General features: G+C 41.3%; 1 protein-coding gene across 2 annotated transcripts; it reads left to right on the top strand.

Annotated features, from left to right (window-relative positions):
- Nucleotides 1-1,200: 1,200 nt before the first annotated feature.
- Nucleotides 1,201-79,320, top strand: LOC310988739 (vitamin D3 receptor A). Of its 2 annotated transcripts, XM_083975437.1 has the most exons (10): nucleotides 1,201-1,304; nucleotides 2,445-2,614; nucleotides 50,033-50,180; nucleotides 51,523-51,653; nucleotides 62,944-63,128; nucleotides 65,481-65,580; nucleotides 66,087-66,264; nucleotides 68,867-69,018; nucleotides 70,162-70,278; nucleotides 71,247-79,319. In XM_083975437.1, exons 3-10 carry the CDS (start codon nucleotides 50,035-50,037, stop codon nucleotides 71,498-71,500), a joined length of 1,263 nt encoding a protein of 420 aa, XP_083831563.1. In that variant the 5' UTR covers nucleotides 1,201-1,304; nucleotides 2,445-2,614; nucleotides 50,033-50,034; the 3' UTR covers nucleotides 71,501-79,319. The 2 variants fall into 2 exon arrangements, with proteins under 2 accessions (XP_083831563.1, XP_083831562.1); XM_083975436.1 differs by lacking the exons at nucleotides 1,201-1,304; nucleotides 2,445-2,614 and adding an exon at nucleotides 37,398-37,519 and having other exon boundaries at nucleotides 71,247-79,320.
- Nucleotides 79,321-111,310: the final 31,990 nt, after the last annotated feature.

The following is a 111,310-nucleotide window of genomic DNA, read 5'->3' as shown; positions in this document are numbered from 1 at the left end:
CAATAAGCAGGTTTCATGTTGCCCTTTTTCCATCTGTCAAAAAGGGGCTAATGTTGTCTCATTTGTGTCGTTGCTTGAAATGTGCAGCAAGTTATGGATACTCACAGGCATGTTGCCAGCGTGGGCCTCCTTGTACTGTGAAAAGCTGAATCCTTTAACAGGCAAATAGTCAAAAGTCCAGTTGATGTGCCCTTGGTAAAAGAAAGACACTCATATACTGTATGTAGCTCATCCAGGGTTGCTCTGCACTGACCCATCAGTGGAAATGACAAGAGATGTTTTTAGGAAGATAATCATGACAAATTAAAGACTGAGTATGTGGTGATTGAGGTGCAATAATAAAACCTCCCAGGGGTGACACAGTATAGCACCGTGGGGCCCTATCACTCCCTCTAAATTCTTCCTCTAAGTAGACAAATTATCCTGTGTGTCAATTATCCTGTGTGTCATATATATATATATATATATATATATATATATATATATATATATATATATATATATATATATATATATATATATATATATATATATATATATATATATACGCTCTCTCACACACAGACCAACAGAGGAGTTGTTGAGTTATTTGGGTGTCTCAATGAAAATGTTTTTGACCAACCTCTTATGCTCTTGGTATGTGTATGCTATATCAGTTACCATCAGTTTCCAGGACAGAGAGACCAGAGGGAGTGAAGAGGATGCTGGAACTTTCATATATTATGTATAGGTAAACCATTAATAATTCATAATTAGATATAACTGTAGAATTCAAAATACAGCATTGCTTAAACACTTATTTTTCTTTTTTTATATAAATATAGCACCAACAACAACAACAAAAAAGGCCCAATAAAAATAGTGACATTTTTTGACCCTGTCTCCATTCTCTATAAATGCAGGTAAACAAATTCGCCAGAACACTACCAGTTTCTGTATATAGGTCTTATCGCTTTTACGTTTAATTATGTAATTACATTTTTATTATGAACTGTTATTTTTGGACAAATTGTTTACTACCTTTCAGGCTGCGTGCTACGTCACGACACACCCCTATATGGTAGGGAGACAGCTGGAGACTCAGTCGGAGACTGATAGGCCTCTCGACCAATGGGCGCAGACTGTGTCCCGGGAGTGGAGAGCTGTGATTGGACGGCGGAGGCAATATATATATGTATAGATATGCCTGACTGCTAAACCGTGGGGGCGGGATCATGGAGAAGTGCGGTCCATCTATATTGATACAGATCTAAAAAAACTGGACTAACACAGAGTCGCTTACGTTGCGCTTCGCATGGATTAATGTAAGTTTTCCCACCACTTTTCCTCTACCTTTGCGACTGTCGCCTGCAAGGAAAGGTGTAATGCCGCCCGTAGCACACTGTAGTTTTTTGTTGTTGCTCTTTCTCGTGTCGTTCTTGCTGAGAGAAGTGCTTTCAGGCCGAGAGGCACACACGCTTTTTAGGCCAGTAAAGTGGGCTGCTGCCTGCCGCCGCTGCTGGTAACGTAGCGTTAGCCGCTGTTAATGCTCTCTAGCGGGCTGCAGTATTTTTGACATACCACTGACTCAAACAATGTACCCAGTCAGCCTAGGCGTAATGTCATTGTAGAGAGGCCATTTCACAGCAGCCCCCGCTACTGTAAGACAATAATACCTACGGTGTAGTGTCGGGAAAGAGGGGGGGCAAGATAAACGTTTTAGTTTTTTGTAACTGCTGGCGGGTTTTTTTCTTCTTCTTCTTTTTCTGCTAGCTAGTGTCCGAGCCCCGTTAACGTCTGACCGCTCGTGCGTGGTGGGGAGAGAGGGAGAAGAGGAGGAGAAGGGGGGGCACGGCGAAACTCCTTTTAAAAATGTGGCAATTGAATATGGCCGTGTGTGCTGCTGGCAATATGAAACAAACCCAGTGACATGACTTGAGGCGAATAAGAAATGGTTAGGATCCATTATTCAAGTCGTCGGAGATCACACATTCAAACACGTGAACTTTCACGTTACGTTTCTTGCTTTTTTCTCTTTCTCTTCTCCCCCTTCAACCTCGCACGTTTTTTCCTCCCCTCCAACAATGCTACGGAGCGGGGGGGAGTGAGTTGAGTGAGGGAGAAACATTAAACTTGAAACTTGTTTGGGTGCAGTGCTGCTGTGTGCCGTGTAACTTTGTGAGCCGAACCTCGCAGAAGATGTTAAATGGCCTCTTTAAATGTCTGAAGTGTTATTATCTGCGGTGTTTACCTTCGGCCGAGCACCGCAGCGACTGAATTGCCAGATTTAATGAATGACGTTTGGTGTGACAGTGTTGTCCGTGGAAGAAATAACGGGACGTAGGGGCTCCAGCGTTACTCAATTCCCAGCCAACTACCCCCCCTCCCCAGCCCCCTCCCCGGACTGACCGTTACATAGCCCTGCCTAATTCACTCCTCCTTTCTTTCCTTTCTTCTGTTGACAGTTTTGTTTTATACCCGAGGAGAAAAGTTTTTTTCAGCGTGGTGGAGAAATTGTTAAAAACCCGCCTTCAACTCCACTGGCTCGGAAAATTTTTGGGCGACCTGGCTCCAACATTTTGGGCCCCCTCCCCTCTGCTTACTGCACAAAGTGAAGGTTGATATGCCACAGCAGGTAAGAGAGGAATCACCAGTTTTGTTGTTTTTGTGTGTGTGTGCATGCATGTGTGTGTGACAGAAACGCACCATGGGCTCTGGTGTTAGCATGCAAGTTGTGAGCTAGTAGCTTGCACATTAGCAAAACAAAATCTTGCAGCTTTACCCCCCCATTTTTTTATTGTGTTTACGTGCGCTGAGGCCTCATGCCTTTTTTTTTTTTACGTTGCAGATTCATTCCGCATTTCAGCAAACTTCCATAACCAGCCTTGTCCCGGTTGTGTTTTGTGTGTGTGGTGTTATTGTTATAGGCGGGTGCTTCCCTCCACATTCCACATGTGTATGTCTGCCTTGCCTGCCTGCCTGCCTGCATGCAGCAGGGCCAGTGCGCAAATCCCTTGCAAATCCAAAAACACCGATAGGGAAACAACCCGAAATGTATGGCATTAACTCCGGTTTACGGTAACGTGTATTTAAAAACTGGCAGGCAGATGTTGCACATCGGTGATGTCTGTCATCCGTTCCTGGAGGTTGTCAGTGGCTGATGTGGAGGAGAGGCTGCTCCTCTCAGGCGGCGAGGACAAAGGGACAGATTAGCATGGAGCTGAGTGGAGCAGAATGGACATGGGTAGTAGACTTCAGCCAGTTTGATATAAATGTTTTTGTTATTGTGTGACTCGTGGGAAGCACACACACCTACACAGAAGTGCACAGCCTGTTGTAAAGTTAACTTGGTTTGTGATATTGTATTCTACATGTTTTATCTATGGCCATCAGAGAGCAGCATCCGTTATAATGGGCATTATTTTTTGTTTTATTTGGAGGCTGAAGTTTAGAGAGAAACTTTGGTCCTGCTTTTTTTTTTTACAGAGGAATAAAACTGATACTATACATTGAGAGATTGATTTTAGCTTTAGTTGGACAACAATCTTTCTCTTGCACTGTCTGATTTACTAATCGGCCTTTTCTCTTTTTTTTTTGCACTGTTGTATGTCAAAACACCATAGCTGTGCTGCTCTGTTTGTAGTGCTGCACTGGAATTACAGGGACTGTTCCAGCCTCTTTTTTGTGGTGTTGACTCGGCTAAACATGATGAAAGACAATGTGTGAGTTTAGAAAGTTGTTTTGTTGCAGTATTTGTATGTTTGCTTGTTTAAGCGGATTGTAATTTTTCCTGGGTTGCTGCTCCCCTACGTTGTGAGTAAACACACATGCTGCAACCTGCAATGACATGATTCACTGACCACTTACCTCCCACTGCTGGTGGGCCATAACCTTGTGCATGCTTTCATATTGGCAGCTCAGAGGGATACAGTACGTAAGGCGGTCGATGTACAGTTCATCGCGGTTCCACGAGTCTGGAAATAGCTGGAAATGGAGAGGTTTTGTAATGAAAGGGACAATTGCTGTGTCACTTTGCTGTGTTGATTCCTTCATCTAAAGGTACCCTCCACCCACCTATTACCTCAGTGGGATACAAAGGGCCTTTTTCTGTAATGAGGTGCTTAGTGGAGCACATTGTGCTCAGGAGGTTTGTATTCTGCTGAGTTACAGGCAGGTTGTAAAATGATAACAGATGCATGGGGGCCTCAAGGTGCAGCACTATTTTGAAACATAAGCGAATTCCCAGCAATATGGATTTCTTGTATGAATTTGTGCATTCGTGCGCACACACATTCACATATTTGGGCCAACAAGTCTGCACACTCACACACTTGTTGCTATGAGTTAAAATTTTCCAGTGTCTTTGTTGAGTTCACAAGACATTTCTGCTTTTTATTTGCTTTTGCAAAAAGTGATGTTTGCAGTTACGGCTCATTACAATGCACATCCAACAATTGTTAGACTGTTTTTAAAGTGTTTCCTTCATCCTACAGTACTGGAAGCAAATATTTAAAATGAGAATTGTTGTCATTCTATTACTACTACTAGTACTTACTTACTAAACCTAAAGTGTCCATCATGTCAGGGTAAAGTGTGGTTGGTGTCAAAACCTGATGCAGGAACAGAAATAGGATGTTTGTGTTTATGATATTACATCTTATGATGTTTGATTTCTATTTCAGTTAACGACCTACAGGGCAGTCACTAACAATCATTTTCACTATGGAATAACCTGATGAGTTTTGAATCCATTAGTTGATCATTTGTATGAAACTAATTGAATATGAATCAAACGAACTCTCTGATTTTTCTTGTCCAACCAGCTGTCTAACAACCTGTCCAAGATAAAAAATTAAGCATAGCAGCAATACCATTAATTAAAACTACTAAATTAAATTGACTGAAAAATTGTTTTGGGGTTTTTGGTTTTTTCCCTCTATGAATGGATACCACATTGCTATAACAATTTGATATCACCATAAACCCTTTTCAGTAATTTACACTGACATTAACCACAATAGCCTAATATACAGTATAGATTTCACAAGGATGATATACATTTTTTGGAGGGGTTATAACTAAATTTGGATTATTTTATATTTCATCCTGAGCACCTAATACAGTACAAGCTGTTTTTTTGTCGGTCATTGCTGCTGTTCAGTCTCCCCATTAAGCATCAGATGAGGGATTTTGCCGTGCAGTGTTTTGACAAGTGTAGTGATGAGAATATGCCAGATTTTGGTAGATAAATAATAGTTTTGTTTTGGTATATTGCTGTCAAGGCACTGGTTTGTTTATATTTGACAAACTGTGATGCTGGCATGGCTACCTCTTGTCCTGAGTCAACACTGCAATTGGATGTTTTCAAAGTTCAGATAATATTTGACTACTGATTCCAGTTTAGTCTGTGCTGATCACTTCAGATCTAGATGATCCCTTGTAACAATGTTGTTACAGATAGAGGCTCAGGCTTAGCTGAAAGATGTTTTTAAAACAAGTGTTAATATGTAAGATCAGGGAACTGATGGTTGCATTCACTCAAATGTTGGTTAATTTGTATCTTACAGCTACTAAATCTGACAGACAAGCATCTTTCCACTGTCTTTAAACTACATAACTCCTCTTAACAGAGAGCAGTATTTTTCTTTACCTTGTACTTCATACCATTTTAACAAAGAGGATGCAGATATTAATAATTAATTTTATGTCATATTTATCGATCTTGCTTAAATTGTTACAGTCAGGCATCATTCAACAATCAATCAACATTGAATAATGCATTCATTAATTCAAACTTAATTCATAAATCTTACATAGATTGAAAAGGTGTAGGCTGAAGCTATGTTTATATACCCTTTAATTCTTCATTTCAGTTAAACCTTTTGGAGCTCTTTATGGTTTCAGTGTTACAGAAAGTAGCAGAAATCTTATAATCAACGAATGAAGCCAAATAAATAAATGGCATTAAAGTTGCAGTCAAATCCCAAATGATCAATCCTGTTTGCTTTCTATCATACTGTTTTAATTCAATCCAAACATCTTAACACTCTGTCATAAGTTTTGTTGTTTTTGTCTGTTAAACTGATCTTCATTCAAACTGGTTTCTGTTCTGCTTATGTCAAACAAAACCCCCGTGTGGTGTAGTAGAAGGTTGTCCCCAAGGGAAGATCTACCAAACCCCAGGTGCCAGAGATGGCAAAGTGTCAAGAAACATCCAGAGGTGGCATCACTGTTGTGTGATATGTTTCAGCAATAGAGCGGAGGGGGAAAAAAAGACATTTGTGTGCTTTGTGACATTCACATGTGAGGGAATACTCCTCTTTTGTTATTCCTTTATTCCTACGGCCAGTCTCCCTCTACCCTCCTCCCTCCTTTTAATGTGAACGTGCTAAACAGGGGCTAATGGATTCCTTATGAGAGGTAGTTGTGTTGCTACAATGTAAATGTAGTGGAGGCTCTGGTGTTGTGGCTGGTGTGATTAGGCCTTGTTTGAAGCCCCTAAGGGGCTTGGCGAGATAAACGTCAATAGCGGCTCGGCTAGCAGTTTAAGGTCACAGGATACAATACAAGCAGCGCTTTCAGAATCGCAAGTTCTCAGGGTTTAACAGAATGACTTGGTGGAGGTATACTGGAGGTATACTAGGCATATAGAGCCTAGAGATCACAGGGTTCGTGTAACGTGTTGTGGTGCGAGTACTTATGGGGTGAGAAGTTCAATTTCCCACAGTACGAATAATATATTAATTGCCATTTGGATAATGGTGTCACCATCAAGATGCAGTGCTCTGCACCTGTATTGTAGTGTGCGCAGGGGTATGTTTAGGGAGTTAATTTCTTATTGAACTATATTTCTTCAACAAGTTTTCTTATTTCATGCAGTTTTCTTGAATGGGCCATGAGTTGGGTCGAACTTGGGAAAACCCTGTGAACAGTATTTTTGCAGTTTTGCTTTGAGCAACGCACATGGTATTGCTAGGATTTCATTAATCCATGCAATGCGCCTGAGGATAGTGAAACTTTAAGTACACTGGCTGCTCATTTCCTTACACTCTCCTATAATCAATTCAACCAAATCTATACAAATTTAATTGGTTGTCAGTACGCTGAATATTTGCCACGGTGATGAAGCCATCCCCTCAGGCACGCATCTAAAACCAGTTACCAGTCATTTGCAGTGTTCATCAGCATCCATTTGACCTGTCAGACTGACTTAAGATAAAGTGTAGGCCCACTTTTCTTTCAGCAGGGCCACGCGGGGCTTAACGTGGTCCAAGAACAGCTTAAATGCTTAACAAGAGACTAAAATCACCATCAGTCTGACTTCTGCAGAGGTAACTCAAGACAGCGAATCTGATGCGGTGTTCAAGTGACGGCAGCATAGCATAATGTTTTTAGGATAAAAGCAGCACGACACATCTACAGGTAAGATGCCTTCAGAGAACCAAACCTCGCAACCCTGCCAGACTCCAGTTCCCTGATTCTAGCCAAATAACACTTTTCAAAGGTTATTATTTGCATGACATTTTACGCGTGAATAGTTATGATGCTAGTATATAAAGACTTTAAAGTCCTTTTAAATTGATTGGAAAAAAGTCCACCAGCCATGGATTCAGCCTGTTGCTGATGTTTTCTTCCTGTCACCCCTTCAGTGCTCCAGCAGAAGTTGGACAAAACTATTAAAGATCTTGGAAAAATCAGGAATGCGTCTCTCCCAGTGAAAGAAATCCAATTATAATTTTGGCCACAGGTTGGGTAATAACAACAACACCACCAACAACAAGCACCTGCTCAGATTTTATTCATGCAGTTTGTTCTGTGTGACATGATGAAATGTCCATGGCCGTAAATTTTACTGTAACAAAAAACCAACAGAAAGCCTCGCCTTTTTCTCATGTCACACAAACACAGGCTTTTTAACAAGAAGCAATCAAAGTCTGCCTGTGTTTCCTAAAACGCTCTGCTCATTCATTGACTTTGATTTGGCTTAATTGGAATCAGACTACCAAACTCCAGGCTAAAGATATTTCCTGAAGCAGCCAAAAGTCTATTATAACCATCGCTGCCTTCTGTGTGGGTAAATGGACTCAGTTTCCATTGATTTAAACTGGGGCTTTTTAATTAGACTGATGTGAGACTTAAGTTGAATGTGTTTTACTGCCACACTAAAAGCACGGCTTGCTCATTAGTGCAGCCACTCATTAAACCTGGGAGTGTGTGCGTGTGTGTGCGCGCTGGTACTTCAATCTTTATGAGGACCAGTTTGAGTTATAGACCCGAAGGAGTGGGGACATTTTGGCCGCTCGTCACAACTTCAAGTTGCTGTTTGAGAGTTAAGACTTAGTTTTAGAGATTGTTTAAGTTGGGGTTAGGCATCAAGTTGTGATGGGTAGAGTTTCTAAATCCCTTTTCATGTAGAGATCTGTCTACCTTTTTTGCTTGTTTACATAGAACCAATCTGGGAGGGGAAAAAAAAACAAAAAACGCCCCCCTGTGTGTGGCTATAGATGTCATGGTGGCGTTCTGGAATCAGAAGCGTGAAGTAATGCAACAACGTCAGCACCGGTCCTGCCATGTCAGCTCTCCCTTTTACACAGATGTGGGAGGGGCTCTGTGACGAAGGTTGGTTTAAAAATGAAAGAGCTAGGACCTATGTGTTTCATACCATCTTTTCAGCTCAGGGGGTGGGGGGAGTGAAGGCGCCCTGAAGAGTGACACAGTAGAGAGTGACACACTGCTCTTGGCTCCAACCCTTAAGGTGGTAGTTTGTGTTTTTTGACGTGGGGCTGTCTGAGGTACTAACTGACGTACTGTATATTGCTGCCGTGCACGGGGCCATCTGCAAAAACGTTTTCATCCACCTACAGAAAACAATCAGTTGAAGTGTTCCCTTTATTTTGAGCATTATCCTTTGTAAGAGTAACACAGCAGCGTGTAGTGTCGCTGCGTCCAGAAAGAGAGGCGTGGCCTTTGTGATTCAGTGACCTCAAGTAGTGATATATTTGTAAGCAGCTGTAACATTTTGACAGCAACTAAATCCACAATTGTTTGTTTGTTTTATGTTTATGCTTATTTGACAAATAAAAAACATATTGTTAACACTTTGGAGAGAGACGGGTGAGTGGTTTTCCCTCTTGCACACGCTTAAATAACTAGGAAAATAGCATCATGTTGTGACATCATGAGTCATCCTTTAACATTATCCTCCATCGTTTGAGTGTTTCTGAATATTTCAGGGACTTTGCCACAGAGCGAGGAGGAAACATTTGCAAATGAGATTCAGCTTCTGTCTCCTTCTTGCTCACTCTTTCTGTGTCTGTCTGTTGAGGCCCAGTATAAGGGGCTTTCACTGAGCTGCTAACCCTCCTTCCCAACCTTATTTTTTCTTCCCCTCCATTCCTCATTTTCTCTTTCCTGATGCTACTGTAGCACAGAGAGGGAGAGACAAGCCCACGGAGGGGGATTGGTTGTAACTCAACAGGCCCCCCACAGCAGGCTCCACCCCTCTCATCCTGTTTGTGGGACAATTAGTCATCCAAAAGTGTTGCAGATGACCAGGCAACTGGCTGTACATGCACACACAATCACACACACACACACACACACACACACACACACAAAATATGGTTTACGTCAATTGTTTTTTATTGCTATAGGTGTAAATATTTCATGCCTCTGTTTCATGTCTTCTCCCTTCCTGCGTCCGTACACACACACACACACACACACCATAGATCCAGTGTAAATGCAGAACAGCAGGCCAAAGCCGACAGGACAGGACAAAGCATGTTTTTGGCTCTGAGCTACAAAACTCTCGCTCTCGCTCTCTCCCTCACACACTCTCCCTTTCTCATGTATATTGTTAACATGTGATATTAAGCTCTATAGGCTTTTGGAGTTGGATTCAGCAGCTTTAATGAAATAACATGGGTATTATTGTATTGCATATTATGTGCCCATATATCACAGAAGTCCAGAAAAAAGTTACTTTTACAGACTGTTTCCAGAGGGTTTTTACAGCCCAGTTCCTTTTTAATATTAAATAAAAATATAACATGAAATCAGTCATTTTGCAACCTTCTTGGCACTTTTAAACACTCAGAACCATCTGTAACTGAAGGATGGCAGATCTGTTAACACCCTCTCATCTTTTTTTTTTTCTTGTACCGTTCATTTACAGTTTCATCATGTACTGAAGACTAGCTGGAGTTGACAGCTTTATGTCCGGTTTTTGGATTTATATTTGGTCTTAAAGCCAGCCCTCGGTAGATTTACAAATTGGCTTCCTGAAACCTGGTTTGGTATCCTCTCTGTAAATCTATTAAATAGAAACTGAGACAGAGAGACTAAGTCGAGCTTTATTTTAGTTCGTATTTTTATCTCCTTTATTCTCATGTCTATCATCACAAATCACAAAAGAAAAACAACTCTTAAATCAAACTGATTGTCAGAGTCTGGTACTGAACTTTGAACCCACCTCTGGGGAAATTCGATGAAAATGTAGTGTTCAAGAAATCTAATATAGATTAATGTAATATTTTAGTTTAATTTTATACAATTTATTTGCCTACTATATTTTCTTTGCTTTATAATAATTATTGATTTGTACCTCAGCTGTTTCTCTTTCCTTCCATTTTATCGTCTCTGTAGTTTCCTTCACCCTGTGCTCATCTTGCACTTGACCGTCTTGCCAGGCCTTAGACCTAAGCAGCGTGCATGTGTGTGGGCTGTGTAATTATTAAAACGGAGTCCAAACTCCTGCTCCACCTTTTTGGTTAATGTGTCATCGTGTCCTCCACACTGATGCATCATGAGGGAAAATAAAGTATTCTCATATACTCCTGCCCGAATTCTCTCTCTGCTGAGTCAGATTTCGGTGTTTGGATGCAGGATTAACTTGTTTCTGTGCAGAATAGTACAGCCAATATACAGTATTTGTTTAATATAATCATTATAAAATATAATTTGCCTCATGAAATTTCCCAAATTTATTTAAATCTACAATTAAATGTACTGTAAATCAATAATCTTTATTCTGCTCTGTCACATCAAACAACAATTATCTAACACTAGATTTTACAAATATATTAATGCATTCTGTCAGATGCTCACATTTATTTCCAAATTCTTTTTAGTAGAAATATACAATATAAAAAATTTGCAATTAAAAGCAAATGAAAAGAGAGTGAATTATCTCAACAGATGAGTAATGGACAAGCACAGATCTTTATTCTGTCTTTATTGCTTCACCTCAGGTGGTCAGACTAAGTTTTATTTGCATACTTGTCCACTGTTAAATGAGTACAGGATGGGTTTAATGCAACACAGCTTTGTCTGTCTTTTTTGTTTTTTTGTTTTGGTTACAGAAATTGGTCTTAAATCAAATTCCTGGTAGCAGTAAAATCTTAATTTGCCTTTAAACGTGCTCTGTCTCGTCTTTCTTCCAGTCCGTCTCTGCCTCATTTCCCTCTGATGTCGTTTGCGCCTCTTCCTCTCTTCCACCACCGCCAGCATTTTTACGCTCTCTGTTCCAGCCTCTCCTTCTTGTCTGTCCTTACTTTTGCATACAGCATGTTTTTTTTTTTCTTGTTATGGTTTTTCTGTGTTGCGCCGTCCTGCTCCCCCCCCCCCCCCCTTTTTTTTCTCCCTCCCGCTGTGTGCTGTATTATGTAGCATTTAAGACTCTATTTGCTTTTGGCAGGAGCTGGAGTCTGCTTGGGTCAGATTTGTTTTAGTACTACGCTGATCGCGGCTTGTAGTGTATGCCCCAGAGTTTGCAGCAGAAGAGGAAAACACGGCTACACACTCACATGTAGTCCCTCTTTCCCTAACACATGCATACACACTTACGTCCCCTTCAGACTGAATTTTGGGAATTTGGAAAAATTATGCATAGTGAAGATATATGATATGATTGTTTGTGTGCCATGCCATCTTTAACACACCACAGTTTGAAACCATGCGGAAGCCTTTTGATAATGTATATAAAATTTCAGGTCCGTCAGAGTCCGATTTTTGATGTTGGTGACTTCTTTTGTTGTGAACTGCTTTGAGATCAGAACTTGCTTTGCGATTGGATGGCAAGATTGGCTGTTTGGTCTGCTGTGTGTTGCCAGTGGAGGGTGGGACTAGTTTCTAATTGAATGAAATGACATCATGAGAGCAACAATATAATGGATTTTATTTTGATGAATACCTCAGTGAGCCAAAAAAAGGACGTACATTACTTTAACTCCTGCTGGGAATGTAGTTTGAAAACACATTTTGTTTCCCCCTATCTTTGAGATGTTAAATGCTGAAATTAAAGTAATGAAAAAATATGAGTAAGTAATGAAGAGTTTACACTATTATTTTGGTTTTCTAATTGGATATTTTCTTGTTCTTGAATAAATCTTCTCTGCCCATTTGTTTTTGTTCATTTCTCTATGAAATCAAATATCAGATATTTCACAGGGTGGAGGGGAAATGATTAGTCCTATAATTGATTCTTTTACAGACATGAAGCAATTGCTGTAGTAATTGGCTGCTTCAGTGTTGGGATTTGCTGCTTTTCTTTGTCTTGTGTGATAGCAAGAACTTAAAGGTTATAGCTACAACCTTTTCATCAAAATTATAAATTTTTCAAAAACAATACATCCAAAGTAAGGGGTGCAGAATAAAAGTATTAATTTTACTGAACAGAAAAATAAAAAAGTGTAGAAATAATTGTTTTATTAATTTTGACAGGTCCAAAATATATAAATATTTACATCTGGTTACGTTGGCAACATCGGCATGAAATGATCCCTGCGCCAACAGCATTAGTACGTTGATCTCATGTGAGGCGGCGCTCAGGGGCTGCCAGATCGTGATAGCTCTGTGGAGAAATGGCATTGTGCTAATGCTAATGCTAACTAATGGTCAGCTGGTAGGCTGTATCGTTTCCGGTGCAGGCGTGATGCTGTGGGTTTGTCGGGTTTGTCTGCAGGTGAGTTAGTGTGAAATGATTCAGATGTGTTTTCAGTCCGCTGTCAACACCGGAGCTGCTGCTCGTTTAATACAGTTAGCATTAGCTTAGCCTTAGCTACTAGCCGCTCCCTATAGGTGTACCTGGCAACCAGTACAATTGAAGGATGGAGCGACACCGGTAGGAATTAAACTTGTACCTAACCCCTTTAAAATATTGGGGATTTGGATTTGTAGAATTAAACTTCATTGCAAAGTTGGGCGATAATTTTGAGAATTGACAGACATGTGACGATCAATATAAAAAAACAGGTTGATAAAAACTTTGATAGAAAAAGACCTGTGAACAAGCATTTCCATTCCTGTTTCCGAAGCCTATCATGTCGCTTGATCCTACAGTTGTTACTTCCTTACAGCCACAAACGCTGACCTAGGCATGCTACATCATGAGCCCCGCTAGCTTGACATAACACAGCACAGCGCCATTGCGACCCCGAAGCCTGCACTGCACTCACTCACTCAGTCAATATTATGAACTGGTGTGTGGTGACCGGTAGTATTTAAAAATCAGCGCAAGTGAGATGGCAGTGGGAGAGCACCGCTATTTGGTCGACAAGAAAGGTAGAACAAGTTCTCTTGAGTGGGAACATGACGAGTAAAAACATTTACCTTAACTTATTTTTGCGCACTGCTGAACTGATTCTGCCCACCGCACAAGCAGAATGAACGAAAAAAAAGAAGCTTGTATCCTTTAAGCGGCAGCTCTATCGCGTAAAACAACATCCTTCTACAAGTCAACGATCGTTCTTTGTTCTACCAACACGTGTCAGTTAATTCACAAAAGCCAATGAGTCATTCTTGGCAGGTGAATTAGTTAGTTAGCTCCTCTGACCTGTTGTTGCTGGTTCATAAAGAACCAAAGGAAATATTTATTTATCAGACCTTACTGATGTCAGGTCACTTTAGTTGATTTCCCTTTGCTTATAATAATTTAAACAGTTAAAGCTATGAAAGGTGGTTGAATAAAGAGTTGAAGTTGAATTCAATGTTTTTTTTCTTGTGGTCCTTATTAAAAGAACGTCAAAAATGCCCCACAAATATTTAAAAGAAAATGATCGATAATTATAGATATCGATAATCAATATGATTTTTTTTTATTGATATCGCCCAGCCATACTTCACTACATGATAAATTACATTAATTAATCTTTTTGACACAGTGAAAATGAATGATTGCAGGCTGCGGCCCTCACCCTGAGCATCAACGATCAAAACCGAATTGGCACATGTGATCAGCACATCTGAAACGAGTGGACCGCAGATTTATTTATTAAGCTGTCTGGGCTCTGTAACAAGGTTGGACAAGCCACAGCCTCAGAAGCGTGCGTGCGCACACACACACACAGGGTTGGCATGGAGCGATACACACCAGTGTTATTAACATCAAGAGACAGAAAAGAAGGCTCAGGCCACATGGCTGATCTCATAAACTAAAATCGACTGACCACCGTCCTCAAATCGAGCTATTACTGTCAGTCCTCCGATTCCAGCCACATCAAAAGGAAAGATACTATCTTCACCTATTCATTTCACCACCCATGCATGAAGAAGATCACAGCGTACTAATGCCTATACCTGTCGGGTCCAAAAAGTAAAATCAACCCGCACACCTCGACTGTATTTGGCAGAAACAGTGGTATTACAGGTTTACCTTTGAAGCCGCAAGGCAGTGAAATGTTGGAAATTTGAGGAGCTATGTAAACCATTGTTGTTGATACTTGCACTGTATTAACACTAGTGTTTTGGTCTGCTATTGTTATCTAAAGGAACAAAAGTATTGGTTTCTGCCATTTGTATCATGCAAATTATTGTAACATAATGCTGGTGTCAGGTCAGATCTCCAGTGTATACTCACTCTTACCAGTTGTTTCAGTGTGACAACATCCATCCTTTTGTTTGCACGACAATTCTATTGTCAGGTCAAGGTCAGATTTTGTGCAGTCGGTCCATGCGTTGGTATGATGTTACTCGTGTGTGTGATCTACTTTTGGGGCCGTCAAAACAAAGTGGAAGCGTATGTTGACGTGGTGTTGGTGACTGTGGGCATGTGCAAATTGTTACATGCTCACATCTGGCACACTGGTCATGTTACGGTGTGCCAGTCTGTCTTGTGGCCATAATAACGTGTTGTAGGGAAAACATTAATTTATACATGTATGTATTTTGATATTTGTCCATGTTGTTTGTGTGTGTGTGAGGGCTCCAGTGTGTTTGTGTGTATGTGTGCGCGCTGAAAGCTGACACAGCTGTTTGACAGTAACAGCACTGTTTCTCAACACTATCTACAGTTTCACTCTTTGGCTCTCCTCCAATCAACTCCTGCCTCTTCACTCTGTCACCATTTCTCCCCATCTCAGATTTTCTCTTTCTGTCTGTCCTCCCGTTTCACTCTGGGCATGTGTTTGTGGTTTGTTTTCGTGTGTGTGTGTGTGTGTGCGCACACGGCTGTTATTGTGTCCTAGCCTGTAGTGTGTAACGCATTTAAAGCCCTGGAAGGTTCATTTTTGTTTTGAGCTCTTGTAAGTGCAAACTTCCACTTCAGATGGTCACCTAGCTTTTCACGGTATTTCCACAAAGTTGCTTAAAGTTGTTTTTCCTGCTGTTTGTTTACACATCCACACAAATTAGTTGTGTGTTAAAGTCTGAGGATTAAATATCACCTACGTCAGGCAGGCCTCTTACAGTCAGTAGGATCACTGGAATGGGTAAGCTAAGCTCTAAAAAAACAACACATGAGACCTGGAGAGACCCCAGTTACTGTTAGGTGTAGCTGCACAGTTTGTTTCAGGCCTTTTTTATGAGTTAGTTTGGTTTTGATAGAGCTGAAAAAAATTTGGACAGAAGACTGCGGAGCATGTTCTCAGTATTTCACTGGACAGCAGCCATTTCAAACCAAACTTGACATTTTCAATCCGTCTAATCTTCAGAACTGAAAACAGTACACTGCCGCAGTGCAAACAACAACAGCAAAAAAGTGTCATATTTCTACTGTCCCTGTTCCTCAACCATTTAGAATATGAAGCTGCAATGGAACAAGTGGGCTGAGGTGGCAAGTGTGACAATGACTGGACATTGTGAAGAGCCTGTGGGTGTGTCAGTGATATGAAGGGGTGAAAAGTTGACAGTTCACATCCAGGAGATGCTGCTTTTTGCCCTGTTCAACACACTGTAACCTGAATTACTGTCATTTATTTTGTTTTTGTCAGCTGCAAATAATGAGTGACTAATTGTTTTTTGTTCAGTACATACAGTGCAAATTAAGCTATAGCACATTTGCATTAAAATGGTGCAGTGACACTCAGGTTTTAGTTTGTTTACAGTTGTATTGGACGAAGAGTGCAGGCTCTTTAATTGTGCATATTTCTGAGTTTTACGACAGTGCAGCAGGACAATAATATTCACAAAACAACCACCGAGCGCTTTTTCTAATGTGGCTAAACTGGAATGTTTTTGACTGGTCAATTTGGGTTGCCTGACCTCAGTCCAACTTTTACACTCACAAGAAAGAGACTGAAGACAAAATCCCAAAGCAAGCAGGGAGTACAGACGCCTGGCATTGCATCACCTGGAAGAATGAAAGGATGCATTATACAGAGTATTTTACATACACATTTACAAATCATCATTTTCTCCATTGTTTTTCCAAATGCAAAAAAATTGCACAAAGATCGTCTGAAGGAATCCTACTGACATGGTTTAAGATGCAGGCTTTCAGCCCCATCACCCAGGCTAAGAGGCCCCTCTGCTGGCTTGGTGCCAGGGCAAGCAGGGAGGTTAGGTATTTTAATTCACCTTACCTAGGAAAGGAAATTGTTTGCACCAGAGTGAAACAAACAATGGAACCAATTTTTTTGTGACAGTGCAGATGCCATCAGACAGAGCTAATCCTGCAAGAGGGAAACTAAATCATTCTGGATTCTCTCATAAACCCTGTGTGCCCTGAGAACGCATGCAAATAGGGTGAGTGATCAAATTATAGGAGGTATGTCAATATGAACTCTTAAATATTAGTTTACTCTTGTTGATTTCATGTCCCGCTCACCTATGAAGTGACATTAACTGAGTGTACTGTGTGGAATGTGCTGCAGGGGATGCCATGAATCACATGTGCATAATCGTAATATTCTTTTTAACATAGTGTCCCATCCCCTCTAAACTTTTCTGCTGACAGAGTTGCATAACTTTAGAAATTCAGATACACACTAAATCAACCTCTCAATTTTTCCCTACTATGAAATTCCCACTGTCACAACTTCCTCCCCTGGTGATGCCAGAATCCGACTGGACACCTGTCATAGAGTTGAGTGTATTTTGGGCAGAAAGTCCTGATGGAAAAAATCAGTTCAGGACTCACCGCTTTTGCTCACATTGCTGATGGGGAGAGTGCAGACGTTATCGCTTTTGGCAATAATTGTCTTGGCAACAATGCAAATCAAGAAGTGGTTCCAGTTGAGCAGGGGTTACAAATTGTCCGAACTATCAAGATTGATTTGCCTCTGAGCTTAGATCAATTGCAAAATAGTAATGACGTGAAACTCGTGCAAGTTTATCGTGTTTACTGCTGCATTTAGTCCTAAAAAAGAGTCAAAATGAACAGCACTTTCTCCTCAAGTGCTGCCAGTGTCTTTTCCAAGATGTTGAAATGAAATGAATCATAATGGACGGTTGAGAGCACGGCATCAATTATAAACCACTTTGACTGTGATAACTGCAAATAATTTCTTTCAGTACAAAGTTCTACCATTTTCACTTGCTTTAAAATGATGAAAAGTCTTCAATTGCTCATGTCTGTGATGTGGTTAGGCAAGTTTGACATTTAACTGCTCAGATGAGAAGCAGGCAGATAATTTTCAATTCAAAATCACATATATAGTCAGTACCACGCACTTATAACAACAAAACGATTAGGATTCAGATGATTCTGTGCTACATACATGGTAAAATCATATCAGTGGATTAGGTCATGGCTTAAAACACATTGATTATATTCTATTGTTTTGATTGTTTTAACCAAGTGGATTAATTCATCAAAAACAAAACAAAACTGAGGTATCTCAAAGTTGAGTTTTTTAAAGGCTGGAGTTAAATATTAGGATACTTTGTTTACATAATCAATAGGAGGCATTATAAGCTGATATCAAATCAGAACAGTCAATATGAATCAAAACAGCATTTCACATCCAGGCATTCAAATCCTGACCCCTCAAATGGACTAATGGTAAAAGTTGTAAATCTTTGATGATATTTCCACAGATGTAATAACATCTCATGTCACATTTCCATGTTTTTCTACATTTACTTGGGTCATCTTTCACTGGTTTCTCTTCTCCTTTTGTGAAGGGAGGTCCACTAAAAGTAGGAAGTACTGAAGCTGCTTTCCACAGCATTTAGAATATGTGACCAGCTCTTATCATGGCATTTCACAGGAACAATCGGCTTTATCCTGGCTCAACTACTGTCTGCTTTAGGTGATGACGAACACTGATTGGCTTTTATAAACATCCACTTCAACAAATTTGTGCTGTACTTGTGTTTGGGTGAAGTTTGATGACAGTCATCATCCTGGAAAAGCCATGTCCATTGGAATGGTTGGGGGATCTGAACAGGATTTCAGGTGAATTAGCTGTACTTTTACCCTGTGGCGCTGCTTTACAGCATCTGATATATTGTTGAGTTTAATGGAGTCGTAACATCAGATTCAATACCAAAAAGAGGAATTCAACTAGATATGAAGATTATAAATAGGAGACACACATTCAGATTAGGGCTGCACGATAAATCGTTAAAAAACCCACAATCTCGATTCACACCATCCAACACCAACATCTCATTTCTGAATGGAAATGATTCTTCTGTGTTTTATGCATCACAAACAAACGCTCCTATTTTCGTCTATGAGTTTCTCAAGTGTCACCAAACGCCGCACTGTCGTTGCTGTCTCACAGCAGAGATAACAGAGTTCATGGAGCGCAAGATAAAACACAACTGTCATGACACGGTAACTTTGCGTCACAACTTCGTCGGGCAGAACGGGACATGTCACGAAGGAAAGGCCGTTTACGTTGCCGTTAGCCGAGCCGCGGGTCCAGAGCAGAGACGGTAAACACTCTGCTCCAAACGCCACACCGCGGTCAGAGCGTCACGTTTACATGACTCCTGAATAAAAATGAAACACTTAAAAGTAACACTAAACTTTAACAATGGAGACACCTAAATAGTTGGAGCGGATCAAGTAATACAATACATCCATGATTGAGGTCCGGCCGCGTTCACATAACAAATGGACGCGCACCCGAGTGTTCACACTGACCCAAACACACTGCACTCAGGCTCAAAGTTCAGCTGGACCGACCTGAACACTGCTTGTGTGAAAAAAACACCCTTTATTCACTTGCTGTCAGAATTTTACATACATTTTTAGTGCAAACACTTGATATTGACTCTGCTATAACTGGTGTTTAAGTATGTTCAATAAATGTTTTAAAATAACAAGATTAGTCATATAATCACATTTCAAGTCAACTTTTTAACATTGATCTAACGCAAGGCAGTATGGAATCACACCTTCAAAAATCTATTATTTTTATTTTATTTTTCCTTTATTTGTTCGAGAAGGACAGTGTACATTAATGAAAATTTTTAAAAAGATAAAATGTAAATGCACTCAATTATAGCCAAAAGGCTAATTTCCATTGGCAGTCCCCCTGCCAGAAGGAGTATGGCAATGAGACCTATAATAAAAGTAGCAGATGACAGAAAAGACATACATTACACTTTAGCCCCCACCCTCCCACCCGTACGCACACACGCAGAAACACCCTCCAATCCACAACCAGTACTCTCTTTACCCCTCAGCAACACAGCAATGTATACATCCCCCATTCAGGCAAGGGAATATTCATATCATCAACAACAACAACAAGTACACAAATTACAATTAAGCCATGTACTACAGGGGATTCAGGGACTAGTGTTGACAAATTCTACTGGGAAATAAAAACAAATCTACTCCATTCATTAATCTGTTACCTATAGGGCCCTGCCATGTCCTGTGTCAGCCCCCCATCACAAACAACACACTTGCCACTGGACTTAACAAATAAATAATAAACATTTCAATTTGTGAAAAAAAATAGTGCCAGAGCAAAAAAGAAAATGTGATTCACAATTTTCCCGGAATCGTGCAGCTCTATCTCAGATGTAGTTAAGCAGAGAGGCTCTGTGAAGTAAGCTATAAGGGCAGATGTGTTTTACAAACAAGAGTATGGGAAATATATTTATAACAACAATGTTGTAAATTATACGGTCACAACTGCATAATGGACTTGAGGATCTGGCTGTTTGAGGGATTATTGTGGTGGTTATTGTGGGTTAGGTATTAAAAGACCGGACTGAAAAAACCTAGAGGTCATGCACAACAGAGCTCTTTGCTGTTCTACAGAGAGGTGGTGACGCTGATACAAACACATTTTATTTACTGGTATTACTCATATGTTTTGAGGTATTATCCATGTGTAGTATGTATGTGCATGAGGTTGTATATGGACCCATGGGCAGAAGTACAATTAACGATTACAGAAAATGAAAAGCTTTGAAGAGCTCAATTCCAGCTCAGCCTCACATTTCTTCTCTACCCAGCCCCCCTCCCCCCCTGGCAGCTTTCACTGGATTCAGCATCACTTACATAACGCTGTCATTCCATGGATGCCTTGTAACTTAACTGTTTTTTTTCCTCCTACACATTTGTCCTCAAATCAAATGTTTCACCCTCTTTTTTGATGACTTACTTGGATTTAAATATCAGATGCCCTGATGAATCGCCTCTGTTTGTGCCGAAGGACAAATTACTACTGCTGTTCTCTTTGTACCTTTTCTTTTTTATTAGGGATCTCTTGATACCACAGATTTGGTATCCTGAACCAATAACAATGAAAATTCCATGATTCACATTTCACAATACCAACTTAGATATCACAGCAACAAACAGGAAACATATGCATGTTGCTAATGTAAAGTTGACAACTGAAACTAGTTAATCCTGATTTTTGTGTATAGATCTGTGTGACCCTATTTAAACTGCATAGATAATTCCCCCCCCTCATTTCAAGCGCTCACTGTTGCACTGTTTGCAGACTGGCAGCCTATAACTTCTCCCTTATGATCCATGTAATTACACATATGTAAATACATATAGCATTCACTAGGTCTTGGCATTTTATTGAAAAAACAAAACAACAACTTTTTTTTTTTACAAGTTGCTGCAGACCTGTTGCTGCATCTGTAGTTGGTGCTGCCGCTCCGTCTGCCTTTTTCTCTTCCAGCTCATTACACTGCTCTCATCAGTCCCGCAAAAAATCACATCCACGTTACTGTGTAAAAGAAACAAGTACTGTCACATATGCAGGTGCACTGACGCATCCACCCCAGCACAGAGCTGAAATGTAAACAAACAACTGAATTGTAAACGACTTCCTGACCACCTGCATTTCTTTATCTTCCACTAGTGACATGTTCACGAGTGTTTGATCAAAATGTCTGAATCTGAATCAGCTGACCAGAGCTTTGCTATACAGCAGCTGTCGGCACTGGTGTTTTCTCTAAGACATACACCTTCATTCCAGTGAACATAGTGTGTGTGTGTGTGTTCCTGTAAATATCTGCTTGTATACACAGCTGCTGAAATCAGGAAAGTGGTTTTGTTTCCCAAGGATGTATGTTGGTTTACTCAGAGAGGGAAAAAACCAAGCAACAAACAACAGCCACAACAAGTCTAAACAGAGGTAATGATTTGTACTACTCCCTCACTGCCCCCCCCCCCACCCCCCCTCCCGTCCTCTCCCCACTTGCTCTCTGCTCCATATGGTGTCTGTTGGTTGTGGTATTTGTATACTGCAACTCTGTGTGCTTTGTAGCGACTTGGTGAAGACCTCATGCCTGGCCGGGAAACGGGGGAGCATTCGTCTTCTGTGGTACATGTAACTAACGTACACATGCATGCGATTACACACACAACACAAATCCATTAATTCAGGCACATTTGCAGAAGTAAACAGACGAGAGCCCGACTGAACGTCTGCGCACACACTTTGCTCTGCCCACCCCCTCCCTTATTCCACTTGTTTACAGTTGTGCTGGTCACCGCAGAGTCGAAGCTGTCACTCAGAATCAGATCGTGCTTTCACATGTGGTGATTCAGACCGCCTGTTTAAAAAAACAACCATCATGACTGACAGACTTGTACTTTATGGCTTCACCAGAGGCTTGATTCCTATTTTGATAGTTGCTTGTACTTCTGATTGTATGTTTGTCTTCTAATAGTGAAAATGTGTAGTTCTTGCTTGGCCGGGCTCTTATGTGTGACTGGAAGGGTGTGTCATTGTCTGCAATGCCACAACCCAGCCCCCCCCCCCACCACCCCCTTTTTGTTTTTCTCTCCTTGGTCTGCTTTCAAGTACGACAGAAATGCCAAGGAAAATAATCCATAAAAGCAGTGGCAGACGGGACTGTTTCAGTGACATCTCTTGAAGAGAAATTGTTTTCAAGGAAGGAAAGGGTTCTTCACTAGAAGGAATGGGATGTGGAGATCAAAACAAATTCCAGCCAGCAGTTATTTCTAAGACCTTTAATACACAGGAAGTCGGGATTTGAAGCAAACATTTCTTTTGACCATGGTTGAAATAAATTACAGATTTAGAGTCAAAATAGAGACAAATGTTGTCTTTGCATTGATGTTGAATCTTTGGATTCTCAGTGTTTTAATACATTTTTGAAATTTCTATACTTATATTTGCTCGGACTTAGTAAAATTAATAAAAAGAGTTTAAAAGAAAAAGAAAAGAAAAATAATTTAAAAAAAGGGCATCTTTAAGGATTTTTACCTTTTTTTTTTAGGATGACACCACCTGTGAGACAGGTGGGTCTGTGGAGAAACACGGTGGTGGTGGGGGGTGGCATGGAGCACAGGATGAGGTCTGCGCTGGATAGCACTGAGCCTTAATAATGTGCACTCTCTCATGGTTAAAGTCTGTTATTTAATGTTGAAAGAACAGTTAAAATTTGATCGTCTCCCTGTCTGACAGATGCCAGAATTAGTCAGGGATGCAATTTTCCTCTTATGAAGAGCACAGCTTTTTTTTTGCCTTGTGTGCTGCCTGTGTCTTATTTAAATAGAGATGTAGTTCAGTGATTGAAAAACTTCCATGTAACCCCCCCCTCCTGCTCAGTTTTACAACTTGTTCAAATATTCATAAAGACGACGATTCGTTTTTTCAAATTTCTATCCAAAAAACGTGAGTGTTAGTTGGCCAACAGACGAGGGTGCTGACAAGGACAAAGCAGGAGTTATCAAGCCAGCTGAGGCCGGAGCCGTGTTGCTGAGCAGCTTTCTCTGCAGGAGCCGGTCGCACACGCTGTTCATGCGCTTGTAAACACACACACACTCTCTCAAAGACGCCCCGCTGTTTGCAGTCTGCAGGAACTCCTCTAATCTAAGTGATGTATCGAGAGAAACAAGCATCTCTAACGTGTTTTTCACATGTGCTGCACACAGACACACAGCTACTCTCAAACTGCATCTTTTTCTGTCCGTCCATTCTCCCACTCAACACAATTTTGTATTTGGAAGAAATGAAAATCAAAGTCTGTTCTCTACAAAAAACAAGTCACATCTCATAGCTTTTGTTTCAAAGGGATTTTTTGAAGTAATACAATACTGACAATATTTATTTTTATTTAACTGTTTTCTCTTATTTGTTAGAAGCTATGACTGTTTTTGATAAAGGTTTTTTTTTTTTTAATTTAATACCAAAACTCTATGAAAGTAAAACCTTATGAGGTCGTCTGAACTCAGTATATGGACCTTAAAGAGACAATGAATGCAGCATTGGGACAGGTTTATGTAAAAGCTTGTTCTTCAATAACCACTTATCATTTATATGGACAGAGAAACATGCTATATGTTTTTATTTCCCAGCTCAGTACTCAGGAGGCCATACAGTACAAACCCTCCTGGTGCCCCAGCAGCAGGTTAACCTGGTTGGCCCGAGCTTTTATCTCATCACTGTGACATGTGGAGAGATAATACGCAAAGCAATAAATACAAGGTATTTCAAACTAGCTCACTAATTACAAATGGGCTACTTGTGGTGTTGTGGAAAAAGTCAGATGAAGCAGTCAATGTCTCCATAATAGTTCCTGTTTTGCTGTTAATATAGTAACCCCAAACATCCACACTGTAGTAATCTGACCCATTTTACTAGTGGCTGTTTGTTTCTCCCCCATTCTCATTTACAAAATCTCATTTTTAAGGAGTCAAGCCCCCAACTGTTACTCACACTGACTTGCCCTCAGCAAAACAAAACAACAAAACCTACTAAATCTCCACTGTGAAATTCACTGTAGCTTAGTATTAGAACTGGCGCTCAGGCTTTATTACCCTGGTGGGGTTGGCCAGAGCAGCCTGAGCCTCTTTGCTGCAATTCCTCATTAATCAGTGGCTGTTATGAAATTTGTTTATTCTCCAGATACAATTATATATTTTTTTCTCTAAATAGCTTATCTTGCCCAGATTCACACTCGAGCCCTTCTATCAACCATTATAATTTTGATATTAGTAAACATCAGGAGATGGTGGTAGCAAACTAGCCACAGCCACATGTGGGTATTATGGACATCTATCCGACTCCCATGATTACAGGGAGATAAGGTTAAAAAATTGGTATTCTTTATGTTATGTGTTCATCTCTCCCCTTTTGTTCATTTCCTAATTATTGTTATTTTTTGGAGCTGACTGTAAAGCCACCCTATCCCGTATCTTATTTGGACACGTTCATTCCTTTAACTTTATTTTGTCGGTCTGCTGCTCAGTTCTAGGAACGGCATGAGTGTGTCGTCCATGGTATATTGGTGTCTATGTTCTCTCATTCAAGTTCAGCTATGTTTTTATGTACAGGATGTGCCGGAGCTGGTAACTAGAAAAGAGGAAGGGAGAGAGCGGGAGATGGAGGGATGGAGCGAGAGATGAGTCATTTTCTCTGTCAGACACTGTTGTTTTCCACTAAGCCCTGTTATTTTCGCTCATAAAAATCGATGCCAGGTAGTGGGTGGAAAAAGACTCCCTTTTTTTGTTTTCACATTTGGTGTAATTTTATAATGGGGGCAGACTGTGGTTAAACTTGAAACATTTGCATGGACTTGTCCCTATGTAACCTTCATCTCCCTTTTTTCTATTACGAAGACATGTATTGTGAAGTTACTCCATGTATGATTCAAATATGTGGTATGTTACATTGAAACGCTTGAAATATGTGAGCTCTTAAAGGTTTGTCCCCCTCCTAATACTTACAATAATTATAATAATAGTCATTTTTTGTCCTCTTGGGGGCAGCAGAAACAAAACGCTAATATGATGTTACCATATAAATTGATATGGCAAAGACTTTTATTTTACACATTCTGCTGATTGTACTGCTACATTCACAGATTGTCACTTATTTTGTCTGTCAGCGGGTTTCAAGAAAAGTTATCTACTTGAGAGTGAGCAGCTTTTAAACCAAAGATCAGAAATAGTCCATAATAATAATCCATCGAAATGATATGGATTAGAACCGTCTAAGTATTTTCACAGCACTTCGCCCGCACTAATGGTTATCACTTTGCCCAGGATCTTTAGACTGATAGATGGTTGCTAGTTGGTTATAACGCTACAACCTCCATCGCCAACTGCACTGTTGGTCACTCTGTTAAAAGTTCAGTGTCTACAATGCAGTGTTTCCCATTAATTAACCAGACTGTGGCCCGTCACAGTCTCTCACGGAAAAAAATTTAACAGCGTTTCAGCATCTCTCATCTCTGCCAGTCAGCCCCTCCACCTGCCGTCTCTCTCGCGTGCGGTCGCACCACACGTACACACACACACACGTACACACACAGACACGGGCGTAGTACAGATTGTGCAATAAGAAAGGTGCTATGTGTAGATACTCTAAAAGGTCATTTGGTGCCAACCGCTAGACAGCCAGCCTGCTACCTGCAGCTGGCAACAGCGGCCCTTCTGCCCTGTGGTGTAGCGCCACATACCAGTCACTGCCCAAGGCAGTGGAGTTACAATGCAGTTGTTTTTTAAGTTAGACTTGGCTATCCTATCGGCTATGCTGGTGTGCTGTTTGTTAAGTAGCAGGTGTAAAGGTATGATGCTGAGTCTTTGTTGGCTGATAATCAAGCAGCAGTAGTAGTGCTTTCCATTTGGATTCAGTCATCGTGAGCCAAAAATGCTGTAATTAGTTTAAAATGTTTGCCATTTTGTACACTCAAGGGATGAACTGGGGATCGACCGATATGTATTTTCATGACTGATACCAATTATTACAGTAGTAATCAAGGAAACCGATAACCAATATTTGGAACGATATTCATTTGCAGTAAAAATGAAAATGTTCTTGTCAGAATTTAGAATAACACACTGGGGATTAGACTGAATACAGTAAACAGTCTGTTTCTTTTTTGTACACTGTGAAAATCTGTGATAAAAAGACATTTAAAGCAGAAGTAAGCGATCCGGTCGTTTTGGCTAACTTCCTGTCAGCTGATGGAGTTAGCAGTCCCCACCCTCGTCACCACATTTACGCGCATCCCTTGGCTGCACACACAGAGAGGACCGCCCCTTTATGCCGTTCTCTCTCCTCATTGGATAAAGTTTTCTCCTCGGCTTACAGCAGAGCAGAGTGACTGACAGACCCGTGTTTCGGACCAAACACTCTATATAAGTGATTGCTGTCGGAAGATACAACTATTTAAGACTTATATTAACACAAACATTCTGCTTACTTCTGCTTTAATTTTTGTAGAATAATACTTGAACTCCAACAGATCTTGGTTTGGTGGGCGGGACATTGTTATACAGCTAAGAGTGGTGACTTCAGGCAGAGAGACGGCTACATTAGAGCCAAAGGAGTGTGTTTAAAAAAAAAAAAAAAAAATTATTGGTTATCGGTGAAAAAACAGCCAATATCGAAAACATGCCGAGTATCGGCCGATATTATCTGCCATGTCGATCCCTAGGATGATAAACACAACTCAAATCACTGTGACCATAACAATCCATGCAAGGGTTACAAGTTGCCTGCCCCCACAGGTGCAACAGTGCACACACCCACACAGTTCAGGAGAGCGGTGTGTGTGTGTGTGTGTGTGTGTGTGTGTGTGTGTGTGTGTGTGTGTGTGTGTGTGTGTGTGTGTGTGTGTGTGTGTGTGTGTGTGTGTGTGTGTGTGTGTGTGTGTGTGTGTGTGTGAGTGAGATCAGCAAAGATAAGTGTTAAGTGTCGGTACTTTATTATCATGTCATAACTATGCATGGTTGTTTGGATTTGGAGCAAGTTTCATGGCTCCAGACTCCAGGAGTCCATAAAACCCACAACCTGTGACATTTAGAAAAGGGACGCTCCCTCGGTTACCGGCATGGTGCAACTTGTCTCTTCACAGGATGCTGTGAGATCTCATGGTAAAAGTCAGCTTTGGTGATCTCGTATGGAAGCAGTGAATATTCAGTTTGCAGGAGCCCTGCTGCCTCTGTGGTTGATAGACAGACTCTGGTGGCAAGCATGCCAGCTTAAAAAAAAACAAATAACAGGAATGAAAGAAACCCCTCTGAATCGTCCTCTATGACAGTGAATAGGAACGAATCGAGTAGTATTAGATTAGTGGCATGAATGTATTGAACCGAGGCAAAATACAGATGCAACAGAACTGAATTAGATAATGTGGGTTTTGAATGGAGGCTTATGCACATGTTTGGTTCTGAAAGAGCTCTTTCAAGGGGCCATTTGCTCTCAGTTAAGCTGCCTGTGAGAGTTTCTTCTTTTATCACAGTGGCTATTCTCTTGCCTGGCGGCGGCCGCTGCTGCTGCTCCGGCTGCACTGTAACAGCTTCTTTCCCGCCATAACTGGTAGAGGATTATGTTCTGGCCTTACAGTGGCTTCACAGTTGAAGCCATTGTGGAGAATTCATTGGTAATTATCATCTTTATTTATTGCACTATAGATTTGCGACAGTTATTCCTGCGAGACCACACATGTGATGCTATGTATGTGATGCTATTACCTCAATAACCAAATGTTTTGTGCACAAGGTTTTATATTTTTTGTAATGAGAGGGACATTTTTCAAAACATACTCAACATCTAATCAAAACATACTATGCAATCAGTTGAGCAAATGGTGCGGCATGGCAAATTGCCCACCAGCTGATTCTGTGTTGTTCAACACTTGTCCTTCACAGGACACATGCACGCACAAACACACACATGTGCTCGCAGGCCTTAAAATGACAGCGCCTCTCTGTATCTATAGAAACAAACATGTTTATCTATTTTTATACTTTTAGCTGATATTATATAACTCTGTGTGTTTCTGCTGTTTGATATTAGCTGTGGATACAGGGGTTCGATGTAAACAAGCTGGAATTTAATCAAGAACAACATCCATTTATTGCTCCATTTAGCTTTTATTGTTTACAACAGCTGACAGTCTTAGGATCAGGTTACAATTACAATATTCCTTCTTTTGTATGCGTTTTCTTGAAGGAATCAAGATTTCTTTCCAGCAGCTTTAGATTTTGTGCCACTTAACCTGAGACAACAGATTTTATGGTTTATTAGGTTTGATTTAAGACAGATATGCAACAAGCCAAGTTGGGGGAATAGCAGCAGAACAATGAAAACTTAAAGACAAAACAAATTAATTTTTAATTATTTATCTATGAATTATGCTTTATTATTTTTAAATTGAGCAATGGAAAGTATAATGCCTCTTTCTCTTATTAAGCTACCTTGGGACCAGAGATTTAATGTTTAGCTGGTTGATCCTCTGTCCCTCTAGACCTGTTTGTGTGAATGATCCCTGTGCTTAGCTGTGTGATACCTCCCTCAGATTAGAGTCATTAAAAATTGAGATGCGTGTGTGTGTGATTACACCTTAAGGTTGTTGTGAGAAATCTGAAAGTGACACGTGATTCTGCCTCCTCCAAACACACAAAGCTGCCATCTCTTATTTCTCTTAACACGGAGAAGAAGTTCCATTGTACACGGTGCCAAGTGTACCAATGGTTACGTGTCATTAGAGCAGATAACCCTCTACAGTAGATAGCCCTAGATTTACAGTCCTATCTGCATTACATCATGAAATCCATACTGTGTGTCCTAGATCTCTCGTTCCACTATCCTTTTATCCTTCAACTCATTTACAGCATCCACTGTCCACGTGCGTGACTCGTACTCTGTATAAAACTTTTAAAGCTATTATGTAATCCTCTCTTCAGTATGTACATGATGTACAGTCAGTTGTGCTATCATGCACGATGAAGTTTCTGAATAAATAAATATTTGTGAGAGTAACATTATTTATTAATTCTAATTCCATAATGCCTCAGGTTATTAATAGATTTTTTTCCAGTGAGGGGTTATTATTTATCCATCTTCATCACCCACTGTATGATTATTTTGTCAGTGATGATAAAACCTGAAATAAATTACCGCAGATATTGGCAAAAATATACTTAAGTCTGGTTCTGCAGTTTGGGCTGAAATTATTAGGAAACGGTGTGTGTGGATATTTAACACCCCCATTATCTTGAAGAAGTCAGGCTCTCCTCCTTCAGTGAGAGGCCCTTCTGCTTCACTGAGTGCCAGGCTCTTCTCCTCCAGTGCTCCTCTCCTTTTAACAGCTTGCCAAGCCACATCAGGGAATGTGAAAGGCTCTGTTTTCAAGCGCAGACTCAAGTTCCATCACTCCAGCTTATTATATGCTAACCCCCTCGCCCTGACCCCGAAACCACGTCCGCTGTCACAACCCTGGTTTTTACGAGGCGTCGCTTCTCTCATCTGATACGTTTCTGTCCTTCCTGTGTCGTCTCTCTGTTTGTTTTCTAGTTTGACTGTTGTAAAACTGGCCGAGAGCACGCCACTAAATACACTTCAGATTCCTGTGGAGTTTAAATGTGATCTTTGAGTGTGTGTGTGTGTGTGTGTGTGTGTATGTGCTGTTGGTGGATGGAAGGAGGGGCTGGTTTTTTTTTTGGTGGGGGGGGGGGTATTGATTTACACCTGCATACTTGGCAGTCTAGACGAGTCCCCCCACCCCACCCACCCCACAATACTGCAGTGGAAGATAACGTGGTCTTACGTCGCTATTATAACTGTTATTACCTGCTCAACAACGATGCTGGCAGCTGCTCACAGGGGCCAGTTGTGTGCCCAGTGTGTCAAGTCCCAGAATGACAGGAAACTAGAATCGGAAACAGAATCGGAAGAGGAAACATGGGAGATTTCGTTTTGTTTTTGTGCGTACAGTGTGTGTGTGTGTGTGTGTGTGTGTCTGTCTGTCTGTTTCAGGGAGCTGTACATCTGTCGGAGGACGGTATTTTATATGGAGTTTTTAAACTTTGACTTGGTGCATTAGTTGTGCAAATTAAACCCGTGTCCTTTTTTTAATAGCAATGTGTGGGTGTGTTTACCATCTGTATGAATCTCCTTCTCCTCAACCTAACGCCCACACCCATTAACACTTTGAAATAGTGTATAAAAGGAATTCATTGCTCTCACTTTAAAGAGCATAAAGAGCACTATGGACTACAGTTGCATACCGGGGGGGCTTATCCCATCTGCTTTTGGCTCCTTTTGGTTTGGCCTCCCCACACACATAACACTTTGAAGAAAAGGAGCGAACAGGGTTGACATTCCCACCAGTTAAAAACTGGAGAATGAAGGATCCTTCTTGCATGTCCTTGTAAAAATAATGCTTGATAGAAATGTAACTGCGTTTATGCCAAGAGTAGAGTGATAGTTTATTTTTCTCTGACCAAGGCGACTGCTTCCTCAGCGGCTCTTAACTTACTACTTCAGTTCAGTCACAACAATTCAAAGCTCATCTCGTAAAAAAGTAACACTTATTCTGTGACCCAAATATGGACGGATCACTTCATAACTTTAAATCATTACTTTAAAAGAAGTGATTGATCTATGAAAAAAAAACATGGTTTTCTTCAACAATTTTCGAGAATAAACAATCTCAGCGCATTAACAATTTATGTTAACAATCAACTTCCTCCTCTGACCTCCCACTCCCCCACCTTTCCCACTCATTTCTCTATTGTCTTTGGTCTTTTCACTAGCATGTGTGCATTTGTCTGTGTGTGTGTTTAACTCATGGAGTTGAGGCGCAGTGATTGGCTGAGGAGCATCACATGACCAGTGCCATAATAGCTGTGCTAGAAACAATAGAACCGCCTCCAATAATTAATGGGTCAGTCCACCACCCTAGTCCAGACTGAAACATTGCAGCATCTTTAAAATGGCTTAACTTGATATTGGTATATACTGTGTACTTTTTGTTTGTAGTGCTAATTTGCAAATTTTAGCTTCTTGACATGCTAAATTGATATAGTGAACATCTACAAACACCAAACACACCACCATTAAAATACTACAACTACATGCTTTTGGCAGAAGTTCTTTTCAGTAGTTTATTAAAATAATTATAGTTATTTCTTTTCTTTGCATTCACTCAACTAAAAGACTGAAGTGAAACTTTTCCCCTGTCCTTCATGATTGGAACTGAACAGCGAGCGATGCCCTCAGGAGGAGACGGTCTGCTCTGTGTTTGTATTGTAGCTTTTTGTCTGCAGCATAGCAGCAAAATGCAATTTCAGATATTTCAGATATTTCAGAAATGCCACACCAACCACAGCTAATGGAGCAATTGTCCAATAACTATTTAATATTACTGAAAGGAAACTATTTTCTGACAAGTTTGTTTTGGACTCTAAAAAGAATGTTAAATGAATGTAAAGTGAGAAATAGTTCGCTCAGAGTGCTGCCTGGCCACATCAAGCACCTTACAGTTCACTGAGCTAATATGTTAGTTTTGGACTGTTGCCTTTAAAAAATTTTTTTTTTCACTTTGACATGGAGCTTGTTGGCAGGGTGAGCCATTATTTTATTTATTTTTTAATGTGTAACTGTGACAGTGTGATGAAATCCCAAGGACTCTGCTTTTTGGACTGGAGGTTTAATTTCACAACAACATAATGGTGTAACTGGGCTGGTAATATTAATAATAATATTATTATTATTTGAATTGTTATTTTAATTTACGCCACATTATTTAAAATTATTAGCACATTTAAAGTCAATAAATAATTTAGATAATAATTTACATAAACTTTAATAAAACTTTAAATCCTGCATGCTCTCTTCCTCTCTGCCCTAAGACACTTAGATGTATACAGTATTACATTAGATTTCTCAAAAGTTTCTACTTACTTTCCCATCGTGCCAGCCATATCATGTCAGGCTTTGGGATATCTAACTCTTTCATTAAATGAATGAGACAAGTATTGCTTTTATGTCTCTAGAATTGTTTATAATGACTCATGATTCATAATAAATATCAGGTTGACCATTGTCTCATCATCACAGCATCCACCAAAAAACTCATACTCTTATTCACTGTCTTGGGTGAGTGATCCTAACATGCACAGGGGAATCACCGATAAAACATTTGCTGTTAAAGAAGTTGTCAATTGCAGCGATTGGCCCATTGTCGATACATTTAAACTGTCCAGTTACTGAAATGATTGACTTGACTTCACCAAAGTGAATTATGGGTGCTGCTGCATTATTCAGATCTTGTTCTTCTTAAGCAGAGAGAAATGCATGAGCGCATTCTGCTGGAATGTATCCATTGCCATCAGCGGCGTGTTCAACAGGGGGTATGACTCTCCACCATGCCATCCTCCTCATGCCCCCTCATTTTCACTGTGTCTTAATTTAAAATGGCTAATCTCAGTATGAACGTCCTCAGGCTATTTGAAGGCTTAGGGAATTCCCAGTACCATAAGTTCACCGCTCTGCAGCATTCCAGTGTCATGTGGTTCTCACCATTGGCTTATAAGGCCAATAACATAAAGCAGTCAGCAGACCTGTCATCCACCTCATTATTCAGGTCAGAAGACTGTTGTTGTCTTCAACTTGTCTCAAGTTGGATGTGTGGTCATTTCTGTGCCTCATGTTTACATCATGCTGTTGTTTGAATCTTATTGCTCACTATCAGATTGATAATGAGCAATAAAACAATAGCCAGGTCATAATGCCTTGCTTAACCTGTTATTGTTGGTTTGTACTCAAGGATCATTTAACGTGCTTTGAAGCTGCTCTAATCAATGTTTTATGTTAATGGTGCATCAAATGTAAATCGTGAGAACCCACTTATGATGTGTTCTGCAATCTATGCACTTCTCTTCAGCCCCACAGATCACTTTAAAATCTTCAAGCTTTTTTGCTTACAACTTAATGTTTGTATCAAAACACTTGTGATAAACACTTCTGTCGGAGCGTTTATCGTCAGTTTAGATCAAAATAAAAAGATGACTGCTGTTTATGGCCCGTCTAACGACAAACTGGCACCTACTTCTGGCTTCTATAAAAGGTGTGTGTGTGTGTGTGTGTGCGCGCACGTGTTCTGCCAAGATGCAGCAGTTGTTATGCTCATTAATTTAAATTATTTAATATCAAAATGGCTGTAATGAATGCTACATCAAAGACCTCAATCTGCATGTGAACAAACCACTATGATGATGCTTAACACATTTTTCTAATTTTACATTCTCGGAGAATTGACCGAATTATGGGCCGTAAAACCAAGAGTTGCTGAGTTGCAGAGTCTAACTGAACTTTAATAACCTTATCACACTCCCTTCATTTCGTGACATCATATAGGGTTGTTGTGGAACATTCACTGAGATCATAGACTGTTTGCCCAGAGGTTCCCTTTGAGTTTAGGGAATCCTTCTTCTTTCTTTCTTTGGTTTTTGTTTTCTCTTATTTCTCCTTCCTCCTACTTTCTTCTTTCTGTCTTTCGTTTCCTCTCTGCCTCATCATTGTTTAGTGTTTCTTTAATGTAGAATCTCTCCTACTGCCCTCATTGTCCTATTTTATTTCTTCACTCATCTTCTTGTCTTTAATTACATTTCCATTGGAACCTTTTCAACAATTGACACATTTGTCCCTCTTCCACTCCCCCTCCTCTCATTCCCTAACCTAAACTCTTTCCTCATGTCAGTGATGGCATGTACTATGTTTGTGGAGTTTGCCCTCACCCCGCTGACCCCAATTATCAGGTTAACCATTAACCTTCAGGTTTCACCTTGCTGGCCCTTTGGCCCTCACTCTGTGTCATTACTGACATAGCTACAGGCTGTTCTAGTCCATGCTGCATCAAATATGCACACTTCTGGGTAGAGGAGAGGGCCAGAGAAGTAAAGGGAAGTATCTGGTGTGATGGGAGTGAGTGATAGGAAACAGTCAAAGTGTTAAAGAAGAGGTAAGCCAGAGGAGTGTCGAGAGTATCACTGAATAGCCCGATCAACTGGAGGAAGGAAGGCAGAGGAAGAGTGTAAAGTGGTGGTTTTTACATCTGGACTTGGAGGGATTTTTATTCTGGAGGTGTGTCGAGTGCAAGCTGCTGCGTTTGGCTGCTGCAAGGAAAATGAGGGACGCTCTCGCATAGTAGAGAAAGGTCAGTTGTAGCTGCCAGCGCTGCTTGGTTGGATTGAATGCGATAATATCCTCTGTGCTTCTTAGAAGATACAGTATAATTTGACTTTGTTATTTATTTATGTTAATTCCTCTGGGTTTCCACCTGCAGCAGCTGAATGCTTCATCTCAGCCCGTGTTATTTTTTCATTAAGGAGCTAATGTAATGATTCATTGTTTGGCAACGTTACCAATATACTATCTGTGTACACTACAGCAGACACAACAGATGTAGGCAGACACTATGACAAACAAATGAATTTATTTTTAAGAAAGTCAAAGTTATCCAATTGTCTCTTCAAAATGGATCGCTGTACATTTTGTTGTAATTCTGACTGTCGCCTTTCTGCCCTGATGAGCATCCGTCGTGTGTCATGGATCCACATATATGTGAATTAAATTACATTAAGAACTTGTTAGGGGTGGCAAGTCGCCTCAAAGTAAGAACATACTGGGTTCAGTTCTTTCTGTTGGAGTTTGCATGTTCTCCCTGCACCTGTGTCGGTTCTCCCTGGGTTCTCCGGCTTCTTCCCACAGTCCACAGACATGTGCAACAGGTTGATTGGCAACTCTTAACTGGCCATAGGTGTGGATGTCAGTGTTATTCTCTATACGTCAGCCCTGTGATAGACTAGCGACCTGTCCTGCCCTCACCCTAATGCTGCGTTCACATGGAGTCTGGCAGACGGCAAATGCCGCCGGACGGAACGGCAAAAACAAACAAAGGGTCCGACGGGACGGCATGACGGCAAAACGCATCACTATGTTGCTATGGCGATGTCGACATACTCAACTCATACTTCACATCCGGTTGAGGAAACCGTTGCGGCAGACGGCAAAAGTTCAAATATTTTAACTCCGGACGGCATTGCTGTTTGTCGTTGGCGGCGATGGTATTTTTTTTCCGGCCTCCCACAAGTTTTACCGTCGTTCTCTCGTCCACTAACATGACATCCGGTTTGCCGTCTGCCGGACTCCATGTGAACGCAGCATAAATCTGTTTGGATTGGCTCCAGCCCTCCTGTGACCCTGCACAGATGAGTGGAATGAACAATGAATATGGGGGACGGACATAATAGTCTCCCATAGTCTCCTTCGGCAGCTCCTAAAATGGTTTAAACTCTCAGATTCAGCCCTAACAATCAGACAAACAAACTACAGTGGAAGGTATCGTGTCGATATGACATCAATAGGTTTTGTCACCGAATCTCTAGATCACATTAGGGATGAGACGTGTGTGTTAAAGAGCCAGTGTGTCCACTTCAGCCTGTAAACACGGTCACCGAAACGAAACTCAAGACGACGGAGCGGCAGCCACCAAGCACACATCACGTATCTAGTGCGCTCCTCGCCTCACTGACCTTTTCCGAAATCATCACCTGTTCAGACTTTCTGTCACTCCGTCTGCCAACTGGGCCATAGTAACACTATATGCAGGAATGTTGGAAATGAGCTACTTAACACTGTTATGTGTTGTAGTGTGACGTGTAAAGTGATTAATTACATTGCGTAACGCTTTCTCAGGTTTCATCAGCCCCAGATCTGACGCTTATGTGCAGTGTTTTTCTGCGCTGCTCTGTGTTTATCCTTAAATAGCCCAGAGATTACTGCCGTAAGATTGTCGAAAACAAGCTTCTCTATTTTCCTCATTAGATGTTAATTGAATGTAATTACAGTAATAGAGTGTAGTTAGAGTAATATCCATTACTCCAGGTGGTTTGGTGTTTGGTGGGTCCTCACGAAACGACAAAAACATCGGGTTGCATGTGCTGAGGTGGTCATCATCGCAGGCCGCTGGACCACACAGAAACTCTCTGTCCTGACAGCTTCACTGGATGAATGCTCAGACGGCGTCTTCTCCTGCCAGAACGAGGCAGCCAACGACCTTCGCCTTTTCCTTTGGTTGTTAATAAGCTGAAGAAAGAGATGGTGAACATGGAGGCGCATACGGGTCCTTGGAGAAAAATGACTAATAATTAATCTTTGTGTTGTTCGAAAATATTTAGCTTGGAGTTTGACTCATGAATTGGTTTGAGTGTGTGCCATATTTAATGTTGTGGAAATATTTCCCAGTGGAATCAGTGGGTGGGCTTTTTTGGGGGGGAGGGGAGGGGGAGGACAAGGTGATTTGATGTTATTTATCCTAAAGGGATTTAACTGGAAACAGAAAATGAATTAATTTAATGTGGAGCTTTTACTGCTTATGTAATTTGTCTTTTTTTGTATAACTACGTGGACATCTCACAAGACCAAAAAAAACCAAAACAAAAAACACCCAGAAAAAAAAACCTCCCCCCCCCCCCCCCTCAGCTCTGTGTCTCTAGTGCTCTCCACCACCTCTCTGCCGTCCACCAGATCACACTTTACGTCATCAGATCTGGTCTGAATTACTGGGCTGTTTTAATTTGTTATTTGTTTATCTTGGACCACCTCGGAGGGGAAGGCAGAGGCATCCTCACAGTCAGGAGTCCATTGTTTCCATGGCTGAATCTAACGTAGAAACAATGGTCTAATACGAAATTCAAGTCGCATAATGTCCGTGTTGGTATTGAATATTCAGGCTGACTCAACCGCTAGACAAAGACTCCTCTGTGTGGGTTGTAAGTAAAACGATGAACATCCAGAATATTATCTCTCTGAATTAGCAGCTTGACACGAACATTAAATACTTTAATCGACCCTACAATTGTGGGAAATTGGATAATTTTTTTTTGCTTTACTGGATGTACAGCATTAGGCTTGAAAACAGTCACTCACTCCATTACGACTGGGGAGAGTGCCATTTGGACTAAAGGGGCCATATTTGAATGAGCGAAGCTTCAGCAGGGAACACAAAGTACAGCAGCACCAACTGACAATGAGTCTGCAAACAAAAACTCTTGCATTTTTTTTTATTAATCTGTTTCAGAAACGTTTGGTCTGTAAATTCAGCTCCATGGTTGCACCTTTGCATGGTAAGAATACTCTAATGTTTTTTTCTTTAACCTATTTTAACTTTGCATCGGTTTCCAGTCTTGCATCATAACGTCCTGTTTGTGTGAAGGCTAGTACACCGTGTGGCTGCAGAATTCCTCCATTGACACTGCATGACATGGTGTCCAGTCAATCAGCTGGTGTCCCTTTGCCCTTATTTACATACTCTGGATAAGGATGTATTGATCGCCCTGGAGCGGAGCCTCAGCTCTTCTCCGCATGCATGCAGAGAGCGAGATTCATCCGGCATTCGCCTCAGGAAATTTACATGAACTTAAATGAATAGATAATAAACATGTCATATCCCCCCATGTCTTGAATGAAACACACTCAGGAGGTGAAGGACTGTGTTAGACACATGTTGCCTGAGTACGTTACAGCTTCAGTTCTCGCTAAGCCATTACAATTAAGCTGCCAGGAACAGCACTGGGCAGATCATGTGACACCCTCGGGCCTAGAGAGACTTTCTGCTGCCGCACACATCCATTACAAACAGCTGTAAACTGTGGGGACAATTTCCTGATTTTCAGAAAGTATAAGTTGTGTGACGTTCTTGCCCCGGGCCGCATGGCCCTAGAAGGAAAAAAGAGCATCCAGTGCAAAGTGGAAAGTTGAGTTCATTTTATTTTTATTTTATTTACCTAATCCTCACTTGCCTCTTTGTTTTCTTATACCTGTATTTATCCAGCCATCTATTGTTGCTTCCTTAACAAGATTAGTTCACTTTCCTTCCTCCTTCACCCTTTCACTCCCTTTTCTCTCTTGCCTCTTTTTTCCTCTCTCCTTCCCGCCTCAATTTTTTTCATTACTTCATTCCTTTCTTTACAAGCTCCTCTCTGTCTCCCCTTCTCTTCCTCTTGTTCCTCCCTCCCCGTCTCCTTGTCAGCCTGCCAACAGACCGACGGCCCGTACGTTTTCATCCTCTGCCTAGAAAACAAGGTCTAAAGTTCAAAGCTGCTGTTGTGGATTGGCGGCAGGGGAGGGAACACAGGAGGAGGCCAGGCCTGGGTCAAAACAGATCGGAATATCACCTCCTATGTGGAATTTTAATCCAATCAGATGCCACATTTCGATTTCCATCCTCAAAATCACTTGTGAATTAGATAAGATAAGGTAGGGGCTTCTTGATAGAAAGTTAAAAATCAAAATTACATGTGGAATTTGTTTATGTACATCATGTTTAATGTACCATCAGGGGATTTCCACAGATTATTAAGCCAGCTAACAGTGTATTGATCCCACTGAAGTGGATATTTGTGAGATGAGTGTCATGCAGTTAAACTGAATTGATATTTGCGTGTATTTCTCGCACATTTCTCTTGGTGCTTTTAATCTGAAAAATGAGGGCGATGTATTTTGAAGGAGAAGTCATTTTCATCCCAGTGCGTACCTGCCACAGGGCTTGTATGTGATTTCATTTCATTAACATATTATTCATTTGCACAGCAGGCTTATTAGGCTGTGTGTGTGTGTGTGTGTGTGTGTGCACTTATATATATGATTTGTATATTTATGTGCCTCCATTTGAGAGGGGGAGAGAGTGAGCGAGGGTGCCCACCTGTACGTACACCAGCACAGCTTCCTCCAGCCCCTGTTATTACAGTGCCTGTGTAAAACACCCTCCCACTATCTCGCAGTTGGCTGGCTCAACATCCAGACAGTCAGCAGCATCTACAGCATGTCTCCTCCTGGTGAGTGGGTGTGTGTGAAGTAGATGAAAACCTGCTCTGGCCAGGCTGCGAAAAATTGTGAACGTGGCTGTATGTTGTCTGAAGAGAGGGGAAAAAAAAAAGAGAGGTCAGCATCTACAAAAAGAGCCTGTATTTATAGCTAATGCACATAAGTGGTGTTGTCTTACATGTACAGTACATCAGAGTATGTTGGGTGTGTTACTAATTTATTGATGACTTATTACTCAGTATTAAGAATAAGATGCATTGTGGCTTTTTTAGTTAGTGACATGTGGTCTATCACATGTTGTAGTGATTTTCAAATAAGATGTAAATAGTGTGTTGACAACAGCGATGCATGCATTAGTTGCTTTGATTTAAAGTCAGTTTCTATTTCCTGGTAGAAACAAGATTTAATAGACCCTGAGGAGTTTGCGTTTGGTTATAAAAGAATCTCATATTGATGAATCTACATTACCTGTCTTTATAGTTATTTTGATATTATTATTTAGTGGTTCAACTCACCCAGCTTTTCCTAGTTTCAGTTTCCCGGACGCTGCCCGGCGGGTCATGGGAATAAAATATGGGGTGCTTGCATGATTTCATAATCCCTGCATTTCTGTTGCAAAAAAGTCACACATCTTCGCAGAAAGCTGACAAATATTGCAAGTTAACGTCACACAGAAGCAGCCATTTTCCTCCTGTTGCCCTGGGAACGTTATGAAGTGACGTAATTACGCGACCCACAGTTTTTGCAAGTTTCCACAATTTTTGCTAAGCATCACAATTTCATTTCATCGTATTAAATTGCATAAATACTCCACATACTATATTGCATCACTTTTTTTTTTCTTTTTTTTTTTTTAGAAAAACCTGATGCATAATGAAGGATTTTTGCCCGGAACAATCACAAAAATACTCTTTGTTTTTCTGGAAGGACTGATGTCTGTGTCTGTGCTGGTTTGTGCAGACTGCAGACAGGGCTGTGGCTGAAGTGCGTTTTTTGAAAAGTCCGATTACATTTTCGTGAGTATGTTTGTTTAAAATTGTGCAGCCGGCGCGTGATGGTTAGGACAGATCGGTCAAAGGCGATGGCCACTGAGTTGTGAGCGTGTTTATGTGTGTATCTGGGCCTGTGTGGAGGGGTGCGCCACATACCAACCAATAGCATCAGTGCCTCTGTAGCGTACTTCTGCAGCCAACTGGGACGCTCCCTGGTATCTTTCAGACAGACTTGGCACACACACACAAATGCACATGCATGCCCATAGCCGCCCCTCCGCCCTTCCTTTTAATGGCCTCGGGCTCATTTGTTCGATGTGCAGGCATCTGCTTGGATAAAATTAGAGTGCTTCCTTTTTCTCTCGTCCATGTTTGATGTTTTGTGACCGTGCTGTATCGTGTGGTACCGTACTGAAGCCCACTTTAATCTATGGATACTGACATCCAGGTCTTGTTTTCCATCTCTCGGATTGGATTCTGCTCAATTTACATAATGCAATCATTTATATCATGCATTTGTTTGCTCCCTTTTCATCCTTTTGTGCATACATTTATACATCTGTGGATGTTTTTACTGTTATCTTCCAGTCCTTGTTGTAGTTATTGTTTACCAAACCCAGTTTATATATATATATATATTTATTTTTTTATTTTTTTTTTTTTACTTTTTCCCACTAAAACTTTCCTGCCTCAGCACAGATTATTACACTAAATCCAAATTGGGATATTATTTCCAGCCTACCTGAGATTAAAGGGCCTTGGGACATACCTGTGGACCCATGTTAATCTCTCCATAACCAAGCAGTGGGCACCAAGAGGGGGAAAAAATGAAAAGCCTCTTGCTTTGATCTTGGTGCTCCACGGTAGGTTGTTGAGGTTCCTCTGTGATTTCTTAAGTTACCCTTGATGTTCTGGATTTATGGAGCCAAACAGGAATCAAATACCTGAGACTGACCCTGTTGTAAAGAAGAAAGTCCACTGCTGCTCCAACCTGAATGTCACTCGCTGACTTTTGTCGTCCTGCCTCTTTGTCATCTACTGAGCTGGAGTCTCTGTGTTACCACCCTGTCAGAAGGCATACGGACTCGGAGCGGCCATGTGGGCTCTCCAGTGCGTGCGGTTGTGCATGGTAAACTCTGGGCAGGCCTCGGCTTTGCTGTATTGTACTGCACTGGAGTTTATGGCAGTTAGCTGTTAGAGAGGCCCACTGTGAGGCAGCTGGTGGTAGAAGTAGGCCATGCTCCCTGTTGTGCCGCCTATAGAGTGAGCCCCTCTATATGCAGCAGATTCCATTTCCTATGGTACCCCCCCTCCACACACACACACACACACACACACACACACACACACACACACACACACACACACACACACACACACACACACACAGTACTGATCCCTACACAGGCCAGGGCAGCTCGGTATTAACTGCTTAAGCTTTGAAGAGAAACTACGTGGACCAGGGAGAGAGAGTGAGGCCCCCCTTTTTTTTTCTCACAAAGTCTCACAACTTTTTGTCTACCGGAAGGAAATGTTGGTGGAAAATATTTTGTTCAGCAACTCAGCCTGACATTCTTACTGAGACCAGCCGACCAGAGAGAGCAGAGAGGAAGAGGAGACTCGTCTCTGCAGATAAAACAACAACAGTGACAACAGTTGCGTTTTCTCTCGTCTAATAATCAAAACTATTTGATAATATTAACATACCTGTTGGCTAACAGTGTGTAGCTGTGTTATGTACGGAAATATGACTGAATAAACAGATGTTGGATTAGACTTGATCATTACAGGACACAGACACTCGAGAGACACCAGAACATCCCCATTCAATACATGTGGGAGGTCTTTTAAGCTCCTCTCTGATTCATCAACATGATTCATCTGTTGGTAGATCTGATTCATACTGCAGCTACAGTGGTTGCATTTGCACCAAATCTTCAACAGAAATAAAGATGCCACACATCATCTTCTTTTTTTTTCTGTGCGTCTGTTACACATCTTCACAGCAAAGGTCCAAACTCTTGAATTACCAGTTAGCGCAGCTCAAACAAAAGTCAACCGCTTCTTTTCTGTAACCATTCACCGCCTTTAACAAAGCAGCTCCTGTTTCAGACAATGTAGCAATGCTTTATTGATCCCTGTGGGGAAATTGTCTTTTCACTCGCCGCCGCCACTGGGAGGTCGGAGGTCAGGGTCAGCCGTGGAACGACGACCCCCCCCCCCCCCCCCCCCCCCCCTCCCCGCCACGCATCTGGTAGGGGGTTTGGGTGCATTAGTTCAGGGAGACTTTGAGCAGCCGCAGGTGTTAGCTGGTGCGGTGATGTGAAGGCGGATCCTCAGTTAAGGGACAATGTCTTTAACCCCTGAGTTTCCCTTTTGCCAAGTTCAAACTACTTCAGCGGCATGTGGCCACTTTGTAAACATTGTAGATGGGAAAGACACAAGGAAAACTCGTTTACTTATTTTACGGTACAAGACTTTAAAGGAAGCTTCAGTGTGAATCTTTAACCATTCTGAATCTGTAAATTAGTCAAAAATTGCAGCACCGGCGCTAAGAATACAGGCTCCTATCTTAAAGGGATAGTTCAACATTTTGGCAAATTCCCCCATCGCTATAATCCTTATAGTCATAGGAGTAGGTTCATTACCTTTAATTATCGGTGCATGTTGTTTTGAGATCTGCGGGGCAGAGACGTGAGCTGCTCTGCGAACACAATGGAGGTGAATGGTACAGGTCCCCTGTCCCTCAACAAATACACAATTGAACAACTCCAAAACGCTCTTGTGGACAAGTTGTGACCTGCACATTCACCACGCTATGAAGTAATAATGTAACATTATGGCGATAGGCGAATTTGCCAAATTGTGAACTATCCCTTTAATGTCTAACGATAAAATAATAGAATCTATGAAAAAAGGGGACACACCTACATTACGGCCCCAGAATTACTCCTGTTTACTGAGCATTGGAGACAAAGCAGAAGTGGTCAAAAATGCTGATTTGAACCAATTTGTTGTTCAGCAACCTCAACACTTTTCCTGTCAACAGAACAACACAACAATCAGTTTTGTCAGGTGGTGTTTTTGAAAGCAGTTAGCCTCACTGTGTGTGCACTTTTCCACCATGAGAGTAAAGGCCACAGGATCGTTATCAATCCTCAGGCTCGCTCTCGGTGCTGTAGTGACAAAATGCTCAATCATGGTGATGATATTTGATGGCACTGGCGTAGGAGAATCAATACATTGATACAGTACAAGTCCACCTCATGCTCCATTTCATGACAACTGTCACACACAGTGGCAGACGGCTCATACCAGTTGCATAGCTGCAGATACAGTGAATAGTACCCCCCCCCCCCCTCTCTCCTGCTGGTGGTCTCACTCGGTCCATCAGCTCATAGGCTGCTGCACAGGTTTTTGCAAAAGTGGAACAACAGATTTATGATAGGAAGCATGAAGACAAACACAGCACACACACACTGCACAACACTGACGGGCCTCCAAGGGGCACAGAGGGGGTGGAGGGGGAAAGGAGAGGAAAGCAGACACGCAGTCATAGTCAACTACAGGACATGCAGGGATTGAAGGTGGCGCAACCACGTCCACAGTGTTTATTTAGCTTGATAGTCTGTTGCAGTGCAGCAGGGAGTGTTTATTGGTCATCATTTCATCAGATATTGGTATAAATACTGATTTTACGTATTCAACCCGTCTCTCATTGCATCTAATCTTCTGTTTCCTGACCAATGTTTTCATAATTAAAGTCTGTAACGTAACTCTTCCCTTGGTATTCAGAGGCAACATATTATCAGGTCTCTATTGGAAATGAGACCATGTGTCTCAATGAGATTACCTCTATGAATAAAGGTTAAATAAATAAACTTGAAATTGAAAACTTGATTGAAATCATTGTGAAAGTGCAGGGTCCCGCTGCAGTCTTTTGATTAAGGTGTTCAAATTACAGAGATGTCCTTGCCTGTAAAACATATTCTTCAGATTGACCAAACAAGCGAGCTCTCTTCATCCTGCCAAAGACAAATCACAACATCATAATGGGAAAAATCAAATGCAAAATACAAAAATTACCATTCCAGCTGAAATTGCCACGAAATTTGTTGTCAGTTCTCAAGTATATGATCCATTGTATAATTTACAGAAGAAGCCAACACATCCTAATTCATTACTTATCATTTTTACTGTGAACAACAAGCCCCTCCATTGAGTTGACGGGTGTGCTGCAGTTGGCTCATAAAATAATTGATATTATATTCAAGTGCTGGAGTGGTCTTGCTGCTTTTAAACGGGCTCGGCTATATTTTCGGTGCATTTGCTGAATTAAATATTTAGCTTGTTTCATGGTGAAATATCACAAATGACTCTGCAGTGAATGCCAAATCATTCAATCCAGTTTTCTTTTTTCCAAGTACCGCACGGTGATGGGGTCCTAATGGCCAGCATCGTGGGACAGAGTGTTTACATCCTGTGAGGGGGGAGTTTATGAATTATAGCGCGACTAGCTGGCACTTGGCTACAGAGAGAGAGAGAGAGAGAGGAGAGGAAAGTAACATCAGCATCAGCTAAAACAGACAAGAGTGGCTCGGCCGTGATCCAGTGTGATTACACCCTCTCGGTAAATGTTTGTATCTATTCACAGTAGACGTCACTTGAAGGAGACTTTGCAGAGCTCTGAGGAGCAACATGGGCAAATATGTTTACAGCTGGGTATTGAGAGAGGGAGAGAGTGATGAGTGAAGAGGGAGAGGTGACAAGTAAAGAGGGGAAAGAGAGAGAAACTGAGAGATTTGGGGATGGGATGACACACTAGAAATACGACTGTTCCTGTGTTTCACACCACTGCAGTGGAGCTGTTAACAGGAAAATACCGAACCGATGTCTCTGGACTGGTGTCTGGTTTAAAAAGGAGTGTTTGTTGCTTTTGTTATGTTTTCACTTACTCGATTCCAAATGTTGTGGTGCACAGCTAAGATGCAGGCTGTGTGTATTTAAGTGTTTTTTTTTTCTGTTTCACTTATTCATACCAGTCTGCAAATGCTGGCCCTCTGGGCTCTACTTTTGAGGTGGGAATTCATCTTGTGGATTACATTTAGTCAAACTTGGCGAATCTGAAAGTTTGCACAAAAAAAAAAAAAAAAACAGTGTTCAGTACTTTGCAACACTATTGACATAGCATTGCATTTTCTTATTGTGTCAACAACAGCAAGGACTTTAGGTTTATGGTGAATGGCAGGAGTCACAAGGTTGTCAGGGGATGCAAGGTGACTGTTGAATGTGGGGCCGGGTGTGTGTGTGTGTGTGTGTAGGGGGGGGGGGGGGGGTGGGCTTTCTTGACAAAATAACATGGTTCCACTTGTACACTGTAACCAGGTCATTCAGGGACATTTGGCAAGCTGATCCTGACCCCAGGGAGTTTTTTTTAATGTACCAACAACACACAATATAGAGAAATGCAGGGACTCCAAATAAATATTATTTTCAGAACCACTTTTTCATCATAAAGTAGTTAAAATTCTCATCATTATTTCCTCGAACTGTACTGGAGGTGATGTCAGTGCAGTGCATATTTACATTGTTTGGACACTGAGTATCCCAAAATCCCAAAATAGCAGCAAAAAAAAAAAAAAAGCAGCACATTTTCACATTTGAGAGGCCCAAAAATGCCGAACCCAAAATAATAGAGCACTGGTCTTCACTTCAACCTCACTCTCCCTTTGAAAGGTAAATCTGTAAATTTTACAACCAGATTGTGAATGAGCAAAAGAGAGACTATTACTCTCCTTCTGGCATAAAAGAGAATATAAGGCCTGCAGTAGAGCTTCTCGTGCAGAAAACACTTTGGAGCCACAGCCACAAGTCTGAACCAATTCTGTATCAACAGCTGTTGCAGTAATATGAGAATCCTAAAATGCTTTGCACAGCTAGAAACGGGAGACTTTGAGCTTTCCAACAGTTCATTCACAATGGGCCTTGCACATTGTCAAGTTTAGTCTGGTAGAGACCTAAACGCCCCTCAGGTTAGTGCTACCAAATACACCCCCAAAGTAATATTTCAAAAGGTTCAGCAAAAAAAAAAGATGCATCTTCTTGTTGCAAAATCCAAGATGAAATGATAAGGAAAATGTTATTTTCTTTAGTTGTATGCCGTGTAAACAAAGTGTCATATTGTACATCGCTGTCAGCTCTTATTGAGTGTGCTCTTAATTTTGCCACAGGGAGATGAATAACACCACCACGGTGATAATCAGCTCTGTGTCTGCTTATGAGCCCGTGCATGTGCTCGCAGTATGTTTTGCTGTTTCCCTCGTGCGCAGAGATGATGTGACCTTAGCTGGGTGACATGTTTAATAAATCAGTTCTCCAGTGTTGAAACCCTGGATTTCATGAAAATGGATCCATGAAGAATCCATTATCCACAGCTGAGGTCTGTTTTGTCCACTACCATTGGCTCTCCTGTCCCTCCCAGTTCAATTGACTTTGTTTTGCTGGTTTGAATGTCACGAACTGGAAGCAAAAGAATATACATGTAAACACGTATCTGTGTGTAGCTTCCGTCTAAATGACTAGACTTATGTCTAAGTTAAACAACAGATCAGTTATTAATGACAGACTTGGGTTGGGTGATATTGTCTATAAGTAATGTAATAATGCGATATACCACCATGATACATGATATTGATTGATTGATTGATTCATTCATTGGAAATCTTGATAAAACTTCATAAATTCATTATTTAACCCTTTGATGCATGAAGAAAGTCACTCTCATTCATGGTGTTGCTCTGTGTGATCTAGAAATTTGGTATCTCACCTTGTTGACAATCATATTGATATCAGCAGCAGCATCATGTACAATCTTTCACTAGCCCCCAGTGTCTTAATACAATTTGACACCGACATGGTGGGAAAAAAATTAAGAGGAGAGCGTGGGTAGAGCAAGATTCCAAAGAGAAGTTCACGCCGGTATCTGAAAACAAATATGTGACACAACTGTGTCACATCGCACACGGAACAAGCCACAATGTATCGAGTATATTTGATGCATTGCCTCCCCATTTACATTGGACGACTCTGTGTGTTCCTCTTTAAGGGAATGTTCGTATTGTTGACTGATCTTGTCTTATTTTTGTTATCTGTAATTGTGAAAAAAATTATATAAATACGACAGTGTTGTCGAAGATGCCGATGAACCTGTTTGCTTGAAGTCGATGTGAACAGACGGAGAAAAAAAAGTGTTAAAAATGCACATGCACTGGAAAAACGGAGCTGGTATTACCTGCCAGTCTGGCAGTTGGAGAGTCTGGCCTCTTTTCTCTACCCATTAATTATTTTCAGTATAAATAAATAAAATTGCTAATTATTAAGCAGTGTTACAAATGAGAGACGTGTAAGAGAAAACACATAACAGGGGAAAGCGGTAACGGAGAAGTGATTAAAAGAGAAATGACAGCGGAGTTGTTAATTAGAGACCTGGAGCCGACTCTCTGTGTTGTTAATCAACACGACTAATGAGCCTGCAGCTTGTTTTGCTGTTGTTTTTGCAGATGTGCTGAGATGTTTGACACCGGTTCCCCATCCTGACCCCTCCAACTATTCCATTATTCACCTGCTGCTGCATCACAGAAAAAAAGCTGTTTTTGTGACATTATGACTAATGGTGTGTTTGTTGTTTTCCTGTGCACGTCGGTCCTGTCAACGCACCGCTCGACCACCTTGACACACACACAAATACACACAAACTGCTTGTAGATGGTCAACAACATGCAGTAGTGATGCTCCACCTGCACTGAAGTGTGTGTGTGTGTGTTAGTGTGTCCTGCTTTTGTGGGTAGTTCTGGGTAATAGGACTGACGTGTGTGTGTGTGTGTGTCTGTGTGTCCTATTATCCTGGGAACCGGTGCTGAAATTTTTAGCCGGCTGGGACGTAATGAGAGCTAATGGAGTCGGACCGTGTTTGTCTCCATCTTTCATTTGTGCTCTCACCTGCCCTCCTCCCTCCTCTCCTCTTTCATAATTCTCGTCTCACCATCCATCGCTTCACCGCACCGATTCTTCAGGTCTCTTTGTCCTTGTTTGAGATTATGTGAGTCCTACTTCTGTGCACGTCAGTCGCCCGCGGGCTATATTCTGCAGCCACGTGACCCTTCTCCCCTGCTGTGCGTAGGTTCATAGCGTGTATACCCCCGCCCCTTTTTGTCCTCATTTGGTCATCCCGCCCTCATACGACCTCTTCCTGTCCCACATGTAGGAGTTTCTCTGTCCTGTTGCCTTCAGGTTTAAGGTTCGGTGCAGTGAAACATCAAGGAGGACAAGGTCAACTGGACCATTAGATCCATCCCTTGTTTTGTTGTTTACTGGACATTACACTTTAGGTGTTGTGCTGCTTCACTGCTGACATCATCTACTGTGATGCTTTGTCATGATATCAGCGTGGCAAAGATGGCACCACCCTCTGGTCCATGACCGTTGTGTTGGACTTTTACATCTCTTTAGGCTTTTTCTTTAAACTGTCTCCAGTTTTTCTTTCATCCTTTGGGCTTTTTTATTTTTTATTTTATTTGATTCAAACAAATTTTCATGTAACCCATTCCAAATGGTCGTGTTAGCATGATAAGCAACACAGGAGAACACATTGAAATTTGATTGAAGGCCATTAATGACAAAACATTGAATCTTTTTAATAGAAATAAATTTACCCTGATTCTCGGTTTGTTTGTTTTTTTGCTGCAACAAAAAACTTGTTTCAGCAGAAATGACTGAACTTCATTGTGTCTATACAGCATCTTAACCAACACGAATGAAAACATACCGAGGTTGTGTGTTCGTCCAGTCTGGACTGTGAAACTTTACGAACTCCACATCCTATAATTTGCTCTCGTGTCTCCTTTGTTTTATGTTCCCCTGTTGTTGCTACCTCAGAAGTTTCAGAAGTTTTATTCATTCAGAAATATTATTTAGTGATAATGACGATAATGGTAATAATCAAACAAAACCATCAAGTCATCTAACTTGACTTGAGGCTACTAACACAACTCTGAGTCATCTTCTTGTGCATTGTGTTTGCAGTCTGGTCAGTTTAGCCGACACATATTCATAAGATATCATATTCTTCACTTCTTAGTTCAGACTGAGGAGCTTCAGAAAATTGTCTGGATTAGTTTACACACAGATGGCCCGTCTGTGTGTGTTACTTCACTGCTGTTTATTTCATAGGAGACGGCCAGATGGTGTGACTCTGTGTGTGTATATGTGTGCGTGTGTGTGCATGTGCTTGTGGAAAAATGAATACTGTCAAGAATATTTCAGCTTGGCTGTGTGAGACGTATCAGTCATTTCTCAGCCGCTGGCAAATCACTGTGTTTCTGTCATTAATTCTCTTTGCTGTTACATTCGTAATTTCATGATTCCTAAGATTTTGTGTGTGTGTGTGTGTGTGTGTGTGTGTGTGTGTGCGTGCACCTGTGTCTGCCGAGTCATTCAGCCAATAGCTGCGAGATGCAGAGTGTGGCTGTCAATGGCTTTTGCTAAATATGCTAAATAGCCCCGACACCTGTTTATATAAGAAGAGGAAAACACACACACCTCCCCGTCAAGCACACACTCACAGTACCTCGCAACGCAAGAGCAGAGGGGACAAACAGATTAGTTTGACTTTATTCAAAATCATAGAAGCACACACATTTCTCACTTTTGTCTTTTAGTTGTTGTTGTTTTTTTTGTGTGTGCGTGTGTTTTTTCCTGGAAAACGAAGAACAGGCCCTGCCAGCGTCGTACAGACTCTCATGTCTTCTCTCTTTTCAACTTCAGTGATGGAGCCCATGACGGTGACGACGTCGGTGGTCGGGCCGGATGAGTTTGACCGCAACGCCCCGCGGATCTGTGGCGTGTGCGGGGACAAGGCCACCGGCTTCCATTTCAATGCCATGACCTGCGAGGGCTGCAAGGGGTTCTTCAGGTAAGTGTCATCATCATACCCTAACAGTTGTGTGTCTGTGTCTGTGTGTGTGCATTCTGTTTTCATTTCACTGCATGATGGGAAATGTGTGTGTTTACCTCTGTTGTATGTGAGGTGTTATTTTTCAGCCTTTGCATGTGCAGGAGGTTTTTTTCATCGTGCATCCGACTTGCTTTAATTTTTGGCATGAAATACTTTAACAGTGATTTTTCTGCCAAACTGGAGCTGAGTCAGTGCCTCTCTGATTTTCCACCTGTCGTTGGTCACATATCAGACCTTTATGTCCATGTCTTCTCTATATTTAGGATTAAAAAATTAGACTTGATTAACTTTTAGGAAGCACTGAGCTAAACCTACTTAATTTTGTTGAATATCACCACACACATACATTCAGACTTGGGTCATGCAATGATCACCTCTAAGTATCGGACTATTAGACACTACAGTATACTGCATATATGCAACCTAGTTGTTTTTATTGCTCTAGGACAATTTTTGATCTAATTATAAACAGGCAGTTACTTATTTGCACTCATTGCCACTGTTATTCTCATGTTACAGGTTTTATTTTGCACCATTGTTAGTTTGTACACTTTTTCAATTTGTGTGTCTTCTCTATGTGCCCTCTGAATTGTCCCATGGAGGACATATACATTCTACTGAGTTTAAATATGAATAAACATACATGTTTCCATCACCTATAGCCAATTAACATTCAAAGAGTAGTGTGTATATGGAGGACTGTCAAATGTCAGTACACTGTTTTTCTAATGCTACATGTTTTTCCTTCTGGCAGCATCAACATGTATGCAGTGCAATGAGAAATGTAGATTATTTTCTGGTGTCCACAATCCCCCACCACACCCACCCCCAACCTTTTATGCCCTCTCTATCCCTCACTCACTCACTGACAAACTTATTTGATTTCCAACCCACATATTTCATTATGAAACCCAAATAGAATTCAGTGATGAAGTGTTGTAATTGATTTTAATCCCAGCAGCTGAAGGGAGGAGAGAAAAGACATCATCCCTTTGAACAGGGCTTTTTATTATGAGTGGAATGAAAAGAGTTCAGGTAGAGTTTAATTACTTTAAAAAGTATGCGAGTGTCCATGACTTCTCCAGTGCAATGTTTAGGTTTTAAAGCTTGTTTTTAAATGTTCAAAGTTGGTTAGTACTGAAGGAAAAAAAAGGTTAAGATATATGCATAGAAAGTTTCTGAAGTGTTTTCATGACTTCTTGCCCTATGCAGTGTGAAGCATAAAGCCTCCTCCCTCTTTAACTACCACAGAGAACTAATGCTTCTAATTTAACAAGTGATTTACCTTGATCTCCTGTAGGCGCAGCATGAAGCGTAAAGCCTCCTTCACCTGTCCGTTCAACGGAAGCTGCACCATCACCAAGGACAACCGGCGCCACTGCCAGGCCTGTCGTCTCAAACGCTGCATTGACATCGGCATGATGAAAGAGTGTGAGTTGACCTTTTTGAGTTTGATCCCTGCTGATTTGTTGGAGTTGTGCCTCGAGATGGAAAATTACATTTATTACAGCTGCGAAAAAAATTACATTTTATTGTTTATAATTCTTATCTTGGCTGTGTTGTAATGGATTTGCAGCTGTGTATTAATAATGTTCGGACAAACACAGAATTAGTTTTTAGATCCAGGACTGATTGGATAATTAGATTCTATTTGTTTTCCTAGGCAGTTTCACTTGGACTGTTTTCATTAGTCAAGTCACAGCACCAGAAGTGGACCCACTGTTATCTCTGTCGAAAGATATGACTTCGGAAAATTCTTGAAACCAAGAACAAGTTCACATCTCAGCCTGCTGTCTTTCTGGCAGTATTTGAAGGCAAGGCTAATTCATCTGTATAGCACATTATCATACACAAATGTGCTTAGCAGAAATAAAAGAAGCATAAAAATAGTAGAAAACAAGTAGAAGCATAATAAGAAATCTATATAAAAATAATAATTATAATAATAAACACATCATAAAGTGGGTGATAAGTCATCATTGTGCAATATTGAAGATTAGATGAAGGCAGATGGAGCATCTTTTATCTCCAGTTTAAAGCTACAGTTTGACAGGAATGAAATGCCACAGCTAATAATGGCTTATCCTAACTGTCACGCTAAAAAAAAACAAGTTGTCAATGTCAAACAGATTTTAAACAGCAGTTGAATTAGGCTTCATTTTATAATGAATCAAAAAATGTCCTGAATGTCATGAAATCACTAAAATGGTAAGATTTCTTAAGAACTCCTCAGTACATTCAGGCAAAATGTGACATCCTGACCTCTGCTTGACTTGATTTCCTACAAGGTAATATTCACTGAAGAATCTGCGTAACTGCTGCTGCTCCAGGATCAGTGCTCCGCTTGAAAACAACAGCCATTACGTTGAGTTGTACAGTTTTAAGTGTTTTTTTTTCTCTTTTCCGTTGACCAGATGTTTTTGATGTTTTTTGACAGTAGCTTGCAGCCCAGATACAAGACTCAACTGCAGCTGATGTTTGAGCAGCCTGTCTCATGACTGTGCTGTGTCTGTCTGGCTCTGGTCTTTTCTTGTTTTTCCATTTTTCTTCTTCCTGGCACGTTGTAAAGCAAAAAAAAAAGAGAAAGTTCCACTAAAATGTAGTATTTAAATCAGTGCAATAATCAAAATTAAGCTATAAAAACATCAAAGCAGAATGAAACCCCTCCTTACTCTGATTTAAGTTCTGTATTGCAGGCCATAATGTTTTATTTAAAGTCATTAATTTTATAGTTATTGTTTCATCAATGCCTTTTTATTATACTATTAACATCATCCTTGAAATTTCACCTAATAATCATTGACAGTATTATTTTGATTAACTATCTAATGCACAAACAATAATCAAATGTATCATCAAATCAAAGCTATTAGCGATTAGCGGCTGCTGGCTGCTGCTTAAAGGCATTCAGGGAGAACAATAACCAATAGGGTCAGTGTCCGGGTGTAAACTGATCTGATTTGCCTTAAGAAGATGGAGAACACTGGCTATGCATAGGGGCGACTGTGCCATATGGCAAACTCAGGCTTGGGTCAAACAGAGGCTGCAAATTATAGTTAGCATATTTAATCCTGCTTTTATCCTGACAGATGGAGTTTTCATCATTACTGTAATTCAGTGTTAATCACAGTATAGTAATGTATCGTAACTAGATTAGAATTGCTTTATCATTGAAAGGCTGTTTGACACAGCTCTGCTCGTAATTGCGTTGGTTATGCATAAAGCACCGGGGTGTAATACAAGTAGAACGTGAAGAAAGAGACGTCACCTCAGCCCGCGTTAACACAAAATGACACCTTGTCTGGACTAATTCATAATGACTAACACAGAGGCCTATCTTTAATCTGCACGATGACAAATTATCACATTATTCAGTAATTACCGCAGCATTGTCGCTGCTTCACACTGATTTAAACGGGACAGAGTGAGGAAACAAAACAGCTTTTTTTTTTTTTATATGAGTCAAATCCATGTGAATTTGGGTCTAACACCAACATCAGTACAAACCATGACAAGTAGTAGATGACAAGAGGAGAATAAGAGGGGAATGGAAGGAAGGAAGGAAGCAAGGCGGGAGGGGGGGGTTACAGTCTTGTTCAACAATGGCTGTCTTTCTTCAAAGAGACGCATAATGCTCTTAACCACATTTCATTCACAGACACTGTGTGTGTGGGAAAGGCTGTGTTTTGGTGAGAAACAGAGATGATGCAGGGCAGGGGATCATACGACAGCAACCATGTCGGCCACAAACAGCCACGTGACCCCCGTTTCATTGAGAAAGGATGAGAGGCAAGTGGAGGCGGAGCAAAGACAGTTATCAGCGTGAAATGATCCCTACGTCTCACAGCGGGTGAACAGGTCCGTTAGATAAAAGGGACGCTACTGTACTGGACACTACAGCTGCTCTGTTGGTCTATAATATGCTGTATGCGTTTCTTTCTGAACAGAGAGCTTAAAGGCAGCTGTGCTGTGCTGTTCATATGCTGCACTGCTGCAAATCTGTTTCCACGATGTCTGAATCAATAATTTGTGTTAAGGCAGAATCAGTGCAGCATGGCACTGTGGCCAAACATAGCAGGATGTATGACAGCCCTATAAGATTTCCTCATCCTGAGACTAATAAAGGAATATGTATCTTATTCTAAAAGCATAATTCACATTTACGCATTAAGTGCCTTTGCAGCCGTCAGAGCAGCAGGTCTGTGTTCATCTGCAGCCTCTGATCGAATCGTGAACCATCAAGATGTTGTCATACTCTCCACATCCAGGGGTTACATTCATGAAATCATGTACAAAAGGTATGAGGCAGGTCAATTCTGTACTGATTATGCAAATTGGTGTTAATTTGAGTAAAAAACAGAAACAAAAAACAAATAGGGGGAGCAGGGGGGCGCATTGGTCACTCTTTAATGTGGCTTTGATGTGAAAATGATTTCCTTTCACAATCTTTTTATAGCAGCAGGTGTACATAAAGAAACAAACAGAGAATGTTAAGAGAAAGCTGTTACAATGCCTTTTTTTATATATATATTTGCATTTTCAGCCGTGACGCAGATCGTTTCATGAACCAGAGAGAGTACCGAGTAGGGATGGGCATTTCGACTAATTTACTAATCGTGTAACCGAAGCTGGTACTAATCGGGTAATCGAGTACTGTAATAAAAAATAAAATGACGTCATGTCTGACGGACAGAGCGCAGCCGGTGCATAAATGCGCTCTGTCCGTCAGACAGTCCACATTACTGACACACAGCGTCGTCACACACAATGTCAGGTGGATAATAAGAGTAGAGACTGGAGTTTAAGATGCACATACGAGGCAGATGTGCATCTTTATGCCGGGGAATAAATGCGCTGCATGCGCTCTGAGCGCTGAGTGCAGCGCATTTATGCCGCGGCTGCCTCGGAGGAGGAGGAGAAAACTTTTTTTTTCTTTTCTTTTTTAAATCATTAGCGGTGCTTATTTATTAGTCCACACTACACATGTTGGTGCCTTCGGTCCTCTCTGCCTCGCATCGTTTCAGGAAATAACAGGGAGGGAAGGTTTCAGAGTGTTTGTAAAGTGAAAGTATATTTTCTTCCAGACTTGAGACCTGTCGTCTCCCTCCCGACGGCGTACGTCGCCGAGGGAGGGAGGGAGAATTATTGTAAAAGGTTTGAAAGTCCGAGGCTCGATCCAAAAACGCTTTTACACAGCAGAAAATCACGTTGCTTGATCCGAAACTGTTTAACACTACAAAAAGCCGAACCAGGGCATGATAATGTAGTCTGATCCGACACTAGATTGCGCTCTGACGTGCCGTTTTTTTTAATCCTCGGGTACCCGAGTAATAAATTCATAACCGAGTAGCAGATCTGCTACTCGAGTACTCGAGTACCCGGGTAACCGTGCACATCCCTAGTACCGAGGAAGATGATAGTTTACAGCGAGGACGGCTGGGTGTTTTTGTGCCTGGAGGCTCAGGCCGCAGCCAGAACACCCTTTGAGTCAGAGTGCGCTAAGTTTATTTTCCTGTTTTAAAAAGAAATAAATCCAGGTTCAGTAGGTCATGGTTGAGCTACCACCTCTTGCCTTAGTTTCAAGCCAGGAAAAAGCCCGTGTACCCATGTCACTGTGACTACTGTGTGAGTCTGTACGTGTGCTTTTGTATACGTGCGGAGGCCAGGATGAGTGTGTGGCATCGATTGGTTAAAAGTTCAAAGCTTCACGTCAATGTTAATCTTTATTTCTCAGCTGGAGCCGAGTCTGGACACAGACACAGATATAGCACACACACACACACACACATTCATACACATGCGGCGTTAATAAAGTAGACATTTATTTGCATGATTGATCTCCATGTTGTTTTTGCTTGTTTTGGTTGCTATTGGCGCGTACGCCTTTTGTCCTGTGACCTGTTGATCATGTGGAAACTGAGGAAAAAAACATGTTGTTGTGATGATAGTTTCCCCAACAGCTTCCTTTGTTTGACTTTGATGACGGCACTGACAACAAGCTTTCTGCTTTATCCCAAACATACTGATATTAAAGAATCATTAAATTGTGGTGCCCTGCAGCGAGTCGGCAGATGTGTGTACTGTGTAGTGACACTAAAAGCAACACATCTCTGTTGGGAACAATTTACTTACGGTAACATACCCATTTTTCTCCCTCAGAGATATTTTGACTGAAATTTCCAAATGAATAAAATAGGGCCCGACCGATTTATCGGCGAGCCGATTAAATCGGCCGATTATAGCCCATTTGAAACTAATCGGTAATCGGCCAAAACTCGGCGATTGTCGCCGATATTTTCAGGAATAAAATGCAGGGAATAAAACTTGGTTTTACTTTGAAAAGATTCCCCTGCACCGGCGCCGACCTCATGACAAACTCCATCCACTACCACCTCAGTCACAGCACACAGCAGAGTGACTGATCTGTCTCAAAACCAGTGTTGCCACTGGCTTTCTGTTTCCCTTTTTTTTTTTTTTTTTACCGCGGTCGGGTTGTGAATTAATTAATTAGCCTAATGCTCGTCTCCGGCCGTGTTGGGTCCGAGATTCAACAAGCCGGTCGGGGTCGGGTTTTACCGTTATATACCGGCACGGCAGTATGCTCATTTATCACCAATAAACACAGTAGATGAGGGAGGGAGTGACTGAGCTGAGGCTGTGTGACGGGTGGGGCGGGGGTCCGCGGCGTGGAGCGGTGCGGGACTCTGACTGCAGCGGGGACTATCATGTCTCTGCTCCGTGACACTGCTGTGAGACTGACCGCCGTTGAGCGCTTTGACACGGTGCCGGGCACGGCAGCAACCGCTGATCGCTTTTAATTGAAAAGAGAGAGAGAGAGAGACGCCGTGCCGTGTAAAAAAAACAACAACAAAAAAGTATCACGTGTCATGACTTCCTGTATTTGGCCCTTCAAAATAAAAGCCCATATTGATTTTGACTTCATTTTGACAAGACAGGGCTTCAAATGTTTTGTTTTTTTCATGCAACCAATCGACCAATGAAATTTTAGTCGGCTAATGATTTTTTGGTCGACCAGGCAGCCCTAATTTATATATTATATAATATATATAGATATATTATTATAGTAATACAATTTTAAAACTTAATTAAAAAAAAAATAATAATCGGCCGATTAATCGGTTATCGGGTTTTTTTCCCCCTAATAATCGTAATCGGCATCGGCCCCAAAAAATCCATATCGGTCGGGCCCTAGAATAAAATCATATTCTGGAATTCTTTACTGTCATTATGAACACTTATAACAAAATGTCCTTTGGCTCCTCATGGCAGAAAAGACAAACACACTATGAATAATATAAAAAAATACATAAAATTATTTTCCTTGCATAAACCTTATTTTAATGGAAAACAATGTATTTTATTATGTTTAACACACCTTACAGTTTGAGCGTTTGTTTGTCTGCCTTTACACCATTCTCTATAAATTGGCAGCTCTGTTTAAGCTTCACTAGCATTCAGATTAGAGCCCTGTGTGTGTGTGTGTGTGTGTGTGTGTGTGTGTGTGTGTGTGTGTGTGTGTGTACCCTGTGAGCTGTGCCAGCTGAATGCGTAGTAAACACCCCTACGCTGTCCTTGTTTGACAGAGGTTAGAGAGATGCCAGGAAAGGACCTCCCCACTTGTGTGTGTGTGTGTGTGTGTGTGTCTGTGCGTATGTACTTGCATGCTTGCTGTGTTTGTCTGTCTGCGCGCGGGTGTGTATTTGTAACAGGATTAGAATCACAGGCGAGTTTCTGAAACATTTCAGCCTTTAGATGATTGAATTCCCGCCCTCGGTGTCTTTGAGTAGCGAAGCGTCTCCTGCGGTGCTGACCTCCATTTACCTCCCTAATTCATATTCTTCATCCTCCCTCTGACTCTTTTGTACTCTGTCTCTTTGACAGCCTTTACACCTGCATTAACATAAGTGCCAGATGCTTGATTTATAGTGGGACAGACCACAAACATGTCAGACGGAGGCGTGAATTCATCCAAACCACAAAGACTCGATTGACCCTTGTAGCCAGAGCGCGGACGTCGTACAGTAGTTTTCAGATTTGTAAGACGCAACAAGTTATCGTCATTGCTGAGACATACTGTACAGTAACCGAGTCTTGTCTCGTGCATCCGACGCCGGCGTCTGAGCGTTCATACATCTGCCGCGAAACCCACTGATAAAGCCATTTTGTGTCGCACTCAGCATGTGTGGGCGCCCTGACGCCTGACTGACCTGAATTTACCTCCCAAAAAACCTCACAGGCCTGGAGCGGTGGTGGAAAAAAAATCTTGGCCACGCACCAAATCCAGCTTGACATATATATCACACCAGATCTGAGTGCTAGCAGTCTCCATTGTGTTTAACCGGTCCGTTGGCTGGTTAATGAGTAAGCCCGCTGTGAACCTCGGGCCTGAAGTGCTGCTCTGCCTTTTTTTTTTTTTTTTTTTTACCTCGTAGTCTTGTGGCGTTACTGGTGTTTACCAAACTCATATTTTTTATTTATTTATTTTTCCACCACCCCTCCCTCCACTGTTTGCCTTTCTCTCTGTCTTCCTTTCTTCGCCCCTCTCTGCCATTCAGGCCACCGCATCGCCACATCCAATCAGTCGCTGCCCAAACAGCAAACTCTCTTTGGTAAACTGCCGCGTGTCTGCCAAGCACTGTGGGGTGGTCAAGATGTTCCTTTGATGGCGTGTTGTTTTTTGTGGACTCCTGCCTTAATGATGCCATCCAGGGCTTCAACTTGGCTGGAAACTGACTGGTTCAATCATGTCCCCGGCCTTAGAATAGCTGCTTTGACGGCCTGTGCCAAACTCTGACCAAACTGTGCCTATTCATGATCGGGGCTTTGAGCTGCACCACAAGGAGTGGTTCTAGGCAGTCGCTGCTGGCTTGAGGGGTGGGGGGGGTGGGGGGGCTGGATGGACATTGGAGCGCGGCCAAAGCCTAATTAATGATGGTGTGTTAAAAGAGATGAAAGCCAAGCAAATCCTTTTTGGTTAGCTAAGCAGTCAGATTCATTCAGTTGCCTTTTTAAGCCCGTGTTGCCAAACTGTTGTTGTTGTTGTTGTCTGCATCACCACATCATGCGGTTACGTAACGCCGCTTCTGTGGTTGCAATCCAGGGTGCAATCACTGAAAATCCACTTCAAATATAGTTGTTTACAGCTTCCAGGAAAACAACCAGTACTTAGTATGAAGCGCATGATCCGAGCGCTGTTTAATTTAGTCATCCGTGCCATCTCATTGGTCTCTTAAATTAGCAGTTACTGTGAAGTATGTATTTATTTGGTACATTTATTCCTTTGATCCAAACATGCACTTTAACCATTGTGAAGGCTAAAAGGCCGCAGCTCGCCACACGACCACGTGGATGCGCAGATGAAACTGCTGCATTAACAAGATTACGATCATAAAACGGTTTCGACCTGTTGAATCATTTAGAGGACACAGAATAACTCGACCTTCATTAACAAAGGCTACAATGCAGTTACACACCTAAACAAATGCTAACTCTATGATTTATTGGTGCTAAATTGAGTGTGAACGGTGAGACAGTTTCCGTGTAGCTGGCCGGCCGTAGTATCTGTGTGTTTTTGACCTCGTGACTCTGGGTCCCATCTCCCTTTGGCAGTCGTGGTTTGTCTGGCAGTCGTGTCCGTCTGCCTGCCTGTCTGTCTGTCTGTCTGTCTGCACAGTTGAGCGCTTAATGGGCAATCGGTCACTGTGGCACCGAGTCAAGAGGATAATATGGGCAGAGGCATTCAGGGGTCAGCGCATTACACCGATGGTGACTGCGTTCACTGCATACCCGGAGTACTACCTGTAAAATGCCACCGAAATGATTCCTTTTCTCTCACCTTCGTGGAGAGCGTCTGCACTTTCTGTGCCATCTCTGTTTTTCCCATGTGCTGTTATTATTACTGTGCTAAAGTGCAGAGAGGAAAAAGAACAGTAATATGAAATGTGGTTCAGCAAACATTGTTTATCTTTTTTTTTTTTGGTTTGGTGGTAAATACACTCTGAAAATGCGAGCTCTCAGTTCTCCTAGTGTGGTTTTCTTTCATCTTTTTTCTCTGTATGTTCTGTACAGTTTCCGGTGTGCTCTGGGAACGTGTTGTCGTCATTAGCTGCAGCTTCAAACACTAACAGTGTGACACTCTTCCTGCTTCCTTCCATGGCCTTTACAGAAACATTATGTTCTGTAACATGAAGTAGAACAGCAATTCCCCGAATACAGTGTGTTAATGTGACGTCTCATATATTAGTTGTGTGTGCATTTATAGAGTGTTCCAGGTCAAGAGCAGATGCATCTGTTTTCTTCATCGCGCAACTACTCAATTAAAACAGTGACTAATAATATCCTGTCAAAACCTGTTTCCATTTAAGTAAGGAATAAGCTCTGTTTACAATTTAAAGAGCAGCACAAGTGGATTTTTTTCATACCACCTCGTTACAGCTGTCACTTTCACACGCTGAGCATTCGGGCCCCATGTTTTTCATTTAAATATGAAGTCTTAAGTCACAGCTTGTAATTCAAGGTTTCCTGTTTCACATCAGCGGTGCAGGAGCGGACATGCAGATGTAGGTGTGTTTTTTTAAAAGACAAATATTGCACTTTAGATGTAGTACAGTATGTGACACGTTCTTAACTGAATCCAAATAAGTGTGTTGTAAGAAACCTCTTCTCATTCAACAGTTTGAACGGAGCCGCTCACAGCAGCTGCCTGACATTAGGAATGGGCTCATCCAGAGACTCTGCCTGCGCTGTGAGCTGAAAATAACATCATAAAAAAAGCACAAAAAAAAAACAGGATTTGTCGATGAACTTGGACATAAATTCACACTGACCTGCTGTTTGCATTTCCGATATGCTCTTTTTTTGTCATCTGCTGTAATATATGGATGGGGATATGGAGGAAAAAGAGGAGTAGCCACTAAATGATCACTTCCTGCACGGTTTTTCAGCAGCGAATGGCCTCAACACTGTGACGACGCCAGACAGGTTTAGCTAACATTGCTAACATTTTTTTTCAAGATGTAGACATTTTTATTGTTTGTCTGGAGGTCGATTTATAACACAACATGGACGCAAAAGGTTTTTATTACAGCTCTGACATTTCTGGAAATATGTTTTATTATGGCCAAAGGGGTCAGATTTTTGGCATTTGAGCGAGGCGGCCTCCTCTCTATCCAGTACCACTCTCTATAAACACTGTGCCTAATCCATTCTGCACCACTGTGCTGCTCCGCCTGCAGTCTTCATCCGTTGCAGCATGAATAAGGCAAAAGGCACTTTAATGTCCAACGCCCGTTACATCAGCCACATAAAGAGGCAGCAGACATGGCAGGCCGTATGTGCGTGCTCAGCTCAGGAGATGTATGTTTCATGTAAACTGGGATGGAAGTTCACATGAGATCTCCCTCACCTAGTTTTCAAATCTAACTTTGATTTACTGCTGATGGCAGCACTTACTGTAAGTTTATTCTCACATCACACTCGTAATACCACGCTGCATTGTGAGATATCCAAACTAACATCCAGACTGGTGGGAGCTGATATTCTTTGATCATTTATCCAACGTGTCATGATAATGCTTTCTTTTATGTCATAACTCTTCAACTCATTCAAAAACCTTTATTTCTACAGGGAGCACTCGCACACAATTTTGAAGAGATAAGTAATATAGATAGATAATATACAGTTTAATGTATAAAAACAGTAAAAGGCATACAGAAAAGAATCCTGTTTGCAGTGAAGCCCACACATTCATACTGCCATGAGTCAGCAGACAAAGATTAAAAAAGATTAAAAGGGGTTAACTCATCTAATTTGAAACTTTTCTGCAGGCTATTCCACTGAGCGCGGTGGTTATCAAGGATCCGATGAGTCTTGGGACCCAGTTCAGTGTGAAGTTGAGCTACACTTAATACGACATGCTGGGCAGCCAAGAAGCATTATTTTTATCTACCACAACAGTCACTCGATGACAGCAACTGTGAACACAAGTCAACAAACAGAAAGAAACATGATGAAATTTGACAGGAATTAAATACAAATTGTTCTTTTATTCTTATTGTGTTTTTTGTGTGTGTTTTTTAAATCAAACTATGTCTCCTCTTAAATCTCACCAAACGTGATTCTCTGCTTCGTCAGCTATTATTAGCTGCTGGGACTATATATATTTTTACTTTCACTGAACCCAGATCAGTTTCCGTTAAGTGATACTTGTGGTTTACATTTTGAAGGTGTGACCCCTCGATTAAATCTAGTCTGACACTTTCTGTTTGTTCCTGTTTTGATAGTTTCGAGCAATTCATAATACTGATTCAAAATACTAATGATTTTTACGCTTCTGCATTAGCGACAGTCAGAGTGGAAACCATTTTGTTTTTCAGTTGAACGTCCGTCGGTCTTCTGTAAATTTGGCACAAACATTAACTCAGATTCAGGGATGAACAGATTGGAGTTTGGTGGTTAACAGTTAAAGGTCATGATGAAGTTCACAGAACATGATTTTGACGTTGTGAGCACAATTTCTCCATAACATGAGGGAAAATTGTTAAATTTGATAAAAATGCTGACCTGGTTTCATGGACAAAATAGTTTTTGGCGGCCCAAAGTCAATTGCACTGATATGATCATGCAGGGGTTTAATTTGTTTAACATTGAATCGTTCTTATTTGGCTTATTTCTCTCCTTCTTGCTCCATCCTCTTTTCCAGTCATCCTGACAGACGAGGAGGTTCAGAGGAAGAAAGAAATGATACTGAAGAGGAAGGAGGAGGAAGCGGCCCGGGAGGCGATGAGGCCACGGCTGAACGATGAGCAGGCACGGATGATTTCCTGCCTGGTGGAAGCTCACCACAAGACCTACGATGCCTCCTATTCTGATTTCTCTCGCTTCAGGGTGGGTTCATTCACTAAGTTTCTTTCCTTCATTGACCAAAACCACAATCACATTATCACTGATGTGGCCGAAATCACTTTGTTCCCCACCATGAAGCTGGGTGAAGCAGATCATGCTGTCATGCAGTAGAGGGTGGGATTCCCTGAAGAACAGCTTTTTGACGTAATACTATTAACATATAGTTATACTCGTTTTACATTTTCAAGTTCACAGCTTGACAGTATAGAAACTAAAAAAAAACCTCATCATAGGCAATACATACTGTACCACCTGCTCTTTTTCACCACAACCCTGTATTCTCTCTCTCTCTCTTTTGTTTACGTCATGATTTAACAGGAGGTGTAAGTACACAGGTCCGTTATCTGAGAGAATCTATATTATGAACTCTTTGGTAAAATTTGAGGCAATACAATTGAAGGTTCAAATTTTACTGAGGTACTTGATTTTAATACTAAGTATATAATAATAAACAGTAGAATTAAAAAGTAAATTTTTTTTTATGTCAATACATTGTTATGTACATTGTTGTGTGGAACAACACCAGAAAGTGTGAAACAGCATACTGAATTAACTGAAGCTGTCGTAAAAGGCTTTTAGGATACAGGATTTGGTCAAATCCTACTACAAGCTGTCTCTTTAAGAGGTTATTTGAAATTAAGCAAATATTACCTTAATTAACTTACCGTATGTATGATTTTTTTTTAAGACAGTGATGGAATACAGAACTCAAGTAAATGTATTTAAGTGTCACTGTGAATGACTCGAGGAGGGTACATTAACAGATAAAATAATCTGGAAAGGCAATCACTACTTCATCTCTGAAAGTTTGTTTACGTCATAATAATTTACTTGTGAATGATAACTACCTATCATCTTTTATACAGTGTTAAAACACGACAACATATGTATTTAGGTTAAAGTCTTAAGTTTTAATGTAACTCTCGAGGACACAGCCACACCTACATTTTGGTCTCTTGGGTCAAAATAAACTTTTTTTTTTCTTCTTAGGGAACCGCAGATTGTAAATACACATCACATAAACACACAAGCAGCTGGTTTACTGGCTGATGTGGTGACGGCCAATGTCAGCAGGTTATAGAGATGTTGAAGGCTAAGAAGCTAAAATTGAGTGCGATGGACTTGACTGTGGTGATTTATGGTTTTTTTTTTTCTTGTGTTCAGATAAAGAGTAGAGAGTGTTACTATACCTGTTTGACAGTTTCGACTGTGACTCGGCAGACTCTCGGTCTGCTGAGCCGAGAAAAAAATAACCCATTTCAACAAGAAGACAAAATGAACCTAATTAATCTGTGGTGATTTATGTTCTCCAGTGTTTTTATCAGCTAAGATCACAGGGAATACACACACACACACGAGGTAGTGGTGACAGTCAGATTTATTATGATCAACATGTGTATGGAACATATTGTGGAGTAAAATGAGTGTACTGGGTATAAAAGTGAAGGCAGTCAAAACCCCTCCTGTGATGTCAAGATGTAGCTGTAAATAACGTCTCTAACCACAGTCATATTTCAGACCGGCGCGTTGACTAACACACACCCGTGTGTGTTTTCAGTTTGCTTGACACCAGTAACACGATTCACCAAAGGCGTTTATCCGACCAACAGTGGTGTCGTATTTTCTTCCTCCGCGCCACCACTCGATACCCTGAGACAACGTTCCTCTCTGTGGAACCATAACAAACAACTGGGTCGTCGGAGAAAAATGAGATGGAGGACACAGATTGGATGGAACGAGAACGTCTCCAAACACTTCTCCCTGTCTCGTTGATTTATTAGCGCCAAGTGTGATCCTGTCGCACGCTGCGCACTAGACAGCCACAACCACACTCCCCTTGGGTAGTAAATACCAGAGTTTTTCAGTCGTGAATGTCGCTTTGAACTGCATGTGAACCCTGCAAGACGTAGTGCCCGCTTAATGCTAAAAATATACTGAGCAACAACGTCTGATCAGAGTAGAAAATACTGAAGTGTGCTTCAAAGATAAAGTGGGAATAGACTCCAGAAGGCAATGAACTGTGTTTTTTTTTTTTGAAGGACTCTCCACACTGGTCTTTGAGTAAACATTTGTAATAAGCCGACACTCGTATGGATCACAGACCGTACTCCTCTCACTTACACTTATGTTTGTTTGCATCTTCAGCTTCTACTTCCTCTGCTAGTTCCACTGTGACTTAACCCTAACCTGATAACTGGGGGAACCCTTCCTCTGTGACCTTTTGCATCTGATTTGTCACCATAGAGAAGGAGGAGGTAGAGCCCAGCAGTGCACTGAGATGTGAATGTGTCACAGTGAGGATTTTAATATTTGTGTCTCTCTGTGCTTCCACAGCCTCCAGTGCGTGAAGGCCCAGTAACACGCAGCGCCAGCAGAGCCGCCTCCCTTCACTCTCTGTCCGATGCCTCCTCTGACTCATTCAACCACTCTCCTGGTGAGATGCTCCTCCTGCCTTTGATTGCTCTTGTGGTTCAGGGTTAGCGTTCGCAAAGACACAGGCCTGAAGAAATCTATCGAGTTAAAAATACAAGTGAGCAGTAACTCTGTGCCCACGGTCTGCCTCGGCTTCACACTGTGTGTTAGTGTGCCAGAGACGGCCCATTCAGTGTCTGTGTTTCTACCAATTCTTGTTTACTTGAGTAACAAGCAAATGCAGTAGATTTGCTCCTGAATCTTCATCTTTGTTTTCATCGCTTAGACCATTTATCCATCCATTGTATTGCCCTACTTTGTGCTTATTCCTGCTCTGTATTACTATTAAAGTTGTCAGTAAGAGTCAGATATCAAACTCAGTGCAATTCTATGTTAAAAATGAACGTTTTCATTTATATTTAATGTTGTCTAATGTTAATTTCTGTGTGTTCAAAATGTAGTAATCACCTCCTTTCTCTCTGCCCATGACCTCTCCGTCCTTCCCTCCTCGTTCCCCTCCTCAAACAGAGTCCGTGGACACCAAGATGAACTTGAGCAACTTGTTAATGATGTACCAGGACGGTGCCAGCAGTCCAGACTCCAGTGAGGAAGACACCAAGCTGTCCATGCTGCCCCACCTGGCTGACCTGGTCTCCTACAGCATCCAGAAGGTCATCGGTTTTGCCAAGATGATTCCAGGCTTCAGGTACAAAACAAGACACACAACAATTATCAAGTGTAGTCAGAGAAGTTATGTGGTAGACAGGGTTCCCATGGGTCCTTAAAAAGACTGAAATTATTATAATCTATTATATATTATAATTAAAATAAAGACACTAAGGTCTCATATTTATTATTTAAGTAATTATCTTTATAGGTATTAAATTGTAGATAGGGTGTTTTTAAATTATGGTGGTGGTTTTTTGATGCTGCTGTTTCAGGTGTTCAGTTCTAGTTTTCTACTTTACCTCTATGTTAAACTGGTGTTTACAGGAGAACAAAAACTGAAGTCTGAGTAAAGGAGATTATTTCCACGTGGTTTGATTTTTATTTTCATTTCTTAAAGTCTTAAAAAAAAGTGTTGCTCTGCACTCAGTATAGTGTAGCTTACATTACTGTCTTGGATAGTGTTTTGGGTTGTTTTTGTGTGTTTTTCCTTGACGAGGAGTCACCACAGGAAGAAGATTTTCATCATACATCATACAAACAATATGATGTCGCCTTATTGTAACTTGTGTTCACATTGTTGTTCTTGCATCTTATTTGACAGATTTGATCTAATTTGATTCATATCTGAAATGACAGTAGAATAAATCTACTGCAATTTTGACAAACAATTAATCATTTGAGTCATTGATCAAAGAAAAACACCAAATATTTGCTGTCTCTAGCTTCTAAGATGTAAGGATTTACTGCTATTTAGTTGTCTTAAATAGTGTGGTGTGGTCACTTTTCGCTCTGGAAAATAGTGATGGAGCAGTTTTCATTATTTTTTTTTAGACCAAGGGATTAATTAATTCAACAATAAAATGTTATGCAGATGAATCAATAATTAAATTTAGGCCAGAATTAGCTAATGTTTTTTATTAATTGTTGGTCAACCTCAGGGACACAGCACACTTCTGAAGCTGGGTCAGCAGGAACACCTCTGATTGGCTCCCGTCCTCCGGTGTCATCTACCAGCCATCTTGATAATTAAACGACATTACCCCCGCAGCTTCCTGTTTCACTCAGGCCTAGTAATCATTTGTTGAATGGTAAAATTCTGCTGCATCCAACCAGTGGCTTCTCCACACACTGAGGCTAACAGCCTGAATGAGCTCCCCGCCCACACGCAGAGCACAATGATTTGCTGCCCACATGTACGCGTTGTATTATTGGGTGAGATGCTATTATCGCTCCCCAACAAACAAGCTCCTCCAAGAAAACGCTGGAACAAGCTGTAGCTTTTATAAATACATGCTGAGCAGAGAGATAAGTTTCTAAATGAATGCACATGCACGCACCATGTAATAAAAGACCAGAAGTGACACATCTGCTGTATGGACATAGATTATGCATACATGAGTGTTTGCAAACAGAAATGGAAACAGTTGATGTGCAGACAGTGCTGCATTTATATGCAGTTTTGCTGCTGCTGACCTTGCTGCAGTGCATCATGGGTATATGGGTGAGCTGTGTGTGGAAGGATTTTTTTTTTTTGTTTACCTTGAAGATGCGACAGACACATAATAACATAGAGCTTTTTGCAGCACGATGAATCGATTACAGGTTTGCACATTTCTAGCCTGGAGCAGCAGATTAAGTCTGATAGACCTCAGCCCTCATCATGTTTGTAGGCCTTCATTTTACATGCACGTGTTCAGCTGAACGCAGGATTTCGTCCCCATGTGCTCTTTGGAGTTCTTTCACACTCTTCACACAGTGGTGTAAATTAACTTTCTGTTTCTCACAGAAACACAGTGGAAAAAGATGGCAGGTCATTCTGTCGTATTGGCATCGGTGAACAGGATGACAAAATTGTATTATTTCATCATCTGAAGGGCAAAAGTTGCACCTGTGGCTTTCAGGGTGTGGGGACACATGTCCTGCAGCACTGTGCAGTAATTATGTGAGGCCTGAGGGAGGGGTCTGCTAATGACAGAGGTCTGTGTGTGCACTGTGGTGCTTGTGTGTGCGCACGCTTTTGTAGCCACACATAGCTTAGGGTTGGACACGCTGTTGCTACAGTAACTATATAATACATTCAGCATGCCTGCTGTGCTTATTAGCCTCCCTCCCACACACACAGACACACACACACACACACTCAGAAGTAGAGGTGGTTAAGTACAACTTTCTGACAGACAAATACCTGATTTCTGTTAAATGGATAATGTAGGATAGAGTGTGTGTGTGTGTGTGTGTGTGTGTGTGTGTGTGTGTGTGTGTGTGTGTGTGTTTCACAGTGGTCATTTGCTGTGGCTGCACACACACCCACATACAGACTTGCTCCATGTGTGCGACAGTTTGGACACATGGAAAATCCAGCTGTTCCTCTGGTTTTTCCTCTGGTCTCTGTCTGCTCCACGTCCGTCTCTATGCAGTCAAGCCCCGCGGTGATAACAACTGTTTATCTTTGTATTTTTCCTGCTGTCTGAATTTATTCTTTAACAAAAACAGACATTAGCAGCTTTATATTCTTAAATTGTCATCGTCACTAACTAGGGATCTGTTTTTTTTGCTATTACTCGACAGCTAATGTTAGCTTTAAGAGCTATTCCAGTGTTATATAGTTCATACCGCATCTTTGACTGTGTGTGTTCCAGAGAGCTGACGGCAGAGGACCAGATCGCTCTGTTGAAGTCAAGTGCCATCGAGATCATCATGCTACGGTCCAACCAGTCGTTCAGCCTGGAGGACATGTCCTGGAGCTGTGGAGGACCCGACTTCAAATACTGCATCAATGACGTTACAAAGGGTTGGTTTCATCTCACACAGTCAGTCCGTCACAGTCAAGGAATGGGATCAGTGGCTCTGACACACACACCTGCTCACTCGCAGCATGATGGCTTTGATTATCGATCACACATAGATATGCGCTTCCCTGAGAGCTCAATACACTGCTAAAAAACACGCACAAAGGATATAGGTGTGCTCTAAATTTTAAAAAAAATATATCTTCATCAATTTGACTACACCATTACTTCATTATATGAGCAATGGCTATTCTTCAGCACATAAATAACAAACAAATATAGTAAAAACAGCATGAAAAAACCAACTAAAACCACACTACAACTACACTAGAAGTGGTTCCAAGGGACACTGAAAATGTATGAACCTTTGTATGATTTCTTGTTGACTCCTGAAGTAAAAAGCACTGATTAACAAGGACGTTCCAGCAGGTTCATCACTTCAATTCCAATAGCGACTCGAGCGAGTATGAGAGAGACAGAGACAGAGAGAGACACACAGAGACACAGTTATGGTACAAAGAGCCACTGGTTGGACTGAAACTCAGCTGTGGTTTCGCCTTCTCCCCAAACTCAGCCCCACACGTTTGTTTGCAGGTGTTTGTATAATTTCTGCCGAGTACGTGTCAAATCGATTTTGCAGCAGATTTGTGAATTGTGTGGCAGTGCATTGAGCTCTCAGGGCCACTGCAGCGTCATCGAGCACTGCCTTGATGAAATGTGACTGTACACACAACAACAGGCTCACACAGAGAGAAATATGTTCATTGTAGCTGCTGATTACACAGCTGGGATTACTTTTTTCCCCACCTTATATGACAGAGCCTTACAAGGATCTTCTGCAAACTGTTTTTCTACGCGCACTTGCACATTATTATGAGGTTTTGACTTCAGGTATTTTCATGGAAGCAATAAAGTGGCCACAAATACACACACACTCTGTGCTTATTCGCTTACATATACAGGACAGGAAGTGATGTCCTCTGTCCACAATGTATAAACAGAGAGAGGGAGAGTAGGGATTCTCCAGTGAAGCTCCCTGCTGTATAAAGTGTGTTTTCATTCAGAAGTCAATAAGAAAGCTCCATGTATGTTTCCATACCTTTGTGTAAGAGGATGTAACTGACTCTTTGCGTTGACCTCTGTAGCGGGTCACACTCTGGAGCTGTTGGAGCCGTTGGTGAAGTTCCAGGTTGGTCTGAAGAAACTCAACCTGCACGAAGAGGAACACGTGCTGCTCATGGCCATCTGCCTGCTCTCCCCAGGTACCGCTTGTGTTGTGTGTGTGTGTTTGGCTGTCGATGTTGTGGGTGTTTTTCCAGCTATTTTTTAGATAGTTGCCAGATGGACTGTCTACTAACAACACCATTTCATCAAAAGTGTGCTGTTCAGACATGTATTCTTTTTTTGAGGTTTTAATGGCACTTTGAAAACCAGAGAATGATCATCATCACTGAATGAGGCCATCAAGCAGCAAGGCTAGTTCAGGATTACGTGACACGGCCTCATTTTTGTCTAAACATTTCAAAGGCTTTTTGTAGCCTTCCTCCTCAAGGCTTGAAGAACATAACTCCACTGTTGTCAAAGCAACAAAATCTTTGTACATAAATGAAATGAAGCAGAGTCTCCTTGACCCTTCGATCCACATGATGCAATTTGTGTTGATCAGCAGAGCACAGTATTACAGGCTCTGTCAGGGACAGCAGTGTCTCCACTTAATATACAGCAAAAAGAAAAGCTGAGTCAGTCTCTGAATATGGTATGTTATTACAAAATCCAAAAAATATATTTATCTTTAGCCAGATCTTAAAGGGATAGTTCAACATTTTTGGCAAATTGGCCGATTGCCATAATCCCTGTAGTCATAGCAGTAGGTTCGTTACCTTTATTTGTCGATGCAAGCTATTTTTAGAATGGCGGAGCCAAGCCATGAGCTGCTCAGAGCTGCGCTACGGAGGCTAATGGGGTTTCTTGGTTTCCCTCATCAAACTCATCAAATACACAAGCAGCTCGCGGCTCTGCTCCGCCGTTCTAAAAATAGCTTGCACCGACAATTAAAGGTGACAAACCTACTCCTAAAACTATAAGGATTATGGTAATGGGCCAATTTGCCAAAATGTTGAACTATCCCTTTAAGAAGATGCTTAGCAGTGAACATGTCCACAGACCTCATCCTTCTTCCCCCCTCTGCTTGGTTGTCTTGCTCGTCCTTCCCCACCGTCTCTGACGGCAGATCGTCCAGGTGTCCAAGACCACGCCCGCATCGAGCAGCTGCAGGACCATCTGTCAGAGGCGCTGCAGGCGTACATCCGGGTCAACCACCCAGGCGGACGCCTCCTCTACGCCAAGATGATCCAGAAACTGGCCGACCTGCGCAGCCTGAACGAGGAGCACTCCAAGCAGTACCGCTCGCTGTCCTTCCAGCCTGAGCACAGCATGCAGCTCACCCCCCTGGTCCTGGAAGTGTTTGGCAGTGAGGTGTCATAGCAGAGAAGGCAAGCACATAAACATATACACCCTCATCACACACAGGATGATTAACCAACCCTTACCGCCTCCCCTCCACCCCCAAGATCACCCCGGCCTTGATACATCCCTGGACATGTGGGAGAAAGATTAATATTCAAGTAGGTAGACAGTAACCTTCACCTCCTCCATCATCGGCCCATCCTTCTTCTCTTCCTCCTGACTGTTAGGAGCAAGACTCAGATCAGGGTTCGGGACACCTGAACATGCTGTGGATGTCCGCAGCATTCGGATCGGGTTCACAAACACAGTACCGAAAATTACATTTCATTAGGTCACGTGGATACCTTGACTCACAGACATCTGGAGCAGCTGGACATCCTGATCCTCTCCACAATCCACAAAACTCCAGATTTGCCTTTTCTCATCACCACCTTCCCCCCCAGACATCACTTCTAGATTCCTGCCATTATTTTTATTTCTAACAGCGGAGACAGCTCGATGGATGTGGCGTCACATCCGTTTTTACCGTCATCCTCATAACATTGCTTCATGTTCACATCATCGTGACGACGGACAGGAATAGATACACAGATCTACAGTGATTTTCCATGCTGGCACTCGTGAGGTACCGATAAACCGCTTAGCCATGTTACTACACTAGTGTTAGTTAGCTATAAATTGTTGTTTGTTTGACAGCAAATACATCCAAATATACGAAACATCAACATGGCCAGCCACGGGCAAGCATACAGTAATGTCGTGAAAATTATACTTGGTTCACTGGTTTTAAAAATACTTGGTGGAGATGGGAGTGTAGCAGGTGTGTTTTCCTGCTAAGCCCCTGTGTATCTGTGTAGGCGAGGTCTCAGATGGTCCGATGAAGTGAAGAAAGGAATTTCAAGTAGGAATGTTTCAGCGTGGGAATGGCGGGAGAGGAAAGGTGCGATTGGGAGGAACGAGCGAAGGAGATTGGGTAGACGGAGGGAGATGCTACGGCTGGAATTCCTTGTTCACAAGACAAAAAAAGGAATTTCACAAAACAAGAATGTATGTATAATGCTATATAAATATAAATGATACGTATAAGCTGATATATATAAATATATATATAGAAATATTTAAGAGAGCAAACGGTTGCTTCCAAGGAGGCAAACAGTTCTGAGTGTTGTATAATGTAGAGGATTCAAAGGCCCCTCCTCTGTTGAGTGTGTATGTGTAACTTTCAAAAGACAAATGTATACACGCATAGAGAAAGCGCTGAGAAGTGTGCGAGGAGTCCTTCTATTTTTGTGATGTGTGTACAGTATATGAGAATATTGATGGACCACAAGGGGGTGTGTGTACAGGCTCTGACTGAGGGTTTAGTGCAGGGAAGCACTTCACTGTTGGATTTTTGTCGTTATTGGACCTGTGAAGTTTGTAGACTGACATACGCAAACACAACGTCATATTTCGTGGATAGTGACTATCCCAAAAAAAAAAAGAAGAAAAAAAAATTGTCCGGCTGGTTAGATTGCTGCTAAGACAGTTAGAGCTAGATAGTTGGCTAGAAACCAACTACCGGCTGTTGCCTCAGGGAAAAGTTTGTCTGATGATATTGTGTACTTGGTGTTTACGGTGTGTGTGGCGTAAGCTTACAATCATGAGACGGAGATTGTTTTTGAAGCTCTAGGCATCACTGTGATTTCTAATCATACTAAATAACAGCATAAGTAAGCTAAAAGTGAAACTTTTTAAAATGGATTACTACAATATTTTCATTCCTAAGCTTCTGTTCCAAAAAACAAAAGAAACACAAAAAAAAAGTCTTTACAAAACAGTTTGCATTTCGGATCATTACAGTCAAAGTGGACATACCCATTTAGTGGCAACATTTGAGAACACCGAGACATCTGTGTTGAAAACATTGCTTGATTAATATCAGCCTTAAGTTCAGTTTGTTTTTCTTTCTTCAGGGCAAAGTGAATATTTTACAAATGGTAGCAATATACAGTAGTTGAAAAATGTATTGCCTGTATAGTGTTTTTTGGAATGAAATCCTTCAGATGCTCTTAACAGCAGGACAGAGTTGTAAAAACATGAGAAAGAAGAACTTTTTTTATATTCAGTATAAAATCAAGCCTCATGCCGTTTTGTCACATTTATATCATTTCAACACCAGCTGCATAAGCGAGGTTTAGGATGTTACTTTTCAACATCACTACATATCATATCACGTTTCTGTTGACACGGTGCATGCTCTCCCCTCACGCAGGCCTGGATCACCCCCTTGTGGACAAACTTTGTAAATACCACTTGCTAAGTCTGTACATAGTTAGAGGTTAATGTAGGCAAAATACTAAGAGAATTCAATTGTTGATGGCAAGATGCTCTGGAAATACAGCACTATATGCAATTAGGAGATGGACTCTTACGTTGTATTTAACTAGAACACACAGAGGTGACAATCCTGGTCAAAGAGACTGAGTTGTTTCAGAGAGCGCCGATGAAAACTGTTGGGTTCGGGTTTGACCAGTACGGCTTTTTTAGCAAGCTGATATTTGTGACTGGAAGTGCTGGGAGCCAATATTCCTAAATTCAAATTAGACTCATTTTGTATCAGTGAAACACACAGAGCGGGTTTCACAGAAAACAAATCTGGCCAATACACAGTACAGTAGTTCCCCAGTGAAGGGCCAGCATTGGTCCAGCCCTGTTTTGGATGATGAGCTCTTACTGAAATGAACATTAGTGCAATGGTGGGACTCAGAAACCTAATGTGTTGTATAATTTGCAAAGACGTCACCTGACTGAACATTCCCAGCGGTGGTTGTTGTGTTGAGCATTCCAACTGGCTGAGTCTCACGCACGATCTGAACGCACGCAAACATCAAGTGCGAACATCCTTAACTCTCCGCCAGCTTTTCTGACGGCGCCTGGCAACTCAGTATGTCTCCATAGGAAGTGTCCCCTCTGTCCGTTCCAGGCTTATGGATGTACGTCTTTTCTCTTCTCTCTCTCTCTCTCTCTCTCTCCCTCTCCCTCTCTCTCTCTCTCTCTCTCTCTCAATCTCTCTAAAGTCAATCGATAAGCTTTTGACAATTATACAGTATATCCATAATATTTTCATTTTGGTGAAAAACTTTCCTGTTTTTCTTTTTTTTTTTTCAAGATTGTCAATTGTAATGTGTGTCAGTTTGCTGTCTAGCTACTAGTGCTTGGCTTGCTGCGCCGGGACGTCATTTTAATGAAGCAGAGATGAGCAAAGTGGACTCCTGGAGCCTTTTCCAATTGCAAATGAACAAGTTCCCCCTTCCCCTGATTCCAACTGAGTGTATATGGAAAAGCCCTCCTTAACTATCCATGTGCCTCCACCTTGTTTGGACAAGGGAGGGACACTGGCACTTGCTCCCTTTCCCCTTTTTCCTGTTGGAGTAACAAAGACTTGTCATTGCAGCCATGTATCTGTAGCCACACAGTGGAGCTACGTCTTTGTTAAAGGAAAGGCAGTCCCCAGCTCTGTATAACAAAAAAAAAAAACATCATCTACTCTACACATCTACTTTTCCAGAAGCAGGATGTCAAACACAAGTCAAGTGTTCATAAACTAACACTGCCTCAACTGACTGACAGGATTTAGCCAGAGGCAAACTGTCGCAGCAACAGCATGGGCGTGCCTCTACATTCGTCACTCAACCATCTAACCGCCTCTTCTTCTGCAATAGCAAATTACAGCAGGATTACTCTTCATAGCTTTAACTCGGCAGCCAATCCGCCTCTGCTTCTCTTTGGATAAACTGTGGCGCACCAAGGGCTGATGGGAGTCTTGAGATATAGTGAAAACAGGCTGCTGTGTGATTGGACGTGTAATGACATGCGATGATGACGCAGAAAGAGCCGGCTCCTTTTTGACCCGGGAAAAAAATCGTTTTGTGAATTGGGCGTCCAGACGACTGTGTAGAGTTTGTAGAGTGCAGGAGATAAAAGTATTTTTAAAAACCAGAATCGCCACCGGCAGATGTAGTGACATGACGCTGTACAGGCAGAGTGTGCAGTGACCGACTGAGATGTCGCCTCCTTAACCCAAAGCGTGACATTACCTTTCTCACTACTCTGTGTCTCTCATCGCAGCTCTTGACATTTTTAAAGAATAGTTGTTGAATGACATATATAAATATATATATATATATAAAAGTGGACTTTTTACATACAACATCAACACCTACATCATCTGTTTAAAAAAGGAATGCAGGAGAGGGTGATGGGGAGAGAGTTTCGCTTGGCTGTCAGGGCTCTGAGAGTGAAATTATGTAACTTTGCTGCGCTGCTTACGGACATTTTGCCGATTCCTCTTAATTTCCAGCACTAATGGTCAAGTTTTGGCAAATGGTAAACCTGCAACACGGATCTGACTGAGTATTTTTACATTTTTACAGCAGTTAACACAAGGACCGTAGCTGATGCTAGAAGCCATTAGCACTCAAATGGACCCAAACAAAGCCGAAGCGGCGCTCTCCCCCCCCTCCTCACCCCTCCTCCCGTCAACCCAGGTCAGCAGCTCCACCTCAGTAGCCTTACTTACAGAAACCTCACTCAGCTGGAAAACATCAAACAGATACCTCAATAATTTACAGAATGACTTTTTTACAATAGCTTTTAAGGGAACCAAACATAAACTCACACCACACACACAGTCAAACAGACACACTACAACTCTTTCCTCAATCTTTGCAGTGTTTTTATGTCAGACATACAGTGAACTAGTTGCCAGTTGTTGTACGAAGAAGATTGTCCAGTAGAATCCTGTTGCCAGTAGACCAGTCAGTATACGAGTGGATCCCAATGTTTCTAAATGTTAACTGTCACTCTCCCTGTTTTTTTTGTTTTGTTTGTTTTTTTTCTGCTTTACTCACTTGATCCTCATCTCTGCCTCATTTCCATATTTTCTGTCTTTGTTGTCTCTCTGTCTCTACAAACAGATGACGTGCCGCTAAGCTTTGGCGCTACGTTTAACCAAACATACTACCTCTCCCTTCCGCACATATATATATATTTACATATATATAAATATTTTTTTGTCGCAGCATGATTTTATTATTAAAAAACATCCATTTTTATTTTAACACTAATTTAGTTTTTTTTTTGTGTATATGTACAGTATATTCCTTTTTATCTCTTTTTATATGCTGGATGATTTTTTTTTTACCTCAAACATCTCAATATAAGCCTACAAATCTTCAAGTCAGTAAATCAGAGGCCTGTGTAGCATTGCGTCACCTCTAGAGTGTGTGAATGTATAAAAAAAAAATGCATGGAAGTAAAGCTACACTCACATAGCAGCTGAAATTCCTCTTCGCTCCCTCTCATGTGACACAGATTTGATTAATTTTTTACATTTTTCATCTGGACAAAATGAATCTGTGGAAACAAGGACAAAAGCTGATACATAGAAGCCCCAGATACATAACTGTATCAGTTATTAAGTGTATCACAGACACAGTTAAAACTGGAAGACATATCTATATCAGAAAAGTGTTAGAAATGACTGAGATTTCAGGACCATAATCTGTATAATCTCACTTTATAATTCTAGTTTGTAATGAGATGATGTACCCTCACATTCGTGCATTGAATGTAAAGTTAGCCCTAGGAGCCAGTTAGCTTATCTTAACTTAAAGAGCAGCTAGCGAAATTTTTGAATGGATTAAACCTTTGAGGTATTGCTTTTAAAGGTCCCATATTTTACATTTTACTTTACTTTACTCTACTTTAAGTATCGATCCATAAGACAATATATTTGTCGATTCAAGAACCAAAAACCATCCCAGTGTAGTTTGACATCCCTTCTCTCAGGCCTGTCTCTGGAGCTCTAGTCACAACAGATCAGTCAGCCAATCAGAAGAGAAGAGGCTCAGACTGCCTCTTCTGATTGGCTGACTATTTTCTGAATGATCCGGTAAAAAAATGCAGCAGGGCTTGGTGACTTATTTGTGACATCACAAAGTTCAGGAAGTTGTGATTAAGGCTCAGTGTGTTAGGGTTTTCTGAATTCAGGCTGTGTGCATTTCTCTGGGGGACTGAGGCTTTCACAGTCTTTTCTGTTTTCATGAATTGTTGCTGTGTTGTCGAATATGTTTTTAAGTGCAGTGCTGTGGAAAAGAATTTCCCCTCGGGGAACAAGTCAAAACTCAAAACTATTAATATAGAACCTACTATAACTCTGCTTTATAATCACACTACACATGGATATCTACCTTTATTGTATGGGACCTTTAAAAGTAATGAGAAAATACTCCAAACTAATTCTATACCAAAGCAGCAAACACTTTTAAGAAAAAGATTAAAAGAGATGTTTAAACAAGTTAAATATTTAAAGGAAATGCAAGGAGTCTAAGTGGTCAGACAGGAGCATAGAGAAGGACGGAGATGAAATCTGCTATGTGAATGTATCTTAAAACCTCAGAGGTGACGAGCGGTGCACACTTCAGAGGCACCAAGAGAAGAAGTAAAACAGGACGCAGGTCAAAGCACCAGCCCTCAAAAAACACTCTGACGCTACTAAACATATAGGCGATGTTGTCGTAAAACGTCACCTGTGATTCGGGCTGAGGACATGTTTGTCGTGTTTGTCTGATGGGACTCCGCAGAGCCGCCGCTTGTTCTCTGGGCTTCTCTGCAGAGCTCAAAGTGTTGTCATGTGACGCACACTCGTCATCAGGCTTGTGTGAAGATTAACACAGCCATTCAGAGACGAAAGATGAACGAGGTCTTTTGCATTGATTTCACACTGACTCAAACAAAGGGAGTGGTAGTTTGACTTTGATAACTGCTCTGTCCTAACAACTTCAAGTGTAAACTAGTGCTGTGGCCTGGACGTAACAACAACAACACCAAATGCGGTGTTGTCCCTCAGTCAGCTTTGCTTCTGTATCGCGGGTTTCCTGTGTATTTCTCTCTGTATGCTTTCCTCAAAGGTCTCAAAGGGTTTGTAACATTGGGATCCCATTTTAGATGTTCTAGATACAAATAGTGCATTTTATTTTTTTATTTTCATTTTTTTCTACTGCTGAGTCTCACACACCTGCTCTTGCCCGACCTCAGCACTCTCCTTTCTTGTAACCCCCCCACACCTCTCTACTCTGGGTCTGGAGCTTAATGTTGATTTGCTGCTCTCACTCAGCTTTCAGACAAGCAGGCCTTCAAAATATATGCTGTGAATGACACACCAAGCCTTTAGTGATCACTCTTCGTATTATACTGACTAAACGAATCACGTTTTCAACTCACAGCATGTGGAAGTTAAGGCTCTTCTAAGGTTCATTTACTACCATCAACTGCTGCTGATAGAAAGCTTTGGACAGACATGGAAATTCACAGGTTGAGTTTAATCAAATTTTTAAAAATATTTGATATTAAATGATACAGTTTTATTGTATTAAATCAGATTCATGGCCTTTTGGGAAAAGGATGAATTAATAAAAAAAAAAGCCCGTATGGGGAAAAACAGGTAATGTGAAACGGATTCAAATATTTTTTCTTGATGAAATGAAATAAATTGGATCATGGAAAATGAAATGAAATTCAGCAGACTATAAATTGAGCTTATCTCAGTTAACGTGCGGCTCCCAATGAGCCGCTGAACCTGAGGAGAGCAGGTACATAGAAAGTCAGCTTTTCTACTGCGGTGACAGTCGGACACTCGTCCTTCAACTGTCGCTCTGATTGCGTTTCTCTGCTACCTCTTTGAATATGCGCTTGCTCATACACACATGCACTTAAAACAGCTGCACTCACAGACCAACATAAACTCATATTGACTGACTGAAGAAGACAAGACACTGAACACAGCACCTACACCTACACCTACACACACACACACACACACACACACACACACACACACACACACACAGATAGACATTAACATACACACAACGCACCCTGGTGTGCACTTCTTTCTCCCTCACCAGCAGTTTTTGCCAATGATGCACTTGTGTTTTGTCTCTAAATGCTCTGCAAAATGTGTGATGTCGAAAAAAGATTTGTTGTCATCATCTGTTTTTTGTTTTGTTTTTTAAACTGGACCTGGAGTAGCCAGGTGGTTAGAAATAAATCAAACATTAATTAATTCAGTACATACAGAAAGTGTCATGTCTTAAAAAAAAAGAAGTAAATAGTAAACATAAATGCACATATTGCTCAGCTCAGTTTAACCTTGGTGTGCCTAGAACCCACAGCCTTATTTTGGGACAATATCAGGGGTTTTAAACCAGAGTACAGGACGATCTGTCTTTGTATTACTGATGTTAAGACAGTTTCATTGACTTTTAGTAGCTGTTCTTTTTTTCCTATTCTTATATCCACACATTTGTTAGTTTCTTCAATCGTTGTATCAGTTTTGAGTCAACAGTAGTTTGCTTGTGGGAGGTACGTGTGACTGGGACGTGCTGTGTCAGAGTTTGTCTGCTGGCTCATTCTTTACTTTAATTTACTCGCCTTTCACGGGTTCGTCGGTGACGGTTGGTTCCTGTGAAGCCGACCTGCTTTCTCAAAGTGAATTAGAAAAATCGGCCTCTAATAAAACTTGTTGATTTTATTCAATTCGACTGTAATTTTCCACAAATTTCCAGCAGATTGTGACCTCCCATAGCACACCCTGCTCTCATCATTAGAGAACACACGCAAAAAACAAAGCTTAAAATTATAGTTGATCTCATTAGAGTCCCAAGATAAGAACCTTTTCCCCTCACACATGCACACCACATTGCAGTAAAACTCACCAGACCTCAGTGCTTCTAGCGGAAACTCGTCTTTTCAACATAAACAGTTGCCATGGCATCGCTGTTGATGGCACCATCAGCAGCCCTATATGAGAATAAATAGTGTTATACATATAGTACCTTAACCAATGTCTCTCTTCGTGGTTAAAAATCACCGCCTGTTTTTTGTGTTGCTCTTTTCTTTTTCTTTTCTTGTTTTGCTCTTCTTCTCTTTGAAGTTGATCCATTGTACTTTGATTACATGCATTGTATGTAGTAAAATACTGATAATGTTTTGGGGAAATCACAAATAAAACAGCTGTACATAATGATGCAAAACACCTGTGGCGTCCCATTTTCTTTATTCTGTCTTGATGTTTGTTGTGATTCAGTGAAGGAGACATGAGGATCAGGGAGGGAAGAGGGCAAAGGTCACTTCACTCAAATTATGAAAATCCTGGATTTGAGGTTTTAGGTCAGTTAACACTGACATGCTTTTATCAATAGCAACTTATAAGATGTGTGTAAAACATAATGTATGCTGTAAAAGTGGCATGCCTTTTCTACCATCATGTTTACATTATTAAGAAAAGTACCGTACAATGAAGAAGGAACAGGTTTGTGTCTCTACTACAGATTTGTCTCCACATGTTGTCTAATAAACATTATTATAATCTCCAGCATTTAGAGAGAATAACCCATGGTTTGTTTATATAGACAAACTAAGACATTTCTCCCAGGAAAAAACGCTGATTCTGGCTCAAATATTTAAATGTAATTTTATATGCTGTATTTGTTCACGTGAAATTCTTTTAACCTATATCCAGAAGTTTAAATGAAGAAAAATGTATGGAGAAAAGGACACACAATTGCATAATGTCTTATAATATACAGTATAATTACCGTACTCATCAGTGTCAGATTTTCCTTTTGTTTGTTTATAAATTTCTTCTACTATTCTCACATAGGCTACTTCAATTTTGGAGTGCTCAACTATGATCACATGCAGGACATGTCTGTGGCCAGTGGAGGGCGCTAAGACCTTGTTCCTGTGGTCAAGACCAGCTGATAAGACTTTTAAAGTCTCTGTCCTGCCAAATGTTTTCTCTATCTCATGGGCTTCTTTGATTTCATAAAGTTTACACCCATGAGGCTTTAGACTTTAGATCAGTCGTCTACTATGCAGAAAGTAATGAAATAGAATAGAATAGAATAGAATAAACTTTAATGTCCCACAGGGGAAATTTGTTGTGGACTCAGTGCATGGTAAAAATGTAAGATGTTTGATCCCAGATAACCAGAGACTGTGGATTAATGCAGCTCTGTGATTTATATCAGACGCTGTAGGTGTATATGGCAGTGATTCATTTCCAAACCTGTGGGTCGGGCCCACCCACGGGTCCCAAGAGAGGTGACAAAAGGGGGTGAAGAAACATGAAGTTTGCAATCATTATTTATCTACAGATTTATGTATAATGTATTGGACAACTTTTCTCAAGTTAGATTTGTGTGTGTGTGTGTAAAGATAAGAAATGAGAAAGATGTGAAAAATGTCTCCTACAGGTTGAACTTGTCTAACTCCAGTCATTATTAGGGACTGACAGATTTCATGATGCAACAACTGCCCGCCCCGCAATTATGAATGTGACATCTCAGGAACTGAAGGAACTTTTTCAAACGTTCACTCTGACCCACGTATAAAAAGACACTAGTTATGATGTAATACTCAAATGTGTATGTGATGATTCTGAAGTAGACTGCAGCAAGCAGCAGCAGTTGAAACCGTCAATAAGGTAGGCTATGTTACAAAAAGTATATAGCCTTTACAGTATGTATGAACTCCAAAAGAAATGTATCAAAAATAGGCTAGACAAACTTGTTTGGACTATGGTGAAAATGAAGTGAGGGGGCCCCATGTAGAGGCTACAGTCCTCATCACAGGCGTCCCCGGTTCGAATCCTGCGTCGGGCAGACCTTTCCTGCATGTCATTCCCCCTCTCTCTCTGCCTCCCCCTTTCCTGTCTATCTCACTGTGTGCTATCAAATAAAGGCAAAAAAGCCACAAAAAAATATACTTAAAAAAAAAAGAAAATCAAGTGAGGATCTTTTGCATCCAAAAGGTCACCACCACTAATACCTCACACTCAAGGCTGGAATCACCAGAGGCCCCATGGTACGCTATTGTCACATAAAGGTATTTCTGTGATTTTAAACATTGTGAGTATTGCAATGATATATTGTGCTATGTTGCATTTCATTACCTTTTTGCAACTGTAACTCATGTCCTGAAATGAAAACCTTTTTCAACATCTGTTTTATCCAGTAAGATAAAGTTGTCGGTCTGTTTTTTTTTTTTTTTTTTTTACATTTTTAAACATTTTTGTCAAGCAGACAGACTGAGCACCACAGTCAGAAAAAGTACTTTAGTGTTCTAGTACTAAGAAATTTGTTTCGTATGTGCAACAATAGAAAGATTGATTCTAATATGTATATATAAAATCACCTGAACTATCCCTTTAAGTGCTGCACAACAACTAACATTTCTAATCTTTTTCAACTTGAAGTGTCGTCCACTGCACAGATCACTGTTGTTAGACCTTTAACAACAGACACAGACCCACTGCAGCAGGATGAAAGGCAAGAAGAAGAAGACATGATATACGGCTGTACAATAGATGGGGTTTAACATTCAGACATCTGAAAGTGTAATAATAATCTTAGTTGTCTCTTTGATTACAGACAAATCTGACACTTAACTAATTTGCTGTGTTATGATAAAAACCCCACCCGCCTGGGCCTCCAAGCAGGATGAAACAAACGCCAGCAATGTTGTTTGCAAACCCCTGCATGACCCAGGTCTGGGAAGCGGGAGGATGACAGAGTGCCGGGCCTTTCTGTGATGGGAGTCATCCAAACATCATTAGGGCAATCTCCTCCATGTGACCGGGCAGGAGGCGCCTCCTCGCATGCAGATCTGTGCGTTCTCTCAGAGAGAAACAGAGACAGACAGTGAGAGAGAGAGAGAGGAGATCATTGATTGGTTTTATAAGCTGATATTTGTGTGATTTAAATTAGAGCAATCACATGACCCATGAGCTTAGTGAGCATTTTCCTTTGTTTATGCTAATGACACATCTCCTCATGGTCTGATGACTGTGTTCTCAGGCTGGAAATAAACTGCAGCCATCAACACTTCCACTATATTGTGCTCATTGCGGTTTTCATAATAACTATGTTTCTCCCATATTAAGTTCTCCTCAGACCGTCGACCAGATGCTATGGCACACGCTGCTGTGTGTTGATTGACTATTACATCAATGGCTTTCACAGCTCATATAAAGAGAGTTACAGTCATGGATGAGACACAGAGCCGAGGCGTCTGAAGTGTCTCTACAGTCACATTCCTGCATAATTACAGATGCAGCCATGTTGGGAAATAGCTGACACACACATAGGCATGCAGAGGCGTGAACATGCACACATGTAAAGTAAATGCTCCAACCAAAGTGCTATTGAACCCCCCTGTAGAGACATCCTTATAGTCACATCCAGCTCATGCCAACATGTTCAGATGGTCGTTACTGAAAGGTTACTGTATGATGTAACGCTGGATTGACACAAGCCTCTTTAACCATTTAGAAAAAACCTCAATGAAACACTAAAATTCCTCCAGAAATAAAATTGCAATCATTTTTTTTTCGTCAATATCCCACAAACACGTCTAAAAGTTCTGAGCCCAGCTTTAGTCCCACACCTTCCAAATGAAGCTGTAAATGTAATGAGGTCAGTTAACTAAATAAATAGGATATAATGAGCTTTTTATTGTGTCTGATTGTGTTGACAGAAACTAATGACCAGGAAAACACATATTTTATGAAAAATGGAAAAAGTCAGGATCTGCACCGAAATATTAGCCAACTTGATCGCTGAGAACTTCTTCGATTATTAAAAAAAAAAAAAAAAAAACATAAAATAAAACCACTCTTGTCCAAATTCTCAGTAGGCTAAATCAGTATTATGCAACAAAAAATATGTGTTTGAGACTCTTTCCCTAAAATGGGCACTTTGCACAGCACTTCCTGAACTTAATGCTGCTCCTTTGTTTCCTGTCTTACATTATTGGACAAACTGATTAATCCAGGTGTGACTGATATTCACAATGGTCAGACACACCTGGATTAGCCTAATCAGTTTGTCCAATAATGTAAGACAGGACATAAAAGAGCAGCAAGTGACTAGTGGAGCTGTGCAAAGATAACCCCACCCACCACTTTTGCTGTTGTGCTGTATGATGGAGAGGTGAGTGATATTGTACTTTTAGTAATATCTGTGTTTTAGCGCTGCTGAACTGAGATTAATTTGTCATCTTAAACTAAGCGTTAAAAATTACACCGTTTACAACATTATTTGTTTCTTTTTTATTCCGCCACCAGCTAGTGAGGAGGACTCACATCGAGGCTAGCTACGTAGCATGCTAACTTCAGTAGAAGAAAAGACGAGACTAAAGAGTGTCGTTTGCCACCTCTGGACCAGCTCTGGACACAGCTGTTGGTGAGTACAGGAAAGAAGTTTGATGCTGAACTTGCAACATTTATCCTGGACTCATAGAGCTAGTGCTTACCAGAGCGATTAGTAAACATTAGTTACCGGTATGTAGAAAAAAGTAAAATGTTCAAGTATAAAGCTAGCCTAGAAATCTAGACGCACCCTAGCGGCAGCAAATATATTATTTTAATGATATAGTCTTGTCAGGCTAGTATAATAAAGCATGATTTGCTACAACCACGTCATAGATATATATACTGACAGTCAGTATATATCTATGCAACCACATTAGCTGTTAGCCAATAGCCTATCAGTGATAGGCTATCACTCAAACATTAGTAGGCTAAACAGCGCTTTTGTTGGGGACTATTTTCATTAGTGGTTTACATTTTTAATCATACCTCGTGTTACTTCCACATGTTGTACACCCTCATTTTAATCTTTAAGTTATATTTTTAGTGTTTTTGTGCCTTTTGGTCTATTTTACACTTGAATTTATTGTGTTTTTGTGTCCTACCTATTTTATATATGCTCAACTTTAATGGTTGTGTCAAGAAGGTTACAATAAAAGACAACAATAAACTACAAAGAAAATTATTACAAAATTGTAATAATTTGATAATCAATATTTTAATAAATCAATTGATTTATTAAAAGATTAAAAATTTAGAAATGAAATTGCAAAGATTCAAATATTTAAACCACTTAAAACAAGAAACGCCCAAATATTTGAAGTGCCATGTTGCACTAAAAACAACCGGCTGTTAGTCTATGAACTCCAACCAATAATTTGTTCTTTTTTTTACGGTAAGAAACATGTGTAAAGACAGTATCTGTTCTCTCCACAGAGAGGAGTCACCCTCACTATTTCTTACTTGTCTCATTTTCACATTAGCATCTCTGTGCTGTGAAGAGATGCTTTCCCATTGGGGGTGGGTGGGGTGGGTGGTGTTTCAGGGGATAAGACTCTCATCTCTCCGGCCAAGCATCCGACACCCACAGCTGTTGCTGCAGACAAATGGAGGAGGAGTTGAGTCTTCAATATAACATTTATATTTATGTCTCCTGTTTCTCACAGTTAATCAGGTACATGCTTAAATAACCTGCCATCTTTAGACGATTCATGTAACTTTCCCTCCTCCCTCCATCCCTCCCCCCCATCCTCCCTTGTGGAGTCATTAGAGACACTCTCTGAAGATGTCCAGTCCGTGCTTAAAGAAGATGTTTCTTTCTATCCATTAGATTATATAATATAAAACATACACAGTTGTTAGGCTAGTTGTTATCTACTACTGAAGCTGCTGAATATCATGTTAATTGTAAAATCTGTGCTGTCTTAGATTCTCAATTTCCTGAATTTCCCATTTATTTCCAGTTGAGATAAATCATATGAGTTGTGTAAAGTAAGAGGTCAGGCATTTATTAGTAAAAGACTGACTCTTTACAAGATCAGCAACTCCTTCCACTTTTACACAGTTTTTTAATCCATTTTTTTATATTAAAATACTGAAAAGTGGCAATAACACGAGATCCTGTCTTATTTTTGCTGCACTGTCTCTAATATTATGAGTCTACCACCAAACCAACCATATTTGATACAGTTTTGCAACGTTCAACTAAATGTAGCCCCAATACTTTAGAAACCTTTGTCCACTTAAACTCAGTAAAAATTATGAAGTCAGTCTCTCAGTTTTTTTTTTCAAAAACTGTAAAACTTATTAAAACTACTGTATCTCCTCCCACAATTTTTGCTCAATTGACACCAAACTTGCTACAGAGCATCTTCAGACTGTCCTACACAAACATCCACACAGGTTTTTGATTTATCAAAAATTAAGTCTACAGTGCATGAAAATGTTTGACTGTAAATTGTAGATTTCTGATTTATGTGTTAATAACTGAACAGCTGCTGTCTTGCACACAGGTGACTGACTGGCTTTGTCAATTTGTGAAGCTACATGTGCCATTTCAACTGGCCAGTTAGCTCAGTGAGATAGAGGATTGGGTGTTGAAGATGGTGTGAGTTCAAATTAGCTTTATAAACATACAACAAACATTTCTTAGGCCTCTACAATGTGCAAAATCTCACAAAACTTTGCACACATATTTATACTGATGATCTGTTTTTTCTGACATCACAGCTGGCATGTGGGCTTACAGTAATAGTGCCCCCTAATACTTTTGGGGCATTTTTAAGGCTGCTGGGATTCATGAAAACTTACCAAACTTGCCGCATACATCAGAAAATAAAATAACTTGACTGGATTCCTTGAGCATTGGACTGTGGGTGAAGCTTAATCAGTGAGGATGCACTGCCTACAGCTTTAATGCAGGGACAGTTACTGCACTTACATCCCAGCATACTGTGGTTACATGAACACAGGGTCTTTCTATTCATGTGACACATGTTTTTACAGGAGTTTCTCCAGTTCTGAACTCAGTGTAAATGACTCTGAATATAGAAGCTACAGCTGAAGGTGACGAATATTAAAGTGAAAGCTGAAGAGTGGACGGCAGGTTTTATGTTGACCCTGCTGATGTTAATTTTTTTTTCTCTGTAACTCAGAGGGAAATAAATCATTGTACTGTAACAGGAGTGGAGAAAGGGAACAAGATGGAGGAAGAGGAGAGAATGAGAGCGGGAGGGAGGGAAAGGAAGCATCATAGAGGATGATGGAGGGATAAAGAAGAGGGGGATCATAGAGGAAGAGAGAGAGAGAGGGACTGAGGAAAAGGAGGGATGTGTTGGGTGAAAACAAGAGGGTGGGGGTGCATAAAACAAGGAGGATCATGGGGTTACAGAGAGAGAGAGAGAGGTTGCGGTAACACTGCTGACGCACATGTGAAACATGGAGGGGAGGGAGGGATGGAAAGGAATCTCTGGCAGAGATCAACAAACCTCGAGACGAGGTCAGAAAGCCACTGGCGACATGACGAACACACACGCGCTCTCTCGCACACACACACACACACACGGGGTAGAGTCCGGGTAGTAATAATAGTAATAATAGTAGTTTAATAGGTGATAATCATCGATGAGGTATGATCGCAAATACCACAAGGAAAGAGGAAAGAGGGTGGTGGGCTCACAACCTCTCGCTCCCTCTTACACACACACACACCTTTCTTCTTTGAAGAGATTTTTTTTTATATAAAGTAGAGGTGTTGGTTTCTTTCTCTTGGACAGCCCTCTGTCAACGCTCTCCTGTCTGTTTCTTTCCTAAATGTGTGTGACTGTGTGTGTGTGTTTATGTGTACATGCATTCTGACATTTGCCAGTGTGTTGAACGGTTTATGTTTTGGCTGTTTTTGTAGCTGTGTTTGACAGTTTTGCTGAGCGTTTCTATTGTGCAGCTTTCTACTCCTAATAAATCACACACACACGCGCACACAAACACAAACGTGTGTGCCTCTCTGTGCACTGTGATGCGATTGCGTGACCAAGTACTGCAAGTGCTTTTTATTTTTGCATAGGTATGTGAGTAGATGCATGTGTGTGTTTGCATGTGTGTTGGCGTGCGAGTGGGACGCACACAGTCTCACTGGTATGTATACAGGGTACGTATGTGTGTGTGTGGTTGCATGCTTATGTGAACATGTGTGTTCTGGCCAGTGGGAGCGTGGGAATGTGGTGAAGGATTTCTGTGGTATTTTTAATGTTTGTTATTAAATATTACCGCAAGGGACCACGACCAAGCCCCAGACACTCCTCCTCTGCCTTTCCTCGTCCTTCTCTCTCTCTCTCTCTCTCTCTCTCTCTCTCTCTCTCTCTCTCTCTCTCTCTCTCTCTCTCTCTCTCTCTCTCTCTCTCTCTCTCTCTCTCTCTCTCCTTAAATAACAATGAAACCAAAAAGGCTCACCAGTTGGTTTAAATAAATCTGACACTTAAGGAACAGGCCAAACAAACTAAGTCAGAACCAGAGCATGGCAGGGGTAAGAAGTTAAAATAACCAGGGTAACACAAGACGGCGAGCAGACTGACAGCAGCAGCAGGTGGAGGCATCGGTGTGGGAGTGATGGACAACAGGTCAGCTCACTCACAGGAGAGACAGAGACAGTGACGTAGATGTGTTAATTTTTAGACTGACAAGAGAGTTAGAAGGTACAGTATGGGCGTGAACAGGAAGTGAACTTGGGTCACCAGGTCACCTGGAACACGTCTCCATATGAACAAAGGTGAAAATAAGACGTTTAATAAGCATTTTACCAAATGTTTTAATCATACACTGAAAATTAAGATGGGCATGATGTCAACCCCGGGTTTTGAAGCCCAGTGTGATGAAGAGCACTTTGTCATGGTCTTTGTAAATAAGGCACCACGCACTTTTAAAGGGATAGTTCAACATTATGGCAGATTTGCCTATTGCCATAATTGTCATAGGGGTAGGTAAAAGGGGAATTGCTGTCTTTTTTACAATCTGGACCTTATTTCTAGCATAAAATACGATAATTTACTCACCCAGATAACTTTGGTGTCATTACGAGTTGTTCCAACGAAATTAGATCCAGCCGAGAGCCGCGTATATCCATATAATGCGAGTACACGGGGCAGCGCAATGCAGCCTCTAAATAACACATTATCTGCCGCGAAACTCATTAATTTCACCAATATTTTGTTATGATACGGTCCGGGGTTAACTGTTACCATCATCCAGGGTCTGTAGGTTGACCTACTAACCTCTGACCTGGATGATGTCATCTCCAAGCGCTGCGCGACTCATTCTCATAATAATGATTCCACTTCGCATTCGGGTCCGTTTTTAGCGCAACTAGCCTGAGCTTTAGTGAGTCCAGGTTGCGGAGAGGAAGCTGTGGAAGCTGAACTTCGTCCAGCTGCTCATTTTGTTCTGACAATTCTGAAACATGCAGAAACAAACCATAGTATTAGCAGTAGTAACTTTCAGGTAAACAAGCTGTGCGTCGTTCAGAGATATCATCCAGATCAGAGGTTAGTAGGTCAACCTACAGACCCCTGATGCTGATAACCGGTAACCCTGGACTCAGAGGGGACTAGTACTAGCATATCATAACAAAATATCTGTGAATGAACGAGCTTCATGGCAGATAATGTGTTATTTAGAGGCTGCATTGCGCTGCCCCGTGTACTCGCATTATATGGATGTACGCAGATCTGATTTCGTTGGAACGACTTGTAATGACAACAAAGTTATCTGGGTGAGTTAATGATCGTATTTTATGCTAGAAATAAGATCCAGATTTAAAAAAACGTCAATTCCCCTTTAATCACTCTGACCAGCAGGTGTGTCTGTAATGTAGTCCCGGCTATACATTTGCCTTGGAAACAACTCTGTCTCGTAATGTTACATTATTATTTAATAGTGTGGTGAATGTGCAGGTATTTGATGAGCTTTGAGGGACAGGGGACCTGTACCTTTCACATCCATTGAGTTCGCTGAGCAGCTTGCGTCTCTGCCCCACGGATCTCAAACAACATGCACTGATAATTAAAGGTAATGAACCTACACACCTATGACTATAGGGATTATGGCAATAGGCGGATTTGCCAAAATGTTGAACTATCCCTTTAACTATTTAAATATAAATCCACATAATTGCACAGGCACTTTAGTGGAAACATAGCACTTTATTGGATTTGCGCAATACTTGCACATTTGTACAGATTATTTACCTTATTGAATATTTTCTCCATATTTATTGTCCTTTTAAAGGCGCCATTTTAACATTGTGGGTGTTGCTGGTCTGATCCTGGGATGTTTGTTGTTGTACTGCTGGTTGGAGGTGGTTGAATGAAGCCTCCTCATCTGTGACACACTTCAATGCTGGCTGTTCATCCTTTTCTTTGCTTTATCATTCAGCTGCATTTTTGGTCCTCCAGAGTGGGATGCTCTGCTGTTGCCATCTTGGCAGTGTCTGACTCCATCCCCCAACTCCAGGCTAATTGAGAAAGGGTAAAGAGGTGGACTTTGTCAGTTTGTGTCATGCATACACTCAGTCACGTTTCAATCAAGCAGCCATGGCTGAAACAATTGAAACTAGCAGTGGGCTAAAACAAATGTTTATTTCTAAGTTGGACAGATTGCAAAGAGTCCTCCAAACTGAACACCCCTCTCGTATGACACATGGAAGTGTCTCCTGAAATAGCGCCCTTTAAGGGACATTGATTGTTACCGGAGATTGTGAATAAAGATGGAGGTAGCCTACGTGACCTCACCGACAGGTTTCTGAAGAGTAGTTTTGAAGCTTTGAGTTGGCTGCTCTGCTGTGTTCACTGTAACTCCGCCGCTAATTCCCAGCTAATTAAAAAATTAGCAAAGGGGCGCCTGGAGCCCACATGGCCACACCCTCAATCATGCTGAGCTTTAAGTTTCAATAGAATTTAAACTAGTGAGTTGTACAAAAGTACATCTCTACACAGTCATTGTTGTGGTCATTTGCAGAAGTGCAGGTTTTGGTTCTTCTGTGTTGGTGTAATTTTCCAGCCAACCTCCTAGCTGTTTCTGCCCCCCATAGACATGTGTATTGATGTTCACTATGCTAACTATTCACTGAAACATGACATTATGTGAGACTAACATGACACGTTTCATTAGTCGGTTATTTTCCCCTGAATTTGATCTCATGGTGAGTTAGTATCCTGAGTCCCATTAATCACAGTGGGAGTTTGTGAGCGGTGATTCGCAGATGGTGTGATGATTATGATGATGATGAGGAGGATGATGAAAACAGAGGGAAGATTACAGCTCTACAGTGTTTAGCAGATCTTCCCTCTACATTGTTCATCCCTCTATCTGATATTAAACCAACCAGGTTGTGAAATGATGATTATTCTCTTTCTTCAGAGAGATTATCAACTGTAACAACAACAGAAGTTTTCATCTTCATTGGCTTACTTATAATTTTAAAGCCGTAGAGGTAAAAACATCAGTGTATAAAGCATGGATCTGTTTCCACATTATTTTTTTGTTCTGCTGCTTCAATTTTTTTTAAACTTTATTTAACTCGTCTGGCATCGAGCTCCATTACGCTGTGTTGTCAGGGAAGAGAAGTTCAAGTTTTGGGTGGAGCCGACAAATGGAGGGATTCATACCATACAGTAAACTTTTTTTCTTACTTACCAAACGCAGACCTCATTATTCCTCTTTTTCCTCTTCCACCCTTGAACTCTCACACCAGAAATCTTCGGTTTGAATCACAAATACCAACCAGCTCGACTTTTCTATTGTCTTAACTGGATGGTATTTGTGTCCTTGTAGTAAAGCATGTGGTTTATTTCCTGCCAAGGCTGATATACAGCGGTGCAGAGGTCATATAAACAGGAATTCAGAAATACACTGCTGCAGGGCCTATTTTTAGTTTCATATGAGGACTAACATTTTTTTTCCTGTTTTCCAGAAACAGATCAATTAAAAAGAATCAGGTAACTGTTCTTGTTTATCTTTATAGATCCAATAGATTATCTTTATTCATACGTCAGCATATATTTTTTTAACTTTATCAAGATAGATATATTTAAAGCATGATTCGTGTTTGGGAATGATGCCTTATTTCATAATATGGGGCATTATTATATTTCAGTCCTGTCTTGTACTTTTCCAGCGTTTTTGCTCTGTTTCTAACTTTTGACAGGAGTCCTCACGTTCCCCCATCAGCCCCTGTTTTCCTTTTTATGTCACCCAACTCCATCTGTTCCCAACTTTCTCCATTCGTCTGTTTGTTCCCCTCATTTCCGACTCGCTGCTTCTCGACTATCTTTCTTCTTCTTCCTCTTCTTTTTTTTATAGGAAGTATGTGAGAGCGCAATCACGGAGACTCCAAGCTTTTCCGCACAAGCAGCCAAATTTATCCTTGTGGTTTTCCACATGTTTATTTTGGGTTTTCTTGAGGGACGACATATCTGCGGGAAAACCAAACGGCCCGAAGCGGGTGCTTTTCCTCTGGGGATCATCTCAGCTCAGGGTAAAAATAGGAAAGTCTTTTTTGGGAAATGGAATTAAGGATTGGTAAGCGACTCCCGAGGGTCCCCCTCTCTCTCTCTCTCTCTCTCTCTCTCTCTCTCTCTCAAAGCTGGAGCAGGACGGGGGAGATCATCACTCATTCCTTCCTTTGTTTGTTTGTTTTGTTTTTTTGTCTTTTCTTGTCTAGTCTTCTCTTTCCTATCCGCCGAGCATATGAAAACAACAGTTTGTGTCGTGTTTTAGAAACAATAGAAAAGCACCACAACATTGGTTCGCCATTTTTAATGTCACTGTAATTTCCCAGAACAATTAGCACCAAAACATCCCATAATTACTCTACACAGAATTAGTTTAACAGAATAAACAAATCTCCTCCTCCTCCACTTATCTCCTCTCTCTGTATGTAAATCTGCTTTGAAAAGATTATTCATCTCTGTCATCTCTCTCTAAAACTCGTCCTCTCTTACCCTCCTGTTTTTTTTTTTCTTTTTTCACCAGTTGAACTCGATGGCTGTCATTGTAGGATGTGTGTGTGGGTTGGGAGGAATTCTGGGATAGGAAAAAAAACTCCTCCGCTCTGACTTCTTGGTTTGACCTGTGTTTAACATGCTGTCTGCTTTGGTAATCTACTACTACTACTGCTGCTGCTGTTGCCTCTGCAGACATGGAAAGTGTTGATGTGCAGGGTGGGCGACCTGCTCACGTTGCATCAGGGGAGTAGGCTGGGCGAGGAAAATTGTTTTGTTCACCTGGATTTTACTGCGGCTGACCTGCGGAGGCCTTTCTGATATCCGCCATTGGCCAGCGAGGCCTTTATCCAGCGACTGTCTGTGATATGATGGAGGTCCCTCCCTGCTCGACCTCTGACCTTTTATAATTTATTCTTCACTCAAAGGCAGTGGAGTAAGTTTTCCAACCAGTGAAAGACTATCGTAGCCGGCTTTGCCATGAAGCTGTCAACAACACACCAAAGAAACGTTTTATTGCTCTGAATTTCAGTGGAGAGTTGAAGGTCAAAGTCGTAGCTAAACACGGAATATCTGTAGTTTATCACCATGAAAATTGACAAATTACTGTACAGCGACATCTCCTGGAGTCTCCTACTCCCTCGACACCTCCTTTACTTCACCTATAACTCACCACTTTACCTTATTGTTATTCAGTAAAGAGAAACAAGCACAGTATATAGTATTACTTTGACTGCAGAGAGAGGGGCTCATACAGGAAGCACATGACTGTCTGACACTTTTATTGTTAAAAACATTTCAAAAAGACAGAAACATCTCACCAGTCTCTGCACACTGCGACACAAACACGCTCCGTAACCTGCAATCTTTTGTTTATGACAGTTAAGACACAAATATACACGTTGTAACATCGTATATGTTATATTACGCTTTTTCCGTGGCTTTGTCGTAAACAAATGCACATGGCCAGGCAGAGGGTTAGCAAAACAGAGGAAAATCGACCAGACTTGCATAGTTCCTCTTTAAGTGACTGCAAACATGGATTTTATTTGTTGTGGATTTAATCACTGGGTCTTGTTTTGGAGAGGAGATAATTCAGATCCCTTTTCAAACTTGTTGAACAATTGACACTGAGTTAACCTTAACTGGGAGCAGCTGATGGCAGTTGTGGTGGCAACAACAACTATCATGATCCCATGCAACTTTGTGGCACCACCAAACACAGTCTTCTGTTACTGTTTTGTGTGAGAGACCCCAGAAAGCAGTAAATTACACACTGGGTATTGTCAAACAGTTAGTCCAATCTCTCCCTCTTTACCTTGTCATTGGGCACATACAGTATGGTACAGATACTGTATGTGTGTATACATCAGTCAGTATTGTACATGTTTCTTTGGAGATAAACATTTTTACATTTAAATGTCATTAGTTATTTGTTGCACAAGTTGAATAAATAGATGAATCATCTGTTAGTGTGAAGGTGAAACAGCTACATTCAGTTACAGCAATATTTATCACAGCATCAGTAATCAATAAAGTGATGGATGTATTATTAGAAGTTTTGTGTTCAGGCCTTATAATATATCAATGGTGCATGTATACACTGATCAGCAATAGCATGACAAAAATGGTCTGGTTTTACTGGTGTTTGATTGGTTAACCAGGGAGCTGATGAGTGGACAGGCTACAGGTGAGCATGTGGTCAAGCAGGTAGCAGGTGGTTGAGGTTACTTCATGGCAAGAGGAACTGGCTGGATGTGACATGACAGGACATTTAGAGGAAATGAGGAAAGGGCAGGATGAAAATGAATGAGAATCAAAAGCAAAAAAATGAATGTGATCATTTCCCGTCTCGTTCTGTCTCATCCTGAACTTTCTGCTCATAAAGGCGTGGGTGGATCATATGAAGAACTGTCAACAGGAATTTAGCTGGAAACCAAATGGGGATGTCTGTGGTTGGCAGCTCTTGTTCTGATGGTATCAGCAGATATTAGTGCGGCGCAGATATGTGGTGAACCGAGGCAGAAGTGGGATGCATTCAGAGCTCAGAGAGCTTTAAATGCACCAACGTCAGGAACACAACATTATTTTCAAAGGTGTGATATGGTGAGGGCTCTTTTTGCTACTTTTACTCTAATGAGCTGACTATAAGCAGCTTTATGTCCACGTCAGCACTGACCACAGCTTTCATCACTCAGCTGGTCATTTGGGTGGGGCCGGGACTCGGCCGAGTGCTGACACTGTGACTAATAAGAAACATGTGCACGCATACAGACATAAACACATTTATACTGCACAAGAACAAGAGACAGTCGAGAGGAGGCTGCACAGAGTGTGCAGGAGAAATTCACGTTCAGAACATGGATTGAATTATGTTTTGATATACAGCGTGATTGTGTGAAGGCTGTGGCGAGGAGTGGAACCAGAAACAAGCAGGACATAGAATCAAAACAGATAGAATCACAACACAGAGTCAGCAGAACACAGTGAAGTCTTGTGGTTCTGTTCATGGAGCTTGTTTATATGGTCAGAGTTTTATGAGGGCACTGTAAAAACCACCTGGCTTTTAATTTAAAGTTCCCACATAGTATATAGGTCAGATTTCCATTTATTCTTTGATTACAAAGCAGGTCTACATTCTCTATTGATACTGTAAAAGTGTCAAAGCCTCCTGTGTTCAGATACTGAGCCTTACAGTAAAACCAGTTGCCAGGACTTCGGTAACTTTGTGATGTCACAACAAAACAGGAAATGCCCAGATGAGATGCTTACTCAGAGCCTACTTTTTTCTGATTGGCTGACACAGACCTGTTGCTACTAAAGCTCCAGAGAGAAGCCCGAGAGATGAGATGTAAAAATAGACTGAGATGTTGTTTTATTGTTCCTAAAACCACAGATATATTTTGTTATGGATCAACAAGTAATTAAAGCGCAGGAAGTGTAAAAGATCTGACCTTTTAAAGCACAACTGTGTCATTAATGACATCTGACTAAAAACAATCCAGGCAGTGAAAAAAAAAACCTGTTCTGGTTGTAACACAGGAAGTCACAGATCAAAGCCAGTAAAGGGTCCAACACTTAACCCCCACAGTTACAACCACATCTTCTTTTGTAAACATGAAACAAAAGTTTCCATTAATGAGCTTCAGAGCTGATAGTCGTTATATTGTTTTCCCGTCTTCATGTTAAGCAAAGCTGACGGAACCATTGTCTCATCTGACTCACCCCTAAATGTGAAATTATTCCACTAATGCAGAAGTTCAACAAACAATCAGAAGGTATTTGACATTAAAACTAACATTTAATATATCTAACTCCTAAAAAAATGGAAGACCACTTAGTAGTTATTACTTTGGTTTGTTTGCAGAAATATATGAGAAAAGAAAGTAAATGCCAACATGGAAACAATATGGTACAGCCAATACTTAAAAGTGTAAGGAAACAAAACCAGTTTCAGAGTCCAAGTCCAGTTGCAGAGGAGACAAACAGATTGACTGATGCTATAATTTCCTAAACTAGTCAGTCCAGGTGAACGAGTCTCCCTGCTGGTCCAACACTGCTCATTAGGTTCCTGCAAAGTAAACTAAGGGAGTAAGCTTCTTTTTGTCACAGAAAAACCTTTGTCATATAACAGTCAAGTGCAGGTATGCATTTAGCGAACTTCAGTTTCATGATCCTGGTGCAGACAAACATCTCACATGCTCTTAACACCTAATGGCCCTCATTTATCAAACTTGTGTAGATTCTGGTGTAAAAAACAGCGTGTGCCAGGTGCCACGTGTGATTTATGAAAGTTGTATAATGTCACCAATTTCGGTGTTAAACTGGCGTGTCGTTGATAAATCTGGCGGCTGAAAACAATCGTAATTTAAATGGCACGCCCCGATATATTCCTGCTATTAAGGCCTCGTCCTGCCCCCTATATGACATCAAGACATGGAAGATGGCCAAGAGGAAGGACTTTACTGACATTACCAATTTGAACAGGGAGAGGGTGACACCACAAATTACTTGTAGCTACATTAATAGAGAGATAGTTTTCAATGAATGAATGATGATATCGATGAATGCTGATGGAGGGCTGTGAAACACTGGCCCTATCCCGGATCTCTGCAAAGGTCCTGGTGGTCACTTACACCGGCACAGGTATCGCACCGGACCGGCTTGTCTCCCTGCTCAATCGGAGCTCCAGTGTCCAGCGAAGAAAGCAGCTCAGCAACCATTCATCACTCTCAGTAGATCTATAATTATCTGACTTCAAACACCTGGCGTGAGATTTTTGTGCATGCTACGCTCACGTTCGAATTGATAGATGCTGATCCTTGTGTCAGGTTTGGCATATACACGCATTTTCTTGGCGTACGCACGTTTGATAAATGAGGGCCATTGAGATATGGAGAGTAAAAAAACCCTGTCATTCAGAAAAATACTGCTGAGGTCAATGTGCCTCTGCTTTTGTCCCCATTGTGACTTTGCTCTATCAAGAGCAAACTTCACAGGCTTTAGAAATAGAGTCAGATGACCTCTCTCATTTTATTTACACACTAGAAACCCAGTTGTCCAATCAGTGCATTATTTGTTTAGCTGTTTTTATCATCTGTAGCTGACTCTTGCCATGCATTCCTGGAGTTCCTTTTCTATAGGTCAGGACAAGGTCTCTGGCCTCTGACCTGGTCAGAAGATTAATGTGTTTTTAAAAGTGCCCAATCACTTCAGAGTGTTTTGGTTTGCACTGCTGCAGGACAGAATGAAGGGTTTTAATTTTTGAGGACGTATATTTTACCAATTATGGTTCGAGATGGGGAAACTCTGTGGGTCACAGAGTTATGCCCTTTAACACAGACGCTGTGTATTGATCTAACTGCACTGTATCCATCATTTCAGAGGTGACGACACAGCCCGAGGAAAATATATGATTTTTGGCTCCGCTTGACCGGAACAGTCTCAGATCCCACAGTGAGTCCTGGTCTGGAGGACTGGAGCTCTGAGCGTGTGCAGCGCAGAGTGAGCGTCCCCCATCAAAGAGGAAATTACTTCACGAGACTCAGAGGCCTCTGCAGTGCCTGGGGGAGGGCTGGTATGTATACACTGACACACACACACACACAGACTCACACACCTGCAAACCCATGCAAGCATGCACAAATGTGCATAGCAGGCTGCCACACACGAATGCACAAAGACACAAGTAAATACACACACACACACACACACTGCAGGAGCACACATATTGGTCCTTTAAATACACACACTGTGGCCTGTCACCTCCCAGGTTGGGTGCTGAGTGTGTTATTTATTTTAGCCGGCCTGTGTGAGAGTTAAAAATGGAATGTTTCAGCTACATAAAACACTTCCTGTTTTGACGACTGCCTCACTGAGCCGTTCCCTCAGCTAAATAGTCCCCGAGCACCACGTAATGACGCTCTGTCACACAAGAAAAATGTGTTTGTTTGTGTCTAAGTGAACTGTGTACATTCGCTCATACTGTAGTTATCCTTATGTATCCTTTGTGTGTGTTGCATGGCTGCTTATGTGTCCACATGTGTGTAACCACAACAACAGGATGGAAACTCTGGATGAGAGCACTTTAATAGTCCTGGACCCTCATTTCCATGACATTTACATTCAGCAGATGCTTTAAATAACACCAGAACTCTTTCCAGCGTCCTTTTAGTATGTTACATTTCCTCAAATCACAGCTCAGGCCCCGTACTCTGGCTACAGGTCAGACTCCTGCTGGGCCCTCGAGTCGGCCTCTCTCAAAGTGATCACACAGAGTTGTGCTGCTGCAGATGTATCCGCTTCTAAAATAACCTGGGCTGACCGACTGACTGACCTTAATGAGCTGTGCCGCTCTGGTGTGTCTGTGTGTCTCTTATATGAGGAGCTTCCAGCTGATGTTTTCATTTGTCTTATATTGCAGTGAAGAACTCTGTGTAGCCTGTGGACATGAAATTAAGTGAAGTAAGTACTAGTACATAATTAATATTTGACCAGCTCATTAAGAAAATAGCTGGAAGATGAACTAATGAAGAAAACAATCAGTAGTAACAGCCCTAATCACCACAACATCCATTTAGTAACTATTCTGGAGCTTTAAAGCTAAGCACCTTATTTCTAAGATCTTCTTCTCCTGTTCTCTGTATCCAAAGTTAAGGTTCAAAGTTCATCCTTGACTTTGGAATCATACCTTGAAAAAACAACACTCATTCTATCAATGTAGCCCAGTAGCTGGTCAAGAGCTTTTGATCATATTAAATGAGCTTCATCAGTTTCCAAGCAAGCGCTCCTCAATGATTGGACATTACGACTTCTGTTTTGTCTTTTATTTGTAGCATTTATCTGCTTCTGAACATAGTCACAGTGATTCAAATTTGACTTAAAGACCCCCTCCCATGAAAATCGTGTTTTTCGTGCTTTTCACATGTTCCTGTGGCATTTTTCTTGTGTTAGAGCACATATCAGCAGAAAAGGAAGTGCAAAATTGCATTTCTGAGTTTTTCTGCCTTCAAATTGCTGTGAACCAATGGCAGACGCAAACTGGCAGTTTCAGGGAGACTGGAGCTGACGTGTCACAGCTCCAGGGGAGGGCACTAGTGCTACAAGCTCCCGCCCCACTCTGCATCTGGATCAGAGGTGAAAGGCTTGACAGCTCGGTGTAGCATTCAAGGTACAACAGGTATAGCTCACCTGGTAGAGCAGCTTGCACCATGAGCAAGGACTATGTTCCAGTCTGGGATCAAATCCCAGTGTGGAGATTTACGCTAAACGCACTGAATCTGTAATTGTACAATGTCCATCTGTCAGCGAGCGGCAAGGGGGTGGCTGGGCGGGTGCAGAGCAGTGCAGTCTCTGCCCACCCTTCAGAGGCGCATTGCTAATGTGCATTGCTAATGTGCATTGCTAATGAGCTGGTTTTAAAATGACCAAAAAGGGTCGCGGGAGGGGGACTTTAAAGGGATAGTTCAAGATATTGGCAAATTTGCCCATTGCCATAATTTTTATAGTCTTAGGAGTAGGTTCGTTACCTTTAATTGTCGGTGCAAGCTATTTCTAGAACGGCAGAGCCACAAGCTGCTCAGAGCTACTGTATACTACGGAGACTGATGGGATTTCTTGGTTTCCCTCATCAAACTCATCAAATACACAATCCAGCAACTTGAGCGTTTTGGAGTTGACAGGAATGCGCATCAGCAGTTTTGCACGAATTTACCAAAAATATTGAACTATCCCTTTAAACTGCAGCCATTGTTGAATTGACAATAAAAGAGTTTAGATTACTGACGAAACCATGGATCTATTATACATCCATGGACGAAACAGGCTGGGCTTAGCTGGTTAGCCAGCAACTGTGGAAAAGATGGGATAGGCATATACTGTACAGTAAGCTAACAGGGTGTTATTTTCCACGTGCAGGCAGCTCTTGGTGAGTAAAGGATGAAGTTTGATGAAAAACCTGCAACGTTTCTTCAAGATTGCTACAGTAAGTGAACAGCTGCTAATGCTAACATTAGCTATGGTATGTAACAATAGCAAAACTTAGTGATGGCTCCTTTTTTTGCACCGAGAATAACAATCAGAGGAAAACAGTTGGCAGTTTTGCTTTTATACTGAAAAAACACAATTCCTCTCAGTCAGATTTATTAATGCGAATGTTCTTTGTATGAGATGTGTAATCAGGCCATTATCTCCATAGCTCTCATTAAAAACAGATAATCATCTACTGGCAGAAATCCCAGGTCCAGATGTTTAATCGTGTGTGTGTGTTTTTTTTTTAGGTGCTTTCACTGCTCTGCTGACAAACCAAAGAAAACACAAACCGCTGCAGAGAGACGTGAGCCGCTGCAGACAAGAGCTGATTACATCTCTACACCGTGATGCTGTCGACTCCGGGCTGAGTGAAATTACAGGTGTTTCCAACAACAAAGTGTATGATCACACACACATGCACACACAACCACACACCTCCCACCCACTACCTTTCAACCACTAGCCCACCCCCCTGACACAAGCCAACATATAGCAACTTGCTGTGTGGGTTTTGTGGAGTGTGTGTGTGCGTGCGTTTGCCGCTGCCGTCTGCTCATTATCTGCATGTGTGAATCTGCACACACATACACACAACATGCAATAAAACACGCTGAAATGAGCAGACATGCTAATTTGTTCTCTTTCCATCCCTTGACGCATTTGTCTTTCCTCACCCACAACTCCCTTTTTTTTTGTCTTTTCTCTCACACATAAATACACACACACCCACATTGCTTTACAACATTTTCACTCCCCGGCGTCTACACACCCGCCCACGCACACAAACACACATACACTCCCTCCTCCCTTTCCCTCCCTTGTCTCTAATCCCTGCAGCTGTTGCTCAAACTCAGGCTGCTGCCTCCTCCAGACAAAACCTCATCTATGTGTTTCGGTGTGTGTGTGTGCGTGTGTGTGTGTGTGTGTGTGTGTGTGTGTGTGTGTGTGTGTGTGTTTGCCATAGGAAAAGCTAGATTCTGAATGAAGGAGGGAGGACAGAAGGAGCGAGTTTGAGATGTGAATGAGAGGATGGGAAGAGGTGGACGAAAAAATTCCCCTCCAGTTTCCCCCTTGAGAGAGCCCCCGTCTTCCCTTTCTCCCAGGCCCATTGTGTTCCCTCTTCACCTCCTTCCTCCCTCCATCCATCTCCACATCCTCAGGGTTCTGTGTTCGGATATCACAAATCTATCAGCCACATCTGGCTCCATCATGAATGTCAAGTGGAGAGTTGGCAGCTTGCAAATAACGGCTAAATATATAACAGGGACATTATATCTCTGAAGAGACGGCTGTGGTTTTGGACAGAGTCTCTATCAGTCGTGTTGTAAGTTAACACGCTGATAAACTAGATGTTTCCAAAATTAATGTCACAAGATTTTTTTTTTCTCCATTTGTTTTCTGGATCTGAAACAGGAAATGAAAGATACCATATTTATCCAGTTCTAGCCAAGTTGTAGTTGTAGTAACAGTCTGTTCAGCCAGTGGATGGGTTGTCCTCTGTAAATGGGCAATCAGTTGATTTGACATACACTACTTACTGTAATTTAAGAAATGCAATAATAATCAGTGAGTTAAAACAGCTATTTAACCCTCTTGTTAAGACTTTTTATCCTTTTATACCTTGGTGATTTCCTAATTAAGTTGTTAAAGTACTGCACAGACTCAGAAGCAGAAATGTCAAACATTTGGTATGATTATTCTAGAGGTGATTTCTAGAGGCTTTTGTCTTTGTCTGATAATGATATATTCTTTGGAACGGTATTTTTCATAAACTCTCACTGCAAAGAATGAGAATAACTTTCTTTTATACTTATATAAAACCATAATTTAACACTTAACATGTGACTGGCCGCATCTTTCAGTTTTCTGTCACCATGATATACCTCTGGATCAGACACTGTGATTGGCTGTGACAGCATCCGCTGGAGCCAATGACAATTGTGAATTTAGGACGTGACTCCAGACATCACTCGTAAAGAATGTGAAAAGGAAAAAATGGATAAACTCACAGGGATAAGGCAGCAGTTCACTGCACTGTGTGTAGCACTGTGGGCAGATAGGGGCCGGCTAGAAAACACAGATTTTATGGTTTAAGGAGAAAAAACTGCGCATTTCTAGCTGATATGGTCATGGAGAAATGATGCTCGCAAGACAAAGCGAAAGTCGGAAATTTTCCAACTTTGAGACAGAGACATCGGAATAAATGATGCTTGAAGCATCAAGTGTGTCAGATGTGGCATAACAAGATAGGGAGGTGTCTTTCTCACAAAAGAATGCTTTTTTTTACGAGCTTGACCCTAACAGACTAAAGGCCACGATCTGACAGGTAGAAATCACTGCACAAAATCACAAACACACACACACACACACAAAAAGCAGCCCCCTCATTCATTTAAGGGAGACCACTGGTGCTGATGCTGTTGAATTTTCTGATGTAGCCGAGTCTAAAAAAAAAACCTGAATATCGGCCAACTTACAATGCTGGAATGTAATGCGGCGTCACCCTACAGGCTGCTAGGACACATCTCACATTCCTGTAGGATGACTTTACATGAATTTCTGCTGTTTCACAACGAAAGATAAAATAACCGGTGTCTTAACAGAGCTGGAAACTCCTTCCTAATAATATAAACTGTTGTGCAGTGTTTGGAGCCTCCAAATGCATCATTGGCTTGACTGATGCAGCCCAGTAAGTGTGGGTACTTCATAGACTCTGATTCACTTTGGGGAAAATAACCAGTTGACAGGGTTTCCAAAAAAAAAAATCCCGCACTCTTTTAACCTGCAGAGTTTCCCACAACTTTTTCTTTGACCTGAGATGTGCTGTGATTGCTTGGTCTGTTAGTGGCCACCTGGTTTACATACAGATCCCATGTGACATGGGATCAAGTAATAATGCAAGCGCCTGTGATAAATATACAGTAGATAGAGACCAATTATACTTGCTGTTAATGGATTTTAAAAGTCCAGATATGTCAGCCTTTGCTGTGTCGATTGTGCCCATTCATGTACAATCAGTCTCTTAACAGAGGTCAGGAGTGTCAGGACTAATTAGGGGAAGTTCCCCTTTAGTACATGCTCGTCTCCAGCCACTGACCTCACCAAGTACAAATCATTGGAGAGTGTTGCAAGCTCTGAAATTCCACGTCAACAAATTCTGGGTGATTCAGGTCTCTGGACTTTATCTCCCCTGTGTTTTAAATTTTTACTTATCTCAGATCATGTCTGGTAAAAAAAACATTCTTGCTCTTAAAAGCTTCAAAATGTCTGCCAGGCTCAGAGTGTCATTTTAAAGGACTAGCCTATATTGAACTTGTTACATGCAACGACAAACATGCAGGCTGGCTGGTTGACACTTTGCCTTATAAATACATGTGGTTATTAAGCTGTTAAAGGCCATAAATTTGTCATTAGCAGTATCATGGTGTTATTTATAAAACTGTGCTTTGAAATGAGCTTCCTATTTGTTATACAGAGTGAAGAAGTTTATAAGACCTCCAGCTCTTCTTTATGCTCTTTTCTTAACTGAATTGTGTGAGTAATAGATATTTTTAAAATGTTCATTTAGTAATTTCTGACGCTGCTTTATGCCTGTTATAAACAGTTACTGTGCCGGACAGAATGAGCTGTCTCCATGACGCTTGTATACATCACTGGCAGCGTCGTGTACACACCGGTGTTTAGATGAAGCCAAAGTTTATTTACATTCAAACTGGGCCATGACAACAAGCTGTTAAACACACTGAAATATGACTGCTCACTCCGGCCGTGCTGTGCTGTGCTGTGCTGTGCTGATGCTGCGCGGTGTCAGGGTCCGACTCATATCTGCATCTGATTGGTCACCGGATCATGACACTTTTAGTTACACAACGGTTACACAACGGAGATGCTGCCTCGGTGTAAGACACGTCTGAATCTAGATCCGTAAAAAAGAAACGGCCCCTTCTGCATGATGTCATCAGGAAGTATGCAGGGACACGCCTCATTAGAAGTGCATGAAGGGGAGTGTATGGTTGCCACAGCAGCAGCAGCACCCATGGGTGATTGGGACACATCCTCTGCTTCATAACTCACACTGTCAGTCAAACATTTACCATCAGGTCTCGATGATCTCATATGTGCTATAGGCTCAGCGGTCCAGTGTGTGTCTGTCTCTGTGTGTGTCTGTGTGTGTGTGTGCCTAATGTGGTTCACTAGCAGCGAAGAAAAAGACATGACCCGTGTTGGAAGGCTGGTGCCTGAGAGGCCAGAACCACACCACTTAACCTCCACATTATACACACACACTCCACACATCCACTTACTGTGAAATCCCCCAACATATGGATGCTATAAATCCAAAACCACCTATAAATTCTTGCTCAACACATTTCAGATTTTTAGCAGAATTGTTCTGACTCCTTTGGGTTTGACGCTTTTTCTTTGCAGACAAAGTTAAAACCATAATTCTTTCCAAAAGGACAGCTGGCACGTTAAATCGAGCATGATATTGACGGGCCGTGCACTCTGACACCGGGGGTCCCAGCAGCTCTGTTACACTTTTTGATAAGAAGTGAGAAGCGTGTGCGTCTGAGTTTCTGCGCAAGCACTGTTAAAGAGGCAAAATAAAATCTCTTTTATGAATGATTATGTTCCTGATGATGCATTTCATTCAATACCAGTGATGAAGTTAATGAACTGTGCAGACTTTTTTCCAAATGCTTTGCAGGACTGCATTAAAAATATTAGTACAGTGCAAATAAACTGATGAAAAAAAAAAGCTTAGAAATTCAAAACAATTCACCAAGCCAACGTTTTTCAGGCAGGACTCCAGTTTTTCAAAAACATTTTAAGGCCCCGCTTCCTAAATTATGCGGTCTTTCAGCAACTGCTAATAAAACAAGATGACAAAACAGTGTGTGTTGCTGCGCGTTGGGTAGGAGGTGAGTGAGTGAGTGCTGGGAAGTCGGGGAGTATTGCATGTCATCTAACACTAACATTCTTTAAGTAGGTCAAGTAGTGAAGTGATTCCCAGCCTTTTCCATAAACCTACTGATGTAATGCTGACCTACAAACAACAGCAGCTGCTGGGATCAGGGGTCTGGACCCCATCTTATCCCCTCCTTCCTACTCCTGCTCCTCCTCCTCTTTGTCCTCCTTTCCTTTCCTTTTCTCCCCTTTCCTTCCCTTTCCTTTCCTTCTGAAACCTAACTTTACCCACATGATAACACCTTTATCCTAACCCTAACATGATAGTATTAGATGCCTTATCTTTGGACCACAATGTTTACACCTGGGTTTTCAGCTTGTGTGGGAAGTCCCCATCCTTTTAATTAAAGAACAGCTGAGTCACAGGTGTTCAAGATAACAGACTATAGCAGGTACATAACTTCATTTATTCACCATCTGCAGCATTAACAGGCTGATTTGTCCACTTGTGGGCAGTAGAACAAGGTGAATGCATCATATCATCATTACCTGTGCAGCAGACATGGCTCAACATTAATATTCAAATGGAGTCTTATGCTTTAATCAGCTGGGTGAATGTAAACCCAATATACAGCCACCTTTTAACTCTGTATTGGTCTCCACCAACATCTCAGGGGAACACTGTTTGACATTTAGTGTTCAAAATGCATCATATTGTTCGCCAGCTCCTTGCAAACCTTGTCTGTTTGTTGGTGTTGGGAAGGAAAACCAACAATTATTTAACATCAGAGCTGAGGAAGAGACTATTTATGATTCAAGTTCAAGTTCACTTTTATTTATATAACAAAATTAAAAGACCTGTAACAGTCATCCAAAGTGCTTCACAGAGCAGAGACAAAAACAAAAACAAAAAGAACGCATGTACAAGAAACAAGAAAACATGTATATCATCACACATACTCACACAAATGCATGTAGCACATGTACATATACGAACATATGCGCATACACACACATATGCATACGTGCACGGCTACAGTAGTCATAAACAACAGTGCAAGATTATGTTAAAAAATGCACATGACAAAACAAAAAAATGCAAAGCAACATTAGCGTTCATTTGGAATCATCGTTTCTGGCTTTTCAAGAGATGTCTGTGAATATTTGCTCTTCTATTTAAACTGATTGGTGAGAGCTATGTTTGTAGATCAGATAATATAAACAGTGAGAGAAAAGAGGCTGACATGCTTTGGTCAGCTGAAGATAGCTACAGAGCCTGATGATACGACAGGTCAATGCAAAAAGCCACAACATGAATGTAAATAATTTACATTCAATTCAATTTATTGTTATCATAATTTAAAGCAGATATCAGTGGAATGTTTTTGTTAATATAAGTCCTAAATAGTCCTATTTTCCGTCAGCAATCACTTACATGAAGTATTTCAGCCTAAACACGAGTCTCTCCGTCACTCTGCTCTGCTGTAACCCGAGGAGAAAATTTTCCTTGTGGGATACAAGTGTTATCCAATGAGGAGAGAGAACGGCATGAAGGGCTGTGTGTGCAGCCAAGGGATGCGCGTGAATGTGGTGACGTAGCACGAGGACCAATTGATGCCTGACAAGGGCGGGGGCTGCTAACTCATGGTGCGTTCAAAGAAACTCGTACTTTGTGTTTTTCCTTCCTGTGAAGTCATACCAGTTCGATCTGGTACGAGTTCACGGGTCGGAAGTTACGAGTGGCCGTTATAGGGAACTTTCACAGACAACAGGATGGTAAAAACACGAGCTACGGGTTACCTGGAACGCTACCAAGTCGTAGTTGTGACTTGAAGCTGTAACTTACGGTTTCAAAAGCCTGCCTTGAACGCAGCATTAGCCGAAACGGCCGTGAAGCTGATATCTGCTTTAATTATGATAACAATACATTTCCAATATTGACAAATAAAAAAAAAAGCATAAATTTGAAAATAAACACACATTTAAAAACATTGCCTCTTTAATTAGTCAGTCATCTCGCAACAGTGACTTACTTGTCAAACTGCTTCAGAAACTTCCCCTGTCAGAATCTGCCAAGTCTCCTGATAGCTGAGTGGTTGGGGTGCATGCCTGGACAGTCAGTCTCTGCTTCATCTCCCATGACTGTTGCTTCTTGCTGTATGTCATCCCTCCTCTCTCTAACCCTGCATTTTCCGTCCGTCTACGCTGTCCTTTCACAATAATAAAAAACCTAAAGTAAAGGAGCATTTGGGCATTAACTCATTGACTCATTAAGATTCCAAATGATTAATATGCACTATATAGGGGAAAGGAGTGTTGTCTCCCTTCAGAGCACTGGAAATGCTTACGCAATTAACTTACACAACTGGAGTCAAAACTATAGACATTTGAAGTCTGCACAGTGTGATCAGATGAATACACAACCATATTCGTGTGGTTACTCATCGCTATGAGTTATACATGTATTGTCAGACACATTTGATCTACAGTATATTGCTTCATGTAGCTTTCATTTCGCCTCTCAGGCAGTAAGCCTACATACTGTGTTCATCACCCAACAAGTTGAGTGGTTTGTTTTTTTTCTGAAACAAAAAAATGTGAAACTTGACAAAAATTTGTACTTGAGGCTTCACATGCTTTCATTTAACAAAATTAGAAATTTCTGTCAAAATTAGACCCTGACCTCGGATGACTTTATCGGCTTGTCCTAGTTTTGCCAAATTAGATTTCGAATTTTTTTTCCCCTCAGAAAATGATTGAACACATCAACATGTGTAAACCCTCAGCAGCAGCTCATCATGAATGAGCGACTGAATGGGCCTTTTCATGAACATCTCTACCTGCTGCCGAGTGCGAACGTTCATATCTGATACTGTATGATTAGATTTTCTGAACGCCCATTGTTCTCCTGTTTACTGAACAACAGCTCATCTGTGACTCTGAGGAGAGGGGGGGGGGGGGGGGGGGGGTAATCTAAAGGGTTTACGTCTACTGTATAAAGGTCATTACAGTGTGAGGGGAATTCTGTGAGTGACAAGCCCGTCCATTGTATGTGAATTGTTCTGTGTCGGTCTTGTGTTTCTTCTCCTGACAGCAGGACTGATTAGTGAGGCTTAGCAGACAAGGCTGGTAACCAAAACAGAGGAGGGGAGGTGGAAACACACAACAAAGTGCACTCACTCGCGAATCATTGTGTACGAGAATCACACCCACATCTGGAGACATCTTGGCGTATATGAGTGTGTGAGTGTGTGTGTGTGTAAGCGAGAGACTGCGAGTGTGAACAGGAGTTTAGTCAGAAAGGATGACAGAAAAGGTATGTGACGGTTAGTGTGTGTGTGTGTGTGTGTGTGTGTGTGTGTGTGTGTGTGTGTGTGTGTGTGTGTGTGTGTGTGTGTGTGTGTGTGTGTGTGTGTGTGTGTGTGTGTGTGTGTGGTTAGGACAAAGATTTATGTGTCCGTGTATTGTTGAGGTTCCACAGAAGTCAAAGGGGTTGTGGGTTTAACTCCGAGTACAGACATTGCTAAAGGTAGATGAGGGCGCAGAGTAACTGTGTGTGTGTGTGTGTGTGTGTGTGTGTGTGTGTGTGTGTGTGTGTGTGTGTGTGTGTGTGTGTGTGTGTTTTGTAGATATTTAGCTACCCACCCCTCCAGAGGGACCTCGCCCTTGTATTCAGTCATTTTAATGACAAACACATTCTCTGCTTTATAACACATGCACACACACACAACACAAACACGCACGTGCACACACACCCACACACACACACACACACACACACACACACACACACACACACACACACACACACACACACACACACACACACACACACACACACACACACACACACACACACACACACACACACTCCATATGTTGCACATGCATCTGACAGTGATGCACAGCATTGTTTTATTTGGCCAAAATGAGACTCAGATGTGTTGAACGGGGCTGATAAACAACCTGCAGCGAGCCAGCCGCTTCATCAGGCTGCATTACACCAAATCAGTGGAAAAGCCTGCAGATCTGACCCCTCGCTTTAAACTGAAACAACAATTTTTATGAAAAGATTTCATCCCCTGGGTCCAAATGAGAATTTATTGTCTTTCGTAGGACCCAGGATTACATGCTGTGAGCTTGTGTTCTTAAGGCTCCTGCCAGAACCAGGCCTGCAACCTATTTAGGGTCTCTATCCCTGGTTTAAGAAACCTGGTAGGGGAACACAAGAGGCCAAAGGGCATTTGGATCTTCCCTGACAAACTGACTCCCATCATATAAAACTGATGCAGTTCTGCATTCTGCATCTCCACCCTGGTTTTTAGTGAGTTTGACTCATCGCACATCATTTTCTTCAGAGGCTGTAAAACAAACCTCCGCAGAGAGACCTCCAAACCTCCCAAACCAGCATCATCCTCAATTAGTGTTTGGTGCTTTTACAACTGGACTGTAAAGCTGTAAATTGTTGATGTATATATATATAAAAAAAAAAAACTCATGTAACTCCTCCTTAAGTTCCATACAAGAGGCGTCACGGCAGAGCTTGTGGTGAACAAAACATGCACTGTTAAAAAATAAATGCAAGAAGATAGTGCAAGAAATATTTATAGACTTAAAGGGATAGTTCAACATTTTGGCATGAGTTTGATGAGGGAAACCAAGAAATTCCGTGGCGTAGCTCTGAGCAGCTTGCGGCTCTGCTCCGCAGTTCTAAAAATAGCTTGCACTGACAATTAAAGGTAACAAACCTACCGCAATGACTATAGGGATTATGGCAATGGGGCAATTTGCCAAAATGTTGAACTATCCCTTTAAAGGGAGCTATTTGTATGTTGTGCTATTGGTATACCCAGCGTTAGCATTAACGGCTGTTTACTTACCACTCTTGCTCTTGCCAAGAGCTTCAGCCATTGCTGCTGCTTTCAGAAGACAATAGTTTACCATTCACCCTCTGAGCAGCTTTTCTTCTTTAGGTCAGCCTGGACACTCATCACTGAAAATGAGATAGTTAGGGCGCACTCACACTAGGCAATCGTACCGTGCCCAAGCACGTTTGCCCCCTAAAGTCCGGATTCTATTGCTAGTGTGAGTGCAAGTGTTCCGTGCTTGAGTACGCTTCAGCGTGGTACAGAACTGGCCCTAGTGAGTGCACCCTTAGTTAATATGCTAACTTCAGGACGAAAAAAGAGAAAAATGTAAGAAGTGATAGATATGAAGTTAGCATTAATATTGCTCTCCACCCCTGGAAACAGCTGTTTGCGAATAAAGTTTGGCACTGAACTTCTACATGTTATCATCTTTCAGTGCAAACATTACTAAGATTAAAAAGTTGATTGATCTTAATAATTAAACCGTTTTCTGATCGATGGTAAATAAAAAATTAAGTCAGCAGATGAACAAAAGTAACTGACCAACAAAATTCGTGAGTCTCCTCAAATAAAAATCAGAGTTCCTCGTTATTGTTCTTTAAATCTATTATGAAAACTGACAATGTACTGAGGGCACAAAACCACAGAACACAGCATGCAGATGTTCCTGTCTTTCTTCGTGTTCATGTAACATTATTTGTTTGCATTCTTTGTTTTCAGTGAGCTGGGGGCTCGTGGGTTTCCAGGACCAAACCTGACTTCAGGGCGAATACAGTATGATGATCAAAGAGTTCATTAGCACTAAATATTGTTTTGCTGCATGTTAGAGCAGATA

The sequence above is a fragment of the Trachurus trachurus genome, assembly GCF_905171665.1.
Source record: "Trachurus trachurus genome assembly, chromosome: 7".
NCBI lineage: Eukaryota > Metazoa > Chordata > Actinopteri > Carangiformes > Carangidae > Trachurus > Trachurus trachurus.
The sequence above is the reverse complement of the archived record's forward strand: the minus strand, read 5'-3'. Positions and strand labels throughout refer to the sequence as shown.

Coding starts and splice junctions, on each gene's coding strand:
- LOC310988739 (XM_083975436.1), top strand. CDS start 37,423: ATGAGTCTGCAAACAAAAACTCTTGCATTTTTTTTTATTAATCTGTTT. Junction 50,181..51,522: donor GGCTGCAAGGGGTTCTTCAG/GTAAGTGTCATC, acceptor GATCTCCTGTAG/GCGCAGCATGAAGCGTAAAG. Junction 69,019..70,161: donor CATCAATGACGTTACAAAGG/GTTGGTTTCATC, acceptor TGACCTCTGTAG/CGGGTCACACTCTGGAGCTG.